This window comes from Loxodonta africana, chromosome 2 (assembly GCF_030014295.1).
Source record: "Loxodonta africana isolate mLoxAfr1 chromosome 2, mLoxAfr1.hap2, whole genome shotgun sequence".
Classification (NCBI taxonomy): domain Eukaryota; kingdom Metazoa; phylum Chordata; class Mammalia; order Proboscidea; family Elephantidae; genus Loxodonta; species Loxodonta africana.
Window position 1 is genome coordinate 135,585,390 of NC_087343.1, and position 144,179 is coordinate 135,729,568.

Consider the following 144,179-nt stretch of genomic DNA (forward strand, 5'->3'; position numbering starts at 1 on the left):
TGTGAGCAATGAGTCCAGGACAGAGCAGTGTGCCTTTTTCTCGGATTTAAAGCAGAACTACTCATTGCTAATACATAACAATGCAATTTATTTTCATTGACTTTATATACCGAGACCTTGCAAAACTAACTTACTAGTTCTAGTACCTTGTTTTGTAGATTCCCTAGCAGTTTCTATGTAAATAATTGTGCCGTCTGGAGTAAAGACAATCTTACTACTTTCTTTTCCAACCTGCAAGACTTTATTGTTTTCCCATGTATTATTACACTGACTAGAACTTCCACTACAATTTGAATTAAAGTGGTTAGAGTAGACATCTATGATTTCAGCTGTAGGTCTTTCTTAGATGCCCTTTATATGTTAATTTTGTTTCCTTTTTTCTTGGTTAGCTAAAAGTTTTTAATCATAAATGGGTATTAAACCCCCCTCATAACTGGTAGGATATACGGTTGCCCACCAATATTTTCTGCCTGTCATATTTCTTGGGAAGATGTTTTCCCATTTTTAGTGTGTGCCGCTATAAGGTGGGAAAAAACTAATGAGGTGGGGGCCTGTTTAAATGCCTGAAACTGAAGAAACGGGAGTTGGAGCCTCATTACTGTGTTGATGGGGTTGTTGCATTCCTGGAGGTGTGATTTTGCAGAACTTTTGTCTCTTTTGCCTTTTTGAGGGGGGAAATAAGCCTTGTAAATGTATCTCCTGGTTCCTGTGTGCTCACGAGAATGCACTTCTCATGAAAATAAGCTGTTCTTAGGCACCTTTCATTCTTAGCTGCCATTCATTGCATTCAGGAGTTGTGGCATCCCTGCTTAGCTGTAAGTTGTTGTCTCGGAGTCTTCCAGGACTGCTCTTTGTGCTTCTAAGCTATAAGTAATACTTTTGCAATAAGGAAGAATGCATTGTAGAGGTAATTTTCCTGAGACACAAATTCATTTGGTTTTATTTATTTAGGCAGGACGTCTGAATTAGGCAATTTACTCCTCTTGTGTATTCTCATGTTTGTTTGAAGGTATGCTATAGGAATTATCCTCATTTTGCAAAACCAACAGTTATTTTTTTTCTGGAATATCCCTCTGTTTTAGAAATAGTGAAGAGATTTAGAAACCCCAATAAAATTCTAGATTGCTTCTTTTCTCTACCCAAATTGAGACAGCCTTGAAGGAGGGGGGGTGATGAGGATGACTTCTAGGAGCTTACCAGTCTTGTAGACTCTGCAGCACATGCCGAAGGTAGGCACAACAACCCTGACTTGGTAGTGGAGAATGAGGAAGCAGTTGATGTGGCAGAGGGAAGGGATAAAGAGGATGATGACCATGATGAAGGGAAATGGTGTGAGGATGTCTCCTAGGTTGAATATTTAGCTGGCTTACTTCCTCAACATGTCCAAATTTACCCCTGACCCATAGGAACAGAGAAGTAGACTATTTTTTTCTGTATTTACAAAACAGAATTTGGAAACCATAAAGGACAAAATGAATCCTTATACAACCCAGGAGTGCTCCGCATAATCTAGAGGGCAGGATATTAGAAGGATATCCAGAGGTGCTCTCTCAAACGGTGGCACTGATTGCTGTATTGTCTCACTGACTTTACCATTGTAAACCGTTTTACATTGTGGAACTGTTACCACGGGGCCAGACGTGACCCACTATCCTGCAGGCTCACTCTCAGTAGGCAGTTTTCAGTATGCTGGAGAAAGAAGAGGAGAGGAAGACCCTCATTTCTGATGATGTTCAAGCCAGGAACGAGGCGGGTATCAGAGGAGGTATGGCTCCAAAATGATGGGAAGCATTTTCCTGTCAATAGAGCTAGAAGGCAACACAGAGAATGCAGCACTAAGAAGAAGAAGAAGGAGACTAGAACAAAATTTACATGCAGGCAGTGCCAGGTGCTTTTATGTATTACCTCATGTTTTGAAGAGTTCATGAAAAAAAATTTTTAAAGCAAAGAAGAAGCAGGCTAGAATAGAATTTATGCACAGGCGTTGCCAGGTACCTTTATGCATTACCCTATGTTTTAAAATTTTTTATGAAATAAAATAAAAAAAATAAGATAAGCTATTTTATCCTAGCCTCATATCACCAATAGTTCTTACCTCCAGTGTCTGCTGGGGCATATATGTCCCACATAATGTGAATCAAAATCCATATCTCATAACAAAAATTTGGAAAGGATCCTTGAATAAGCATGCTTTTCATTAGTGAAAGCACACAATAGCAATAAAAAATTAAAAGAAAAAATAATTCAGTCTTGAAAATGTTTAAGTTCTGTCAAATGCTTCCGTCTATTAATGTATTATTATAATATACTAATATTATCATAAGATTTTTCTATTGTTTTGTGTAGTGCCTTTGACTGACTGATTTATACAAGTAAATCAGCATTACGTTCCTGAAGTTAACTCGCCTTGGTCATGATGCATTATCCTTTTTAAATATTGCTAGATTTAATTAGCAAAAATTTTGTTAAAGATTTTTGGTTTCTATGTTCACAAGGAATATTTCTTTGTAGTTTTCTTTTAATACATCTGCTGGTTTTAATATCAGGGTAATAAAATGAGCTAGGAAATATTCCTACTCCAATTTTCTGGAAAATTGGTATACGATTGATATTATTTCTCCCTTTGAATGTTTGATAGAGTTCACCAGTAAAGTATCTGGATCTGAGATTTTCTTGGAGGGAATTTTTTTTTCAGAATTTTTTTTGCTTTGTTTTTCTTGAGAATATATACAGCAAAACATACACCAGTTCAACTGTTTGTACACGTACAAGTCAGTGACATTGATTCCATTCTTTGAGCTGCGCAATCATTCTCACCCTCTTTTTCTGAGTTGTCCCTCCCCTATTACCGTAGACTCACTGCCCTCAAGACTCTTATCTAATCTTTTCAGTTGCTGTTGTCAATTTGATCCCATACTGATAGTTCTTAAAAGAGCATAATGCTCAAGGCAGGCACTTTTTACTAGTTAAGCTAAACTATTGTTTGGTTTTAAGAAGACTTCAGGGGATATTTTTAGTTTCAGTTTTAAAGATTATCTCAGGGCAATAGTTTCAGACGTTCATCCAGCCCCCTTGACTTCAGAAAGTCTGCAGTCCATGAGAATTTGAATATCTGTTCTTCATTTTCTCCCTTTTGATCCAGATTTTTGTATAGAATCTTTGGTCAAAATGTTCAGTGATGGTAGCCAGGCACCATCCAGTTCTGGTCTCATAGTAAAGGAGGCAGTTGTTTATGGAGGCAATTAGCCACACATTCCATATTTGAGGGGAGATTTTTAAATTATAAATTTAATTTCTGTATTAGATATAGGTCTTTTTTATGTATACAGGACTATTCTGATTTTCTATTTCTTCTGTGTCAATTTATATTTTTGGGGGAATTTGTTCATTTAAGTTGTCAAATTTATTGTCATAGAATTGTTTATAGTATTATATTATTATCTTTTTTAATGCCTGTAAGGTTTAAAGTGGTAATGCTCTTTCATTTCTGATATTGATGATTTATGTCATTGCTTTTTTTTCTTTATCAGTCTGGGATTTGCCAAGTTAATAGAACTTTTGAAAGAAACAGCTTTTATTTTCATTGATTATTCCTCTTTTTTGTGTTTTATTTTTCTTTGATTTTTGTTGTTTTTATTATTTCCTTAATTTTATTTCTTGTTGCTGTTAGGTATCGTCGAGTGGGTTCTGACTTAAAGCAACCCTATGCACAACAGAATGAAGCACTATCGGGTCCTGAGCCATCCTTACAATCGTTGTTATGCTTGAGCTCATTGTTGCAGCCACTGTGTCAATCCATCTCGTTGAGGGTGTTCCTCTTTTTTGCTGAACCTGTACTTTGCCGAGCATGATGTCTTTCTCCAGGGACTGATCCCTCCTGACAACACGTCAAAGTATGTAAGATGCAGTCTCGCCACTCTTGCTTCTAAGCAGCATTCTGGTTGTACTTCTTCTAAGACAGATTTGTTTGTTTTCGCAGTCCATGGTATATTCAGTATTCTTCGCCAACACCACAATTCAAGCCTTCAATTCTTCTTCTGTCTTCCTTATTCAGTGCTTAGCTTTCACATGCATATGATGCGATTGAAAATACCATGGCTTGGGTCAAGTGTACCTTAGTCTTCAAGGTGACATTTTTGTTCTTCAACACTTTAAAGAGGTCCTTTGCAGCAGATTTGCCCAATGCAATGCATCTTTTGATTTCTTGACTGCTGCTTCCATGGCTTTGATTGTGGATCCAAGTAAAATGAAATCCTTGACAACTTCAGTCTTTTCTCCATTTATCATGATGTTGCTCATTGGTCCAGTTGTCAGGATTTTTGTTTTCTTTATGTTGATGTGCAATTCATACTGAAGGCTGTGGTCTTTGATCTTCATCAGTAAGTGCTTCAAGTCCTCTTCACTTTCAGCAAGCAAGGTTGTGTCATCTGCATAATGCAGGTTGTTAATGAGTCTTCCTCCAATCCTGATGCCCCATTCTTCTTCATATAATTTTACTTCTTTTGGGTTTAATTTGCTCTTCTTTTTATGTTTCTTAATGTGGGAATTTATATCATTGACTTAAAAGTTTTCTTATTTTCTAGTACAAGCATCAAAAGCTAAAAATTTCTCATGTAGCACTGCTTTACCTGCATCTTGATATATTGTGCTTTCACTATCATTTCAAAACATTTTCTAATTTCCTTTGTAATGTCTTCTTTGACCTAAAGATATACATACAAAAGTACAAGCATATAATAAAATGAAATCATATTTTATATGCATTTGTAACCTGGTTTTTTTTGCTTAAGAATATCATGAACATCTTTCCATTAAATTATTTTTTATAGCATCAATTTTAATGAGTTCATAATTTCGTACATCTACACTATTAAGCCAAGTTCCTATTACTGGACAAATGGTTTCTTTTCAATTTTTCACGGTTAAAAACAAATTTTCATGATGAATATCTTTGCATATGAAACTTTCTGCAACTAAAATTTTTCAAGTATAATTTTCTATAAGTAGAATTTTTAGGTCAAGGGCATCCTCCTTCATAGTAGTTTCCCATTTCCATATTGACTTCTTCTTAAGCCTGAACCTGCAGTTTTCACATGGCTGATTGAATTCATTTCCTCGACAAAATTGTCACTTGTTTGATTTCCTCTAAAACTTACTTTTTGGTCAATGCTTTTTGCAGAAGAATCTTTCCACTGAATATTCATATTGAATCAAGCAAAACTACCAAATTTTGGTATATTAGATGTGTTGCTTCTTGAAAATTAATTGCTTTTTTTCAGGGGATAGCGTATATAACATATGGATTGTCAGAGTCTTAAAAACTGAGAATCCTGCAACACTGACCAGCATTCCTACATGCTAAGAATTAGTGAGAATGGAGTAGTTACTACCTCTTTAGATAGGTCATGCCCTTTCTATTTTGCCATAGTTCTCACCAAGCCACTGACACTTGATTAGGATACAGCCTGACTCTTGCAGGCATTTGGTTTGGTAGGCTAGACCCTATTAGAAGTCTAAAGGTGTCATGTATAGGCAATCTCTGATTTACCATTCTAAATCATGTGACAATAGTTTGGAATGGTCTCATATGTGGGGATAAAAATTTCTCAGTGTCCATGACAGGCATTCTGTTATGGCTCCTTCCTCTTCCTTCTTGATAAATTCTAGGCTTCCATCTGGTATTCTGTCAGAGTGACACCTCCAAAAGGAAACTTCAGTCTTTTAAGATACAGAACAGGAATCTCCTTCTCTGTGCTTTAATAAACATGAGGTTTTCTAGGCAAACATTATCTCTAGAACTATGCAAGCATCATATATCTGTATACTGTCTCTCAGATATTTCAAGCCTCAGTTTTAAGGGCACATTGAGTAGTTTTTACATCATGACACAGGTAAACATGTAAGCTGGGATCAAATTATGAATGTGGGATGTCCCTCTCTTCCTCTATAGTACCCAGGCAAAGAGAATCCTTTAACTGCCTAGAACAATTTCCTGACTCTTTTTCTTCCCATAAAAATGAGCTCTTTTCTGCTAGAAGAGATAAGGTCGATCTACATAATAAAATGATACAGAAAAGAGAGAGTGAGGAAAGGCAGAGAAAAAAAGAATGACATGTTGAGATAAGTTACAGGAACTGTGAATTAAAATGCTCTGGGTTGGCTGGAAGTGTAAGGGGGAAGTGTAGCAGAGAAAAGGAAGCTTTAATAAATACTGTTATGGTCTTTGTATTATTTTTATGGTCTTTAAGAAACATAAGTGAAGGATTTGAACTATTTTGAAATTACTTTTACCTGCAGGAAACTGTTGCTTTGACTGAAATCTTGTTCTAAGCCTGAACCATGTCTGCCCCAACATTATAAATGTTACACAGGCTTACAAATAGGTTTTCCTTGTTCATGTCTTTCTTATGTTGTGCTATTATGCTTATATTCATTTGTTGTTCATGAGATAGAAGTACTGAACACCTGTTTAAACAGATTTAAAATTGTTCCTTCTGGCCTAAGGTTTTGGTGTGTACCCTCTTGAAAAAAAATTCAAGACCTGGACAATTGAGACATATATTTGTGTTCTTCTTTTCTGTTTACATTTCTCATTCTATGCCTCTTCTGAGGTGGGGAGGCCACGTTAAAGGTCATACTGCTTCTAACTCTAGGATTTAATTTCTTAAACACACCCCAGGTCAACTAGAGTGCTAGAGTTTATTACTTTTCAAAAACCAAACCCCTGCCAAGTGAAAGGAGAGAAGAGGATGTTTAGATGAAAGTGCTTGATGTTCAAATTCTGCAGTTTGTTGACATTTTATTCCTCAATGCAATTGCTCCTACCCCTTCAGGGCATTTTGCTTAATGGTTTCCCAAGAACACTATGATGAGGCTTTAAACCAAGCCCCAGGTTTTAGCAACAACACTCTTATTCCAGTTTATATGAGCCACATGCTCAAAACCTTGCATAAATCTGAAGTTTTTCCCATAAACATTTTTCTGTTCAACCCAGAAAATATGGCAAGCTGTGTGTTAACAAGCCATACTAGATAGCCAGCCACACACTAATATGGAATTAACCAAGTAATTCCAATGTTATAGATCTTTGTGGGGAAGGAGGGGAGAAGTATAATGAAACTAGATTTTAGAAGTATAATGAAACTATACTAAATTCACTCAATAATACCTGATACTAGTCACTTCATAGTTCTGGTTGTTGGGTATGAATTTGTCTTTAAGAACTGACTGTCTTGGTATGATGCCTTTAAACATCGAATTGTTACAAATATACCAACAAAATGATGTATAACCCCAAGAAGTTTGCCCTTAATGATTATTTATTTCATGGGTTAAAGGGAATATGAGCAATTTATTAGATTTAAAGTGGTTTTCACTTTATTGAACCACATACAAACCAATAAAACATGGCTTTACAAGAGGATACATTTTAGTACATTTATGGTTAAAAAATGAAGTGCCAATTCTTACACTGGAAGAGCTCTAAAATCTCTCCCTTACTATTCTCTGCTCCCAGAACTCTTTTCCCCTCTTTATATATTTGCACTGAATTGTGTAGTTGTCATGGTCAAGTGAGTCAGCCCAAATAGGAGCATTTCTGGGAAAGTAAGCCCACACAATTAGGCCTGGAGGACAAAATGCCTAGCCTTAACGGTTGCACCGATCCAAGAAAAGTTACTGAGAGGGATGGTGGAATCTCCTTCTCTGGAGGTTTAAGAAACAAAGCACAGGCTTTCATTTGCCTGGAACTGCATGCACGTGTGACTTCCAGAAAGGATCGGGAAGCAGGGTCTCAGGCCTCTGCCCACCATACCATGATTTTCTTTCCCATGTGTTTATTACTAAAAAGCAGAAGAAAGGGCTCTCTTGACCTTACAATAAAATAAGAAGATATAATCGCAAACAGAGCTGGTAGAGTCACTTCATTACTCATGATTTCTAGCCGTGTGATCTTCCAAGAACAGATATCAGCCAGATCTGCAACGTTTAGGAGACTATGGGGGTCTGAACTTGTGTTTAGGAAAATGTTAACACTTATTTGAAACTTCATCTGACAGACATGCTGCAATACTCATTGCATGACAGGAAATTTTCAGCCCTGGTTTTTAATTTTCTTTTCTTTTGTGGGCTTGGGGATGAACCTCAGTGTTGTTTTAACTTAGTTCCCTCCAGGCAAGGAGATTTACTTAATTGGGTAGCCAATCAAGAAACCCAGTCAGTGAACATTTGGTATACTGCAGGCCGTGTGCTCCTCATGGTTGTGGTGTGTCTGGAAAACAAAAGGGGCAGAGAGGAAGCTCAGTCTTTTAAACGTGTCTAGATGGAATCTTTTTTTTTTTTTAGATGGAGTCTGAAGGATATTCAGATAAAGTAACTTTTTAACTGTCCATTGAGCCAGGATAAATTCCAGCAAAATGCTCCTAAAATCAGAGGTGTCATTTTTCTTGGCTGCCAGAATAAAGTCTGGGAAGAAACAATAACTAGGAATTCACTTGGAATGCTGCTATTGTATATACAAGCAGGGAGAGGGACTTCCCATTCTCTTCTTATCACTCTAAAGCTTAAAGATTAATTGCTTCCTGCTGAGATTTATTACAATTCAGCAATTATTATGACTGTGACATCATAGAGCTTTCTCCCACAGTTATGTGTGCAGATACAGATAAACATGGAGGTTTTCAGCCATGATGCCAGTGATCCAGCCAGGCAAGCCTCAGACAGAAGAATGGTTTCCTTCTTCTTGAGTCTTTATAGCTTTTGGAAATTGTGTGTGAAAATAAATCCCACATGTAGGCCAAAAAAAAAAAAAAAAGGCAGCCTTCATCAATAATATAATGCCTGAAAACTTCGTATTCTAACTTATTATTTATTCCCTGTACTTGCTATTTCTGCCTGTTTATTAAAATCTTGAACATATTTTAAAAAGTATATCTCTTTCAACATACATGAATGCAAGGGAAATAAATGCTACCAACAATGATAGATAACGAGTAATTTGCGCTACATTAACATAAAAAATGGAGAATGATGATGTGAGAGGCCTAAGGTGAGAGAAGGGAAGAAGAGTGAGTTATCCATCTGTGAATAGTAAAAATTTTTCAAGTAAGGGACACCAAACACAGAAAAAAGGGAGAGGCTTAAGGTAAAAGGAAAGGTTCTTTTCTACCTCTTAGAGATTTTTTTTCTTTGAACTTGGGTTACACATCTTACCTGTGTCATAAAATGCAGTTTCTTCAATGACATACCACCCCAACCCTCACCCTAGCCCCTCTCTTCCTCCCACCGAGCAAAGACCTGGTCCTTGGAATTTATGAAGACTAAGCACTAAGTTAATCTTTGTAGTGATGCAAGAGGGCTTGTGCCCTTACCCACCTTCACCCACAGGGCTCCAAGCACTGCACCACCCACCCAATCATCAGATCTACCTAGTAAGGGAAGGAGAGAAAACAGAGAGAAAAGGATCACAAAAACTGAAGACTTAACCCAATCAGAAGTTCAACTTTGAAAGAGGGTGGGAGAGTAAAAGAAGGAGGGTGTGAAGAAGAGGATCAGGGAGTGTATCATTTCAGGTTATTTGAGAGGCAGCTGCCAAAATGGGATTAGACATCGTCCAGTTATCTAGTGCTGCTATAACAGAAATATTGTAAGTGAATGGCTTTAACAGTCTAGTAGGCTAGAAGTCTGAATTCAGGTGCCAGCTCCAGGTGAAGTCTTTCTCTCTGTCAGCTCTGGGGGAAGGTACTTGTCATCAATCTTCCTCTGGTCTAGGAGCCTCTCAGCAAAGAGACCCAGGGTCCAAGGACATGGTGTGCTCCCAGTGCTTCTTTCTTGGTGGTATGAGGCCCCCATGGCTCTCTGCTTGCTTCTCTCTTTTATATCTGAAAAGAGATTGACTTAAGATACAACCTAATCTTGTAGATTGAGGCCTGCCTCATTGACACAACTGCCACTAATCCTGCCTCATTAACATCATAATAGTGGTAGGAATTTCAACACATAGGAAAATCACATCAGATGACAAAATTATGGACAATCACACATACTGGGAAGTGTGGCCTAGCCAAGTGGACATACATTTTTGGGGACACAATTCAGTCCATAACAGACATACAAGAGATTTATCACTGAACATGATAAAAGGGGAGAGAACAGAAGTAGGCAGGAAAATCCTTCAGACTGTGGTGCAGAGCTGAAATCTGTGAAAGAAGAGAGGGAAGGAAGGATTGCATTAGAAGCAGTGTAGTTTGAAGAAAGCTTTGGCCAGGTCAAGGGAAGTTCCCAGGCCAGAGTTGTTCCTTAGAGGAAGATGTGTCCCAGCCCTAGTAACTCTTCTGTGCTCAGTCACTGTTGAAGAGAAGTCTGGGGCAAGTATGGCCTTGGGGTGAGGGGCACGATGGAGCCAAAGGTGCTCCCCATAGCAGGTTCTCTTGAAGAGTGGGGTACCTCCATGGCGATCATCAGGAGGAATACATTGTGCTGACCATAGGAGTGGTCACGATGAAGATTCTAAGGTCTAGGACTAAGACCCTGGACCTGGGTTAGAGCAAGACCATAAGCTGAATAAAATAGTTACTTCTGAATCTCTGCCCAATTGTTGGATTGGAAGTAAAGGGCTGATTGAAAATTTCCAATATTTTGTTTGACAAACTACCAGTAAGACCGTTTGACTCTGGATATGTAATACTGTGATTATATCAGTGATCCTCATTTTGACACTTAATCATATTACATGGGGACATGAGTACCCAATCACTGTGTCTGACTACATTTGCCTGTCTTTAGCAAATGAGAAGCTTATATGCTCCTATGGCACAGCATCTGCCTGGCCTTAGCCAATCCAAAAGTGATTTCTCCGTCCTCTTAATATTATCGCCTGATTCCCCACCAGCAAACTGTTCCTTGTCCTGCACTTTATGTGTGTGTGTGATTTCCTCTGTTCTGGATAGTCAATAAGCAACTTGAGGGCAACAATTGTCTTACATTTTGAATCAGTATTGACTTACACACAGTTGGTATGGGTCTTCAACATCAGTTAATTAAAATCAGTGAGCAGGATTGAGCACGTAAGGGGGCAAGGCAGAAAAAGCAGTGATGGAAACATCTATGTTTATTTCAGCCTACTTATTTTCAGAAGAGCTAGGAGTGGCTTATAAGAGGATACGGATATGTTAGAACCATTTAAAAAGGATAAAGAAGGACAAAGGGAGAGGGTGGAGTAGGAGAGAGATAGGCGTACTAGAAAAACTAGGCAAAGAATCGCTACTAAGATTGAATGCAAACTTTACTTCTGACCTTTTCCTGGCAGGCAAGACACAAGTTATATAAGGTTCTTATTAGCTAATAAAAAAAAAATATGCTAGTTATTCTATAGAGGCAGATTTTTTCCTAGCACTAATTCTAAGAGAAATTTATTTTATGGCCCCTTTTAGAGTCATGGCTTTCTAAACACGATGATTTCAATAACAATTTTAGAAAACGTATATTGAATCTGTTTTCTATATGGCTGTTTCTTATACTGATTTTTTATAAAGCCAGAGTTCAGAGAAGACATTTCTATAGAGTCTTAGAGTATAGCTCAAATATCAGCAGTAAAATGAGGTTGATGTATTACATCTGGGCCCTTAGGCTATGGAAGTGCCCTGGAAATAGTATGTTTCAATAATGATCATAGGCTACCATATTATCAACTTTACCTCATCAGCAAACCAATTAAATTGTACTTAAATAGGCTATAATTTTGGCTGGATTTCTTTGAAATTTGATTAAATCATTCTGTCCAGGCACATATATTTTGGTTTGACACTGGGCCTTCGTGAAAAAAAAAAAAAAAAACAAGAAATAACAGTTTCCGTTCAGTCACTTCTGACTCACAGAAAGCCCATGTGAGTCACAGTTTCAATAGCTGATCTTTTGAAAGTAGATTGCCAGGCCTTTCTTCCATGGTGCCTCTGGGTAGACTTGAACTTCCACTCCAACCTTTTGGTTAGCAGCTGAGTGCTTAACCATTTGTGCCATCCAGGGACTCCTCATGATAATAGAAGTCTAAATTCCATATACAAATAACCTAAAATCCCCAACTGATACTAAAAGAAACCACCATGGAGGATGTGAAAAGGTGTTGTAAAACAAAAGCCATCAAATTCACAAATAAGTGAACCACCAATCATAATTAAACAAGTTTCTTTTGTAGTCTCAGACTTTCTCAAGATATTAAAATGCTAATATACTGCTACAGGTTGGGTTCCCTGGCAAGTATACTTGACTTGGAAATTAGTGTGCAGAAAGTCCATTAGAATGGTCTTGGGATCAATGCCTATGCGAGGGGAGAGAAGGAAGCAGGATTAGGCAGAAGAAGAAATCGGGCAAAACCTTTGGTGAGCTCTGAAGCTGAGATGGCTGTTGGGAGATATCACAAGTTGGGTGAGGGAACTGGGTCTTAAAGCCTGCCCTGGGAAAGGTGTGTCTTTTGGCAAACAGCAAATCCCTGAGGGCCTCCTGCCAACAGCACTGCCAGCAGTGAGTGAAATAAGTCCTTTGTTTATGAAGCTGGTACATCGCAGTGTATTACAGGATTTCATACATAGGCAGTCCCTGGGTTACCAACTTCTGACTTATGTACAATCTGTAGTTACAAACTAACCCCCGTAAAGCTATTACATTAAAAATTCAAGGTACATACAGTGGTTTGTAATAACAAACAGTTGTTACTTTGCATTGTGCATCACATTATTACTATTATCATATTATTACATTAAAGATGTTTTAGTGTATCTGGAAGTGTTTTTTTTTTAATGTTTTTTATGCATAGAAAGGTACGCTATACACTATATACAAAGACAAACATTTGACTGATGTTAGATACAAACCAAACTGTACCTAATTGTTCCGACTTACATACAAATTTGACTTAAAGAGAGATTTAGAACAGAACTCGTTCATAATCAGGGGACCAACTGTACACTGTTTACCAAACTAAGGAAGTGTGCTCTAATCCTGGAGCACAGCCAGATGTCTCCTAGATGTAGGGGTGAATAGAAAAAAAAAAAAAATTGTGAAATTCTGCTTTATTTCAATGACCTGGATGTATACTCTTTATTCTACCAGCTGAGTGTATCAATTAGGTTTTGTATTGGAAATCCAGGCGCTCCCTGGAAACTCTATGGGGCAGGTCTACTCAGTTCCATACAGTCGCTTTGAGTCAGAATCAACTCGATGGTAACGGGTTTGGTTTGGCTTTTTATCAGAAGTCAGATATCAGTGACTTAGTCAAATAAGGTTTATCTTACTCATTTAACAAAAATTATGGGCGGCACGCTAAGGCTTGTGCAGTTGCTCTAGGGACCAGGTTCCTTCCCCTTTCCTTCTCTTCCTTTTTGGCCTGTGACTTGTGTGCTTATGGCTACAAGAGGTGGTTTTCTACCCACAGAGAAGAAGAAGGGTGAAGTACAAGAGGCAAAAGATGAGTGACGAGTGTCCCTGCAACACCTTCTAAAGTCACACTCCACGATTTCCACTTAATTCCAATTGGTCAGAACTGAGGCACATGGCCATTCCTGGTTTTTGGGGTGCCTGTGAAGATTAATTTTACCTGGGAACATTTAACTGGCTTCTCTTAATTAGGAAGAACAAAGAAAGCATATTAAGAAGGCGATTACAGATGAGAGTCCCTGGGTCATACAAATGGATAATGTGCTTGGCTGCTAACAAAAAAGGTTGAAGGCTCCAGTCTACCCAGAGGCACCCTTGGAAGAAAGGCTTGGCAGTCTAATTTTGAAAAATAAGCCGTTGAAAACCCTCTGGAGCACAATTCTACTGTGACACACATGGGGTCACCATGAGCTGAAATTGACTTGATAGCAACTGGTTTTACAAAAAGTACTAACATTTAAATTCTTCCTTCCTTGTTGCTAATTGCCTGAGCAAGAACAAATTCCAGAAATTAAACATAAATATAATTATATAAATAGGAGTATCACATCACAACAGATCACTGCACTTTTCACATTTTATCCTGCTTAATCAGATTTTCCATATTTCACCAAACCACTTATTATTTATGATCACAGACTTGCAGTTGCATTTCCACCATTCTGAAGAGCCTTGCACATGGTATGTATCCAATGTATGTGAGTGTGTGTGTGTTTAGTCAGCAAAGGAAGGTATTTGGCACAGTATAGTGCTGTAATGTGTGATGATATGGACCTTGCTGGCATGTCATGAGGAGCCCATGCAGCTGTGGTTGGCAAGTGGTATTGGGAGTCTTTGATGTGCTTTTGTCTTGGTCATGCCACTGCCAGGTGGATAGCTTTCTGATGACTTGACCTCTATGAACATAGATTTTAGGCTATATAGAGAAATATTTCACAATTGAAAACCTAGTCCTATTATGATTAAACATAAAAGTGTAATGACGCCATCCCATATTCAGAAATGGCTGTTCTCGCTTCTACTTATTGCCTCCAGAAAAGTAGCCTCACTTTCTATAATTATGTGATTTTTTATTTCCTACATATGGGATTATATTATAGTATTGGTTTTTTCAAACTATACTCAAATTACACACTCTACCAAAACTTCTGATAGTTTCCTCTTCACACTCTACTCCAGGTTTAGAGATACGCCATTCTTCCTCTCTCCTCTAGGATGGGGTCTTTTTTAGTCAAACTATTCTTTGCACTAGTTGTAAAATTGGTTGTACACTGAAATCCTGCAAGAGTTTTTAAAAATACTGATTCCTGGTTTCTACCTCCAGAGATTTATTTGTTGCAGGGTGAAACTTGGGCATCAGATTTTTAAAAGTTCCCCAGGTGATTGTAATATACAGCAAAATTTGAGACTCCGTGCTATCACAACACTATTTATACAAGTCTTTCTAAATGCACACTTTGGTAAACTTACCATTCCTCCCAGGCCTCCACTGTGGTTGATACCAACTTCCAGGTTTTTATTCATTCACGTAGGGGGCTGAGTGCGGTGCCTCATACTTGGCACTTGTGAATACATTAACATGTAGAAAGATGCTTGTTCTAATTAAATGCTCTGGTATGAAGCAGGAAACCCTGGTGGTGTAGTGGTTAAGTGCTACAGCTGCTAACCAAAAGGTTGGCAGTTCAAATCCACCAGGTGCTCCTTGGAAGCTCTATGGGGCAGTCCTACTCTGTTCTGTAGGGTCGCTATGAGTTGGAATCAGTGGCAATGGATTTGGTTTGGTTTGTTCCGTAAGAAGCGGGACTTCGAAGCAGTGCGTTCTGGTTCAAATCTCTGCTGAGAATTTGCATTTTCAGCCGGTCGGGAGACAGCCCCAGCAAGGAAAGACCCTCACTGTGCATCCTGGCAGATAATCTGAAGAACTGAAACGTAGCGGGAGACAGCCCCAGCAAGGAAAGACCCTCACTGTGCGTCCTGGCAGATAATCTGAAGAACTGAAACGTAGCCCTTTCCAGATTCATACGTTCAGGGAAACTTACTTACACGGGCAAGCAGCTGCTCTCTCCAGTGGCAGCTGACTGGAGTATTTTCTGCAACCACCTAGCAAGGGACCAAAGCTTATATACCATTCCATTTGGGACCAAGGGTCATTGTTTTTCTCCCATGTCCTTGGGTAGTCAGTGTTCCCAGTGACTTCACATCCAGGCCCAGATGTTTTTCTTCTTGTTGCTAAGGCATTCCTCAGCCTTGGCTGCTGGCCCATTCATGCCACTCCTGGCCTTGTACCTTAGCCCGAGTCCATCCCGAATTCATCCCCAGCATGCTTCAGAGAAGAGCAAAGCTGACTCCATTAGGGACGGGATGCATATAGCTGAATAGCATTACCCTACACACCCCAGATACACTGAATCAGTATCTACAGTTTAACAAGGTCCCCAGGTGATTCTTATGTATAATAAATTTTGAGAACCACTGCTCTACTAGTGGTTCTCAGAATTGGCCCCTAACCAGCAGCCATTAGCATTGCCTGAGATTTTGTTGGAAATGCAAATTCTCAGCAGGGGTTCCAACCTGAACAAATCAGGTTTGAAGCCTGGCAAGAACTGAGACACGATTTAGTTGTAAGCCTGGTCCCAGCACATTTCTACTTATTCTGCAGTCCTTTTGCCTCACTTCTTCCAAGGAAGATCTTGTATAAAGGGCTTAGAGAGCTTGGAAACTGAGGGCAGAGAAGAGAGAAAACAAAGGTATGGAAGATGAGGGAAAAGATGAAGAGAGAAAGGAAAAGAGGAAACAGGAGATGGAAAAAAAGAGAAAAGGGGAGGAGGAAGAAGAGGTGGAAAAGGAAGACTAGAGAAGGAATGAAAAAAAAGAAGAGATGGGGACAAGAGTATTGAAAAAACTTAATACTTATTTACTAAACCTATTTTACTTGAATCTACAATCAATGCCCATGAAAACAGCAGTCAAGAATTCAAATGACTCATTGCATTGTCCAAATTTGCTGCAAAAGATCTCTTTAAGTATTAAAAAGCAAAATTACCACTTTGAGGACTAAGGTGCACTTGACCCAAGTCACAGTATTTTCAATTGCTTCGTATGCATGCAAAAGCTGGGCAATGAATAAGGAAGACCCAAGAAGAATTGACACCTTTGAATTATGGGTGTTGGCAACGAATACTGAGTATAACATGAACTGCCAGAAGGAAGAACAAATCTGTCCTGGAAGAAGTACAGTCAGAATGCTCCTTGGAAGCGAGGACGGTGAGACTTGTCTCAAGTACTTTGTACATGTTATCTCTGGAAAACAACATCATGCTTGGTAAATTAGAGGGTCATGGAAAAAGAAGACCCTCAATGAAATGCATTGGCACATTGGTGCAATGATAGGCTCAGGCATCACAATGATTGTGAGGATGGTGTAGGACCTGGCAGTGTTTCATTCTGTTGTACATAGGGTCACTCTGAGTTGGAACCAACTCAATCCTCCTAACAACAACAACAACATTGCTCTAGAGTTGATTTTGACTCGTAGTGACCCTATAGGTCAGGACTGAATTGCCCCATTGCATTTCCAAGGCTGTAATCTTTATGGGTTTTGGGTTTCATCTTTATGGAAGCAGACTGCCACATCTTTCTCTTGTGGAGCAGCTGGTGGGCTCAAATCGCCTATCTTTTGGTTAGCAGCCTAGTACTTAACCGCTGCACCACCAGGGCTCCTTTCATATTTACTAACCACCATTTATTTCCCAAACCTGAGGGGTGGCAGAAAGATGCTGTTGCCATCAACAAACTTACGGTCTCATTAGGGGACAGGAAACAAGCACTTGAAAACTTATGTAAAACTATACAATAATTAAAGAACAAAGAGAAATAATATCAGAGATTCCACAGGACATAAAGGCAGTGTTATTAACAAATGAGAGTTATGGGCAGCACACAGCATGGAATTAGTTTTTATGGGGGGAAATGTACGACCGTGTTGCAATGAATTCCTTATTCTTGCTTAGTTTTAAGGTGGGTTGCTGAACGCATAGCACTGAACCCATTTTGTATCATAGAATCTTCCAGGGAATTATTTAAATTTTGTGATTACTTCTAACCTGTACTATCCAGCATATTGTATTTGAATATTCACTTTGAGAAAAAAAAATTCTCAAATCTTTCTCGAAGCTACTTATCCCCATCCCCATCCCCATTCCCACCCTCGAGATGCTCATCTAGAACTTTCTTATTAGTGTTGAAGTCTTGATACTAACGTTTTATAAGAATAAATAGTGGGAATTCAACCCCTTCAGAGTGGGGAGGGTTGGGTCTCTTTGTTATCTTTTCTAAGAAACATTCTTAATTTGCTGTGGTGACCTCTGGCTATGTAAGTCCCTTTAGTAACATAAAAGATGCCAGCCTTTATAAGATGCTGACAGATGTTGTGTAGTTTTTACAATGACGTTGAGTTTCCTGCTCTGCTGCTTGTAATTAGGCACGCAGATAGAGCTCCCCTCATTCTACTGGCCCAGTGGGAGGGAGCTGGGGAGGGGACCCAAAGCTCTGCTTACAAGGAAACACACTCTTTTCTTTAACATGTAAATATGTCTTCATTTCTGTATAGAAATAAAAGCCTTTTTTTTCTTTTTCATTTAAGAACTTCTGTACAAAACCAAGACTGTGGTCAGGGAAACATCCTTTTTACTAATTTCAAGTAAATATAATTTTTCCATTTTATAAGGATTTGGACGGGAAAGGTTATGTACGGGTATGGTTTAAAAAAAACCCAGCTTTTTCAGTGTCCCAGTGCGATCATTAAACGTAGAATGCACTGTCTTGCAGTCTGGCTGATTTAAATCTGCTCAACTTTCCCATTTTATCGTTTTTTTTTTATCTTTGCTCTCTGTACCTGGTACACATATATCTGTATCTAAAATGCTAGTGTCAATAAACAATGGAATTGTCAGAGTTTTCTTGGTTGAGGTAGCATTTCTTTCTTTCAAACTCTTGAAATTTTCTCCACTACATTTAATTGGGAACTCTGTGTCTGGCTCATAAAATCTCTGCAGAAACCCCGGACCTTTCGATTTCAAATTTAAAAACACAGTCTAAGGACAAAATTGGGACCTTTGGGTGGCAGAAAGTACTTTCTGGGTCCCCTTTCTTTGCAGGCCCCACTCTGAGGTTAAGTCCCAAAGTCTGGCTCACTTGTGATTTCAGTGTCACCTTGGCACCAAGCAGAGAACAGGAACCTACATTTGACAAGTGCTTGCCCTATATTCTGTATTTGACTTCAAGCAATAGGACAGAGCAGTAAAATGTGAGGAGGCAACCAAAAAGCAAGCAGCCAAAATCAGAGCTAGGGCATCTCATCTGAAGAAAAGACAATGTGAGGAATGCAGAGCCACACACAGCACCCAGCTCTAACAAGATCACCTCACAGGACCCAAACAAGAACAGAGCATATTGGATGAAATTCATAGACTTTTGCTTTAGAAGTTGTTTGGAAGGAACCACCTAGATGTATATGCAGGCCAAACCAGTAAACCCGTTGCCACGGAGTCAATTCCAACTTATGGTGACCTCATGTATGTCAGAGCAGGGCTGTGCTCCATAGGGTTTTCAAAATCTGATTTTTAGGAAATCAATCACCAGGACTTTCTTCCAAGGTACCTGAGTGGACCTGAACCTTCAACCTTTTGGTTAGCTGCAGAGTGCATCACCCAGTGACACTTTATGTAGGCTATTCTCCCCATTTTCCAGATTTCTCAAGAAGGTAATGTCTCCTGCCCAAGATCAAAGAGTTGTCCAGAAGTAGAGCCAACACCAAACTCAAGTTTCCTGTGTGCTAGTCCAGTGCTCAGTACAGTAAGGAGATAGCATGGGGTGGTAGGGACAGTGACTCAACTTTACTAAAATCTAGTTCTGCTATTTATTTGTAGTATTGCCTTGAACATAGGACTTAACCTTTATAAAGTTTAATTTTCTAATCTATAAAAAATGGGAGTAGTAATATCTCCACATAATAGTGCCTGGTATATAAGAGGCACTCAAATAATAGGACCTTACTCTATACCTCACTGTATCTCATCATGCCTGAGTTTGTCAGATGATTCACCTATGCAAGATGACCTTCTAATTCAATGCTTTGGTCTATTTGTCCACCAGGGGTACAGGTAGCCCACATCTGAGCACAGTAACACCGCTGGTGACTGCTAATAGCATGCTGTTTTCCCTCCTACTGGTAAGAATACATTCTACTTTCAAAGTAAAACTTGACAGGCCTCTTACAGGTCATGCCAACACCTTGAAAATAAAACTCCTAAAGTTTCAACAGAAATATATTTTTACACGATTGGATGAAACCTAGTGGAACTCATTGCTTACATGGATTGAAAGACCTGCATCGACAGGGTTGTTATGAACTCGGGCTCCACACTGTCTCCTAAAGGGATTAGACAGGCCTCATAACGTGTTAAAGAGGCAGGAGAATGTGACCCAAGAATGGGCTAAATCCTTAGTTGTCATTAGTATTTTCCCATGTCAATGCTGCGACTTGAGAAGGCAGAAGGAATTGACTTTATATGCTTGTCTGATCCTTTAGTACTTAATGAAAACTATAATGTTTTCTTTGACCCCAATGGGGAAACAGCTAAACTGGGCAGTTTGTTCCCAAAATCAAATATCAGCAATCAAAATACTCTCAAAGTCCCTTAGAAATCAGAATATCACAAATTTATTAGAAGGTAGGTGCCCCAAGATTATAGGTAGCTGTTAACACATTTTATTTCCTTTGTACAAAAAGTAGAAATGACAGAAAAAACGCTCCTGACAGAAAACAATACCACTGAACTGGTCTCACTGAGGAGCTGAGCCAAAATTGCCCATATTATTTGGGGAAAGGGAAGTTCAACCACCAGTGACTACTCATGCAACTGATGAAATACAAAATGGTGTCTGTGGCTTATGCATGTCCTGTGAGTTAGCTGAACCAATGCAATCTTAAAAAACACATTTGCCCAATCATGCCTTAAACAGTATCTCTTTAAAAACAGGTTATATATACAGATATCATCCAAAAATGTTTTTTTTATATAGTCTACTATTATAAATTTAAGGCATCCTGATATTCTGTTCTTCTGCTGGTGGGGGTTTGTTCTCATGGTTTTATTTCCAAAAGGTGTAGTCTAAGAAATCTCCACTGGTGCCCAAAGGGCAGCAGTGAGAGATAATAAAAAAGTGATTTACAAGAAGAGTTCTTCTGCTTCTGGCTTAGCAATATGCTTTATGCTGTAGGATTTCTTCGTTTTTCTATTGATGTCATTATGCCTAGGAAGAGAAACCACAAGGCCAAAATTAGATAAAACTATGGTCAACTTACAAGACAATACCACTAAACAGCTCATCAAAAATGGAAATTATCCTCACACAAACCACACAGAAGTACACTTTATTCCACCAGGCAAATTATTTTCTTTTCATATAAACCACTTTTTAAACAATAAAAGCAATTGTCATATAATAATACATACTTACCGAGTACTTTTTAGACTCTGGAATCTTACTGATTGGAAACCAGGCATTCTACCATTAAGACACAAGATAGAAAATACAGTACTGCTACTCAAGTGGAAATAAGAAATATTTAAATTGTGTCTACGTGGATTCACTGATGAAACTTTTTCTTCTCCAACAAGCCTGAGTCTTAAAAGTTTAAAGAATGCTTTTTCTTTGGTTATGTGATTAGTGAGTAGTAAACCAAAAACCAAACCAAACCCAGTGCCGTCGAGTTGGTTCCAACTCATAGTGACCTGATAGGACAGAGTAGAACTGCCCCATAGAGTTTCCAAGGAGTGCCTGGCGGATTTGAACTGCTGACCCTTTGGTTAGCAGCCGCAGCACTTAACCACTATGCCACCAGGATGTTGGAAAACAATGAGTAGATAAATCAATAAGAGAAGAAACTAGGGGAAAAAAATGTTGTTTTTCCTCAATACTTGAAACCCAGTAAATCTGTGGAAAGGAGTACGAACTCAAATCTTAGAACAGCTTTGTTTTTTAAAGGAATATTCCTCTGGGCAGATACATTTATTTTCATGAGATACGAGTTCCATTTTGTGTACAAAAATTTCCTGAGGATCTATCTGTTGAAGGTGGGCAAACATACCTGTTACATTTCATTTCTTACTGCTGCTGTACCAGAGAAAAACAAAATCGTTTCTGGTTATGGTACTCACTAACATGAAGACACATCTGGGTGCAGGAGAACCCTAAGTATGGTTTTATGGCCTTAAAATCATGTTTTGTTTTGTTTTTTTTAAACAAAATCATGTAGTCTATTTCAGTGCTCCAGGAAATATTTGATCATCATCACTGCCTGAATGTTGTAATTCTTGTTTCTATTTATCCCTCTAAGTAGAACTTTACAGTATTTTGCACAGGCAAGAAAGGGAAAGGGAAGATGGTGAAAAGCTGAAAAACCTGCTTGGTCAAAAGACATTCTAGGGATTTCTAATTAAACATGGTGGATTGAATACACACATTTATCACCCCTTACTTTGAAAACAATGGAAGTAGAGAAGTAAAAAAAGCATAAACCTATATGAATAAAGGAAATGGGAGAGGGGTTGACAACAGATGAAATGCTAATAATATTTCAGAAACTGGAAGGTGGATGGACATGTGGAACTGATTTAGCAGAGCAGAAAAAACAGAAACCTAAGTCTACTGTCGGGAAATCCAACAAACTGATTTGCACCGCAAGACACGTGAATCAGAAATACCGTGTACTTCTGAGGGTAACAGTGGGTGTTGTGTGGGTTCTGAAAATAGGAAGACCATTTGTGAAATTTTTGTAAGTAGCAATTTGTTTTCCAGAATAACTCCCTGACCAGTGTAGCCAGGTGACTGTCTCTCTCCCAACTGGGAAGAAGACAGGAAGTTAACTTCCTGCAAGGCGAGAACCAGAGAGACTCTGGATTCAGCTGAATGAGGTAGCGGCTGTGGGATGAAGTGAAAATCTCCCTATGGAACCTAGTTCCCATGCCATCTCCAGTCTGTTTGAGTCCTGGATTGCTGGCAATCAGGCTTACAGGCCCAGCAGAATTTTGGAGCTTCCTTATCTTAAGGAATTGACTGGTCCAGGAGAAAAGACCTACAGATACACTTGGTGTGTCTCCCACCAAAAAAGTCTAGATCTCAGCAATCTGTGTTAAGTAAAGTCTACCGGTCAACAAGCCTCACACACACAGCCAGAGCTTCTATTCAGCTTTAATGTCTTGTTCTTTAAACATGAACAAAGGATTAGGGATTAGGGAACATTTAAGGAAAACTCTACAATGAAAGATAGAGAACAAAAGAAACAGAGAAAAGGAAGTCAACGTGAATAGAGACATGGAGGTGATAAGAACTTCAAAAAATTATATTAACGAAAAAAGAAAAAACTGAGAAAAATGTTTGTAATTCATAGTACAAAGGGTTAATCATAATATATAGAGCTACTAGAAATCAACAAAAGACTAGAATGTCAATAAAAATGAAGAAAGGATTAAATACATTACGTCTATACAATCATATGTTACTGTGAAAAAGGATGAAACAATTCTCTTTGTACTAAAAAATACTTTCAACACGTTAGGTGAAAAAAAGCAAGAAGTAAAACTGTGAGCAGAGTATGTCACTTCTTTTTTGTAAAAAAGAAGATAAAAATATACTTTTGTATTTTTGACTGTAAAAATTTTAAATAAGATTTGAATATATAACGCTATAAAAATGAACAAAGGGGAAAACAACAAGAGCAACAAAGTTCTACTGGAAACTGACATAGCAAAAATAAAAAAAAATTGGAAGGTAAAGTTCCGTAAATACCATAGAAGTAGAACTAGAAAAGGCAAAGTATGGATAAAGAAGGAAGAAAATTAAAAAAAAATCTAAGGCCAGTTCAGTAGGTCCAACATTAGAATAATAGGATTTCCAGAAATAGTGAACAGAGAAATTGGCAGGTAGAAAATTTTCAAAGACATTGTATAAAAACATTTCCAAGAATTAAAGCACATAGGTCTTCAGACTGAAAAAGCTTACAGAGTATCCACACCCTAGGAATGAAAAATAACCCATGTCATGGCAAAGAATCAAAAAATCAAAATACTGGGGGTAAAAAAATCATAGAAGCTTCAAGGAATCGGCAATCAGAGCGGCATGATGAGTCTCAACAGACACATGGAAAGCAAGAAAAAATTTAAACAATACACTCAAGATTTCAAAGCAAAATAATTTTCCAACCTATTTTTAGCATTCTATACCTAAAAAAAAAAAAAAAAATTTTTTTATACCTACTCCAAGTTGAAGATATTTTCAGACGTCACATGCATCAGCTGTGATTGATATGTATATAGTCGTAATAAATACCAAATAATGTTTTAACCTCAAAGAGTGATATAATGAAACTGAGAGGATGAGGATAAGAAGAAATATGGGTGTTTGTGTTGGAGGACAGGATGTTGGGGTGCTAAAGAAGAGCTTGACAAAACTGGGTCATTGTTAAGACCGTGGATTTTGGAGCCAGAGTGCCTGAATTCAAATCTTAGCTCTACAATTTATTATCATTATTACAGTGCAACCTTGGGCAAGGTACAGAACCTCTCTGTGCCTCAATTTCCAATTTGCAAAATTTGAATAATAGTAGTATTTACCACATATAGAATCATTGTGAAGATTAAAAGTTAGTATGTATAAAGCACCTGGAATGTTCTCTGGTATGTTACAGGTGCTTTGTGTTAAAAGAAAAAGCCAAACTAAACCCATTGCCGTCAAGTCAATTCTGACTCATAGAGACCCTACACGACAGAGTACAACTGCCCTACAGGGTTTCCAAGGAGCGCCTGGCAGATTCGAACTGCTGACCTTTTGGTTGCCAACTGTAGCACTTAACCGCTATGCCACCAGGGTTTCCTGCTTTGTGTTAATTATCATTATTTTCACCTTCCACAGTAGGATGCCAACAGATAACAGGGATAAAATCTAAAACTAAAAATCTGCATAAGCATGTTATTTAGAAATACAGAATACTAGAGAAACATCTGAAGGAAAAGCAAGTGGCTCTTTCAGGGCAGCAGGACTAGGGAGCAGGGTAGGCTGGGAGCAGGAGGCAGCCAGTTTTTGTTATAATACCAGTAGTACTGTTTGGAAATTTACCTATATCACTTTGACAAAAATAAAATATTTAAAAAGAATGGCTAGGTTGCAGTCCATCAATAATATCATTTAGAGTTTGATGGTGTAATCTAGTTTTAACATAGGTGTTAAACACAGGATGTGGCTTTAACATATGTGGTTAAAAACATTAAAAAGAACAATCTTTCTGCAGGACACACCCCAGCATGTTTAGGGACGTGTCTGTATCAGGTAAAATGTTAATTAGAGGCATTTATCCAAAAAAATCAAGATAATTCAAGTCTTTCTGAACCCCTCAATTACCTAGTCCTGAATTTCCAGTATTCAACAGAACAAAAGTGTTTGGGAATTTTGGCATGAATTATTCAGATAATTTGCTGCTCCTCAATTTCATTTTTGGATATAAAATCACATTCTGAGTGACCGAAATTGGAAAGAAGAAACAGCTTAAATTTAAATAACAGTTTCTCAAGCACTCTAACTTGCTGACTCATCTAGGCATAGATTCCATATTTCCATAGCCCATCAACATCAGACAGCAACTTACAGGATTAGTCTAAAGTGGTTTATAGGCATATTCAACATTTCCACTGGTAACCAAAGTAGGGAGACCTTGTTACTTTTCTGATCTCCTCCAGAGCTTTACTGAGAACACATCTCTAAATCCCATCTACGGAATAATGGAATTCTGGTTCAAAGTATGAAAACTTGTACTTGGGAGCAGACAAACTAAAACTCACTGTAGGTAGTCAGTCTTAGAATCAAAGGCCCAGATTTACACCAAGCATTCCCATTCGTTCTGTGCGATGAAGGGATCGGTTCCTTTGTGTTCTCATTTTTTTCCTCTCTATCTCTCCTCATCTCCAGACATTTATGAAATCCCTACCACATGACAGGAACCAAGCCAGATACTCTGGGTACAATGGGGTACAATGGTGCTACCTTATACCATTGAGGGTTACTGCTTCCATGAAGCTCAGATAACCTTTCATGGCATTTACAACGTTTTAATTGCATCCTTTTTTAATCCTCACTTGATTATGATGGCTCTGAGGGCAGGAACTGTACAGTAAAGAATTTGGCCTTTGCCCACCACTTCTGGGAGATAATCTATGTCATACCTGATAGGAGAGTCTTTGTTTAAGGGGTATTTGGCTATACTGGATCTTAGGGTGGGGCCTGCCTAGGATGTGGGTTGAAGAGACCAGAAAGATCAACCATGTTGATTTAGGGTGGGGATTTTGGGTCACATGTTATCATCCAACACAGAGACTGAGTTTGACCACATGGCCAATCAGTCACGCCTATGTAATAAAGCTTCAATAATGATTTTGGACATCAAAGCTCAGATGAGCTTCCCTGGTTGACAATACTGTGTATGTGTTGTCAAACAACCATACTATAATGGTAACACGTCCTGACTCCATGGGATAGGACAATAGAAAGTTTGAATGGGGAACCCTCCCAGACTCTGCTTTATGTATCTCCTCCTTTACCTGATCTTGATCTGAAGCCTTTCCCTGCAATAAGCTATGACCGTGAGTATAATAGCTTTCAGTGAGTTCTATGAGTCTTTCCAGTAAATTATCGAACTTGAGAGTGGTTCTGGAGACCCCACCCCCCACCCCCGAACTAACAGATGGTGTCAGAATTGAAGGCAGTGTTGCAGGGACTATGCCCTTTCAACTTTGCACTTTGGCTAATTCTGGGTGGAGACCATGCCTCATCTGACACCACAGAATGTGTAACTCAGAGCTAGAGATGCTGTTGAAATGGATGAAATGGTAATCTCGGAATGTGGCATTCAGGACGGTTTCAAGTCTGTACTGTTGGAAAAGCATATTGAGCTCAGCTCTCAGACACAGTCTTCAGTATGAGGCCAAAAAGAGAAGCAAAGAAAATGTCGGGGGAAGAGGCAGTGATGCTTCATGAAAGTTCCTGGAAACCTTCTGGGAAAAGCCTCTGTTTGGTATTTTTAAACCTCAACTGACATGGCACTTTAAAAATCTAGCCTTGAAAGAGTTTATAGACAAACCCTCCTCTTTCAATGTACAATGCCCCTGGTGGTGGCAGACACGTGGTACAAATATGACACTAAAACTATATACCCCTGTGAGGGTTACATAAAGGAGCCTTGGTGGCATAGTGGTTAAGAGCTCTGCTGCTAACCAAAAGCTCTGTGGTCTGAGCCCACCAGCCCCTCCACAGCAGAAAGATGTGGCAGTCTGCTTCTGTAAAGATTACACCCTTGGAAACCCTATAGGGCAGTTCTACTCTGTCCTACAGGGTCTCTATGAGTCAGAATCGACTCAAAGGTAATGAGTGCTCTTAGGGTTACATAATGGAAAACTGGACCGTTGGGGAGTGAGGAAAGTAGGAGAACTGAGTATTTGTTAAATTTTCTTATTGCCTTAAAACATGATTAGCAGGCTGAAAGAATACTTCTGGTGGGATGGTTGTGGTTTCCAAGGCAGGTCTTTCCTCTGTACCGTCCATCGAAAGGTCATGGGTATTCACGAGTTCCATTTTCATTTCCTGGCTTAGCAGATGAGTGCTTTACGACAGAGCATGGGGTCCTCATTACAACAGCTTTTTCTATGTCTTAACTCATTATACTCTGGTACTAAAATTTGTTTCACTGTCTTTCTGTGGCAGAATCTGCTTCCTCTTTTTCCCCTTGGGTATAAGAAGCTTTATGAAAAGAAACCTCAGTTGTGAATCTTTCTCTCATTACTCTTGGGAACTTTGCCAGATTTTATAGTTTGCTAAATTGTGTTTAGACAATCGAAGGGTCTGATTATTTTAAATATTCCCCATGACATAGGTATTTTTCTATACACACAATTTTACCTTATTAGCAGATAATTCTTCTATGCAAAAACCAATAATAAACCAAAAGTTTATTATTGCCTGCTGCAATGGCGAACTGTCACCTAATTTATGTAATCTGTGGAGTAATCTGTGGAGAAATGGTTCAAGGTTGGCGTATCCTCCCCTCCCCCAAGACATAGGCACAAAGCTGCAGTATGAAATACAGGTTTTCTTCTGCATGTAATCTGAACTCTAGGGAGGCAGAGGTAGGAGTGGGAGGGACAGGATCAAAGACGGCTTGGGGAAATACCAGGAGACAACAGGGGTGGGGGTGGAGGGGATCAGATCTGCTCTAGGCATTTCTGGAGCAGAGCCAATCACCCCAGCTACCTGGCTGACACCTTTCAACTCCTGCTGTTTAGCCCTGGACTCCAGATATTAGAAATGGAAATGCATAGAAAACATACTTCAAATCAGGGCTTAGAACTTAAAAGCATGGTTTTGGAGCAGAAACTGTAATGTCTATAATGATAAACACCAATTACTAAATACCTTTTTAGTATTAGCACTTTAACAAACTTTTTTGAACTGTTACATTGGTAAGATATACTCCAGAAATATGGAGTCAACATTATAGCCAGGTAGCTTGGTAACACACCGGTGGCTTGAGTAATTATACAGATATTGCTTCAAGATCCTTAAAAAGCATATGGATTAAAACTTAGGTAACATTTTAAAGGCCAAAAATTTAAGGCAAAGTTGAAATGTGATTATGTGCATACAGACAGTGCAATGACGGCGAGGACACATTCATTCAGCAGGATCAGGGGCTCCTTTTCGTGCCGATATTTTTCCGTCATTAATCTGAATATACTGTTCAGTGGCACTGAGGGTACGCTCTGCTTGGGAGCTCTTACCCAGGGCCTCACCTCTACCTTCCCAATGTTTTCCATATCCTTGCTCATTTTCCTGTTAAGGGTGATGTCCTGACAGTAAGGACGGAAAATCTGTGTTTGTGTTTCCTGGTGAGGGGAGGGGCCCTAAATTCTGACCTCTTGGGCACAGCAGATGACCACTGTCATACTCTCACATCACCTCAGGCCAAACAGACCACTCACTCCCTTTGAACTGGCTGTTGAACAACCTTGAAATTGATGCAAAATATTAGACTCAAGCTCTGGGCACTAGATACATAAGTCCCAGTGTGGTTAGTTCCTTGGCAGTAAAACCCACACTAATGGTATTTACTGCTTAATGAGAATGTCTTTTTAAGGAGTCTACTCTAACGCTGGTGCTGGGATTAGGGGTTTCTTGATGCTAGCCCCTCTGACAATGGTACCGTGTCGTCGGAGAGGGTGTGACTGGCCAGGGGTTAATGCCTCTGCTTGTTGGTAACTGGGATCGATGCTCACTTCATGTGTTACAGATCTCAGACTTAAACTGTGGGAAATGACTGTTTCATTGTCATTTAAAGACAAGGAATTGTAAACATTCCGTTGGAGTTGTAATAACTCAACAGCAACTCGTTCTTTGTAAGAAAAAATAAAGATAAATCTGCTAGCGATAAAGTCATCCTCTGCCATTGAAACACACTGGGAAGGCTGTTCAAAGTAATAGAGTTGAATCTAATTTTAAATGGCATTGAAAAGAAATTTAGTTTCTTTGCCATCAAGCTGTGACCAATTTAGAAAAATAAATAGCAAACAGAACCCCCTCACAGAGCTGACATTCTTTAAAATGTTATATTTATTGGCTCTACTTTTCCTTTACTAGGAAAAATAAATTTCTCAGGAACTAAAATGAGATTCCAGTGTACCCCTGGAACTGGTGTCCATTACCCTACTTTTTCCCAGAACTATTTTTTTTTTTATACTGATAGGGCCATTGAGTGGCTGTGACATCTGGAGCCAAGTCTAACTTAATAGATGGCCTACCGTGACTCTCCAAAGTTACATGGGAAATCTCTGCTACCTGAGAAAAGCCATTTGGCCTTCAAGCAAGTTCTTGGGCCAAGATCTGAAGGAATCGCTCATAGATATACCCCTGGGTTCCCTTCCTTTTTGCAGTGGGGAACCATGGACAAAATGAAGCAGGCACTAGAATAAATGAGGTGTTTTTCATGCCCACATTCCCACTCTAGTCTTAATTTCATCAAGGAATCTTTATTTCCACTAGAAAGATCCATCTTTGTTCTATTTAATGAGTGAACCAAGTCCAGTTCTCTCTCCCTCTGCATGATTATGAGCGAATCGGAGACACCTCTGCTACTTCTCAGGAGCACATGAAACTCAGTCGTGAAACTCCCTGACTCTTCTCCAGTATGAAAGAATCAAGGTTTCCACTTTTAATGGAAACATATGCCAAACTAAAATCCTAATAAGGTATAGGTTAACTTATGGGTCCACCACTCAGCTGTCAGTTTACTGTACTATGGTGGCTTGCATCTTGTTGTGATACTGGATGCTATGGCACTGGTATTTGAAATACCAGCAGGGGCACCCATGGTAGAGAGGTTTCAGTGGAGCTTCCAGACTAAGACAGACTAGGAAGAAAGGCCTGATGATCCCCTTCTGAAAATTAGCCAATAAGAGCCTTTTGGATCACAACTGGATACTGTCCAGCATAACGCTAGAAGATGAGCCCCCTAAATCGGAAGGCACTCAAAATACAGTGGCTGCAATAATGGACTCAAGCATACCAAAGTTTGTGAAGATGGCACAGGACTGGGCAAGGCTGCATTCTGTTGTACATGGGGTCACCATTAATCGTAGCTGACTTGAGAGCCAACTAACGATAACAACTTGTGTGGTCAGAAAGGGAAAGGGTCAGCATGCTTATTTAAATACAATGAATATTTTTATTTGGGAGGTTTTAAGTGTTTATTGCTGAAATTAAACTATTACTAGGTAAAGCCAGTGAATCTGTTTGGTTCAAATACTGAGCCTTCAGAAGGATTAAGCTCAGTAGGAAAATGTAACCTAGTGTCAAATATTTGAGTAGGCCCACAACCTCGTTTTTTCCTTGGATTTCTGTAATCCTATTATAGTAGATTGTTCAGCTTTGTCCCCTTGCTTGTAAAAAGACAGAATAAAATATTTCTGGCAGGAGAATATACTGAGATAGTACTTATCTTGTTCCCAGTTCCTACAGGAACCTGGAAGAAAGGAGTATTCTCCTTAACCACCCAAGGAGTTTGCCAAGTCTTTGTGCTTCTTTGCCTCAGGGTGTTGCTGGTGACTTCTGTTTTAGGACAAAAGCAGAATTTTCCAGGCACCAGAAAACATGCCCAATCTACGATGGGGAAAGAGAAGGGTATGGGGTGGGAAACCTAGGTTAGGAATAACAGAAATGGGCCTATCCCAAAGTCTGGGAAGAGAATGTGTTGTTTTAGTCTACTCCCTTTGTACCTGAGGCCAAAATTTCCTGCCCAAGTGTGGCCAAAAGCAGCCCAGATGCCTGCTTTCAGGCAACACAGATCCTGACCTAGTGGATCATAGGCGACCAGTAAAGAATGAAGCTCCAAGGTTCTTCCTTCGACGTACTGAATTAATGAGGCCCTGAGGGGCATCCCTAAAATGACTGAGATTTAATTTCCCTCCAGCCCGAGGAGAGACATGGAGTAGATTAAATCTGATTTAGTGGGGCAAAAGGGAGAGTGACATTTCTTGCACCCTAGTATTGTGAACTAGAATTCATACCCACAACACATACACTCACATACCACATACACATTCTTTTGAGGGTGTGGAAGAAAAGAGTGCTGAAATGGCATGTCATAATTTTTCTTATAAAAATGATTTGAAAGCTACCCAAACCCATGGCCATCAAGTTGATTCTGACTCATAGCGACCCTATAGGACAGGGGAGAACCGCCCCATAGGCTTTCCAAGGCTGTAAATCTTTACGGAAGCAGACAGCCACATCTTCATCCCATGGAGTGGCTGGGGGGTTTGAACTGCCGACCTTTCGGTTAGCAGCTGAGCGCTTTAACTACTGTGCCACCAGGGCTCCTATGAAAGCTACAGTCTCCTATAAAATAGGTTTGGGGGCTTAACTCTTCTGAAATAAGTCAGTCAAGAGACACTGACTCTCCCTCTGGTGCTTTCTTTTTACTGCTTCCTGTTTCTTGTATTGTCAAGGAATTGGGCATATTCCTGGAAAAGTAGAGCTATGCTGCTGGAGGACTTTGCTCAAGCAGATGCCCCAGCCATCAGGGACCTCCAAAGATGATCTTTTCTCTTTTATGTATATAGGTCCATGCATTTTGAATTATAAACATTTTGCCTTAGATAATCCCTTATTTCTTTAGTGAACACTCAGAAGACTGGCTAGTTAACTGGCACCACTGTTCATAATGCTAAGCTAGAGACATTTCCAAATGATCAGGCCTTGCTTCTCTCAAGGTCAATAGTTGATGATGGAAGGAGTTTTCAGCCTTTAATCAGCAATGAAATAAAACTCCAGCGCTGGTTCAAAGTTCTGATTCTGATTGGAGGCTGACTCATTCCACATATGACAGGAAATTTAATGTCTATACTTACTAGGTACTTGACTTCATTACAACAAAGATTGAAGGCCAAAGTCAACTAGGAAACACAGCACGTTTGTGAACTGAGTGGGTTCTTCCGCCTTCTGATGCTGGAATGAAGCCCCTCCAATGGGGCACTTGCTACCTTCCTATGGCCCGGTTAACAGTCTACGCCTGCTGCTATTCGGAGGAAGAGTTGTAATTTCCTTCTTCCTTCATGTCAATCCCTGCTCAAAGGTGCTCCAGGTCCATGACTTAAAAACGCGCGCAATTCCAAGCAAAGGCCATGGCAATGCTGGGTAACACATCCCCTGGCACCACATACCGTGCATAGTTAAGCAGATGCTCTTCAATCAGCATGTTAGAGGAAAGACTGATGCAGCTGCCGTAAGTCTCCTACAGAGGTGCAATTAAAAATCATCTGAAAACATGCAACAGGCTCAGTACATGCACAAGGCTCAATAAACATGAAGCACGCGGGAGACAGATTAAAGGACAACACTTCGTACAGACTCTAAGGGGTATGGGGAATTGTTGAGATGATTCTTTTACTACTCAGAGAACTCATTACGTTACTTAGAAAACTTTTATTCAAGAAATTTAAGTTTTGACATCCTTAACCTAATAGATCTGCTTCTTCTGGGCACAAATGTGACTTTTACAGTTAAAACAAATGCATGGTAAAGTTCTTTATAACAAGGATAATCCATTGTGGAAACTGACGTGCACTGAAAAAAACTGCTGTTCAATTAATTAGAGAGATATTACCTAAAACTTGAGTTTGGTACCTCAGAAAGCCCTTAAACCTCACTATAATGGGATTTTAACCTTATAGCAAATAATAAACTATGCAGGCTATGACTCTCCACTAGGCGGTTTATATGGTAGATATTCTGGGTCATTTCATCCCACAAAGACAGTTTCGCATTTTAGCTGCTATACTGTTTTTTGATGGCATGGTGCTCACAGAGCACACAAAGAATGTTGCCTAAAAAGATGTTCGTAGCACTTATTCACTGGATGTAAGCCACAGATTATAGGGCATGGTTTTCCAATAAGTGCAATTATAAAATATAGCTCATGGCAGACTCTCCCATCCCTCTGTATTGGCAAACACTTCAGACTTCTATAGTTTTCTGATCAACACTTGGAGGCCTGTATTTTAAAATGCCAGTGTAGAGGGCCCTGTGGTGTATTCATTCAAAGGTCATTCCAAAGTTGAGTGATTAAGACTTAAGAAAGAGCATTTCTATTTATATGCTTTTTAACTGGGCTTAAGAATAAACTATTCAGTCACACGAAGAGAACAAACTCTTCCTGACGCAGAATCAGTGCCAAAGAAGGGCCTGTCTCACACTGACTGGTAGTTTAATCTTGTAGAAATGCCTCCCAGTCTAGAACCTCTAACACTCAAGGATCAAGCCAGACAGGTAAATCAAGGGGCTGGAATATCATCTGTGATTTATTTACCTTTCTCTCTTATTTTCCAAAGGAAGAACAAAGGGTATATATTCTAACTTGATATGTCTTATTAGAAACATGGGAATTTGGCTTTTTGTGCATCCCTATGGAGTTTTCTGGGGATTCCCTTAAGATGGCACCGGTCAACAATGTCTAGTGCTAGAAATTACAGCATAATCAATTCAAGGGGGAAAAAAAGGAGAGTCTCCAAGCAGTACTCACTGTCTTATTCTTTCCTTTGCTAGCCAAGCTCATGGGATTTCCCTTGGTGTCTGTTGTCTTCTTTCCAAGTGAGGTCAAGGGAGGGGTAGAGATCTTTAGCTGGTTGGCTGCCTGATAGTTATTGTTATTGTTCTGGTTGCCACTGAGTGTCTCCATGATGGATCGGAAGGTTCCAAAAGGCCTTTTCAGCTGATCCCCTGATTCGCTACTCGTAGAGGTCCGCTGGGGGGTCCTGCCCCTATCTCTGTCCTTTTCTCCATTAAGTTCGAGGTTAGTTTGCTCCATCTGCACCACAGGCTCTTCAAAGGTAACTCTGAGTTTCAAGTTCTGAGATGTTCGGCGCTTGGAAGATGGAGATTTGAGGGCACTCTTGGGACTTGTGGCAACTTTTTGGGCAGCAGTGCTGTCAGGGCTGGGCTGAGTGGAGTCTCCAGGGGGCTGGTTTGGGGGAGTATTCCCGGAGCCTGGATACTGGGATTCCAAGTCTGGTTCACTGCTCTCTGAGGTGGGAGAAGGGCTATGGCCATCCAGGGATTTGGAGGCTTTGATACTAAAAGGAAACCTGCGTCCTGATGCCAAGGTGTGCTTCTTTATCATCAAGTGTAAGCTTTCTGCACTGTCCATACTCTCCACACTTTCCACAATAGGCTGTGGCCGGGGCCTCTCAGCCTTTTTCACAGGCGTGGTCTTGGGCTCCTCGGAATGGTTAGAGTCTGTATCAGACTCACTCAGTGACCTCTGCATTAGCTGCCGCAGCCTAGCTAACTTCAGTTCCCTCTTCTCTGGAGGAATCTTTTTTGAATTTCTAGAGGATGCCTGAGCATCCTGGAATTCCAAGGACAACTTTTCTTGAGTGCAGACATTCTCTGAGATTTCTTTTCCCAATAACTGGCGTAGGATTTTATCAGAATCTTCATCTTTTGCTTTGGCCCTAGCTCGGCTGGATGCAGACAGGCTTCCAAGAACCCGAATGCCCTCTTGGACTCCTGGTTTGCTTTTGGCTATAGATTCATCCTCTGCATCTGGAGGCTTCCACTGGGATTTTCTGGAGGTTGGTGAGGACGGTGAACTGCAAAGAGGAAGAAGGACATATAAGATGATTCCTTACTTGGTTATCATGACTTGGCGACAAGTCACTGCATGGCTTTTACCACCACTAGTAACTTACCAATCACTAATAATGGAATAAGAATAAATCTACTACCGTTGAATCGATTCCAACTCTTAGCGACACTGTAGTACAGAGTAGAACTACCCTACAGGGTTTTCAAGGCCATAAATCTTTATAGGAGCAGACTGACACATCTTTCTCCCAGAGCAGCTGGTGGGTTCAAACCTTTAGGTTACCAGCCAAGATCTTAACCACTGTGCCACCAGGGCTCCTGGAATAAGAATAGTCACAATATCTTTTCAAAGTAATGTGCAAACACTCCATAGTGGCAACCATAAGCAACTGTAGCATGTCTCGTATCTTATGCCGCTAGAATGACTACTAAATTTGTCTATTGTTTTACTGTTTACACATCAATTTTGAATGGATTTTTCTCAATTTTAAATGGATCTTCATCAACTTTATGAATTTATATCCTTATTCCCATTTCATAGACGAAGAAATGAAAGCCTCAGCCTTTTCCACTGGTAATCTCATTTCTATTCCTCTTTACAAGAAACCCTGGTGGTATAGTGGTTAAGTGCTACAGCTGCTAACCAAAAAGGCTGGCAGTTCAAACCTACCAAGTGCACCTTGGAAACTCTATGGGGCAGTTCTACACTGTTCTACAGGGCCGCTATGAGTCAGAATGGACTCGACAGCAATGGGTTTGGTTTTGCTCTACTCCTCCTTATACGAATAAAATGTTTTCTGCTGCCATCCTCTTAAAAGACATTAAAAGAAACTTAGAAGATTCAGAGATTTGAGATACTCAAAAACTGTAGACACCAACATTCCTGTTATTACCTGGGGGAGGAAGGGAGTGATTTGCCCTCTGATCTCTGGGCTTCGAGAAGTTGTTGGAGTTGGTTCTGTAGTGTGACACGCTCCACTGTCTGTCTGGGGGGCAAAACACATAAACTTTTTAATACATGGCTACGACTGTAAATGAGTAGGTATAAATTTTTTTTCAAGATAATTTGCAATAATTATTCAAAAGCCTTACAAATGCATATAATCTTTATCCTTGAAGTTCACAAATTTTCCTAAGGAACCAATCAAAAGTTCCCAAAAGGACGTTTGTTGCTTACAGTAGTGACAAATTTTAAGTTACCTAAACACTCACCAATAAGGACTGAACAAATCAATTATGATTATTTATATAATGATTTGTTCAGTCCAAACATCATTATATAAATAACCATAATTGATATAATGACATCTATTAAAAATAATAATATATTTTTATATCTAAGGGCATGGAAAAGGTTTCCTTAACATATTTTTAAATAAAAAGGGAAGCTACAAAATACTATGTGTGTTGTTGTTGTTGTTGTTAGGTGCCATTGAGTCGGTTCCAACTCACAGTGATCCTATGCACAACAGAGCGAAACACTGCCTGGTCCTGAGCCAACCTTACAGTCGCTGTTATGCTTGAGCTCATTGTTGCAGCCACTGTGTCAATTCACCTCGTTGAGGGTCTTCCTCTTTCAGCTGACCCTGTACTTGCCAAGCATGATGTCCTTCTCCAGGGACTTATCCCTTCTGACAACATGTCAAAGTATGTAAGATGCAGTCTCGCCATCCTTGCTTCTAAGGAGCATTCTGGTTGTACTTCTTCTAAGACAGATTTGTTTGTTCTTTTGGCAGTCCATGGTATGTTCAATATTCTTTGCCAACACCACAATTCAAAGGCATCAATTCTTCTTTGGTCTTCCTTATTCATTTCCCAGCTTTCACATGCATATGATGTGATTGAAAATACCATGGCTTGGGTCAGGAACACCTTAGTCTTCAAGGTGACATCTTTGTTCTTCAACACTTTCAAGAGGTCCTTTGCAGCAGATTTACCCAATGCAATGCGTCTTTTGATTTCTTGACTGCTGCTTCCATGGCTTTGATTGTGGATCCAAGTAAAATGAAATCCTTGACAACCTCAATCTTTTCTCTGTTTATCATGATGTTGCTCATTGGTCCAGTTGTCAGGATTTTTGTTTTCTTTATGTCGAGGTGCAATCCATACTCAAGGCTGTGGTCTTTGAACTTCATTAGTAAGTGCTTCAAGTCCTCTTCACTTTCAGCAAGCAAGGTTGTGTCATCTGCATAACACAGGTTGTTAATGAGTGTTCCTCCAATCCTGATGCTCCATTCTTCTTCATATAGTCCAGCTTCTTGGATTATTTGTTCAGCATACAGATTGAATAGGTATGGTGAAAGAATACAACCCTGACATGCCCCTTTCCTGATATTAAACCAATCAGTATCCCCTTGTTCTGTCCAAATAACTGCCTCTTGATCTATGTAAAGGTTCCTCATGAGCACAATTAAGTGTTCTGGAATTCCCATTCTTTGCAATGTTATCCATAGTTTGTTACGATCCACATAGTCGAATGCCTTTACATAGTCAATAAAATACAGGTAAACATCCTTCTGGTATTCTCTGCTTTCAGCCAAGATCCATCTGACATCAGCAATGATATCCCTGGTTCCACGTCCTCTTCTGAAATCAGCCTGAATCTCTGGCAGTTTCCTGTCAATATACTGCTGTAGCCGTTTTTGAATGGTCTTCAGCAAAATTTTGCTTGCGTGTGATATTAACAATAAAAAGAAAAAAAAGATAGTGTTCTATAATTTCCACATTCAGTTGGATCATCTTTCTTGGGAATAGGCATAAATATGGGTCTCTTCCAGTCAGTTGGCCAGGAAGCTGTCTTCCATATTTCTTGGCATAGACGAGTGAGCACCTCCAGTGCTGCATCTGTTTGTTGAAACATCTCAACTGATGATCAATTCCTAGAGCCTTGTTTTTTGCCAGTGCCTTCAGAGCAGCTTGGACTTCTTCCTTTAGTACCATCGGTTCCTGATCATACGCCACCTCTTGAAATGGTTGAACATCAACTAATTCTTTTTGGTATAATGACTCTGTGTATTTCTTCCATCTTCTTTTGATGCTTCCTGCGTCATCTAATATTTTCCCCATAGAATCCTTCACTATTGCAGCTCAAGGCTTGAATTGTTTCTTCAGTTCTTTCAGCTTGAGAAATGCCAAGCGTGTTCTTCCTTTTTTGGTTTTCCATCTCCAGCTCTTTGCACATGTCATTATAATACCTTACGTTGTCATCATTTCTTGCTTTTTCTTTAGCTGCTTGACGTTCATGAGCAAGTTTCAGAGTCTCCCCTGACACCCATCTTGGTCTTTTCTTTCTTTCCTGTCTTTTCAATGACCTCTTGCATTCTTCATATAGGATGTCCTTGATGTCATTCCACAACTTCTCTGGTCTTTGGTCACTAGTGTTCAATGCATCAAATCTATTCTTCAGATGGTCTCTAAATTCAGGTGGGATATACTCAAGGTCATATTTTGGCTCTTGTGGGCTTGCTCTGATTTTCTTCAGTTTCAGCTTAACTTGCATATGAGCAATTGATGGTCTGTTCCACAGTCGGCCCCTGGCCTTGTTCTTTCTGATGATATCGAGCTTTCCCATCGTCTCTTTCCACAGATGTAGTCAGTTTGATTTCTGTGTGTTCCATCTGGCGAGGTCCATGTGTATCATAGCTGTTTATGTTGGTGAAAGAAGGTATTTGCAATAAAGAAGTCGTTGGTCTTGCAAAATTCTATCATTTGATTTCTGGCATTGTTTCTATCACCAAGGCCATATTTTCCAAGTACTGATCCTTCTTCTTTGTTGCGAACTTTCGCATTCCAATTGCCAGTAATTATCAATGCATGTTTGATCAATTTCAGACTTTACCAGCTGGTATAAATCTTCTATTTCTTCATCTTTGGCCCTAGTGTTTGGTGCATAAATTTGAATAATAGTCGATTAACTTGTCTTCCTTGTAAAAAAAAAAAAAATACTTGTAGGCGTATGGATATTATCCTATCACTGACAGCATTGTACTTCAGGATAGATCTTGAATGTTCTTTTTTTTATTTTTATTTTTAATAACTTTTATTAAGCTTCAAGTGAACGTTTACAAATCCAATCAGTCTGTCACATATAAGTTTACATACATCTCACTCCCTACGCCCACTTGCTCTCCCCCTCTTGAGTCAGCCCTTTCAGTCTCTCCTTTCTTGACAATTTTGCCGGCTTCCCTCTCTCTCTATCCTCCCATCCCCCCTCCAGACAAGAGTTGCCAACACAATCTCAAGTGTCCACCTGATATAATTAGCTCACTCTTCACCAGCGTCTCTCTCCCACCCGCTGACCAGTCCCTTTCATTTCTGATGAGTTGTCTTCGGGGATGGTTCCTGTCCTGTGTCAACTGAAGGTCTGGGGAGCATGGCCGCCAGGATTCCTCCAGTCTCAGTCAGACCATTAAGTTTGGTCTTTTTATGAGAATTTGGGGTCTGTATTCCACTGATCTCCTGCTCCCTCAGGGGTCGTCTGCTGTGCTCCCTGTCAGGGCAGTCATCGATTGTGGCTGGGCACCAACTAGTTCTTCTGGTCTCAGGATGATGTAGGTCTCTGGTTCATGTGGCCCTTTCTGTCTCTTGGGCTCTTAGTTGTCGTGTGGCCTTGGTGTTCTTCCTTTTCCTTTGCTCCAGGTGGGTTGAGACCAATTGATGCATCTTAGATGGCCGCTTGTTAGCATTTAAGACCCCAGACGCCACATTTCAAAGTGGGATGCAGAATGATTTCATAATAGAATTATTTTGCCAATTGACTTAGAAGTCCCCGCAAACCATGTTCCCCAGACCCCCGCCCCTGCTCCGCTGACCTTTGAAGCATTCATTTTATCCCGGAAACTTCTTTGCTTTTGGTCCAGTCCAATTGAGCTGACCTTCCATGTATTGAGTGTTGTCTTTCCCTTGACCTAAAGCAGTTCTTATCTACTGATTAATCAATAAAAAAAACCCCTCTCCCACCCTCCCTCCCTCCCCCGCCTCGTAACCTCAAAAGTATGTGTTCTTCTCAGGTTTACTATTTCTCAAGATCTTATAATAGTGGTCTTATACAATATTTGTCCTTTTGCCTCTGACTCATTTCACTCAGCATAATGCCTTCCAGGTTCCTCCATGTTATGAAATGTTTCAGGGATTTGTCACTGTTCTTTATCGATGCGTAGTATTCCATTGTGTGAATATACCACAATTTATTTACCCATTCATCCGTTGATGGACACCTTGGTTGCTTCCAACTTTTTGCTATTGTAAACAGAGCTGCAATAAACATGGGTGTGCATATATCTGTTTGTATGAAGGCTCTTGTATCTCTCGGGTATATTCCGAGGAGTGGGATTTCTGGGTTGTATGGTAGTTCTATTTCTAACTGTTTAAGATAACACCAGATAGATTTCCAAAGTGGTTGTACCATTTTACATTCCCACCAGCAGTGTATGAGAGTTCCAATCTTTCCGCAGCCTCTCCAACATTTATTATTTTGTGTTTTTTGGATTAATGCCAGCCTTGCTGGTGTGAGATGGAATCTCATCGTAGTTTTCATTTGTATTTCTCTAATGGCTAATGATCGAGAGCATTTTCTCATGTATCTGTTGGCTGCCTGAATATCTTCTTTAGTGAAATGTGTGTTCATATCCTTTGCCCACTTCTTGATTGGGTTGTTTGTCTTTTTGTGGTTGAGTTTTGACAGAATCATGTAGATTTTAGAGATCAGGCGCTGGTCGGAGATGTCATAGCTGAAAATTCTTTCCCAGTCTGTAGGTGGTCTTTTTACTCTTTTGGTGAAGTCTCTAGATGAGCATAGGTGTTTGATTTTTAGGAGCTCCCAGTTATCGGGTTTCTCTTCATCATTTTTGGTAATGTTTTGTATTCTGTTTATACCTTGTATTAGGGTTCCTAGGGTTGTCCCAATTGTTTCTTCCATGATCTTTATCGTTTTAGTGTTTATGTTTAGGTCTTTGATCCACTTGGAGTTAGTTTTTGTGCATGGTGTGAGGTATGGGTCCTGTTTCATTTTTTTGCAAATGGATATCCAGTTATGCCAGCACCATTTGCTATCTTTTCCCCAGTTAATTGACACTGGTCCTTTGTCAAATATCAGCTGCTCATACGTGGATGGATCTATGTCTGGGTTCTCAATTCTGTTCCATTGGTCTATGTGTCTGTTGTTGTACCAATACCAGGCTGTTTTGACTACTGTGGCTGTATAATAGGTTCTGAAGTCAGGTAAGGTGAGGCCTCCCACTTTCTTCTTCTTTTTCAGTAGTGCTTTGCTTATCCGGGGCTTCTTTCCCTTCCATATGAAATTGGTGATTTGTTTCTCTATCCCCTTAAAATATGACATTGGAATTTGGATCGGAAGTGCGTTAAATGTATAGATGGCTTTTGGTAGAATAGACATTTTTACTAAGTTAAGTCTTCCTATCCATGAGCAAGGTATGTTTTTCCACTTAAGTATGTCCTTTTGAATTTCTTGTAGTAGAGCTTTGTAGTTTTCTTTGTATAGGTCTTCTACATCCTTGGTAAGATTTATTCCTAAGTATCTTATCTTCTTGGGGGCTACTGTGAATGGTATTGATTTGGTTATTTCGTCTTCGGTGTTCTTTTTGTTGATGTAGAGGAATCCAAGTGATTTTTGTATGTTTATTTTATAACCTGAGACTCTGCCAAACTCTTCTATTAGTTTCAGTAGTTTTCTGGAGGATTCCTTAGGGTTTTCTGTGTATATAATCATGTCATCTGCAAATAGTGATAACTTTACTTCTTCCTTGCCAATCCGGATACCTTTTATTTCTTTGTCTAGCCTAATTGCCCTGGCTAAGACTTCCAACACGATGTTGAATAAGAGCGGTGATAAAGGGCATCCTTGTCTGGTTCCCGTTCTCAAGGGAAATGCTTTCAGGTTCTCTCCATTTAGAGTGATACTGGCTGTTGGCTTTGCATAGATGCCCTTTATTATGTTGAGGAATTTTCCTTCAATTCCTATTTTGGTAAGAGTTTTTATCATGAATGGGTGTTGGACTTTGTCAAATGCCTTTTCTGCATCAATTGATAAGATCATGTGGTTTTTGTCTTTTGTTTTATTTATGTGATGGATTACATTAATGGTTTTTCTGATATTAAAGCAGCCTTGCATACCTGGTATAAATCCCACTTGATCAGGGTGAATTATTTTTTTGATGTGTTGTTGGAGTCTATTGGCTAGAATTTTGTTGAGGATTTTTGCATCTATGTTCATGAGGGATATAGGTCTATAATTTTCTTTTTTTGTAATGTCTTTAGCTGGTTTTGGTATCAGGGAGATGGTAGCTTCATAGAATGAGTTGGGTAGTATTCCGTCATTTTCTATGCTTTGGAATACCTTTATAGTAGTGGTGTTAACTCTTCTCTGAAAGTTTGGTAGAACTCTGCAGTGAAGCCGTCCGGGCCAGGGTTTTTTTTTGTTGGGAGTTTTTTGATTACCGTTTCAATCTCTTTTTTTGTTATGGGTCTATTTAGTTGTTCTACTTCTGAATGTGTTAGTTTAGGTAGGTAGTGTTTTTCCAGGAATTCATCCATTTCTTCCAGGTTTTCAAATTTGTTAGAGTACAATTTTTCATAATAATCTGAAATGATTCTTTTAATTTCATTTGGTTCTGTTGTGATGTGGTCCTTCTCATTTCTTATTCGGGTTATTTGTTTCCTTTCCTGTATTTCTTTAGTCAGTCTAGCCAATGGTTTATCAATTTTGTTAATTTTTTCAAAGAACCAGCTTTTGGCTTTGTTAATTCTTTCAATTGTTTTTCTGTTCTCTAATTCATTTAGTTCAGCTCTAATTTTTATTATTTGTTTTCTTCGGGTGCCTGATGGATTCTTTTGTTGCTCAGTTTCTATTTGTTCAAGTTGTCGGGACAGTTCTCTGATTTTGGCTCTTTCTTCTTTTTGTATGTGTGCATTTATTGATATAAATTGGCCTCTGAGCACTGCTTTTGCTGTGTCCCAGAGGTTTTGATAGGAAGTATTTTCATTCTCGTTGCTTTCTATGAATTTCCTTATTCCCTCCTTGATGTCTTCTATAACCCAGTCTTTTTTCAGGAGGGTATTGTTCATTTTCCAAGTATTTGATTTCTTTTCCCTAGTTTTTCTGTTATTGATCTCTAGTTTTATTGCCTTGTGGTCTGAGAAGATGCTTTGTAATATTTCGATGTTTTGGACTCTGCAAAGGTTTGTTTTACGACCTAATATGTGGTCTATTCTAGAGAATGTTCCATGTGCGCTAGAAAAAAAAGTATATTTTGCAGCAGTTGGGTGGAGAGTTCTGTATAAGTCAATGAGGTCAAGTTGGTTGATTGTTGTAATTAGATCTTCCGTGTCTCTGTTGAGCTTCTTACTGGATGTCCTGTCCTTCTCCGAAAGTGGTGTGTTGAAGTCTCCTACTATAATTGTGGAGGTATCTATCTCGCTTTTCAATTCTGTTAAAATTTGATTTATGTATCTTGCAGCCCTGTCATTGGGTGCATAAATATTTAATATGGTTATGTCTTCCTGATCAATTGTCCCTTTTATCATTATATAGTGTCCTTCTTTATCCTTTGTGGTGGATTTAAGTCTAAAGTCTATTTTGTCAGAAATTAATATTGCTACTCCTCTTCTCTTTTGCTTATTGTTTGCTTGATATACTTTTTTCCATCCTTTGAGTTTTAGTTTGTTTGTGTCTCTAAGTCTAAGGTGTGTCTCTTGTAGGCAGCATATAGATGGATCGTGTTTCTTTATCCAGTCTGTGACTCTGTCTCTTTATTGGTGCATTTAGTCCATTTACATTCAGGGTAATTATAGATAAATAAGTTTTTAGTGCTGTCATTTTGATGCCTTTTTATGTGTGTTGTTGACAATTTCATTTTTCCACATACTTTTTTGTGCTGAGACGTTTTTCTTAGTAAATTGTGAGATCCTCATTTTCATAGTGCTTGACTTTATGTTAGTTGAGTCGTTACGTTTTTCTTGGTTTTTATCTTGAGTTATAGAGTTGTTATACCTTTTTGTGGTTACCTTATTATTTACCCCTATTTTTCTAAGTAAAAACCTAACTTGTATTGTTCTATATCGCCTTGTATCACTCTCCATATGGCAGTTCAATGCCTCCTGTATTTAGTCCCTCTTTTTGATTATTGTGATCTTTTACCTATTGACTTCCATGATTCCCTGTTATGTGTATTTTTTTTTTAATTAATCTTAATTTGTTTGTTTTTGTGATTTCCCTATTTGAGTTGATATCAGGACGTTCTGTTTTGTGACCTTGTGTTGTGCTGATATCTGATATTATTGGTTCTCTGACCAAACAATATCCTTTAGTATTTCTTGTAGCTTTGGTTTGGTTTTTGCAAATTCTCTAAACTTGTGTTTGTCTGTAAATATCTTAATTTCGCCTTCATATTTCAGAGAGAGTTTTGCTGGATATATGATCCTTGGCTGGCAGTTTTTCTCCTTCAGTGTTCTGTATATGTCGTCGCATTCCCTTCTTGCCTGCATGGTTTCTGCTGAGTAGTCAGAACATATTCTTATTGATTCTCCCTTGAAGGAAACCTTTCTTTTCTCCCTGGCTGCTTTTAAAATTTTCTGTTTATCTTTGGTTATGGTGAGTTTGATGATAATATGTCTTGGTGTTTTTCTTTTTGGATCAATCTTAAATGGGGTTCGATGAGCATCTTGGATAGATATCCTTTCGTCTTTCATGATGTCAGGGAAGTTTTCTGTCAGGAGTTCTTCAACTATTTTCTCTGTGTTTTCTGTCCCCCCTCCCTGTTCTGGGACTCCAATCACCCGCAGGTTATCCTTCTTGATAGAGTCCCACATAATTCTTAGGGTTTCTTCATTTTTTTTAATTCTTTTATCTGATTTTTTTTCAGCTATGTTGGTGTTGATTCCCTGGTCCTCCAGATGTCCCAGTCTGCCGAGTCTGCTCCTCTGACTTCCTAGTGCGTTGTCTAATTCTGTTATTTTATTGTTAATTTTTTGGATTTCTACATGTTGTCTCTCTATGGATTCTTGCAACTTATTAATTTTTCCAGTATGTTCTTGAATAATCTTTTTGAGTTCTTCAACAGTTTTATCAGTGTGTTCCTTGGCTTTTTCTGCAGTTATCCTAATTTCATTTGTGATATCATTAAGCATTCTGTAAATTAGTTTTTTATATTCTGTATCTGATAATTCCAAGATTGTATCTTCATTTGGGAAAGATTTTGATTCTTTTGTTTGGGGGGTTGGAGAAGCTGTCACGGTCTGCTTCTTTAAGTGGTTTGATATGGATTGTTGTCTCCGCGCCATCACTGGGAAACTAGTTTTTCCAGAAAATCCGCTAAAAAAAATGCAGTCAGATCCCTATCAGAGTTCTCCCTCTGGCTCAGGCTATTCGGATGTTAATGAAGCCGCCTGGGGAGGGTGGGGGAGGGAACAGAGAGATAGGAGAGTAGCACCTCAGAATATAGCCAGAGTTGCTTGTCTTGCTTGGAATGACTATTATATCTGAGATTCCCGCGGGGCGCGTCGCCTATGTGTGCTGGCTGTGTGGAGATTGCCCCCGGGGGGTCTGGCCCGCTGGAGTCACAGTCAGATCCTCCGCTTCCAGCCCCACGCCCAGCGTCAAGGCTCCCCTACTGGGACGGTGCACTCTCGACTCCAAAATCAGTCGCTGCCTCCCGGGGACTTCTCGTCCCTCCAGCCGCGTGGCCGTGCCGCATCCGAGAGCCAGTTGGGCCTCCTCCCGGGGTTAGTTCACATGGGTGGAGCAGCTCCCCGTGCTTGTGCCGTGACCGAGTGTCCCGGCTGGGATGCTGTTCTCCCCGCTCCAATTCCAGTCGCTGCCTCCCGGGGACTTCTCCTACCGGCTGCGTCCCACACCGCCCGCGTGACCCGGCTGGTCCCCTTCCCGGGGTTAGTTCAGGGGGGTGGAGCAACTCTCTGTGTTTATGCCGTACCTGCGTCCAGTCCAAATCCCTGCGGGACGGTTCCCCGGCTCGGACGCTGCTCTTTCTGTTCCAAGACCAGTCACTGCCTCCCGGGGACTTCTCCTACCGGCTGCGTCCCACGCCGCCCGTGGAACCGGCTGGTCCCCCTCCCGGGGTTAGTTCAGGGGGGTGGAGCAGCTCTCTGTGCTTGTGCCGTACCTGACTGGTACGCTGGCTCCAGGCTCTGGAAACAATCGCTGCTTCCCCGTATTAGTTCGTTCTCTGTCTCTAAATCTGTGTTTGTTGTTCAGGGTTCGTAGATTGTTATGTATGTGATCGATTCACTTGTTTTTCCGTGTCTTTGTTGTAAGAGGGATCCGAGGTAGCGTCTGCCTAGTCCGCCATCTTGGCTCCGCCCCTCTTGAATGTTCTTTTTGACGATGAATGCAACACCATTCCTCTTCAAGTTGTCATTCCCAGCACAGTAGGCTATATGATTTTCCGATTCAAAACGGCCAATACCAGTCCATTTCAGCTCACTGATGCCTATGATATCGATGTTTATGTGTTCCTCTTCATTTTTGACCATTTCCAATTTTCCTAGATTCATACTTTGTATGTTCCAGGTTCCGATTATTAATGGATGTTTGTAGCTGTTTCTTCTCATTTAAGTCATGCCACATCAGTGAATGAAGGTCCTGAAAGCTTTACTCCATCCACGTCATTAAGGTCGACTCTACTTTGAGGAGGCAGCTCTTCCCCAGTCATCTTTTGAGTGTCTTCCAACCTGGGGGGCTCATCTTCCAGCACTATATCAGACAATGTTCCTCTGCTATTCATAAGATTTTCACTGGCTAATACTTTTCAGAAGTAGACTGCCAGGTCCTTCACCCTAGCCTGTCTTATACCCGGAAGCTCAGCTGAAACCTGTCCTCCATGGTTGACCCTGCTGGTATCTGAATATCGATGGCATAGCTTCCAGCAATCACAGCAACACACGAGCCCCCACAGTATGACAAACTGACAGACACGTGTGATATAATCTTATTTTTAAGAAAACTAGCTATATATCTCTACATGTATACATATCAACAGGAAAAAATCTCTAAGAATACACTTCAAAATTTTACTCTTTTTAAATTATTAATTTAGTGATCAGAACATAATTGTTATGGATTTAATTGTGTCCTCCCAAAATGGATGTTGTAAATCCTACCTTACCTGTGGTTATAATCTCATTTGGAAAAAAGGTTTTCTTTCTTATGTTAATGGGGTAGTATTTGCATGTCTTAAATCAATTTCTTTTGAGATATAAAAGAAAAGATTAAGCAAGGAAGCAAGTAGAGATGGGGGAAGACTGATATACAGCCACATGAAGACCACAAAGGAGCCAAGGACCAGAAACTGAAAACAGACAAGGACCTTCCTCCAGAGCCAAGAGAGAAAGTCTTCCCCTAGAGCACCCTGAATTTGGATGTCTAGCCTCCTAAACTGTGAGAAAATACATTTCTGTTAGTTAAAGCCACCTACTTGTGATATTTCTGTTATAGCAGCACTAGATAACTAAGATGAAAACAAAACAATTTCCACTTTGGGTAAAAACAATTTAACTTCGTATTTTTTCATATAAAGGGAAAACAATGCATGGCAACACTCAATTTCCTCTGAAAATATAGCATATCAGGAAGTGTTTTAAAGTTAAGAGAAATAGGCTAAAAATCACAGGCTAAAGAAACTAAAACCTATTTAGAAAACACACATTAATTATTACAGAACTTGAAATAAGTACAGTAAACTGGTACTGACTTTACAGGAATAAACAGTATTTACTGAACTCCATAGTATTAGTGTGGTAGGCAGAATAATGGCCTCCCAAAGATACCCACATCATAATTTCTGAAACCTGTGGGTATGCTACCTTACACAGCAAAAGGCAATTAAAGTTGTAGATGGAATTAAGGTTATTCACGAGCTGATTTTAAAACAGGGAGGGTATCCTAGATTATCAGGTGGGTCCAATCTAATCACATGAGTCCTTAAAAACAGAGTAGGAAACAGAATAGGTCAGAGATTGAAAGTATGAGAAGGACTCAACACATGGCTGCTGGTTTTGAAGATGGAGGGATAGGCCGTGAGCCAAGGAATACAACAGCCTCTAGAAGTTGGGAATGATTCTCAGCCATCAAGAAAACAGAGACCTTGTCCCGTAACCACAACGGACTGCTTCTGCCAACAACGCCAGTAAGCAGAAACAGCCTCTCATTCTAGAGCCTCCAGAAAGTCTGTAACAGACTTCTGATGTACAGAACTGTAAGATAATAAGTTGTGTATTTCTGAGCCACTGAGTCTGCTTGCTGTAATTTGCTATAGGAGCAACAGAAACATAATACAATTAGCATCAAACATGGCAGCAGCTCTCATGGGACCGAATGAATGAGTTACAAGTGTTCTTAAGACGATTGCCAAACCTTAGATACTGGTTTAAGACACTGGCGGTGTCCTCTCTGCCAAGTGTTGTTACACATACTCAACCGCTGGCTGCCTAAATCAAATTCTGTGAGAGCAGGTTCTGATGATACCCCTCCATAAATCCCAAGCGGTATCTTTTTTTTTTTTTTCTTCTTCTAAAAGTGGTCAGTCTTAGTCCTACCATTTCATCCTTAAGTCCAGAGAATCCTGTGTTCTCATTTCACTAATTCTGGCAAACTCACTGCTGCAAACTTCATTGGCTAAAGCAAGAGTTAGTAACATTTTTCTGAAGGGCCAGAGAGTAAATACATTAGGCTTTTGAACCCTATGATCTCTGTCACAACTACTCAATTCTGCCTTTTGGCACGAAATCAGCCCTAGACAATACATAAATGAACATGTGGCTCTGTTCTAGTAAAACTTTATTCACAAACATAGGCAGTAGGCTGGATTTGGTGCATGGTTTGTAATTTGCCGATTCAGATCTAAAGAAAGTAAAAAACTAAAATGCATTACAACGTTCTGCTCTTCCTACTTTGCTAGTTGGTATTGCATATCAAGTTTTTAGAAAAACAGTCAGCGAGGGGCTAAAACAGATGAAGAAAAATTATGAGCTGCCTTTAAAAGGTTTACTAGGTGTCTTAAAGTAAATTACACCATACTCGAGAATTAACTATTTGAGGGCAACCGAGTTGACTAATGATGAAATCCCTAGTTTATAGACAAGGTCAATATGAATGGAAAAGAGTGACTCTACTGATTAAATGCTAAAGAACTTATAGACTATAATCATACAAAGAAAATATATGAGTACATTCCTAGGCTCATCAGAGTCGAAATTTGCGTTGCCATGTTTACTAACTGTAAGGAGTTTGTAAGGGTATTCTAGTAGGAAAAGGCACTCAAGACTGTCTCCTACCCAGAATTTTGGACTGAAAAGGCAAGGTTTTCCATCTTTTCTCCCGCATCTATCTAAGTTATTTGTACCCTGGGGCCTCAGGGCACGGTGGACTGTGGCTATACTAAGTCAATTCTATATTCATTTCTTGTTTTGTCAGTTTCATTGAGACACACAGAAAGTAAAAGACCAGGGTCTACAACATAACCCCTCATATTTTATCTTGTCATTGGCCTAAGTACTTCCATAAAAGTGTCTACAGCATTCAGCTCTGGAAAGAACTGAAGGGCTGTTGGCTATTAGTGTATATGTGTATTTTATCCTGGGATCATCAACAGAGAGAGCTGCCAAGACTCTGACCTTGAAGAATTTGCCAATAAAACAGCTATTATAACTCATGAAAGCTGCTCAGACTGCATGGTACAGAGACTGTAGAAAATGTTTTTTCAGTGTTTTCTCTGAATACGAGCCTTTAGAAAAAGCATTCTATTGAATCATTTTGAAGTTCGCCTTTTTGAATAGGTCCATACACTACTTGAGGGAGTGGAAATTGGGACATTATTTTTGGAAGGCTACGAGGCAATCTGCACAGCCACCACCTGTCTGTCCGTGGAGACTTGTGTGTTGCTATGATGCTGAGCAGGTTTCAGTGGCACTTACAGACTAAAACAGATTAGGAACAATGGCCTAACAGTCAACTTCCAAAAATCAGCCAATGAAAATCCCATGGATCACAATGGTCCAAGCTGCAACTAATCATGAGGATGGTGCAGGACCAGGCAGCATTTTGTCCCACTGTGCATGAGGTTGACATGAATCATGGTGACTCAACAGCAGCTAATAACAATAAGTAGGCAATACCTAACCACATTTTAAATGTGTATGCCCTTTGTTCTATGAATTTCCTTTTTAGAAATTTATCTTTAGGAACACCTACACATGTATATGGTTAAGAGCTTAGCTGTTAACCAAAAGATTGGCAGTTTGAATCCACTGGCCGTTCCTTGAAAACCCTACAGGGCAGTTCTACTCTGTCCTATAGGTTCACTATAAGTCAGAATTGACTTGACAGCAACAGGTGTACATGTATATAAAGACATGTGTACAAGGATGTTCACTGTGGCAAGTTAACTTATTGAATTATAAATTTGTGTACATTTCCCCCTCAACTACATTCAGGCTTTTATGCTCACCTTCCCCATGGGGTTTTGAATAATTGGGCAGAGGATGCTCAGAGGTAACCCCTTCATTTATAGTATTTTATTGTGTTTAAGGTGAAAGTTTACACAGCAAATTAGGTGCCCATTTAACAATTTCTACACAAATTATTCAGTGACATTGGTTACATTTTTTTATCATTCTCATTCATTCCATTCTGGTTGTATCATTTCCAGTACTCTAGCTTCTCTGCCCCCTTACCTCCTCATATTTGCTTTAGAGTAATTTTTGACTATTTGGTCTCATTCAATTTTTTAAAGGATCTCATTACTCACAGATGATATTATTTTAGGAGCCAATTTGTTATTTAGCTAAAAGGTGACCTCAAGGTATAATTTTGGTTTAAGGTATAAAGAGTATCTCAGAGCAATAACCACTTTATCTTTAAATTTTAATGAAAAAAAGAAAGTCTGGACTCATTAAAGAGATTAGTCTAGATATGGGGGTGGGGGACATAGGCTCATGTCTCTAAGGGAAGAGAGTGAACAGTACAGAGAGGAGGGAGGCTTCCCCAAGCTTAGCAAGGAGACAGAGGGTCCAAGGTCTTGTCATATTGTTGAATCAATTACAGTTAAGACCTCACATCTACCACCAGGTCTTTTTTCAAAAGAGCTGTATTCAGGGAAAAAAATATAACTTAAAAGTAGGGGTACATCATTTTTAAGGATTAGCCTCCTAATCTGTCCATACTACTTGGAATACTGATTCTGATTTTCTGTGATCCCTTCCCACCACGGCATGTTCTAAGGACAGAGCTTTGGAACAAGCCAGTACAGATCTTCCCTCAGGTGGGCATCAGTTCCTTAGTCATTCAACCTACTACAGACTTACCCGACTATCATTTGGCTCACCTTTCTTAAAGCATATCAAAACAATCTCCCAGACATTCTTCCCTGACATCTAGATAAACAGTGTGTACCAGTTTAATAATCTTATCAAGAAAGGAAGTGACTTTAGCTAGTCACACAGTGTTTTAAGCAGCTTTATGCTGACTGAGTACTCAATTCTGAGGATTCATGAATCACAACTGCTTACTTTTTTAAAATAACTTTAGTTGGTGAAGGTTATGAAGTTATCTATGATTTCCCATTTTCCTCCTTGGGAAAACTGAGAAACTAGCCCAGACCTAGCCTCCTTTATGCTCTTTTTGATTTCCTGGAATATTAAGGACAGAAGCTCTGGAATGGTACCTGTGTGTGCTTTCCGCACCCTACTACATAACCTGTGGCCCTGAGATATGAACACAAGAGAAAGGCCTAAGTTCCCTGCTGTGGGTGCTTGTTTTGCACATTTTAATTTAAATATCATTTTATCTTTGCTGAGATAGCATCTTCATCCTTAACAGTGGCTGTGAGGACTTGGGACAAAGGAAGAAAAGTGAGGAGAATGTTAAGAATTCGCTGTACAATTAGAATGAATAAAGCTCATAGAAGCACTTGGCTGAAACCTACTGTTCTTGTTAGCTGCCATCAAGTCAGCCCCTGCCTCATGGCAACTCCATGCATAACAGAACAAAATGCTGCCTGGTTCTGTGCCATCCCCATGACAGGTTGCGCATCTTCATTGATTTATTTTCAGAAGTAGATCACCAGGCTTTTTGTCTGAAACCATCTTAGTGTGGAAGCTCCTCAAACCTGTTCAGCATCAGAGCAACACACAAGCCTCCACTGGCAGATGGGTGGTGACTACACATGAGATACACTGGGTGGGAATCAAACCCAAGTCTCCTGCATGGAAAGCAAGAATTCTACCACTGAACCACCACTGTCCTAAGCTGACACCTAAGCACAACAAATTACAGGTCAGACTTGTTATGCACTGAATAGGACACTTACTCCTTCAGCTGCTTGGTTAACTTAACCACCTGAGAGGCCAGCGACATGCAGGTCTCCACTACTACCAGGTACCGGGAGCACAGGGTGTGACCGTGCCGCTCAGCGCTCTGGGAGGGCTTTTCCCCTGCGTGGTTCTGCATGGTGACATTTGCTCCATATTCAACCAAGGTCTGTCAGAAAATGAAGAAGACACGTAATTATATCAGGACCTCCCTCTAAACATTTTTTGTAAAACCACTCTCACAGAACGTTGAATGGGACTTTTTCTCTTATTCCAAAACCAGTTACCAGAGCCCGCAGCAGTGGGCAAAAATGGACCATCATTACAAAACAGAGCCTCTAATGAACTTTCAGCAGTTGATACCTCCCTTCAGAAGATGTAGCTGCTCCTACTAATCCCCACCCAAGCTGACAGAGGGAGAGGACTGGAAAGGTGAAGAGGTTGCAACTGTTCTTAGAGTCCTTGCCTTTATGCAGTGTGTAGTATTTGTGGTGAGATGTTTTGTCCCTTTCAATGGGTGGGCTCTAAGAGAACGACTCATGAAACCAGGGGACACCTGTAAGAAGGGGAGACTGGCATTTTCTTTACCCATTCCTACTTGCTTGGGTAGCACACCTGCTGATCTGTTGCTGAGTCTATCTGATTAGGAGTAAAAAGAACTAAAGAGAGATGACATAGTGGATGGTGGGGAAGCTACGAAGCAACCCACACGAGCCATAGCAAAGATATGTCTTGAGAACTGAGCAGCCTTTGTAGAATGCAGCTTGGCGTGAGCTCTCTTGTCGCCGTTGTTAGGTGCCACTGAGTCGGTTCCGACTCATAGCGACCCTATGTACCACAGAATGAAACACTGCCTGGTCCTGCACCATCCTTACAATCTTATTATGCTTGAGCTCACTGTTGCAGCCACTGTGTCAATCCATCTCATTCAGCTCTTATCCTGCCCCTGTACTTTATCAAGTGTGATGTCCTTCTCCAGAGACTGATCCCTCCCGACAACATGTCCAAAGTATGTAAGATGCAGTCTCGCCATCCTTGCTTCTAAGGAGCATTCTGGTTGTACTTCTTCTAAGACAGACTTGTTCATTCTTTTGGCAGTCCATGGTATATTCAATATTCTTCGCCAACACCACAATTCAAAGGCGTCAATTCCTTTTCTATCTTCCTTACTCATTGCCCAACTTTGACATGCATATGATGCAATTGAAAATACCATGGATTGGGTCAGGTACATCTTAGTCTTCAAGCTGACATCTTTGCTTCTCAACACTTTCAAGAGGTCCTTTGCAGCAGATTTACCCAATGCAATGCGTCTTTTGATTTCTTGACTGCTGCTTCCATGGCTGTTGATTGTGGATCCAAGTAAAATGAAATCCTTGACAACTTCAACCTTTTCTCTGTTTATCATAATGTGGCTTACTGTTCCAGTTGCGAGGACCAATAGTTTGTCATTTACCCCACTAAAAATCAAGAGCACCTTCTAGCAGCAAGACGCAGTAGGGTACACTCCAGGTGGAGGGAGCTGTATAGGAGAGAAGGAGGCGAAGTTGGGGCTGGATCTCCCATGCCAGGTAACAATGGGGAGCCTCCAGGGGCCCTCTGAAGACCTCTCCTACAGTGCCCACCAGAGAGTCAGCATCTGAAGGCCTACCACAGAGGGTACTGGTGGCAAACCACAGTGAGCCAAAGAAGCAGTGACATCTTTCAAGGAGAGTGCCATGAACTTTCCCAGTTAACAGAGACATTTGACTTTTTCCCTGCATACCTCCTTTTTGTCCCCAGTGCTGGGGTTCAGAAGAGAGGGGAGGAGGCTAAAGTGGTGTGTCAAAGCCGTTCATGGCTCCCCACTCCCAGTCCCTGAAACCCTGAGTATAATCTAGGTTGGGGAGGGAAGGCTTTGAATCAGAAATGAGATTGAGATTTTAAACTAGTCCGGAGTAAGTTTTAATAGTCAAAGGTAAGCAGAAAGTTACGGAGTCTGGCCAAGGTCTCATTAATACAGGAGAAAGAGATTTGATGGAACATGGTTGAAATAAATAACTGAAAGAAAAATCAAAGCTGTTTTGTATTTATACTTTGATAACATTAGATTTCACAAAAAATATTCCACCAATATTCATCAACCATCACAATCTGAGATGTTCTGTGACAATATCATGAAGAGATTGTAGACCCTTGGATCTATTTTTTTTTCCTAGGCTACTTAGACTCAGAGGTCATTAGGAGCTTCATTTTCCTTTTGGTTTATGATCACTCACCATGAAAAGGTCAATTTACCATAGAGCCATTGCCATCTACCTCACAAGAGTTTTACAGACAGCATGTCGACATAGAGCTCTCAGGGCACTCAGAGAGACTCAATATAAACACACACTGTTATTGGTCCCCTTTGTCTCTGACCTCTGCATTTTTCTTTCCAGTGTTTTCCTTACTCAGTCCCTCCTCACCCGTAGAAGGTCCCCCCTTGTTCACTCACTTTTCTCTTTGTCTCTTTTTTTATCTTTTTTTAAAATCTCACACCCAGTGGATACATCCTCCTCCAAGGTTATCCAAGTTTCCACGTGTATAGTACGTAGTGCCAAAACTATCACTGGCGTTAAGTGGTGTGATGAATGCTCCGAAAGGACAGACTGCCTCTCTTCAGAGGTGATTAATATTTCACATATTAAAAAGAAAAAAGAACTAAAATCCCAAAACAGAATTAGTGATATCAAATGATTTTCTCTGCCTTTCAGTCATTTATTAGCTGATAAAAGGTTCATTTCAAGACTACTAAATATCAGAGCTTTTTTACATGGGAAAATGTAGTTTTTGGTTTTTATTCAATTATCTTTCTGCCACAAAAAAATAATTCTAGTCCTTTAATCTTTCTGCAGATCCTGGTAATAATTTAAAATTTTCTACTTTCTGTACTCTCCAATTTATTATCACTCCTGTTAAAACTCGGTGCCTCAAATTAGAAGATGGATGCTTTGCCAACAACAATGCGAAAACTTGCAGATACTAAAATCTTTCTGTCAAGTTCATTTTCCAAACAAAAGTTCCATGTGAGTAGATACTCCAGAGAGCTTTCTGCTGTTACTTCTGTTTTTGTTTTTATTCATCTCTTACCTTTTATGTTTACAGTTTTTCCATGACTTCTGTCATTTCCTGAGTCCTCTCTATCTTCCTGAGCGACTGGTTCTCACTGGCTGGTTTTTCTGTTTTAGATACAGTGTACCTTGTACCCAGCAGGGCCTCAGTAAATACTTGTTGAATAAATGAGCATATTACGTGAGTTTGCAATGAAGAAAACAACACATACAAAAGGCAAAAATGTGTTTTCCTAGAGGCTGTTATACAGCAGTACGAGTTTGGTGAGGTAACAGGAATTTCTCTAATCACAGCTTTCAGCTACATGTTGTCAACCCCCCTTTCCCATACGTTAGGTAGTTGTGGGAACACATTCATAGATTTTTGGTTGTTTCCAATTATAAGAATGGTCTCATTATGATCATTACAATTCAGGTTCATAACTAAAAATTCAGGCTGAAGCTAAACTCAACTTTGTTTCCAATGCAAAGCCTTTCCTCTCCTCTCTGCTCCTCTTCGTTCTCCTTCAGCTACCCTCTGTCTTTGCTTTGTCACTGAGGGCCTTCAGAGTCTTCCAGGTGAAAAGTCTATCTGGTTTTTACATTCATTCACACATACCCCCAACTTGTGCATGGGCTTTCCCAGCACGCACTGTTCAGATGGTGGAACCAGGTTTGGCTCAGAGCTTCCTGTAGCTGAGGGACCGGATGCCCGCTATTCCACTGGCAGGAACCCCATCATACGCTCGAAGCATCTCTCTTCAAGTGCCCCCTCATGTGGCTTGGGGCAGGGGAAAAGCTCCCTCCCCTCTCCCATGGCTTTGCTCCCCAACCTTTTTATATCATTGTGCACGTAGATAATGAAAATATTTGTAAGTCCTGTTGGGCTGCTTGAGGCAATTAGACAGAGTGGTTGCCAGCAAAGGCCCTGCCTAGCCACTCACAGGCTAAGGACATCAATATTTAAGGCCCCCTGTAACCCCTTCTGGGCCTTTTGGGCATGCATTTCAAGAAGCTCATTCCTATTGCAGAGAAAAGGGAAAAATCCATAGAACCATTCCCCTAAACTACTACTCTCTACTCTGAAGAATTCTTCTAATCCATTCCTGTAAAATCAGTCCTGTTCTTCATCTACCTGGGAAAGGAAGGTATGGTGATGATGGCAAGAAGGGTTCTGCCACCTGACAGATGACGATGTTAGTCTGGTAGTGAGTTGCCTGCTGTCTTGAGAACATGGGGCGTGGGGCGGGGGGGCGGTGGATATTTAGTGCCTGCTGTCCTCAACACTGGGGCTTTAATGCTGAGAGAACTGGAAAAGTGTATTTCCTGTGACACACAAAAAGAAACTTAGGGCAGTTTATGCCCACATTTGTGTGGATTTCTGAAAAACTACAACTATATCAATATAATTCCTTATTGTTTACTACTATAATACAAAATCTTGATTAAATCCAGACATTCATCCAGTATACAAAATTTTAGTCTTTCTCTCTCTTATTTAAAAAATTACTTGATAAACTCATTTCACTGTGCAAAGCAGTCTGCCTTGTGTACCTGTATGCACCCGAGGTAGCCATGCTGTGAGGCTATGTGAACGGCGCTGTTGCCATCCTGGTCCACTTCATCCAAAGAGATGCCCTGTTCTTGCATAAACTGAAGAAGCCACAGAAGAATCTTTTCCTATAAACACAAAGGCAGTTGGACTTAATGGGATATCACAAAGGAAGTCAAATATAAAGACAGGCAAAAAAAAAAAAAAACACTTCATGTTTGAAACTTAGATACGACCCAGCTTACCATAAAAATAAAAAACACACTGCCATCAAGCTGAGTCTGACTCACAGCGACCCTACAGGACAGAGTAGAACTGTCCCATTGGGTTTCCAAGGCTGTAATCTTTACGGAAGCAGATTGCCTCATCTTTCTCCCTCAGAGCAGCTGATAGGGTCAAACTGCTGACCTTTCAGTTAACAGCTGAGTGCTTAACCACTGTACCACCAGGGCTGCTTCCAGTTTACCATAGCAAGAGAAAATTCTCATTTAGTTTAAACTGAAAATTCATGAATCTCTGACTGAAAAGAATGATAGAGGACTGCAGAAAGAATTTTAAGAGCAGGAAGTTACTTTGGAAATCCTCTTGTTCCACCTGCTGTTCTATAGAAATCTGAGTACCACCTCAAAGTCACACAGCTTGAGAGATCCGAAGTTGGAACTAGAATTCAGAGCAAGGTAATGTTTTCGGTACTGTGTATACTGTCTCCAGGTTTCAAGAATATTATAAAAACCCTGGACTATGAAGATAACTAGCTTCTACTTTTAAATTTATAATCCTTCGACCATGACTTCTTAATCCCATACCTGCTGCAATCAAGGGGCTTACAAAAAGAGGCAGCACCTTAAAATGCCAAGTATAACCTCATTGAAATAAAACTGGGATACCCTTGATTTTTCTGACCAAATGGTGGTGGCTTAATGGTAAAGCTTTCTCTTCTTCCATGCTAAAGTGAGGGAACCCAAAGCTTGGAACACAAACCTTTCAAAAGCAAAGACAGACAGCAGTCAGCATATTTTGTCATAATCTGTTTGCATTTTACCCACTGAGTCTTTTGTGGTATTTTCATGTTGTGCTTGGCTTTGGGAGAAGGCAGGGGGATGGGATTTCAGCGTTTTAAAATAGAAGAATTAAATATAAAGTTAAAAAGCATGCGAGTGGTAAAAACAACAGCATGAAGTTCAGTGGGTGGAATGTGACATTTAAAAAGATAATTATGTGTTTGAAATAGCCGTGAACCTCTTTGTAGCCTTTAAAAAGATTCCCCCCTCTCCCAGTTATTTGCTCAGATTGGTCATGAACTTTTTTACTTTTCTGGATTAAATTTGCCTTCACCTTCTGAACATGCCAACTAATCTGCTAAAAGAATGTTGGATAAAAACAACCAACTCCTTTAATGTTTCTCCCCTTACGCTGGGGAGAGGGGTACTGTTTATGAAGGTCTCTGAGACATCAGGAACAGACTGAACATTCCCACTATACTTTTCCCAAATGAACAAGCAGGGAGTAAGACCCTTCAAGATCAAACAGAGAAAAATGTAACTAATGCCTACAACCTACCAAGAATGCACCCAGAGATTTCAGGATGAGGGTTAGCTGCAAAAGCAGACAGACCTTAGAGAGAGCGAAACCCTCAAGAGTCCTTAGAGAATGAGGAAGAGGAGAATGTGGAGGCCAGGGCTGGGAGTTAGAATTGGGATACGCTTAATCCCCTTCTTCAGAAGCAAACCTGGAGAAAGTTGGAGATGATATTTGGATCAAAGTGAGTGATATGTATCACACATGCATGAGGTAGAACCACTTTCTCTATTTTTCCTACTTAAGTAGGGGCACAAAACTGAACTACTTTTATTTGGAGACAGATGAGTGAACTATGAATGTTAACTCCTTCAAAGATTGGGTGAGTGGAATTATCTCAAGAATAAAGGACACAATCAACTGGATTGAAGACAGTGGCTAAGACAGGGGGACTTTAAGAAAGCAAGTTGCTGTGCCTCTACGGGTGAAAAGGATGGCCACACCTCATGCAGAACAAACCCTCTTCCATGCGTCATTCTCATACTTGTGGTGACTTGGTTGGTCCCATGATATTGAATCATGGAATCTTAATATTGCAGAGTATGAGAGATGTTAGGGCGTTATCAAAACTCCACATCCTGATTTTACAAATCAGAAAACTGAGGGAGTGTCCCTGATACCCTAGCAGTTTCTTTCTTTAGCAAGTGAAACTCAGAGGAGTTTAACAGGTGCTTAGAAATGTTTCCTAAATACCTCCTTTTCAGGTTTTCCAGATCCACTTAAGTATTAGAGTGGATACGTTTATTCGACATGCACAGAAAATGCCCTTTCCTAAAATTCAGAGTGTTTTGATCTTTCAATAATGGGGTTGCATAAAATGGAATACTACTTTTTGTAAGACTGAGCATTTTTCCCCATGTAGAAATATGGGGGAGAATCTAGGGATCTGCACTTTGCATGGGTTTGATAATCTAAGAGAACAAGACACCATGAGTCCGTGTGAGGCAAGAGTTGTCTTGGCTCTTGATGGCTCTCCAAGTCAGTTTCATATCATATTATTACAATAACCTCCTTCTTCTCTTATAACAGCATGAATAACTCTTTCTTCCTTACAGTTAAAGATCTTCCCTAATCCAAAATGCATGGAGATAGACAGAAACAAAAGTCTCCCCTAAGTTATGGTGCAGAAAAGTACTACTGAAAGTCACTGGCTGACTATACACCTGGTCTTCTAACAACCAACACTTAGGACTTCTGAGGTGGATGTGGAGATGGCAAGAATCCCCGGTTTTCTAAGAACGTATTCAGTGTCCACTCAGAGAAACTGCACTTTCTTCTCTGATTCTGGAGAACATGCCAGCAGAGATCCACATCCTACAATTTAAACAGTGACTTATATGACAGATGCCTGATAAGGAGGACAGGACAATATGACTATCTTCTCCAACTAAGAAAGCCCCATGTTAATGTACACGTGTATTAGGTATATACGTAATGGTGCCTACTTCCCCTGTTAGCTCTACAGCTGTGCATGTGTGTGTGTGTGTGTGTGTATGTGTCTGTACAGAGAGATGTTAAAGGAAGAATATAACTTCAGATCTTGATTTTCCCATAAGTACTGCTTTCAGAGATCATTCAACGCAGCAACAATGGTAGAGAGGCCCTTCTGTATCATTTGTTCCACAGAATGCCTCTCTAACTTACAGTTCATCTTTCCACCCACACATCCATCTATCTACTCAACTTTCATCTATTGACTGAAAACTTTCTTCATGTACTAGTTTTCTCTTACGGGGATTTTCTGTTCTTCTGGTAACCTGTTTTAATGTTGTATTTTGTGTATTCTTGAAGGCAACACAAGTTGTTTAAAATTATGTAAATATACATAATTTATGAGATTTGCTGAACAAAGTCTAATAAAAAATGTAACTGAAAAAGATGCCACAAGTTTTTTGCTGTTATCAGTAAAATCTTGATAGTTTGTAGTGTTCTTATAAGTTTTGAAGGAGTCAGCTTTGTCTGCAATCATGACCAAATCTAATTTGCCATCGATTATTAGATTCATATCAGTTTTTGAGATGTTAAAATGTAAAAAAAAAAAAGGCCAAAAATAATTTCAAAATGTAGAACTCAGAGACTGTAAAATGTGGGGAAAAAAATGTGCATCTAAAAATTTATTAAACAGAGTAAGGCCTAAATAACTCTTTTGTAAGCTTTCTCATACTTTCACTTATAGTGAAATAAATAAAGGAAATAATATTATAACAATCTAAATAATAACAGCCAACATTTGTCTAAAACAAGTTGCCACCAAATTGATTCCTATTCATGGTGACCCCACCCGTGTCAGTTCTCAATGGCTGATATTTTAGAAGTAGATCACCAGACCTTTCTTCTGAGGTGTCCTTGGGTGGGCTTGAACTGCCAACCTTCTGTTAGTAGTCAAGTGGTTAACCATTTGCACCACCCAGGGTGTCCAACATTTGTCTAGTGCCTACTATATGCTGGGCAATGGGCAGTGTTTCATGTGGCTTTTCTCATTTAGTTCTCAGAACAACCCTATGAGGAAGGTTTTATTACTCTCATTTTACATATGAGAAAACTGAGGCCGAGGGAGAGCTTTTCTTTTTTAAAAAATAAACATATCCAGGCTGCATGGCTATTAATGGTAGGGATAGGATTTAAACCCAGACACCTTGGCTTAGGAGCCAGTGCTCTTCCTGACTCTGTTTCCTTCCTCCTGAGTATGAATATCTACAACTGTTCTTCCCCACTATGCCTAACTCCTTAAAGGGCATGCTCCCTTTGCATCCCTTGGGTCATGGAAATCAAGGCTAACTGCCCATCGACCTGTGGGTTTATGGAGCTCTGTGTGGAGTATGCTTTTTCAAATATCAGTCCTTGGAGGGCAGAGGATGCTTGTGCTAATGAAAGATTTTTCTATTTTGCTTTCATCTGCAGTCGCAGCACTTTCAGCATTGTTTATGTATTTCTGCCCCATGACAGTGAAACAATAAAGTCAAGGGAATATTTTGCTTTTTTAAAGTAAACTGTGGAAAAGCAACATTAACACTCAGCCTGTGGAAGCATCCCCCTCACCAGCATGCCTACCACTGCTCATGACCATTAGTACGAACTGCTGAGTCTTGTCTTTTCTGAAATCTGTATCAAGGCAAACTCTTAAAATGGAGAACTAATGCAGTGCAGATAAAGGTGCTCTTGGTAAATGCTCAATGCTGTGGTGCAGACTGTTTTTGTAGAAGAATCTCCTCACCAAAAGTCACCATGAATGACCCAGAAACAAAACAAATAATCATAGGTTCCACATTGAAAGTAGCACAAAGCTCACCAGATAAGTGACTGATATAAAACAGGCTGAGGTCCCCAAGCAGATGAGGACATGAAGCCTTGCTGGGAGGGCTGGATGGGAGGCCACAAGACAATCTGAAACCTTGTGTCGTGAAGAAAAGAGCTCTTCACCACAGGCAGTAGCTTTGAATTGAGACAATTTTGTCTCAATTGTTTTGCCAGTAACATCTTTCCCAAGGGACAGCAAAGCAAGCTTATCCGAGGACACCCCTTGCTTGTTCCCAGAGTCTTCCCTGAGGTTTTCACCTTCACGCTCCCTGTGGCTACTTCTGCTAGGTACAATCAGGCAATGAAATAATTGCACCCTCTGAGACTTCATGTGTCAGGAAGAGGAAAATCAATTTCTATCACCCAAAGATCTATCACTCCAGGAGGCCACTAAAAACTGTCGGCAATCCTGTAGTACTGGAGTATTTAAAGGTAAATTTTACAAGAAAAAAGACACAAATTGGGAGTCAAATTCAGCCCATTCTTTAAGAATCTATTTGAGGAGCAGAGGGCAACTAAAATAAACCAAGAGAGGAATTTTCCCCTGTACTATCCTTTACAGAGGTATTTACTGAAGAAACAAAACCAGAACACACTGAAGTAAGTGCCTGCTTGACGTAGAAAAACTTGCATGTGCTGAATCCATTAGAAAACTGTTCAATAACAGTCTTTCTTGTGAAAATATTAGCCTTGTAATAGTTCCAAGTTCAGCATCTCCACAGGTTATCTGTTACATAAGTGGCTGCGGCGGATGTCGGCTGGCTGGACAGAATTCGCAGTTCTAATGGGCTTCTGCATTTTCCGCTTGGGTAGGAATGGTTTCTGCTGCTGAACTGCCCTGTTCATAACTGTGCTTTAGGTCATTATAAATGCTTATCAGCTTGAAATAACAAGCTGAAGATTGATACTAGCATGAAGCAAATGTTTGACGTGGCTCTTCAAATAGGTTACTAATTTCCATAATTTTCCTTTAATCCAGCCAAGTAAGCCACACATCACCCAACCAGTTCCTGAAAGAGCATTTTCTTTTGTTCTGTCCCAATAGCTTCAAAATTATGAGAAACCTGCTGTGGGAGTTGAATAAAGGAACTGGCATATGTAAGCAACGTTTCCTAAGACAAAGCATTCCGAACCACCGATTATTTAGCGTCTCAGAGCAGCAGTATAATTCTTTCCTCCTCGTCTTTGGTATGCCCTACCAGAAGAGCAGGGAGCCTTGCCACTGATATCTGAAATTCTGAGTTAGGCTTTCTGTAAGCAAACGAAATCACTGACATGAAACAATTATTCAGGTAATTTGAGAAAACATCAAATTCTGTTTTATACTGAAAGTGATTTATGAAGATTAAAAAACAAAACAAAAACAAACCTATTGCCGTCAGTCGATTCTGAATCATAGTGACCCTATAGGACAGAGTAGAACTGCTCCATAGGGTTTCCAAGGAGCTGGTGGTAGATTTGAACTGCCAACCTTTTGGTTAGCAGCTGAGCTCTTAACCACTACACCTCCAGGGCTCTTATGAAGAGTCCAAAAAAAAACCCAAACCCGTGGCCATCAAGTTGATTCTGACTCATAGCCACCCTATAGGACAAAAGAGAACTGCTCCAACGGGTTTCCTAGGAGCAGCTGGTGGATTCAAACTGCTGACATTTTGGTTAGCAGCCTAAGCTCTTAACCATTACAGTACCAGGAGATTAGCGGTGATCAAATCCTCTAATCATCTGAAAATTCTATTCCCCCTTTTGGAAACCCTGGTGGCATAGCAGTGAAGTGCTATGGCTGCTAACCTAAGGGTCGGCAGTTTGAATCCGCCAGGCGCATCTTGGAAACTGTATTGGGCAGTTCTACTCTGTCCTATAGGGTCGCTATGAGTTGGAATCAACTCGACGGCACTAGGTTTCTGGGATTCTCCCTTTTGCCAGTATAGTAAAACCTGAAAGAGCTGGAACATGTGTAAGGCAGAAACCTGTCAGAGAAGGAAAACTCAAATATTTTCCGCTAACGGAGTGACAGAAAAGTGGTATGCTGTACCCTGTCAAAGGTGGAAAACTCGTGAGACCCAGAAAAACAAGGCAATCCTGTTGAGTTCTGGTTCTCACAGGTTTCACTATATAAGCAAAAACAGGCATCTTCAGCAAATGCCTATTAACTATTATCAGTTGTTCGTAGAATATCATGGCTGGAGGGTAGCAGGTACAATGTATGAAAGAAAACAGTAATTCATACTATTTTGAAGATAGTAGCTTCTACAACTTTTTTAAAAATGTATTTTTTTTCAAATTTTAAATGTTCTTCCTGCTTTTTTCTTCATTTTATAAATTTAGTAGAGTTGCTCACTTCTTCCATGAGCTGCATATTCTAAATATCCCAATGTATTGTTATATAAAATTATAAAATAGTTCCCTTCAGCTATATTAAAGCCACTGTAAAAAGTCTACATGAATTATCTATACAGGTAGGGAGAAAATAGAATCTGGCCCTGAAGTCAGAGGAACTGAGATGATATTTAGTCTTTTCTTTCACTAGACATTTCACAAGACAATCAATACCCATGTAAGCAGCAGTCAGGAAATCAAACAACATATTGCATTGGGCAAATCTGCTGCAAAAGACCTCTTTAAAGTGTTAAAAAGCAAAGATGTCACCTTGAGGACTAAGGTGAGCCTGACCTCAAGCCATGGTATTTTCAATCGCCTCACAGGCATGCAAAAGTTAGACAAGGAAAAAGGAAGACCGAAGAAAAATTGATGTCTTTGAATGATGGTGTTGGCAAAGAATATTGAATATACCATGGACTGCTAGGAGAACGAACAAGTCTGTCTTGGAAGAAATACAGCCAGAGTGTTCCTTGGAACCAAGGATGGCAAGATGTCATCTCACGTACTTTGGACATGTTATCAGGAGGGACCAGTCCTTGGAGAAGGACATCATGCTTGGTAAAGTAGAGGGTCAGTGAAAAAGAGGAAGACCCTTGACAAGATGAATTGACAGTGGCTGCAACAATGGGTGCAAACATAACAATCATGAGAATGGCACAGGACCAGGCAGCGTTTTGTCTTGCTATACACAGGGTTGCTATGAGTTGGAACTGACTCAACGGCACCTAACAACAACAACATTTGACCATGCACACAAGACACTTAGCTTTCTTTGTTCAATGTCCTCATCTATATAATGGGGATAAAAACAACAATCTCATAGGGTTGTTTTGAGGAATAAATCCAATAATGTACACAAATGGAAATATGCTTATGTAAATAATATTTATTTACATATCTGGAAGTTATCGTGGCACAAATAAACTACTGGCTAACATGACTACCACCAAAGAAAGACTGTGGTGTTATTCTTAAGTCTATTTTTTAAACTTGAGATTGTTATGCTTGAAAAATCATAGTCTCTTTGACAGTATCACAATTTATTGCCACCAGAAAAGTTTATAAAGCCAAAGAAAAAAAAAGATATGGTTATATGCATGAGAAACAACTTTCTTTGCCACAAATACAAATAAATCTATTTTAATACAGTGCTGAGTTTTTATTTTATTTTAATACTGAGATTAGTATTTTGTGGTTCGAGTTTTTTTTCAAAGAGAATTGACACTCGTTCTCCTTAAAGACAGGAAGTGAGATTTTTTCCTTACATTGAATCATGATCCATATACATCAGGGATTCCCTAATGTAGACGAGCCATCTACTTAGTGTGTCTGCTCATCTTTAATCAAGCAAGGCTTACTTGTACTGCCTAACTAAAAAATTTTCTTCTTAATTTTTGGTTCAAGAAAACATATCATTTTCCTTTTTTGCAAGAATAAAATGTATTTATTGTAGAAAATTTGGAAAACACAGGAAAATACACAAGAAAAAATAAAACCTCCTGTACTTCCACCAAGTTATAACTACTGTAAACATGTTATATAATTTTTTTTCTAGTCTTATTTCTCTTCATTTCTCTCTCTCCAAACTTGAAAATTGGTACCAAATTATAGGCACAGTTTTGTATCATGCATTTTCATTTAATATTATATAATAAACATTTCCCCATAAAATCCTATGATACAGATGGAACTTCATTTATTTATCCAATATGCTATCTTGGGATATTTAGGTTGTTACAAATTTTTCTTCATTAAGAAATGCTACAATAAATATCACTGCATATAAATCCCTGGGTGCATTTGGATGGGTCTTAGGCTTGGATTTTGATGGAATAATAATAAGTAAGAGGTAGGTTATATGGTACACAAAGGCGAGATATTTAAAAACGCCTCCATACCTGGCCATAGCAACCTGCGTAATGAATAAGGCTTGGAAAATCCTTTGAACAACTCAGTTCTGCAATGGCTTCTGTTTCACTCACCATCCAGCGAACACACTCCAACTGACCATTCTAGATTAAAAAGAAAGAAACAAATTCAAGATTACTCAGGTATGAAAATACTCATAGATGGCAATTTTACCAAGGAAAGAAATAATTTGAATGTTGGCTTTTATATTTGGCTTAGTTTATTTAAAATATAATTACATAACCTATTGGAGCCCTGAGGGTAAAGTGGTTAAGAGCTTGGCAGGTAACCAAAAGGTCTGCGGTTTGAATCCACCAGCTGCTCCTTGGAAACCCTGTGGGGCAGTTCTACTCTGTCTATAGGGTTGCTATGAGTCAGAATAGACTTGACCGCAATGGATTTTTTTTTTTTTTTTTTTTGGTATATCACCCATCAGTGGCACAGAACAGTTGAGTGTTCGACTACTAGCCGAAAGGCTGGCAGTTTGAATACACCCAGAGGTGCCTCAGAACACAGGCCTGATGACCTGCTTCTGAAGGTCACAGCCTTGAAAATCCTATGGAGCAGTTCTATCCTGCACACATGAGGTTGCCATGAATTGGAACTGATTCGAAGGCAGCTAACAACAACATTATCTTCTTTGCAGTTTTGGCTTGGTATCAACTGCAGAATTTCACTTAAATACATTTTCATCAGTTATTTTAAAATCACTTTATTGAGGTATACTCTGCATATGATAAAATGTACCTTTTTAATGTACAGTTTGATGAATTTTGACAAATACATATACTTTTGTAACTACGACTCCATGCAAGATGTAGAACATTTCCACTACCCTAAAGTTCTTTGGGTTAAAGTTCTCTTTTACTCCTTTGTTCTCATCCCCTTCACCTTTGCCCCAGGCAACCACTGACAGGATGTCTATCACAGCAGATTAGGCACTTTACTATCTAGATTCTTTCAGCACAATGCCTTTGAGATTCATCCAAGCTACTGCTTATATCAGTAGTTTGTTCCTTTTCTTTACTGCTGAGAAGTATTCCATTATATGAATATATCATAATTTATTTATCCATTTGGGGGATATTATGAATAAAGTTGCTATGAATATTTGTGTATGAGTCCCTTTGTGAATATATGTTTCTACTTCCCTTGGGTAAATATCTAGGAGTAGAAGTTCTGGGTCATGTGGTAGGTACATATTTAACTTTATAAAAAACTGTCAGACTGGTTTGCAAAGTGGCTGGTCCCTTTACAGACCCACCAGCCATGTGTGAATGTACCAGTTGCTCCATATCCAAGCCAACATGTAGTACTGTCACTTAATTAATTATTCTTCCCTTAAAGTTTATACAATAAAGCAACCATTTTCCAACTGCCAAATAAAATATTATCATATTAGTTAATGGAAAGTCAATAAATTCATTTTTGAAATGAAAAATTTCATTAAGTGACCATGTGATTATCTTAATCAGTAAAATATTTCAAAAAGAATGGAAGACATTATTATGAAAGAAAGTACCATTTATCAATGATAAAATCTGGTATGGAAGATAAAACATCCATAATTTTTACATTTTTTGAGAAACCAAAAAATGATTCCCGGTTAGGATAAGAGGGACAGTAAAGCAAAAGTTGGCAAAAAAAAAAAAAAAAAAGGTAAAGAAAACTAGTAGAATTTTCTTATAGCCTTTTGTGAAAACATACAATAGCCTTTTGTGAAAAAAAAAAAAATTTTTTTTTTTTTTTTGGTGTGAGGGTTTTATAAAACCAGGTATTATTCTCTTAATTTTTTTTAAATTTAAGCTTCTCTCCTATCTTTAAACATTTGTTGAGATTTTATTCTTTCAGGTACTGTCCTATGTGAGAATTACAAAAAGTGATCAAGATATGTAAACAACAGTCACAACATAGGCAATATGTATGGTAGTAGGTTTTCCCTGCAGTTTATAGAGTACCACTACATATATAGCCTATTGATTAAAACCCAAATTCTGGAATGGATTTGAATCCCTAATCCACCACTTAGTTACAAGACCTTGGGCAAGTTACTTCATCTCTCTGATACTGAATTATCTGTGACATAACAGGGATAATATTAACTACCTCATAAAATTACTGTGAAGATTAAATGAGATAAAGCATGTAAGTTTACTAAGCACATATCTGTTACCTAATATTATTAGAATGCTCTTTTAGATCCTCACAATAACCCTATAATACACTTGAAACATTCTACTGCCTTCCTGGTTTGTTCAGTGTGGGATCTTAGCCCGGGAGAAAAGAGCTACTGTGGGCGTGGAGCCAGCGAAGGCTTCAATGAACGTAGCATTTGAGCTAGCATAATAGGATTATTTTATCTTATTTTTTCAATTTCAGAATGCTAACATTTAACTTCTCAAGGGAGAAAGCCTATTCTAAAAGTAAGACAAAGGAGGTAATGCTCTCATTTTTCCTATTTGAACATGGAATTTCAACTCCCAACTATTCACACACATATTTTATTTTCTCCTAACAGAGGCCCTGGTGGTGTAGTGGTTAAGAGTTTGGTGGCTAACCAAAAGGTCGGCAGTTTGAATCCACCCAGCACTCCTTGAAAACCCTATGGGGCAGTTCTACTGTCCTGTAGGGCTGCTATGTGTTGGAATCAACTCAACGGCAACTGGTTTGGGTTTTTTTTTTTTTTTTGTTTTGGGATATCTAGCATGATTGGATGTATGCTGAATAGCTTCTAGGTGCTCCATTCAGATCCATCTCTTCCCTTCTCTGCCCTCTTTTTTACCTTGATCTTTATGGACTGGTTCCCTTGTCCTGTGGTTTCTGGTTGGGTTTGGCCAATGGGGTAGAGTAGTAGGAAATCAGAGAAGAAAAGAGAGTTTGACGTCCCCTCTGCTTCTGACTCCCTCTCTATGAACTTGCCATTGGCTGCTGGCTGAGTCCCTTGACTAATCACAGATCAAAAACGCCAGCCAGTCCCTTATACTCAGGCCTCTCCATCTCAGGTTCTTGTAAACACTCCTTTTCCAGCCCCTTCAAGCTTTTTTTTTTCAAGCTTAGGGGTGGTAACAGTACCCTGGCTGTTACTGATTCCAGGACACTGCACTATCCTTTTATGGGTTCCCTACACCCCCGTCCACCCTTTCGTGTATAATCCCTTCATTACAGACTTCTTAAATTACTTAATTTGAGCATGCTAAATGTTATCTGGGATTAAAAAGGCACTGATAAAATGTTTCATTCCCTCTGAATGAAGAACCAGGAACTATAGTTAATAAGCATCTGCTAGGCAAGAGTAGGTAAGAGAGTTTACATACACTGGTTTTACACAGAAAGAGGAGACAACATTTCTGATTTTAGTAATTTGAGTCTTCTTTCTTGGTAAGTCCAGCCAAAGGTTTGCCAATTTTGTTGATCTTTGCAAAGAACCAACTTTTGGTTTTGTTGATTTTTCTGTTTTTCTATTCTTCATTTATTTCTGCTCTAATCTTTATTATTTCCTTCCTTCTGCTTGCTTTGGATTCAGTTTGCTCTTCTTTTCCTAGTTTCCTAGTGTAGACGATTAAGTTATTGATTTAAGATCTTTCTTCCTTTTTAACATATGTATTTACAGCTATAAATTTTCCTCTAAGCACTGCTTTAACTGTCAAGTTGTATTTTCATTGTCATTCATCTCATTTTTTTTTTTTTTCTAATTTCCCTTGTGATTTCTTCTTTGACCCATTGATTATTTATTTAGGACTGTGTTGTTTACTTTCCACATGTGAATTTCCCAAGTCTTCTTCTCTTATTGATTTCTAATTGTATTCTACTGTGGTTAGAGAACATACTTTACATGATTTCAGTCCTTTCAGATTTACTGAGACTTATTTTATGGCCTCAAATATGGTTTATTCTGAAGAATGTTACATGTGCACTTGAGAAAAATAGGTATTCTGCTGTTATTGGGTGGAGTGCTTTTCAGATGTCTGGTATGTCTAGTTGGTTTACAGAGTTGTTCATGGAGGCAACATTTAAAATAAATAAAATGCCATGATAAAAGGCAGAAGGAAATATTATATAACTATCATGACTTTGAAGGCAATATTACTTGTCATAAATACCAAGACAACAAAAAATGCTATTTAATTCTAGTGGGAGATTTTTGCCTGATTAAGTCTCTGAGCCTGGGGCTGGGCATATATTGTTAAAAAGGAGTATCAGTAAGGTTACGTGTTTGAAGTTATGTTATAAGCAGACCTACACTTTTAACTTGTGCTTAATCAGAAGGACTGAATGAAAAATGAAAAGGTAATAAAGGTTATTTCATTCCAAGTCTGTTTAGCTACTAAAATAATTTCTTGTGCTGGCAGCCCCCTTTTAGAAAAGACTTATCTCACCTCCTGTTAGAAATCTTGCTTTCCAATTACTTTGCTTCACTATTTCCAAAGGCCACACAATAATACCCTGAACTCCCACAGTGTCCGGGATTGGGTCTTCCAGAAAGCAGTCAATAAATTCTGCATCTTACTGGCAAGTATTAATTACGTTGCCTTCAAGGAGTTTAAGAATGAGGAGAGATGTTCTCAAGCCTGGGTAGAATTTCAAAGCTCCTTTTCTCAGGTAACCTTTTTATTTGCTATCTTATCCATGACTCTACTTCCTGTCAGGAGGTCATATTATCTGAGTACTGCCCATCTGTACCAAGTTTGTTTGTCTTTAATGACAGCAAGGCTCTCAGAGCTGTACTTAATGAAATGAAACTCCATGAGTTGGTTACTGGTGTTCAAAACAAGGTCCTAAAACAAAAGAACAATGAGTCCCTAGGACTTTCAGAGCTTCATCACTGTTCATCCAAATACACTAAAGAGACTTGGGCAGGAAAAGTTTCAGGACAGATTTCTAAAGGAGGTGGTGCTTATTTTAAAATGTTTATATTTACTGCTTTTGCAAATAACCCAAAAACCCTTGCAAATAAGGATATAGAAAAACCCTCCCATCCCTCAAATCATTGTTCAGAACCATGAAAAGCCTGAAACCCCAAATCTGCAAAAGCTTTGGAGTCTTATGATTTTGATATGTCTTCATCATTAAAAAGAACAATTAAAACAACAACAAAAAAAATAGGCTATTTAAGTTTACAGTCTGATTGTATGTATGTTGGTAATACTATGTTGACTAGAGAAGTTTAAGAATGAATTAATGCTTAATATGGATGCCAGACAGGACAGAGTAGAACAGCCTCATAGGGTTTCCAAGGCTGTAATCTTTATGGAAACAGCCTGCCACATCTTACTTCTGCAGAGTGGCTAGTGGGTTTGAGTTATCAACCTTTCAGTTAGTAGCTGAGTGCTTAACCACTGTACAACCAGGGCTTCTTATGAATACCACAGAAGGAGTTTACACAGAGGGATAGCTTAATGACCATTAAAAGTTTCTTATGTACCATCCTACTCAGATTTTCAATCTTTTAAAACAAGTTCTGTTGTTTGTTGTTATGTGATGTCAAGTCAATTCCAACTCCCAGAGACCCTATTATGGTAATTCAGAACAGTCCCCACAGGGTTTCCCATGATGTAATCTTTACAGGAGCAGAGCACCAGGTCTTTTCTCCCATGGAGCGGCTGCTGGGTTTGAACCACTGACCTTTAAGTTAGCACCAGGTGCTTAACCACTGTGCCATGAGGACTCCTTAAACAAGCACTAAAAACAAAAAAAAACCAAACCCTTTGCTGTCAGGTAGATTCCGACTCACAGCGGTCCTATAGGGGATATAAAATAAGAACAAAACAAAACCTTTCATCAAATTATTTAATTAGGAGATGCTGGGTAATCTACCATTAGTCAGGAAAATTAAATGAGAACTATATTTTATAAACCCTAAAATGGCAAGAAAAATGTCAATATTTGCTGACATTGCAAGAATATTTTATTCATCAGGAACACATTGCCTGTGATGACCAGACCCAATCCCTGTCTTCTCATAGGACTCTGTTGAAGACCCAGATCTTGTATTTGTATTACTGATTAGTTTACTTGCTTTATCCACCAGACTTTTAGTTTCTTAAGAAGAGGGACTATGTCTTATTCAAGTTTGCATTGCCAGGGCCTCACACAGTGCCTGCCGGACTCAGTATAGGTTGCTGAACTAACTACAGGTAGTCTCCAATTTACGATGGGGTTCCATCCCAACGACTCCGTCATAAGTCAGTTCTGACATTAAGTTGAATACCTCATTTTTTTTTAGTTTTCATTATTATTGCCTTTTATCTTTATAAATCATAACGTTGAACATCTGCAAGTGAGTATCTGAGAATGATAATATCAGCAAATTATGTGCTATAACATTGTACGTAGCACATATTACTAACAAGAAGATGTACCAAAAAAAAAAAAAAAACCCTCCTAAGAACGGTTCCCTGTAACTCGACTGTGTCATAAGTCGGGGCTACCTGTGTATGAATCTTAATTTGTCATAGCATCATTCACAACTAAAGAAAAATGTTATCTACTGGGGTCATAGATTTCTTATTAAAAAAAGAATTATTTTCTACACCATCTTTGAAATCATATCTTACCTTTGAGCTAAATTAAATAAAATAGAAAATATTTTTCAATATATAAAACTTTACTGAATGCTAAACAGATTAAAGATACAAAAATTCGAGTTTGTAAAACATACGTATGAGGGTTGTTTTTCAAATGTAACTTTGTTCTATTTTCACAAATAGATTCTTTTAACTAGCTAGTCCACCTAGGAAATTGCACTATAATTCTATTTACAAAAATTAAATTATTAACTTTTGGAAGGCACAATTATTATACAAAGTATATATGCAGAAGTGCAAGATATATTATATTTCACTGACCTTCACTCTGACTTCTTAATGACTGAATTCTACACTTATTTGCCAAAGATTTTAGAAGTAATTTGAGTTTAATAGCTAACCTTTCAGTGATGTGTTATAGTTAACAGAGGCACTCACCGTAGTGCTATAAAAGCCCGTGTTTTCCTGTACAAGTGTTTCTAGATTTTAACTTTATTCCAATTGTCATTAATATGCATGGTTTTGACAGCATACTGTGCTCTGTAAGAGCTAAACTCAAACTCAGCCATGATATTCTAAACAATTCCTGATACTGCAGACACTTAAGCTTCATATATGATCCATTAAAAGTCTACTTGATTATCTAAAATACTCTCGATTGCTATCATCCCTTAAAATAGACCTTTTCCTCATTTGTCTTGCTCATTATACCCACATTAGGCAAAAGAATGAAGCAATCTCTGATAGATCCAGGTGTGGTTAGGAATCTAAAGTATAGTCACTATGAATAACAAAAGTTCTTAAAACCACAATAGATCATTTTCTTTTCTCTTTACTGATTTTAAGTTTACCCTCATTAGATAATACATTGGAATACAGCCTCAAAATCTCAAAGCAGTTAATGACCAAAATGATTTACCTCTTAAATGTTATATATTCACTTGCTGTTTGCTTGGTAAACCACTCTCTTCTCTCCATTCTAACACTTTAGTTCACTAGGAGTCTTAAAAAATAGAAAAACAACTTTCAGCTGTGGAGGGCCCAGCCCCCACCCAGTCACCTTGATGGCCAGGCCAGCTGGAGTCAACTTCTCAGTATTTCGCTCATTGAGGCAATCTTCTCCCATCAAAGAAGTGAGGTGCTGCAGACATTCTGCATGTCCCTGGGATGCGGCAATGTGCAACAGATTGTTTCCACTTTCATCGTGAATTTTGTCCAGATTGTCTGCAGCTAAATGCGGCTGTACAAATAGTAAGAGTAGAAAACTTCAGTCAATAAATCAGAATGACAGGCTGTGGGGCTTTTGCTCTGGGCACTTGGAAGAGGAGAGGAGATTCCAGAAACTTAGTGTAGCCATGGGGATCTAATATGGCAGTGTTTCTTGCTGTTAATTCTAATGATCTGCTATTACATTCTTTGTATAGAACACTTTAGAATATGAACTCTCAAGAGACATATATCTTCATGTGAGACATGAAGACTGGGCTAGGGTCAATAAGCCTGTTCGAGCAAAGACATTTATGGTAACTGACAAGTTCCCTGTGTGTGTCCTCCTCTTGATCACTAATTCCTTGAGGGCTCAAGGTATGTTTTATTCTCTGCTGTAGATTTCTCAAATGAATAAACTATCTTAACTGTTTGCTTTTCCTTAGAGAGTTGACTTTGACCGCAAACTGCATGATGGCTGCAGATACCAGTGTTTTCCGAGGTCCTCTAGACACTTTCATCCCCAAACTCACTCCTGGAGGCATCTGGAGACTACCTAGCCTTTGATTTCCTGGTTTGCCATCAGCTGCTAGCCTACAGGTTGGTGGTTTTGAACCCGCCCAGTGGCGTTGCAGAAAGAAAATCTGGCAATCACCGTCTGTGAAGATTATAGCCAAGAAAACCCCATGGAGCACTTCTACTCTGTAACATATGGGGTTGCCATGAGTTGGAATTGACTCCACAGCAATGGGTGGTGAGGTTTAGTCACCTGAGGGTGGACTGGTCGATAGGTACTGCAGAGTGAACTGAGAGGTGTTATCATTTGGGAAACATGAAAACATAGGAAAGACAAAATAAAAGAACAAACCAAAGAGAAATAGAGAGGAAGAGCAAGAAGAATGGAAAAGACATTTTCAGGAGAAAAAAAAATATTATTTTATTAGTAAAATTGTTCAATCATATTGTCCTATTAGAGCAATAAGAGCTTGATAGTGAACCAAACACGCTGCATTTATCTAGACATGGCTTTACACTAACCTAGAATCACATTGCCAAGATGTGGTAATTTTCTTGAATGGGATTTCAGTTAACATCATAGTACCAGCCCAGGTTTGCTACTGTTTGATCCAAGTTTGGAAGCCAGAAAAGAACAATGTAGGCAGATGTAGTGCTATTTCTGTTTAAAAAAAAAAAAAAAAAAATTTTTTTTTTTTTGTTTAGCTCTCTCTAAATCCAAGCGGGACAGACCTTTCCTACATCATCATGTTACTCTGTGTCTAGGGTCTTTGGAAAAGATTCTTCATGCTCCCTAGACATACAAAGCTGGAACTCCATGTGGGTCAGAGGGCAATCAAGCTCTACAGTTAGCTTCTATCTGCAAATGCTTTTCAAAATCCTGGTCCAAGTCTTCTGAATAACGATCAGGATAAAACAGAAGACCCTCTGTTCACATATCTGGCAGGTTTACCATCAGCAAGGAACTGACAAATAACTGAGTGAGAGAGTTGGAAACAATTTGAAAAGCAAAGACATTAAAATTCAAGCTGAAGAAAGTGCTGGACTTCCTTTGTTTTGTTTTTATTTTAGATTAAGTGTCCTTATTCCAGTCGAATTCATGCAAAGTTAAAATAAAATAACATTCCCTCTAAAGCCATTTGTCTTTCCCTGTGTTAATCTCCTAACTTTTTAATTTTAAAACTCAAAACTTCCCATCTCCCAGCTGAAACCATACGTAAAGATTAAACAAGAACCAGAACTTCGTTCTGTTATTGATGAATGGAGTTGATTAAAATGGAACCTCTAGATTATTCACATGCATAAGGAACTATATTATACTTACCAGGAGAGATATTTGTCCTTCTTTAACGATGTTCAAGATGCTTTTTACTTTTTTCAGATACTCACTTCTTTCTTCTGGGCCTTGGGAGCAAGTCCAGTTCAAGCCACTGATCTGTTCTTCTGGTTTGGGTTCTGCAGCTGAGGCCTGCAGATGGAAAGCCCTGTGCTGGCAGTCTGGCATTGCCTTCTCAACTTTTCGGCTATGAGGGTCACTAAAGGTCTTGTGTAGGAAGTCCTTACTCTGGTTTTCAGGTTCATATGTGGAGCCACATTTAACTAGAGGCGGTGAGCTCTCCAGCTCTTCAGTGGAAAGCTTGTGCTTGTCCCGGACAACAGATGATGCTTTTCTCAAGTGAGGGCTTTTCACAGGAGAAAGAACACAAAATGGTGTCAGGTTGCACGGTGAGTTCTCAGCACTTCCTGTAGAACAGGCTTTTCCAGAAAGGCCATTGATAGTTGTACATAAACCCAAAATCCTTTTTTCTGAAGTAACCTTGGTAAAAGAGGCAAGCTGTTGACTGGATTTAATGTAAGGCACATCCAGAATCTCATCCATGTCGAGGTCGTAATGTTCCAGTTCGCCCAACAACGCTCCAGGCTCGGTGCCTTTACCTGGCAGGCTGCCCTCTCCATCTCCAGCACTGTGCTCCTCAGGCTGGGGGCCTGGCTCAGGTTCATCCCCTTTCTGGTACTCCACCTTCTGGCTCTTTTGGTCATCATTTTCATTGTTCTCCAGAGTCTCTGGCTGATGTTTCAGTGGGGAAACCCGCTTCACAGGGCGGAACTTGCTGTATACATCGGCAATTCCTGTGGGCTTTTGTGTATTTGTAATAAGAGTTGAGACACCACAATTCCAGCTAGAGCTAGAAACTAAAAAAAAATAAAAGAGAAGAATATTAAAGTGAAATGCTGAATACATCGTGGCCATGCACACAGACACGGTCAACTCAAGTTATGCTCAACCTAAGCTCCTGGTGTAAGGGAATGACTTAGAGAGGACTTACACCCACAAATAAACAATTCATACTCACCACTGGAAAACAATGAATGATAAAAGAAAATAATGACATATTAGCTCAAAATTAATTCAAGTACCAAAAAAGCAGACAGTTCAAGAAAAACAAACCAAAATATTTAAGTTTATTCCCTGGACAGATTCACCTCCTTGGCAGTATTTCAATACTTAGCATATTAAATATATGTCCATTCCAACAGAATTAGAAGGTGGGATACTCTGTGTTAAATAAACTTCCAGACTAAGCTAGGAAGCTAAGGGTGCATACACTGACACCCCGCCTCCTCCACACATATGCACACATACACATGCACCTCTAACGCTTAAGAAGTCTCACATAAAGAAGGGGTGCATTATTTAATATTGGGCAAATTCAAACTGTGACCTATGGGTGATTCATCAGATGTCCTGTTAGGTGGATTACGGAAAGAACAGAAACAATGACGTGGTCAGGAGATGACTGGGCCGTGGGAGACAAACCATGCTTGAGATAACCCCACCTGGAATGGACATCCCAGTCAACCACCATACAGAGGTATCATGATGCTTTCTGGCACATGAAACAGCAACATAATATGCTAACACTTCACAACAGAACATGCTCTTTAAGATTTAACACTGTCCTCCATTGTTGGGAAGTTGGAAATAAATAGGAGGAGAAGGAAGTTGTAAAGGGAAGATGGGGCAAGCAGACTGGGTTATTCTCATTTCTGTGTAAATTTTAGATAAAGATCATGTATTGGTTTGAATTTGATTAAGTGTCTGGTTGAGATGGAGGGGAAAGTGAAACAGCTAGACCCATCTGGAGGTGGAAGATAAGAACCACGACGGGTCCCAGTTACCTCATATGAGAGGTCACCTGTGCTTTCTCTCAGGGGCAAGTGAGTGGAGCAACAGTCTCCTCGGCCATGATGATACTGCTGCCTTTCTGGGGGACTCCTCTGACTAGCCGCCAGAGGAGCCAGCACACTTAGGAACCTGCAGGCACTGATTTATAGGGTCTTACTCCATTTCCACTTAGCTTACACTGCCCCCTATGAAAAGGGTTAGATTTCGGGACATACCTTCCAACTAGGGAACTCCTATCTAGTCTCCTTTTCTGGGACAACAGCAGGAGGGAAGTATTTAATCTGAAATCATGTACACCTACTCCTCACTTATTGACAATAGATAAAACCTACTATCTGACTATTTTGTGCCTTAACAACAAACACCTGGCAGTAATGAACATCAAGGTGCGAGGCAACAGTAACACTGGCTGTGATGATTAAGGTTATATGCGAACTTGAAAAGGCAATGATTCTCAGTGCTTTAGCAGTTATGTGATGATGTAACTTGATAGCTATGTAATGACGTAGTCATCCTCCCTTTTGTGATCTGATGTGGTTATCCTTCATTTTGTGTAACGCGGATTTTCACATAATGACTTGGTCTTTGGAACCTAACCATGTGGTATATATGTACGTGCTTTTTTTGCTGTTGGACAAAGAATTAAAGAACTAATGTGTACTCAGGTCTGTAACTTCTGCAACAGTCCCTAGCTACCACTGATTCTTGGGGTGAAAATGGCATGTCAATTATTAAATGTTCTCTAAATTTAGATCACTGGTCATTCTTCCTCCTGCTGGGATTCAGGGAAATTCTGGAACCAAGCTAAGGAGATGAGAATGGGTGTTCTGAGTATGGACACTATATAACAGTCAGTGGGTTCTTTCTCCTAAATAGACTGCAATTTTGCCTAGGGTTTCAGAGGATCTGCACCAAATTGTCCACCTCTGAGGTCCTTCTGGTTTTGGCATTTTGAATCTAAGAAGTGAATACTATGAGGTGTGGAGGGAGGACTGGACTCTATCTACTAAGGAACAGGTATAACAGAGAATGTTTCAGAAAGGAAGGTATCTAGATGCTCTTAAAAAAAATCTTAGGCTGCTGTTTTTTTCCCTTTTGTTGGCTCTGGCTCTTAGTTGTCCAAGGTGTTTGGCACAGAGCAGAATTAACAAATGTTAGTATTTGAATTAGTCATTTAGTAAAACACATTCAGTCTGTTTTTAAATGTCCAAAAGTGTGTCCTTCTGAGGGATTTATAGCCTAATTTCACAGAGAACAAAAGTCCTATTAATAAGCTCAGAAGAGTGATAATCACCAATAAAACCTGAATTTCCTAAAGTTATTTATGAAATGTGAATTTGCAAAGAGTAATTCTAGTTAGTCCATTATAAATTGAAAAGTTTTTCCATTTTTATGTGTTTTTCTCCCTAAAAATGTGAAACTATGAGAAATTAATATCTTCCAGAAATTTCTGCCAAGGCTTTCTCTCTTCCTTTCAAGAAAACAGTTACTTACATAGAATAGCTGAGAGACAGTGGTCATAGAGTTTGTAATATGTAAATGTGCCTTTAATTTTATTCATCAATTTTCTGAAAAACTTCAAATATAGTATGAAAAAAATTTTATACATTCATAGACATTTCTGAGATACATGCTTATTAGTAGGCATGGTTAGCTAATATTTTGTCAATTACCTTGATTTCTTTGGAAATTCTTGAAAATGGGCATCTCAGGATGCAATTAAAAAAAAAAATTAAAGCCACATAACTTAGTGGGTCAATACAACGAACACATTGTACCAATATATTTATGTTTTGTATAAGGTCATGGGTTCAAAGGACTACTCTTTTATGTTGGCTTTATTTACATGTGAAATTTTTTCCAAGTGATACAGGGAAATGGATACCATATGTTTCCCAGCTGTTTTGTTCTGACAGGAGCCATTAAGAACACTCTATGGAAATGAATTCTGTCTCAGTCTTATGAAAACACTTCTTTCCACAGAATGGTTCTAGAAACTGAAGAAGGGGCATCAACATTTTGGCTTGTTGTCCACCCCTCACTGAAACCTATGATTCTGTTTTAGGCTAAAAATGAAATCTGTGTTTTCTAGTTTGGGTCTTGACTGCAGAGAAAAAAATCCTAGTCATGAAAAATGGATTATTTAATGTGTTTTCTTAAGAATGATCCAATTTATCGTTATATCATATATTTAGCTGAGAAAAAGGTCAATTTTATGCTATATACAAAAGATAAAACTCAATTAGCTTATTTATCTTAAGCTGAGCAAATGGTAATTTTAAGCACAACCCAAGGAAAAAAGCTATTAACGATTGGCAAGAATTTCACTTCCAATCCGATGAGTCTAACAAAAATTTCACTTATACATTTGTTCTACTCCAACACCATAGTAAACTTCTTATAGCACACGGAAACAAAGTTCAGACTGACTATGGTTACTAGAAAGATTTTTGAGGCTAATTTTGTTTTCTGGAAATCATGAATAAGTGCTTCACATGTTAAAAAAAACTTTAAATCCCTGAAAATTTTATTTCTATTATCTTATTAAATTTTTACAAGTTCCGTGAGAACAGAGTCTATGTCTAATTTCTCTATCCCTCAAAGCACCAGCAAGTTGCTTTACATATATAGGTTCTTCATGACTGTTTTGTTAAAAGGGTTCATTTTTAATATTTTACAAAAGTTAATTTACCTAATACGTCTCCAACCTGTCCATGTCAAAAATTTTCTATGGCTCTGCAGACAAATGGAAATGTATTTGATATCGATTTAGAGGATACAATCATCTCTCCTAAGCTTTCTGGCATCTAGAATGCTTCTGAGCTCCGGCAATGCATTCCCAATTGCTGTTGACCACCCCCACCCAGCCATTTATTCAACAAGCATTTCATACGGGCCTAGGATGTGCTAGGATTTATGACAGGCAGCAATGTTGCAATTCAGGGGCATTAACCTTCTCCACCCTTGCCTGTTCTCCCCCTTTTTCCTCCTTACCTCAACACAAACAAACTGCCCCTTCCCCAAACATATTCCTCCTCCTGTGATCTTGGCCTAGATAGCTGCACCACCATTTATGCGGTCTCCCAAGCAACTCATCTCCCAGACACCACAGGCCATTCTCTTTCCTTGACCCGTCCTACATCCCTCAGGTACCAAGTCTTGCTGTCGCTTCATCCTAAATCCCTCTCAGATCTGGACCCTTATCTTCATCCTCACTACACTCTTCAGGTAAGTCTTATTTTGTCACTTCTTAGCTCAAAAACATCAAGTGACCCTGTACTGCCTAAAGCACTAATTCCCCACACATGGGATGCATATTTCTGCAGTGTCTGAGACGCCACCCTGGCACCACATTGCAGAATGAGAAAGTTACTACACTTTCAATTCTCTTTCTTCCTCCTAGTTATTTTAAGGAAAGCCCCAGTTTGGTGCTAGAATGAATTTAACTCCTCTCTAAAACTTACTGGTCTCCCTTCATAACAATGTGACTGTAGGCCTTGGCTCCAAGACTTTCATACACAAAGAATTAAGACCAACGGTTTTATTTTCATTGCATTCATTTTAACATTTACCTTAAATTTATACAAGTGACATTGGTTTTCTATTTACCTCAGTGGCATAAAGTTTATTTTCAAAGCAAGTATGTTTAAAAGTGAATGGTTTTAGAAAAATATATTATATAAATGATAGTACAGGTGGTAGACAGATAAAGCAAAAACGATAGACTTTAGATATAGCACAAGCTGTAGAAATGATATTTAAATTACTAAGGATTGGGAAACTTCAGTCCAGGATAACAGCTGAATTCTTAAGCATGGTGTGTGGCAGTTCTTTTACAAATTTTCTAATTTACCTTCTCATCTCACCACCCCTTATTTCTAAATCACTAATTATCCCCCTACCTCCATTGCTAAATTCAGCCTTTCAAGACATGTGGTGTTCTTCCTTCACCATTTTTGCTTTTGGGCCTTGTCCTGTTTCATGGATAACTTTGTAGATAAGAATCAGCATACATACAATCTCCGAAATGTAGAAACTGATCCAGTCCTCACCTTCCCACTTCTCGATCATTTCTGATACCACTGCCCACATAGCATACTCTCCCTCAGACCCCACCCACTCTCTCAGACCCTACCCACCGAGAGCTTGGGCAGTTTTCAAAGGTTAAAAGGATACCATCCCTTAGACTGCCAAATAGGCAGACACCAGCTGCAAGTTTGAGTCCACGCACACCCTCACTTTTAACTGCTGTCTTCACGTTCTCCTTTGGGTTTGATAATTCACTGGAATGACTCACAGAACTCACAGAGTATTATATTTACAATTATAGATTTATTATATCAAAAGGATACAAATTAGGATTGTCATAAGGAGGAAACACAAATGTCTGGGAGGTTCTCAATGTGAAGCTTCTGTGTTTCAAAGAGGGCAGACATGTCAATCTTCCTCTGCTGACCAGGAAGTTCTCTGACCCTTCGTGTTCTGGGCTTTTATTGGTCAGTACTGCATGACAGACTAAATCATACCTCTTAAGGCTAGTTCGTATCTGCCTCCCAGGTGAGTCTTTTCTGGTCTGGCCAGCCCTCACTCACCAGCACAAATCCTCAGGTGTGGGCTGGAAGTCCCAGATCAAGGCACCCCAATTACTCCAATGATTATTTCTCCAGAGCCAAAGACAAAGGACACTTTACCCCACACCTACAATGCTCTTGGCTCCTTTCTTTGTCTGAGGCTCAGACTCATCTGTCAAGATTTAACTCAGGTGTCATCTCATTGGTGTAGTTCTGACTTTCTCAGGGAATAGCTGCTACTGCTTTCTCAGTGCCCTGATAATACTTACACAGACCTAGAGCTGGGCATTTCTGAAGCTCTGTTGCAACTACTCACTCTCACATCTGTTTCACCTGCTCTCCTGAAAGCTCCCCAAGGGCAAAGATTGCTCTTGAACCTTCTTGTGTTTATAGCCAGTGCTCTATCACAGCACCTGGAACATATTGGGGCTCAGGGGCTAAATCTTTGAATGAAGGAAGGAATATGACAGACCAAAGATGCAAAGTACAGTAAGTAGTTAAATATGAGTTGTGTCACATGGGTCGCTCCTGCTGCTTTTGGAGCACACTAACTGTGCTGGATAATCCAATGATACAGTTAGTAAGCTACTGATAAAGCTAAGGCATCTCTTTAGAAGAGGTGCTGCTTATTGAAATATTTTCATACGTTTCCTACAATAAGCCCTAAGCCTCGGTTTCCTCATCTGTAAAATGAAGGGTTCTGACTATATGATTACTAAGACCTGATCCGCCCCTAAATTTCTATGACTTTATGGAATGTCTACAAATAACAGGGCTCTTTACTCTGAGTGACTCACTGTGAAACACTATAATTCCTCTGGATTCATGTCTTTCACCAAATCCTTGCAAATTTATAATTATGAGGCTAAGCTGATTGCTGACACGGAACAACTCCTTGGCTCTTGGGACTGATAAATTAGTATTTTCTTGGGAAGATAATTTATACTTTGCTATTGCAATGGTGGATCTAATTTTCAAGACTGAACGTCAATGTTGGCTCCCAATATGCCTGTTTGTTTTACTTCCAAATATGGATTTATGTGTCCATATTAGAAAATTAGCATTAGACACGGAGCAGAAAAAGAAAAGGGATATGCCTTTAGGGTTAAATTGAGTTCCCCTCCTGGTTTTTTGTTAAAAGTTAAATAAATTATATTTTCCATGGGAAACAAAGTGGTCAACTTCAGCTGTAATTGACTTAAAGTGTACCTAACAACATATCCCACAACTATAGCTACTGGAAGGTGGCATTTCCAAAGACATACTTTCTAAGTTCTCCTACATTCCATCTCTTTCCATTTTTATACCTAAGGGAGAGAAGAGTCATCAATGAAAGATTCAGAGTGCCATGAGTTTCAGGTTCCACAGTCCAATGTAAACTGAAGTCTATAGTGTATCCACTTACTGCCAACACCTCAGACTCTGCAAGGAGTGATGACAGGTGGCTTATACCATCTCATGGCAACAGGAAGAACAGTATGGAGTCTGAGTAAAGATTACTTGTTGGATGCTCTTCTGTAGTACCCTTGGAGACTAGACTGTATCCTGATCACAGAAAGAGTTGCATTAACGATGGGTTTGGAGAACTGTGTCAGAAGAATTAATGTTAAGAAGAGTGAATGTGTGCAAGAAATGCATGTTTCTGGAACATTCTCACAAGGTAACTTGTTCATTTCTTTCACTGATGCCACAGACCGCTTATTGGGGGTATTGTGAAGCTGAAGGGGAGGAACAGAGGTCTTTATTATTACAAAACTGTCAACCAATCATCTAGCCACATTAGGATGCTAAATACTGTGGGGAAAGATTCACCGATTTGGGTTCTAAGCTTTCTGACTTTAAGTGGCTACTGATACCAAGCAGCTGTTGTCAAAAGTGTCAGACTCGTGTTCCATCATCCCTAGCACTGCCCAGAATTTTCTAGACCTGCTCACATAACTCTGTACCCTTTCTACACCTATTCCTTTGTTCTGTGAAAACTCATCTAAATGCTCAAGCCCTACTGCCCTGGATAGAAAAGAGACTTCTTCACCAAAGAAGTATATTCTATTATAAAATCAGACTCAATATTTTGACAAGTTAAAACCTTTTGGTTAAAACCAAAAGCAGTTTATATAGAATAGAAATTGGTGGGTCTGAAGAAGTACATGGTTTCAGAGTTATTCTGTCATCTAAAAAATATGCTGACCTTCACTTTGATGTTAACAATACCTCGTGAGTGAATTAAGCCTTGTATTCACTCCAAGCCCATTTACCAGGTTTTTCTTCTTCGTCCCTCTCTCTGTGTGAGCTGTAGAGATAGATACACATCAAGGGACAGTGAAAAGGCTCATTAACCAGAGAAGCACTGGGAAGAGGGGAGCTTCTAGTTTCTGATAGTGCAGGGACACTTAACAGTTATAACTGAAGGTGGCGCTGTTTTACAGTTTTAATCTACTATCAAGGACAAAGAAGGCCAAGTTATAGCTGCTTGATAAGACAGCAAGGGGTAGATGGAGCAGGCAGGTAGATGTGGGTGTGCAGGAGAGAGGATCCCTGCTCTCCCCTCTGTACCTGCACCTGATATCTCCCAAAATGCCTGTTTATTTTACTTCTAAATATGGAGTTACGTGGCCATGTTAGAAAATTAGCTGTAGACATCAAGAGGACAAAGAAAAGGGGGAATGTCTTTAGAGTAAAAGAGTGTTCCCCTACTGTTTCTTGCTAAAAGTTAAATGAATTCTGTTTTCCATGAGAAACAGAGTGGTGGGTCTTTGAATCCTAGTCTTATTTTGAGAGGGATGCACTTAAGGTCTGGAGGGGAGGAGAAATGGGGGGAAGAACTAGAGTTGGCCTTCAGCCTACTCTTCCTCTTGGCAGGCCCTCAGGTCCACCCACGAGAGCGCCTGCCTCAGCCAGAGGTCTCAGTTCCAAGGCTGGAGAGAGAACAGGGCAGGTGCAGCTGTGACAAAGCAAAGTGGAGAAAGAGCAGACAGCGGCTCTTCCCAGGATGAATGACCAGCAGAGCTACTGAGCCTCCCTGCTCAGGGGCAGTTTGGTATAAACTTCACAAAGGCACTATTATAGACAATTAAAATATATTTTTTAATATGTACTAAAGAAAAAAATGCTTTAAGGTGGTATTTCTTAGTTGGAAATTTTCTAAAATTCCCTCTGCTTAACAGTTTTTAAAATTGCCTACATAAGATGTTTGTGTAAGGCTTTCTATGTTTCAGAGTAAAAGGCAAGTATGGGATTTATATTAGAGGTTTTCATGATGACTCCAGAGGACGGATGGGCAGTTTTTAGTTATTCTCACTTGAAAATAAATGAGAACTCAGGAAATTTTAACAACATGCAGAAAATTACATAGCAGGCTGACTGCTCAACCAGGAATGAGGTTCCCTGACTCCAACTTTCTTTCCATAACACCACAAGACCACCTTATCAAAATTAAAATTATTTCCTAAACATGTAATTCACATTATCTCTATTTGGGTCACATGCAAGCAATGCGATCCCAGACACCAGTGGCAAAGCATGGTCATATTAATTTCAGATTCATTTTAACCTAAATCCCAAGCTATGCACTTCACCTAGATTTTGGTAACCACTTACTATGAAAATTGTATGGGAGCAAAGTTAGAAAATTGGTTTTTAATAATAACTCCTTAGAAACAGTTCAGCAGAAAAATTTTCCTACTGTTTATCTTCAGTGGCATTAGCCTATATTAACTTGAGAGCCACGTATCACTGAGAATCTGTTCTTCCAGCTGCCAGTCTCTTCAAATGATGAAAGGTGGCAATCTCTTTTTAATATAAGCAAGAGATTCAAGAATACAAGAAAGCATGCTCATACGTGTTAAAGTAATTGGAAGAAAGATAAAATACTCCTGTGGTGTTCATTTATTCAATAAGCATTTACTGAATGTCTTCTGTGTGCTAGGGACAGGGTGGTGAATGAAACAGACATAATCCCTGCCCTCATAGGGGAATCAGACAATAAAACAAGTACACAGATGAATAAGAAATTACAAAATGCAAAGTGCTTTGAAGGAAAAAAACAGAGTTTTGGAATAGAGAACAGCTGAAGGGACCCATAAGTAGAACACTTTGAGAAGGCCTCATCAAGGAGGTGATATTTAAGCCAAGGTCTGAGGGATGAGAAGAAGCCTATTATGTGAGGGTCTGGGGTGAAATGCAGGAGAAAACTAATTCTGTGAAGATCTGGGTAGAAGGAAACATATCACAAATGCCTAAGGCAGAAGAGAATTTGGCTTGTTCTGCAGCTCCTTTGGCTGGAACAGAGTGAGACAGGATGAAAGTTATAGCAGACGAAGTTGGGGAGGTGTCAGGGGCCAGCACATTTGGGGATCTTATTGGCTACCGCAAAGAGTTTTGTTTTTAGTTTAACTGAAATGGGGGTATCATTGGACAGTTTTCACAGAGGACTGAAATGATGGGCTTTACATTTCAAAATATATCCTTTTGCCTACTCTGTGGGAAATAGATTATTCCTGGGGTGGGCAAGAATTGGTCATGTGAGAAGACTAGTTAGGAGGATATTGATCCAGATTAAACATACAGGTGGACAGGTGCAGGTGCTGGCCACTGAGATGGAGGGAAGTGGACAGATGGAGATATATTTTGAGCACAGAATACTCAGGACCTGGTGATGGTGCAAATTGTTAAGCGCTCAGCTACTAACTGAATCCACCCACAGGCACCTTGAAAGAATGGCCTGGTGATCTACCTCCAAAAGATCACAGCCATTGAAACCCCGATGGAGCACAGTTCTACTCTGAAACATGTGGGGTTGCCATGAGTTGGAACTAACTCAGTGATGACTGGTTTGGGTTTTTTTCTTTGGTGATGAATTAGTGTGGGGTTTGAGGGAGAGGGAGAACTCTGGCTTCAGTAACTGAATGGATGCTGGTGCTATTTACTGAGGTGGGAGTCTAGGAGGATCATGTTGGGGAGGGGGATTCAAGAATTTTCAGAATTCCAAGAGGCATCTAATGAAGATATTGAGGGGTCATTAAATGGGGGGAGGGGAGCTGGAGCACTGAGGAGAGTATCAGCAGCATGCAGATGGTACTTGAAGCCGTGAGAATGGATGAGATATCGATTTAGATTGAGAGGAGAGAGGGTCCTATAACCAGGCCCACTTGAATATTTAAAGATCAAGCAGAGAAAGAGGAGGAATTAGCAAAGGAGACTAAGGTGAAGTCTGAGCATTAAGAGAAAAACAAGGAGCGAGATGGTATCACAAAGCCAAGAGGGGACTGCTTCCAGAAACAAGTGGTCAATGGTCTCAAATAACGCTTGGAAGTCAAGAAAGATGAGAATATCAAAATGACAGTGGATTTCACACAATGGAAGTTGTAACCCCACCTCTAGAGGTAGAAGCCATACTGGAGATCCTTAGGGGTAAATAAGAGGTGGAGGATTAGAGATAGTGATTCCATAATTCTTTAGAGAAGCTTGGAAACCCTGGTGGCGTAGTGGTTAAGTGCTACGGCTGCTAACCAAAAGGTCAGCAGTTAGAATCCGCCAGGGGCTCCTTGGGAACTCTATGCGGCAGTTCTACTCTACCCTATAGGGTCACTATGAGTTGGAATAGGGTTTGGTTTTTGGTTTTGGTTTTAAGGTGGGGGGGTGGGCAGAGAAACTGCTAGTGGGGGTTTTGTTTTTTGAGATATAATTCGAGAGTGTTTGTTATTATGAGGGTAATGCCTCCTTAGAGAGGAAGAGACTGATGTGATGATGCAGATGAGAGAGGAGATAACTGAAGGATCGGGGTGTCAAACCCAAATGAAAAAAAGCAAAATACCAGCTGCCTTATATCTCAGTTATGACACAAAACCAATCGCAGCAAGGTTTCCTTTCTCCTCATCACACATTCATTCATCCACCCATACCTCAGATATATATTTAGCAACTCTTCTGTGCCTAAATTATCCTTTTCTCTATGCTTCGAGTTTCTCATCCTTCCTTACTGCAGTTTTCCTCGAATGCAGTAAGGAAGGTTTCTACCAAGAGAAGGTTTTTCTACAGCTTTTGAAGTGGGAGAGAGAAGACTAAGTTCCTTCCTCTGAGTTTTCTCTCTCTCTAAAGCTGTCTTGTCCATGACTTCCTTTTTCTTTTCTTTTAAAAATAATTTTATTCAGGTAAAAATACATATAACAAAATTTTTGCCATTTTAACCCTTTAAGTGTACAATTCAGTGATATTAATTACATTTACCATGCTGTGCAACCATCACCATTAACCATTTCCAAAAGTTTTTCATCACCTCAAGAAAAAACTTAGTACTCCTTAAACAATAACTCCCCATTTCCTCCTCCTCCCAGGCTCTGGTAACCACTAATAAACTTGGGTCTCTGTGTTTGCCTATACTAGAAACTTCATGTAAGTTGTTGTAGTTAGGTGCTAGTGAGTCGGTTCTAACTCACAGTGATCCTATAGGACAGCGTAGGATTGCCCCACAGAGTTTCCAAGGAGAAGCTGGTGGATTTGAACTGCTCACCTTTTGGTTAGCAGCCGAGCTCTTAACCACTATGCCACCAGGGTGTAAAGTAAGTGGGATCATACAATATTTGTCCCTTGGTTTTTGACTTTTTCCACTCAGACTAATGTTTTCAAGGTTCATCCATGTTGGAGCGCATTTCAAAACTTCATTCCTGTTTATGGATGAATAATATTCCATTGTATGTAGGTACCACATTTTGTTTATCCATTCCTCTGTTAATGGACATCCTGACTTTGTTTTTACCACATTGCAAGTAACCTGTTATAAAATCAAGAAGTGTGGCACTTACATTTATGGTTAAGCAAAGAGTAGAAACGTTGAAGAGAAGAAGTAAAAATGCAATGTATTTAAACTCTACTATTTCCAGACTCTTTCATTATTCTGATACCACCAAAATTTTATTTTCAACTTTTCTAATGCCCACTGTCCCCATCTTTTCCCAGACTGACTTACACGCTTTCCCTCAGAAACATTAAGCAAGGTGTTAATAGATTAAGGATAGAGACGATCTCTCCCTTTGGGCAAAAGGGGCAGCTCCATTTTCATGTGTAAACTCTCTGGTTCATTCAAAATGATAGCAACACACATTCTGAAAAAAGCAGGAGATAAAATTGTCCTCACACTATGATCACAACTATACCCAAAAATATGCCTCAGGGAAAAAAAAATACTAGAAAGAAATATAGTAATTTTGTTCTGGTGGCAGGACTAATTAAAGTTTTTACTTTCCATTTTTTATAGTGGATTATATCAACTATATAATTAAAATTAAAATTTTGTTAAAGAAAAAAAATTATTGGTTCCTTTATTTGGCTAACCTCTTATGCAGATGTTTTATTATTTCTAAATTTTTGCCTGAGTTAAATAAATGGAGATTCTTGCCATTAATGTCAGATTTTTTGTTGCACCAGGTTCAAATGTCCATTTTCTTGATTGAACTCACAGAAAATGTGTTTCCCTATTCTTTGGAATCCAGTTCATATTACATCATGAGAACTGGATTAATCAGGCTTTTCAGTTTCAACTGCCATACCAACTTTCTCTTTTGTGCTTTTAGCATTAAGCCTTAATAAAAATTGAAAACAGGACGTTTATATATTTAGAATCATCAGCTAATGTCACAGCAACATCTACAGGATAAATCTCATGTCGACTTACTATTTTTGGTGCTGGCTAAAATCCTTGAAAATCTAGGAAACCATATATTTTATTTTCATAGGTTCAGGGTCTGTCACATAATTTCCATGCAGAGAGACTGAAAATATAACAATTTTGCAATACTTTTAAATACTCATCCAAAATGACCTTTACTAGATATCAAGTTTAAAAAGTATGGTTTTCCTTCACCCACTGCCATACCAGTATTTTATATTATTTAGCTATTCAAATTCTTTCAGACTCTATTCCAAACACATCACAGGGTCATATACTACCATTACGTAATTGAATTTTCTGACCTCAGAATATCTAAATTTTTAGATGCAAAGCTGGATTAATATTTATCTGCCTTCTTTCATAAGAAAATTATACCATGAGCTTAGCAGATACAAATTTTGAAAGAATCACAAGACATTTAAAGCACTGTGAATTGAAAAAAAATGTGAATTTGAATGTTTAATTAAAAAAAAAAAACTCAAAGTCAATGAAATCGAACGTGCTTTGATTTGAATACCATATGACTACGTAACTTATTTTAGTCCACATTGGGAGAAAACTGTTGAGCATAGTTAACACTCACTGCCTTGTGCTGTCCTCTTTTCCTATATGAGTAGCAGGGATTAAGCAGGGAATATGTGCAAATATGTCACAAAGAACTTTTTTAGGCACAAATTTTTCACACATAACTTCATTTGCTTCTAACCTACACCCTCATACTACTAGCCACATGTGGCTCCTTGGATTAAATTACTCTTCGGTTAGCCCAACTTCATAGGCACTCTGAGGGGCTGGTTTCAAATCCACTTGTTAACTCCTGGGCTTAGACCTGGTTGGTTTTTTTTTTTTTTTTTTTTGAACCCCTGCTAAGAATTTGCCATTCTAACAAGTTCTCAGGAAGTTATACATAAGAATCACCTGGGGATCTTCTTAAAATGTAGATTCCGATTCTCTACCTCTAGGGTGGAAATGCAAATTTTCAACAGGGAACTTGTTAGAAATGCAAATTCTCAGCACAGACTGGAATCGGAATGATTTGATGGAAGCCCTGGCTCCAGGACCATGGGCTAACCATTTACCCTTTGTGAGCCTCTTTTGTCATCAATAAAATGGGCATAATGGTCCTCTCTCAGAGAGTTATTCCGAGGAAATACCATTTAAAGAGAACTTGGCATAGTGCCTGGTACAGTGGACACTTAGGAAATAACTCTGAAACCTCAATAGCACTAGCCCAACTCCAAGCGCAGGCAGAGTTTATGCTCAGGCTTCCGGCTCCTAGCTCTTCACCTCCGTCCCACCTTTTGTGGTGTCTACAGTGCCTTCACATTTCCTTCCTTTCAAAACCCCCTTTCTCACAAAAATTTGAAATCTAATCATAGTACAATGTAAATGATGGAGAACAGTTCAAAATGTTATACCTGTCAGTGGAAAAGACACATCTCAATAGGGATCAAAGTCTTCAGCTAAAGGAAGAGCCTCCCTTGGGTGACCTGGGCATCAACGAGTTACATTGGGCCTCACTGAGCTTATGAAAGGTGTTAAGGACACTCCCTCAGGTCTCTCACAACACTGTGTCATCTGCAGTTCTTACAGCCCACGAATGGCACTGGCCTACGGTTCAGGGATGCAGGGAGGTGAGTCCTGGGCTCTACGTTTCACAGAGGGGCTTGCAACGGTCCCAGTTAGGGTTCATTTCATGTGCCTGCTCCTCTCAGAACACCTGGGAACAGGCACAAAGGGCAGGCACGAGTCTTGTCTTTGTAGCCCACATCAGAAGGCAGCAGAGGTGTGCGGTAAATCCCGGGGCTGCTCTAGGGGGCTGACAGGTTCTGACTGGACCACATGTGGTGTGACCTTAAAAGATGGGTGCTGGTAAACTGCAGTGTGTCTGGAGAGAGCAAGTAGATTGAAAAGGATACGGGAAGACAAGACCAAGGGTGGCTGCTACCTCCAAACAGGTGAACTCTTGCCCAGCAGCAATTGTATTTCTTCACTATGGTTGCAAAGGAAGAACCAAGATCAGTGAGGTGAAATTTGAGGACACTGGTTTTGGCTGAACAAAATAACTAAACTTTATGGATGGGGTTGCCTCACGAAACAGTACGTTCTCTGTCACTGAGATGAGCAAGTACAGGCTGAATGACCCCACGGGTGGGACGACAAGGATCACCTTCACCGATCTGGTGGACTCTGAACTATGTGATTCTTTTAAACCCTTTTTAAATTTTTTTATTTGTAGATAGCTTTTAAACTTTTCATTTGGAAATACATTTATAGAATAGTTGTGAAAATAAAAACAGTACAAAGAACACCCATAAACCCTTTATCCACATTCATCTATTGTCAACATTTTACCATTTTGCTTTCTTATTTGTCCTTTCACCTGCCCACCTCCCTGACCTCATCTCCACCACTTCTCACTGCTCGCCATGCTGCAGCTACGTTGATCTTTTTCTTTCTCTTATATATATAGAATATATTATATATATTCCTGGCTCAGGGATTTTGCATTTACTAGTTCCTCTGCCTTCAACACTCTTCTCCTGGCTTTCACATGGCTGGGTCCTGCTCATATCCCCTGAGCCTCCATATCCTCTACCAACTCCCACAGGTTACTTTATCACATTATCTCATTTCACCTCTTATCACTATTTGAAGTGATCTCATTTACTTATTTGTTTGCTAGCTTTTTGTCTGTCATTCTCACTAGAATCTAAGCTCCACAAGAACAGGGGCCTTGACTGTCTTATTCTGTATAATGTCCTCAGTGCGTGGAACAGAGAACACTCAACAAATATTTGTTGAATGAACAGAATAAAAGAACCAATGAGTCTGAGAACATTCTGTCAAAGATTTTTAATAAAAGCAAGTATATTAACATTTGACAACCTTCACAAAATCGTGCTTAACATAGTCTAGAAAAGTGAAGAGAAATGTCTTCATTTGGTGGGGACATATTCTAAGTGATGAGAGGTTTGGAGAAGAGTTTCCTCAGAGGTTGTCCCATCCGAAAGAAGATGGAGAGTCTTCTCAGGAGCCAATGTGCCTCTGAGCCATTTGTTTGAAAAGATTACCATAAAGATGGAAATCTGCAAACACTCCTGAAGCAAGGCCCTCCTAGGTGTTCGGTACAAGAAAGACAGGTCTTATTTCTACACGTGGATACCCATGAGAATGCCTCAACTCTTTCAGGAACTGGCTCTGAAAGCTTCACCATGTTGAGATGTCTTTCAAATGAGACCACAGATAATTCTATGGCAACACTGTGGAAAGATGGATTTTTTTCACATGTTCCTTTTAGGATGATTCTTGCTCTATCAAAAAAGTGGTTTACCAGCTTCCAACTGTCCATCAAATTGGAGGTCTATATGGTATTCTTTTAAGGGGCCTGAGTCTTTTCCTCATACATCCATTTTCTGTCAGGTCTAACTGTTGCTGATTACTTTGACCACTGGGTCTTTGCTCTGGGTGAAGCTTAAAAGCTTGTGAACTTGAAATGTGCCTCCTCCTCAAACACAGAAGAAATGTCTAACACCATACTATGAAAGTGGCTAAAAGTCATAAGATCTGGAGAAAATTAAATGAACTAGGAAGCAGAAAAAATTATTTTTAAAAGCTTCTGTTTATTCACTTAATGTGGTCAGTAGGAGTAGCTATTAAACAGAGAAAAGAAATTTACTATGTAAACAGTGAAGGGAAATGCTGATTTAAAAAATTTTTAAAGGGTAACACCCTAACATTGAATTATGACCACTAAGTCTTGCTACCTGAGAGGCAGTACTTGTAGCGGATAAGAGAATGAACTCCAGAGGCTGACTTCCTGTGTTTTGAATTCCAGCTCTTAACTGCTGTGCAACCCTGGGCAAGATACTCAACTGCTCTCTGCTCTATGCCTCAGTTCCCCCCATCTATAATATGAAGATTATAACAGTCCTTAGCTCATAGCGATTTTAGGATTAACTGGGATAATGTATATGAAGTGTTTACAACAGTACCTAACACATTAAGCTCTACTGAGGTGTTTGCTATTACTATTTCTTCTCTCTCTCTCCACCTCTAATTAAAGAAAAAAGGAAACTTGTATTTGTAAAGTGCCTTCCAATACCTCAGCTAATTTTGACCCTAACAAGAGCCTCGCGGCATTAGCAGAAGAGATCTCTTCTTTATTTTACAGATAATTAGTCACAGGCTCAAGGTCAATAGACGGCTGAACCCTAACTCGAACCCAGGTCTTCAGGCTCTGAACCTGGTGATGTCTGCACTGCTCTTGCTGCCTGTGTCGCTGGTGGCAGTCCTAAGTTCAACTTTGAAATAGGTGATACCTTTTAAAGAGACCCATCTTTATAAGCTTCATAGTCAAAAGCCTCCGTTAGACTCTACAGAAACTGGAGTGTTTTGGGAATAAAAAATGAGGAAAAAAAAAAAAAACCTGAAGGTAAGTGAAAACTTTTATTTGAATTTAAAACCATCTTCTGTGATGTTTTTTTTTTTTTCCTGTGATGTTTCTGACCCAAACATTGAAGCATTACTTTCACTCACAAAAAAACACAGAGCTAAACAAACCTAGGAGACTAATTATTTTCCCTGTCTCATCCAAGTAAAATGTCTAAAGAAAACAAATGGTCCAGGGGAAAAGGAAATCAACTTTGTAAAAGTCCTTTCAGTTAGAAAGACCTAGCATTCTAGCAGCCGTATAGGTAAGGCACATCTACTTATTTGCAACTGAGGATCATCTTCAGTCTCTGCCACCCCTGGTTTTCAGGATTATTGTTATTAGCGGAGGTCCAGCTTTGGCAAGGTTAATGGTGATGCTTTAAGGTAATTACTAGGAAAAAATAATAAACATCATTTCGTAGTCTGGTATCTTTCCCATCAATATTCTCTTTTATTTTTATTTTTGCCCAACACAGAAAGAAAAGCAGACAGGCTTAATTTGATTTACAGAGGGAAAAACAACCCTGAATGTACTTTTTTTGTCAGAGGAGTGGGTGGGGTACAAGGAGAAAAGGTCAACCAGCTGGTTTTCATCTTTATGCCATAATTCTCTGTTTAGTTTACACTATTAAACTCCAAAGCTTCGCTTTAATCTTAACTGTTACAGTATGCTTTATTGCAGATTCTATCATGTCGCATCCCTGATAGGGTTTCAGACTTTGGCAAAGCACCATCCCCCAAGCTGGTCCTTGCCATATGGGTAGTAAACGCATCCAACATTTTTTTCACTGGCGCCTGCATCATTATGTTTTGTCACCAATGGTTTCTCGGGTTTTCAGTAAATTGCTGCGTATACTGTGGTTTGGAGCTGCTGAGATGATCTCCTACATTTATTTGTATACAGCTGAGCACTCATTAGGGCCTCCCTGTCCTGTTATCCTTGGGCAGATGACCTAACATCTGTTTGTTGGGGGCAGGGGTGAGTAAAGAAACCATAAAGGAAAAAGAAAACAGAAAGCAGGAGCAACCAATGTGAGGAGAAACAGCTTCCAGGACTTCTCACACTCTAGCCCAGGACAAGAAGGCAAGGAGAGGAGCGAAACCTACCTGATCTGTCCTCATTTTGCGAATCACATCTTCGGCACAGTTCTGGGATGGTCTTGAGGGATGTGACTGAATACTGAATGGAAAGCCAGAGGAGAAAGGGTATAAAATAATATGTTAAAATGGATTTAACTATATTCACTCACATTGCCCAGAAAGTAAAGCCACAAGAAGTGATACTTAAAAACAACACGTATATCCAGAAGCCTTTGAACCCTACCCTAAGTGGGTTACATAGTGATCTGGCCTCAGCATAACCTCTTACCCACAAGTATCTAAGCAAATGGAGATTAAAAGAGGGCTGGGCAGCCTTTCTTCAACAAACAAGGTGGGGTGTGGCTAGCAGACACTCTGTCTCCTATCACTGCCACTACCTGTGTTTCCAAAAGATGGCCATAGTATTTGCATTCAGAATTCTAAGAGTCAGTCTAAGTGTGAAAAGCCAAGTGGACAAATACCCAGCTTCCTGCAATGTCCAAAGCAGTTGGGAGACCTACCTGTGCCTATGCTGATTAGACTATTTGAAAGTCGCCAGTATTGCCACCTGCCAAAGACTTTACTGTGTGGCATCTGTAATCTCCAAGGGAAAAACCAGGGTAATGTCATAAATGGCAAGAGACACATGGTTCTGTGTTTGAAAGCTCATCTGTTTCATATACAGATTAATTTGAATTGAAAGAAATCACCTTCCAGGTGCAGTCCCAGCACAAACTCAGGGGCCGGCTATCAGGATAACAAATTATGACATAACGGGGCATAAAATCAGAACAGCTAAAACAAATGTAAAATCAATAGCTATGATTCATGGGGACTACGGGGGATGCCAATCAATCTACCTCAGGGACGGGTTTTTTTTAAAACAAAATAAATAGGATGGGCTCTTTCTTTAATCAAAGGCCAAGGCAGGGACTGTCTACAATCACCATGCACTTTAATTCATAAAATACAGCTTCCTAAAAATACTTTGCTCCGTACTTCTAAGACCAACGCTCCTACATGTGAATGAGTGCAAATCTGAATTATTTCACTGTTACATAATTTTTTGGGAGTGGAGAAAAAACAATCTAAAAGAAAAATGATCATGGGAAACTCATTAGGATTATTCCAGCATTACAAGTGAGGAATGTGTAATTGGGATACATTTTTCAATGAGAAGGGTACTTCAGTTAGTTTGATGTTGACAGATGAAGCAAAGCATCCACACTGAGACCCACTAGCACTTTCCACACTCTATCAGACAATAAGACAGAGGGAGGTGCGGCTGTAGCTAATGTCAGTTTGCCAACTGCATGTCACAAACAAATTAAATCTCAAGTACTTCCAAGTGAAAAATGAAATCGCAAATGACTAATTAGAGAAATTACTCTTACCTGTCTGATGCAATAGCATCCTGTTTTTGTTGGTCATTCCTCAGAGACTACAGGTGTGTTAGCAAATCCATTCACACACACAAAGGGAGGGATCACTGCCTCTTAAACCCAAAATAAACTTTAAGGTTTATTCCCTTATACATTATGGTCTTTGGGGGTTGGAGGTAATAGGTACAGAAGGCATTTTTCTTGTTACTAATAAGGTACCTTATGTTTCTGGCCAAGTACAAGCTCTCTAAGGAATCTGGTAGCTTCATGAGACCAGCTGGTAGAGGTTAAATAATTACACAGTCTGTAATTCAATTAAAATTGGGCCTTTTGTTTTTGGCGGCCTTGCGCCCCATGAAGCACCCTTTGGCAAAGTCTTCTCTCTCTCTCTCTCTCTTTTAAATTGGCTTTTCTTCCAAGGCAAAATTTTGGAGAAAAAGGAAATTTATTTTAAATAGCAAAAACCAAACCCATTGCTGTTGAGTAGACTCTGACTTACAGTGACCCAACAGGACAGAGTAGAACTGCCCCATACAGTACCCAAGGAGCACCTGGTGGAATCCAACTGCCGACCTTCTGGTTAGCAGCCATAGCTCTTAACCACTATGCCATGAGGGCTTCCTCGTGCTTAAATATAGTTAATGATAAACTCAATTTAAGACTTTCCCACTAGACTTAATGATTATCTATTTGATTAAACTGGGTGAGCTGTTATCTGCATCTCCAGGCACATGCACTGGAACTGCACACGCCTGGAACCTCCCACCTCAAAGTCACGCATGTCAGAATATCTACTGTGTTATTAGCCATGGCTTCAACTCTTTCTATGAGACATCAGAGGTCCACAGTGTGAAATGTGTTTTAATTTGATGGATTTTAAATTAGAACAACACAAGCTGCTGCTGGCATGGGGACTGGGCCCAGGGAGAGATTGCCTAGCTGAGCCCCGCCCCATGCCCCTAATCTACATCACATGTGGCTTTGAGGCTCTCTACCCAGGTCACATAGGAAGCCACTTCTGTGAAGACGTACGTCCTAGCTCTTTAGAAATAACGACCTTGCAGACAAAGTCATGGTGCTACTCCTGGCAATGGAAGTAAAAAGTATAGAAATCTAGGAGAAGGATGATGTGTAGCCAGAAAATTGAAGTTTTGGATACTTTTAAGGGTGGATGGAATGTCGAACTTGGCAGTGACTCCAATCTACACTGTGAACAAATCCACCCTGCTTTATAAAGACACAAGAAAAATGCAATTTGTGGATTTGTACAAACACTGATCTTTGGATAGAATATAAAGCTTAAGGGAATGCTGTAAAGATAGTTAAGCTGTGATGTCAGGAGATGCACAAGAAACAATTCACACAACCAACGCACAAAAACACTTTCATAGTGGCCAAGTTGGGAATGAGCAAGTGACTCAGGAAGTCTCCTTTGCAAAAGTGCATTGTGCTACCATTTGGGATCTGAAACAGGAGGTTTCCCAGGCCTTCATCGCAGTTCATGGACAGATGGCCTTTTATAAGGAGCTGCCAGATCGCCAATTCACCTCTTCCTCAGGACAATGCCTGCTCCCAGGGCCCAACCACAACCAAGGCCTAATGTATTCTCCCTCCTCCCAAGCCTTTGTATTCCTATTAACTTTGGGTGATCAGAGAGGAGAGGGGGCTTGCAGTTGGTTGAGAAGTACTAGACCTTCAATCTTTATAACCCTACTTAATTCCTTTTCTAAAAATTGTCCACTGCACTGTGGAAATAGCCTTTTTAATCCAAAACTTCTTTTCTACTCCTCCCCCACTGTTCTCTAAAAAGAGGCCCTGCCCTAGGTTGTTTCAGCTTCATCAATGTCCCTGTGAATCCAGTTTAGTTCCCCTTCTGTTCTTTTGTCCTGAGTTAATGTGCTTGGCTGCTACCTGAAAGGTTGGTGGTTCAAGTCCACCCAGAGGTGCCTCAGAAGAAAGGCCTGGTGATCTACTTCTGAAAAAGCAGCCACTGAAAACCCTGTGGGGCACAGTTCGACTTGGACACCCATGGAGCCACTATGAATCGGAAATACCTCATTAGCAACTGATTTTTAACTGGTTCTGTTCTTTTACTCTGGGGTTCCCTTGCCTGGACTGCCCTCCTGTAGCCATGCAACGCCACCGTTCCTCAAGGCCGGCTTTCTCCATGAAACCATGTATGATTTCTTCAGCCCTTACTGAATGCTCTCTTTTCTGTCCTTTGTGGAATCCTGTTCTGTCTTGTGCTCTCTGGTCTCCCGTGTGTTAGTCTTGGCTCGAGCAAGCTCTTGAGGGCAAAGACGGTATCTTTCACTTATACATTTGCCAGGTACATAGTCAGTGGCTGATTAACTGGTCAGTATCCCAAGCTGTAACACACATCTGACTAATCCCTTGTCACAGTATTATAGATTTTCAAAGAAGCCCTTTCATGTTTAGGTGCAAAGTGGGAATTTCCTCCAAGCCTCCACACTGCCACTGGAATTAATTAGCTTTCTAAAATGAAAACCTGACTGAGGTGCTTCCCTGTTTCAGATCCTTCTGTGGCTCTGCACAGCCTAGGGGAGACAGGCCTTAGCACGGCACTTGAAGTCTCCATGAGCTCAGCCTCATCTCTCACCGTGGCCCACTTCTCTTTTCATGTGGCTACAACATCAAATTTCTTGCGGTTTCCTACCTAAGTTTTACCTTTATATATGCTATTCCACCTACCTGGTATGCCATTCCACCCACTACATTAGGCAAGCTCCTTTTAATCCTTCAAACTTTGCTGGGTATCACTTCTATGGCCCTCTAAATAGAAGCAATGGTAGCTTTCAAAGTGTGGTTTCCAGGCCACTAATATCAACACCACCTAGAACTTGTTAGGGACTCTGAGTGTGGGCCCAGCAAGCTTTGTTTTCACAAGCCATTCAGGTGATTCTGATGCATCCGTCAACTTGATGTTTCATCTCTATGTTTATATAACTGCTTTCTCTGCTTCCTGAGGGAATGGACAATATTTTATTTACCTAGGATACTACGCACTTATTGAACTGAATTACATGAATTCCCCTAAGTGGCCCATAATTTCAGTGGCAATAATAATAACAGCTAATATTTGTATTAATCTTCTCAGGGAGCCCTGGCAGCACAGTGGTTAAGAACTCAAGTGCTAACCAAAAAGGTGGCAGTTCAAATTCACTAGCTGCTCCTTGGAAACCCTATAGGGCAGTTCTACTCTGTCCTGTAGGGTCACTATGAGTTGAAATTGACTCGACAGCAACGGGTTTCGTTTTTTTGTTTTTTAATCTTCTTAGTGAAAAGAAAACCCATGAGTACAACTCTAGCAATGCAATCATGGTAAACTTAAAAACCCTTTAACTATATTAACAGCGCTAGTGCCAACTGATGTCTTAGTCTTTAGTACAAAGAATGACGGATTTGGAACCAGAAGATCTCGATTCAAGTCCCATCTCTGACATTTACTAACTGTGGTTTTGGACAAAGAAAGGGTTTACTATTTCTGGGCTTTAATTTCCTTATCCGTAAAACATAGATAATTGTATAAGATAATGTATGTGAAGTCATTCCACAAACTGTCAAGTGGTGTTAAATGTAATGGTCTCTTCTTTCTAACCTGTATAACATGTATCTCCCACAGCGCCTCCTCACCTTCACTCCTGTCATGATTTTAAGCACAGGAGAATATGTTGTGAGACCTAACGAGGCAGGAAGAGAGGGGCTGAGCTGGGACTGGAAAGGAAAGATAGCTCAGCCTATCCCAGCAGGTTATTTTGGCTGATCTTTGTTTTTTTCTCACCCAAGAGAGAGTCCATGGCCAAGGGATGACACTGAAGCTCAGCTTCACAAACTGCATAGTGTTGATATGACAACAGAAGACAACATTATACATCGCAATCTAAGCTAGTCAGTTTTGTCACCCTGCCATGTGAAATAGTTTGATCATGCACAGGATTCATAAGAACAGTGTGTGATTTCTATGAGAGCTATGGGAATTTCTGACCACCCTAAGTATTATTCAGGACTGAAAAGCTTTGGCCCTTATTCCTGAGAAATGGAGCCAATTGAGTGAACAAGCAGACATTACTCAAATGGTAATGAGCCAGAGAAAACGAAGGAGGTAAAATCTCAAGCCCCTTTTCAAGCTAGAGACTTTTAAACAACTAAGGTCCCATGAGGTTTCCAAAAGAAACAATTAACCCAGTCATCCAAACAATGATCCCAAAATTCAGGACTTCTTACAAAGCTTTTCAAAATTGAGGCAGGCACCTCAACACACAACAAAACGACGATAACAATGTGTACAAGCAAAGCTAAGAGTGAAAGCAAAGGCACATAACTGAAGCGAGATTTTCAGAAACAAAACTTTTTTTTCCTAAAATTCTGACCTCCTTTCCAAAGACATGTACCTCCATTCAGGAAGAAATGTCCTGACTTCATGCCCTCTATAACAAATCCTGTCTACTACCACTTCTTCATTGTTGGCCCTCTGCTTGTGCTCTGCATTCCTTCTCACCCATCTCCTCAGGACTCTTGCTCTGCTATCATTCCCTCTTCTCTCCTTCTCTTTGCCACCCACTCAACATTGGCTCTTGTCCTTTAAGTCTATAAAAATCACAACCCTCCTCTCCAAGACCCTCTGCTTCCCTGATGGATAATAGGCTTTCCTGCTCTTGTGTTTACAGCCATACTTGTTAGAAGCCTAGTCTCTCTTGTCTTTTTTTTCCCTCACCTTTCCATTTACTCCTCGAGCCACCATGATATGGCTTTTGTGCCATCACACTATGGACAGTTATTATGGCCACTAGTGGGTTTTTAACTGGAAAATCCCATGGGCACTTTTCAACCCTTTTCTTTACAATGACCTAACCACAAAAGTTGCCACTATTGACTGCTCCCTTTAAAATTCCCTTCTTTAGCTCCCTTGGTTTTCCTTCTTATTTCTCTAATAACTTCTTTCCAGTCTCGTTCATAGAAGCCTCTTCCCTCCCACCACCACATGGGATATACTTCTGCTCAGTTCTTTCCTCGAAACATCCTTCTCTTCCCACATTCCATGTTTTCATCGATGACCTTGTCTGCTCCCACAGTTTCAACCACCACCTCTATGTAGTGCAGTTACTGATAATCTACACTTTCATATATCCATCACTGGTTACTTTAGTGCATTTCTTTCTACCATTTAGGCTCCACTGAAGTATTACAATCCAATTTTCAAATGCATTTGAATTTTGTTCTTGTTCATTGTTTTTAATCATATAGTCTAAGAACTTTTTTTTTTAATTAAAAATAATTTTTTTTTATGCTAAGACACTGCTTGTGGTTGGTATTGGGGAAAATTCATTAATTCTTCTTGACTCTTTTAAGAGAGCACCAGGTCCTCAACATAATAAAGGGCATCTATACAAAACCAACAGCCAACATCATTCTTAATGGATAGAGGCTGAAAACATTCCCTTTGAGAACAAGAACAAGACAAGGATGCCCTCTATCACCACTCCTATTTAACACTGTGCTGGAAGTCCTAGCTAGACCAATAATGCAAGAAAAAGAAATAAAGGGCATCCAAATTGGTAATGAAGAAGTTAAACTGTCCCTATTTGCAGATGAAATGATACCACACGTAGAAAACCCAAAAGACTCCACGAGAAAACTACTGGAACTAATAGAAAGATTCAGCAGAGGGGCAGGATACAAGATAAACATACGAAATCAGTTGGATCCCTATACACCAATAAAGAGAATGAGGAAAAGGAAATCAGGAAAACAATAGCATTTATAATAGCCCCTAAAAGAAAAAAAATACTTAGGAATAATTCTAACCAGGAATGTAAAAGACTTATAAAAAGAAAACTACAAAATGCTACTGCAAGAAACCAAAGAGATCTACATAAATGGAAAAAACATACCATGCTCATGGATAGGTAGACTCAACATTGTGAAAATGACAATTCTACCCAAGGCAATTTACAAATACAATGCAATCCCAGTCTAAATACCAACAACATTCTTTAAAGAGATGGAAAAACTAATCATTAACTTTATATGGAAAGGGAAGAGGCCTCAGATAAGTAAAGCACTACTGATGAAGAAGAATAAAGTAGGAGGACTTGTACTATCTGACCTCAGAACCTACTATATACAGCTATGGTAGTCAAAACAGCCTGGTACTGGTACAACAGATACACTGACCAATGGAAGAGAATTGAAAACCCAGATGTAAATCCATCTACCTATGTTCATCTGATCTTTGACAAGGGCCTGAAGTCCATCAAATGGGGAAAAGACAGTCTTTTTAACAAATGGTGCTGGCAAAACTGAATGTCCATATGCAAAAAAAATGAAGGAGGACTCATATCTCACACCATACACAAAAACTAATTCAAAATGGATCAAAGACCTAAATGTAAAACCAAAAACTATAATGATCATAGAAGGAAAAACAGGCTCAACACTAGAGGCCCTAATAAAGGGCATTAACAGGATACAAACCATAACTAACAACACACAAACTCCAAAAGATATGCTAGATAGCTGGGACTTTCTAAAAATTAAACACTTATGCTCATCAAAAGACTTCACCGAAAGAGTAAAAACAGAACCTACAGACTAAGAAAAAATTTTTGGCTATGACAAATCTGACAAAGGTCTAATCTCTAAAATCTACAGGAAAATCCAGCACCTCTCCAACAAAAGGACAAACCAATTAAAAAATGGGCAAATGAAATGAACAGACACTTTACCAAAGAAGAGATCCAAGCAGCTGACACATAAGGAAATGCCTGGGATCACTAGCCATTAGAGAAATGCAAATCAAAACCACATCGAGATACCATCTCACCCTGGCACTCTGGCAGGAATAAAAAAACAGGAAATAATAAATGTTGGAGAGACTGCGGAGAGATCGGAACTCTTATGCACTGCTGGTGGAAATGCAAAATGGTACGGTGCTTCCTTAGAAAGTCAGAAAGAGAAATACCATATGATCCAGCAATCCCACTCCTAGGAATAGATCCTAGAAAAATAAGACCCATCACACGAATAGACATATGCACACCCATGTTCACTACAGCATTGTTCACAATAGCAAAAAGAGGGAAACAACCTAGATGCCCATCAACAGATAAATGGATAAACAAGCTATGATACATGCACACAATGGAGTACTATGCAACAAAAATGAACAATGATGAATCTGGGAAGCATCTCACAATGTGGATGAATCTGGAAGGCATTATGCTGAGTGAAATGAGTCAATCACAAAAGGACAAATATTGTATGAGACCACTACTATAAAAACCCATGAAAAGGTTTACACACAAAAGGAAATAATCTTTGATGATTATTAGGGAGGGGAGTGGTAGGGATGGAAAAACACTAAATAGATAATAGATGAGTGTTAGCTTAGTTGAAGGGTAAGACAGTACACAATACTGGGCAAGCCAGCCCAACTTGTACAAGGCAAGGTCATGGAAGCTCCAAAGACACATCCAAACTCCCTGAGGGACCAAATTCCTGGGCTGAGGGCTGTGGGGACCATGGTCTCAGGGAACATCTAGTTCAACTGGCTTAACATAGTTTATAAAGAAAACATTCTACTTTGGTGAGTAGCATCTGGGGTCTTAAAAGCCTGTAAGTGGCCATCTAAGATACTCTGCTGCTCTCATCCCTTTACAAGGAAGGGAGAATGAAGAAAGCTAAATACATAAGAGAAAGATTAGCCCAAAAGACTAATGGACCACAGCTACCATGGCCTCCACCAGACCGAGTTCAGTACAACTAGATGGTGCCCAGTTACCACCACCTTCTGCTCTGACAGGGATCACAATAGAGGGTCCCAGACAGAGCTGGAGAAAAATGTAGAACAGATTTCTAACTTACAAAAAAGACCAGACTTACTGGCCGACAGAGACTGGAGAAACCCCGAGAGTATGGCCCCCGACACCTTTTTAGCTCAGTAATGAAGTCACTCCTGAGGTTCACCCTTCATCCAAAGATTAGACAGGCCCATAAAACAAAACGAGACTAAAGGGGCACACCAGCCCAGGGACAAGGACTGGAAGGTGGGAGAGGGCAGAAAAGCTGGTAATAGGGAATCCAGGGTCAAGAAGGGAGAGTCTTGACATGTAATGGCGTAGTTAACCAATGTCATAAAACAATATGTGTACTGTTTAATGAGAAGCTAGTTTGTTCTGTAAACCTTCATCTAAAGTACAATTTAAAAAAAGAGAGAGCACCAGGAACTACTCTACCTGGAGTCAGGGGAAAGATAATGGTCCATACTGGTGAAACTGGTGAACTGCTAACATTCTGAACACACAGTACTGAATGATCACCTACTCTGAGAAGTGGGCCTGAATGGGGAACAGACCTGGGTGGCTGGGACAACCAGAGGTGACCAAGGGTCTCAACAGAAGCAATTTTCAAACTGCCCATGCGGTATCCAGGCTTTACTATTTTCTAACTGATGAGTATCTTAGTTACTTAACCTCTGTGTTTCTTCATCTGTAAAACAACGTAATATTATTACCTACAGGAGTGTGGCTGTGAAGATTATGACCTGAAAATGGAAAACACTGATAATAGTACTTGGTGCATAGTGATTGATAGATGTTAGCTATTATTATTTACATTTAAAATTACCAAAATGAGCATTTAAAAATAAAGCCATAGGAATTGTTACTATTGAGGCCACAATGACAACTTACAAAAAAATTACAAGGAAAATTTATCTTACAGTAGGGCAGGTGGCCTACTGTAAACCTTGTACAAATCCAGTGATGGTCTAATTTTAATTGTGAGATAATAATCAATCACCAGCATAAATATAAAGACTGTCAAGAATGGAGTTTGGTATTGAAATTAAATCTAACCTATTATGAAGTTAACTTGATATTTCATACATGCTTAATTGTTGTAATATCCTACTGTAAACTTTTATGAAAGCACAGATCAACTCTATGTTTTTCACCCCAAGCCTGGCACTGTGCCTGGTACACTGTAAATGTTCAATAAATGCTTGTTGAATAGGTTGGCATAAAAGCTAGTTATACATAAAAGGTAAACAGTTTGTGTAAGTAACCTGCATAATCAAACTAATAAATCCTGCAGCCATCAGCTAAAACAAGAACTTTTAGGGTTATCTGCAGAATAAGAGAAGAGCAAATAAAAAACTTGGCAGTTGTTTGTTCTTAGGAATCACTCTATGCATAACACAGAGAAATCCAAAGAGTAAAGCTGCTCTCTGCCTTCTCAGGAAGAGGTGTTCATCACAAGATTTGGAGTCCAGGGACTGAGTTCTAGTCCTAGATTCTAACACTAGCTATGGCCATCGATTCATCTTTTCCAGATTAGATGTTTCCCAATTCTTCTTTTGGTAGGTGTTAAGATACAAGATAAAATATATGACATATGATGTTAGAATAGGTTTTTGATAATGTGGGGCTGGCGGAAGGACGGATGAGAGGTAATTTAGATTCAAATACAGGACACTGCAAAGAAAACAGATGGGGGATTTTGAACAGCTGATGAAACCAGATCATAGAAAAATACTAGGGAAAGCTTTAATATTGATAAAGAGCACGGAGACCGCTAGGAAGGGTAGGGCTGATGGATGGGAACAGTGAACAAGGTCACGTGCCTGCCTTGGTTACCTCTGAGGTAAGGCAGAGGAAAGTGTAACAGGATCCATCTTACTTTGGTGGCTCCCTTTCTAGACAGAAGGGCAAACTAGGTTCTTTAGACCTTGAATGTCTCTATATGCTTTTCATACCTAGAACCAGGGCAAAAGTTTTTTTCTTACACACCTCAACTCACTGCCGAAGTTCACTTGACACGCTCTACATCCCCCTTCTCAAGGTCTCCCACTACTGGGTATCCTGGCTGTGAAAGAGATCTTTGTCAAAATGCAACAAAACCTGGGGGGGTGTCACTGGACTGAGTCAAGTAAAAAAGGTAGTGAACACAGAAGGAGGGCAGGTATTTTAGTGAAAATAGTCTGTGGGATGCAAGATTGGAAAACTTGTTGAAAGTGAGATTTATTTGCCTTAAGAGTTTATTTTTCTACCAGACAGTGGTTCAGGCACCTTCGGAAAATGAATCGACCCAATGCTGTGTTACTACTCTAGGTTGTGAGAGCTCGGTCAAAGGGGATGTTAAGGTGGAAGGACACTTATTTATCTTGGTCTTACTGGATTTGTACAAATAATAGGTTATCAGCTTAGAAAAAAATGTCATTTTTCACCAAAGTTGCTGTCAGAGGATATAGAAAGACAACAATAATTCTCATCCAGAAGAACAGGGTACTTTATTTCTATTTGTATGTGTGCATGTGCATGTGTGTACACTTATATGTATGTGCATGTGTGTACACTTATGTGTATGTGCATGTGTGTACACTTATGTGTATGTGCACATAGGTACTTGTGTATATGTGTATTTATATTTATGTGTTTACATAGCTAAATACCAACTTCCGTTGAGTAGGCTCCATCCCATGGCGACCCATGAATGTCAGAGTAGAACTGTGCTTCACAGGGTTTTTAGTGGCAGGTTTTTTGGAAGTAGGTCACCAGGCCTTTCTTCTGAGGTGCCTCTGGGTAAACTCAAACATCCAACCTTTCAGTTAGCAGCCAAGCGTATCAACTTTTTGTAGCACCCAGGGATTCTGTATATATAAATTCTCACTTTTTCTCCATAAAATTTTAGGCAAAATATAGAGATGTTTATTATCATTTTACAGATGGAAAAGGTGAGATAGAGTAAAATTAAGAGATTCACTGAAGTTCTTTTTAGCTTCCTTTATTTCATTTCTTTATAATGTATACCAACACTCTTACTTCCCAAAAGGGATCTGCGGTCACTTCAGAGCCAATTGAGGATAGTGAGGGGTGGGGTGACTGGTCCAGAGATTTTACTACTAAACCAAGTTGGCTAGAATGGGAAGAATAATGTGGTCAAAAGTTCTAAATTCAAACCCTGGCCCTGACACCTGCCTGTCTGTAGCCTTGCAGGGGTCGTGCAACCTCTCTAAGCCTCAATTTCCTCATCTGCCAAACAGGGAATGATAGCAGAGCCTGCCTCGCAGAGCTGATGTGAGGCTTAATATAAATGACTAAAAGAGCTCAGCACCGTGATTGGCACAGTCAACATTTGATGGATGGTGGTTCTGAATGACACTCTTCCATAGCTGTAGGGTTTAGCCTCTGTTTTGTTCAGGTCATCAGCCCTGTTTACAACAGTCTTTTCAAGACAGCAAATTATCCTCTCTTAATAAAAGAAACACACAATAGCTTCTAAGAATCCTAAGGTAAAGTAGTATTCCAGAGGGTTTTTGTTTTTTTAAGACGGATATTTCTGGCTCCCAAAGGAATAAAGAAAAGAAAATGTAAACCCATTAGCAATGACAGAAAGGCCCTACTTTGAACCCCTATGTTTGTGTGTCATCATCTCTCACAGATCTTCAGTTATTGCACAATGTTCTGCCCTTTTCAATGGCAGGGTTACAAGAATGTATAGTTTAAACTCTGCATTTTGCAAAAGATGCACATTATTTTAGAGTCTGGGAAACTTCAGAATAATTAGATTGTCTTCCGTGTTTTGTCTCATTAGGTAAAGGCATGACTGTTCTAGTTGTTTTTTTGTACCAATACACAGCTTGTGTTTTAATTAAAACAAGAACTAGGCTCGTGACCAGAGGGGACAATCATGAAACAGAAAACCTAGACTGTGTAATAGGTACGTGGTTGGAAAGTAAGAAGTTTTTTAAACTCGGGCATCTTCTTTGTAAACATCTTTTTCAAAAGTAATGTGCATTTTCCTCCTCTTCCCTGCCACTTAACCAGGAGAGAGGCTTAAGGGCTGTCAGAGATGGAGCTTTATGGAATCCTAAAAATAAAGGCATGTTTATGGGAGGCTACATTTTACGCCAGTGAATTATCAAGTTGAAAATATCTTCATTTTTCAGTTTTAGCATCTGAATAGTCTCCATTTAGCCCTAAGAGCAGCTGCAACATGTATTGTTTCTAGATTACCTTAACAGACTAAGAACAATAATTTCAGTTTTTCTCTTAGTCATCTAGTGCTGCTATAACAGAAATACCGCAAGTGGATGGCTTTAACAAAGAGAAATTTATTTTTTCACAGTCTAATAAGCTAGAAGTACAAATGCAGGGTGTCAGCTCCAGAGGAAGGCTTTCTCTCTCTGTTGGCTCTTTCTCATCAATCTTCCCCTGGATTAGCAGCTTCTCTGCTCAGGAACCTTGGGTCCAAAGGATGCACTCTGCTCCTGGTGCTGCTTTCTTGGTGGCATGAGGTCTCCCCTGCCTGCTTGCTTTCATATTATCTCTTGTAAGATAAAAGGTGGTACAGGCCACACTCCAGGGAAACTCCCTTTACATTGGATCAGGAATGTGACCTTAGTAAGGGTGTTACAATCCCACCCTAATCCTTTTTAACATAAAATTACAATCACAAAATAGAGAACGACCACACAATACTGGGAATTATGACCTAACCAAGTTTACACATATTTTGGGGGGACACAATTCAATCCATGACAATATTTTAAGAGGTAATTTCAGCTTCTTTCCCCATGAAATCATTATGCAAGAACAATACAATTCTGCAATGATTAAGGTTTTGAACCTGGATCAGAACTGAATTTTGATAAAATAATCTACCATGTTGTTATGGATGGAACTGTGTCTCCCCAAAATATGTTTTCGGATGTTAACCCCTATACCCGTGGAGAGGTCTCTGGGTGGTGCAAATGGTTTTTCGACTACTAACCTAAAGGTTGGCAGTTTGAAGCCATCTGGAAGCCCCACAGAAGAAAGGTCTGGAGATTTGCTTCCTTAAAAATTACAGCCAAGAAAGCCTATTGAGCAGTTCTACTCTGTAACACATGGGTTGCCATGAGTCAAAACTGACTAGACGGCAACAGGTTTTTACACCTGTGGATCTAATCTAATCTAATTTAATGTAACCAGCTTCCATAATGAAATCTAACATAATGTAATCAATTAATCAGTTGAGGTTATGCTAGGGTAGGGTGGATCCTAACTTAATCACTTACAAGTTGAAGATCACCAAGGAGCCAAGGAATGCTCAGGGCTACAGATAAGGAAGAAATCAACAAGGCTGAGACAGTGATTTAGACTTTTAGCCTCCTAAAGGGTGAGAAAATAAATTTATGTCCTTTAAATCACCCACTTGTGGTATTTCAGTTACAACAGCACTAGGAAACTAAGACACATGTTATAGAGGTTGCTGAAGTAAAGCTTCTTCAGTTTCAAGTGAATTAAAATAGATCAGGGTTTTTCATCCCTGGCACTCCTGACATTTTAGGCCAGACAATTCTTTGTTGTAGGGGATTATCCTGTGTATTATAGGACGTTTAGCAGCATCCCTGGCCCGTTTACACTAGATGCCAGTGGCACCTAACCAGTAATGACAACCAGAAACGTCTCCAGGTATCACCAAATACCTCTGGTGGGGAGGGGAGAAATTATCCCTGATGAAAACCCTTAAAAGAGACTATATGCATCTTGGAAAGACAGTCAAGTGTGGTGGCTAAAAGTGGGTATTTTGGAGTTGGATTGCTACTAACTAGCTGGGTGACTCTAGACAAGTTACTAATATCACTGCTTTAGTTTCCTCATCTGTAAAATGAAACTAATAATACCTCTTTTGTAGGGTTATTGTTAAGGATTAAATGAGATAATGCATATAAATAACAGTTAGCACATTAACTATCCCAAAGTAAGTACTCAATAAATGTTAGCTATTATTATATTTCAATAATTCTAAGTAATTTCATTGTTTTCCTTCTGATTTAAGTTTAAAGGCACATTAAAGGTCCAAACAATAAATACTTATTTAAGGAGGGGGGGCTTGGGGGCAGTTATACATGCAATTACAGATGGATATCTTTATTTATGTTCCAGAGTGGTCAAGTGATAGAGCCTTCAACTATTACATAATCCTGCATCTTAATTGAAGCTGTTAAACAGCTTCAATTATTGCTTAACATATTTTATTATCTTTCATGTGAAGATTCCTAATTCATCAAAATGGGCTGCTGCCAGATGACTCTTCTGTAAATACAACTGCTCTGTTGTATTTAAAAAAAAAAAAAAAAAAAAAAACTTGACTTTATGCCTGGTGTTTTCCCTAGAGTTCTTTTTTCACTATTGGTCATATAAATATTAGTGTATTATTCATTTAAATAATAACAAAAGCTACCATTTTAAAGAGTAACTTACTGTGTGCCAAGCTAAGTGCATCACGTATATTATTGTTTCACTTAATCCTCAAAACAACCTGAAATGCTAGGTGGGTAACTCAGGGAGGTGAAGTTAAAGTGCCCAAAATCATGCAGCTAACAAATGTCAGAACAAGGTAGGAGCCCAGGTCTGGATTCCTACAAAGTCTATGCTTTTAAAATGCAACTTTACTATCAAAGCTCAGAGATACATCAACCAAACCCAACCCACTGCCACTGAGTCGATTCTGACTCATAGCGATCCTACAGGACAGAGCAGAACTGCCCTGTAGGGTTTCCAAGGAGTGGTTGGCGGATTTGAACTATCGACATTTTGGTTAGTAGCTGAGCTCTTAATCACTGGACCACCTGGCCTCCCCAAACTCCTAATCAGAACACTTTCCCTTTCTACAAAACCTTCCATCCTATCTCCACTCCCCCCCGTCCCCCCAACCAAAGCTATCATTCACTTTCCCTGCTTTTCCCCACTCTGCTCAATATACTTTGAGGGAAGTGGTCATAAAAGAAGAACAAGTTCTGAACACTTTTAAGTCAAGACTAGTGATAAAAAAGGAACAGACAGACAGACAGACAGACATGGTGGGAGAGAGATCGCTTCACACTGGTTTTACTGAGGCCTAATAAAAATTCTAACCAAAGGTTCGGCAGTTTAAATCCACCAGGCGCTCCTTGGAAACTCTATGGGAACTCGACGGCACTGGGTAATAAATATTATCTGGAAGTTGAACTAGGGAAAAGCTGAATTCACAATTCCCTAGTACAAAGAAAAACTCATCCAAGGTTTTATAAAACAGGTGATTCACCACACTCATCCTAGTAATCCAATTCTTATGCATGACATGCATTATTTTACTTCAAGGTAAGAAGTAAAATGGAGGAATAAAACTACTGCCAGGGGCATGCTAAAGCAAAGGCATCTGTTTGACATCATTGCCGCGGTGACCCCATGAGCCAGGCCCTTCAACGGAAGATAAGGCAGAAATTGTGATGCTGGAACTCTTGGGAAGAAAAGTAACATGGCTAGCAAGGTTCTCACCACATACTCTGTGAGTTAGCCTGGGCTTAAGAGGCCGGCATGCCTGCTGGTGTGGCACGACTTGTGTATGGCCCAGGATAAGCCCCATGTAGCTCTAAGCCAGGTTCATGTGGACAATCCATTCTGAGTAGCCACAAGTTAACCTGGAAGCAGGAGGATGTTTGTGGATGTTACGGGAAATAAGAGACTCATAAGGCCACAGCATTACAGAATTAAGCAGGACCTCAGAGGTCAGCTGATCCTGTTGTTATCAATGCAGGACTCTCCTTCAAATGGCCAATAAGCATCGAAACTGTGCTTTGATCCCTACAGGGTTTGGAATGATTCCATTATTGTTTATCAATTAATAAACGTCAGCTTGACCATCCTTCAGTCTACATCCTTGTGAACTCTAGAGTATGCAGGCCGTAGCAGAGTCAGCCATATAAAGGCAATCAACATTCATAGGGTGCCTACTATATGCAGGCACTCTGAAAATTTACTTCAGTGAACAATTTTGATAAGATTCAAAGATATTAAGAAAGGGAGGCTCAGCCAGGTTAAAAGTTTTGCCTACCTGAGTTCACACACAATTAAGCAGGGTTCATTTTTTTGGTCCAGCAGACTCTAAGACCACACAGGATTTCTGCTGTTAATTTTTTAATGTAATTGGAACCGTTTTGGATATACAGACTATAACTGAGGAAGTAGCTAATGTAGCTGAAGGCAGAATACCTGAAAGAATTGCTTGCAAGTAGTAATACTTACAGATACATCATCACTGAAGTCAATTTCATCCAAATCAAGGTATTCAGGGGCTTCCATTATTCTTCTTTGCACATTTTGAGTAAGGGCAAATGCTTATAAATTCCTAGAAAAGAAAAACATTAGATGTTTTATAATAAAAAAAATTATGTATTTATTTAAACAAAATGAGAAAGGTAATTGGGTGTTAGTATTGCCCTTGAGTACATTTCCTCTCTTCAAATGTCCCCACATTGGCTTTCCAGAAACAGTTGGCATGGCTTCCCAGCGAGCACCATGGTCGTGCTTTCCTTGATTTGTGTTTGTGCCTCCTTGCCAGAGGCAGTGACTCACATCAGAATCTTCCCCTATAGTCAACATTAGGATTTACCCTAGCCCACCCAGCACTTCCATACCCTGGGTCAAAGTGGAGGCTTTGGGGATGAAAAGCCAGGCTGCAAAATTTTGGAAAACCATACTGAAGGAACCACCCTGAACACATCCTTAGATACAATGCATGGAGTGATGGATACTGGATCTCCACAATAATAATACAAGACAAAACAGATACCAACTAACTAAGAGTAATGGATATTCCTGAATTTATAGTACAACCTCCAGGTCACCTCTCAAAAAAAAAAAAAAAGATCTAAGCCCAGATTTAAACCACAGAGTTACTACATTGCCCTCTGTTCTAACAGCTTTGCTTCAGAGTCCCCAGCTGTGCCAGAGTGACCTGAGCAGCCCCGAGATTATCCTCAGTCAGCACATGCCTCGGGGCTGCTTGAGGCAATCCTTTAAATCTGTCAGGGTAAGATGCATCACTTCCCAGTTCATTTTCCCATCACTTATCATCATCACTATCGGCAGTGGCAGTGGCACCTATAGGCGTCAAGAACAGAAATATAGATCTCCTGGCCGTGCCTTGGTGTGCAGTTATCTTCTGCAGAGTCAACTCTCAGATATTGAAATATGGTTCCATTTCCCAAAACTTGTCTTTCTTATTATAAAAATTGTCTTATGTACTCTGATTTGATCATCTGAAATAATTCCTCTCCCCGTCTCTTTCAGTTCTCTTATCCATGTGCACCTTGCTGAACGGTAAGGAGTACATTACTGGCAAGCGGACATAAATTTAGGTTGGTGAAAATGGACTTAGCAATGTAAGATTGAGAGTGAAAAATACATAAATTTAAAAGGAAAACCTTGCTTTAAAAGCATTGCTTTTTCATTTTGAATTGTTCCTTGTTTTTTTTGAAGCCACCCAAATGGTATAATGACAATAAATGAAAAAACCATTTGCAATCCCACATCGCAAACTCATCAGCTCGTTAAATTTTCTGCATTTCCTCTCATTCTCTTTCCATCTGCATACACCATTTTTATATATTTTTAGTGGATACAGAGAAGATCCAAGAAAAGTTTAGGATACCACTACCACGCTCAAATGAGACTGTCCATTTAGAATAAGTATGAAAAGTTCTGAAATCATAGTAAAGCTTATAATAAAAAGAAAACCAATTTGTATTTGTAAAAAATATATAAAGCCAGAAGTTTTACTATTTATTTATTATTGTTGCTAGGTGCTATCAAGTCAGCTTCAATTCATGGCAACTCCATGTGCGACAGAATAGAAATGTTGCCCAGTCCGGTATCATCTTCAAGATCACTGGTACACTCAAGTCCACTGTTGTAGACTCTGTATTTTGAGCACCTTCCAACCTAGAGGGGTCATCTTCCAGCACAATGTTGGACAATATTAAGTTGTGACCCATAGGGTTTTCACTGGCTAATTTTGGGAAGCAGATCTTAGGGTCCTTCTTCCTAGTCTGTCTTAGTCTGGAAGTTCTGCTGAAACCTATCCTCCTTAAGTGACCCTGCTGGTATGTGAAACACCAGTGGCACAGCTTCCAGCATCACAGCAACACACAAGCCACCACAGTACAACAAACTGACAGACGGGTGATGCTTTATTATTTATAGAAATCTAAAAATAGATTCTTAAGCAAAGCTCTTATGTATAAAAATACATCACTTCTAATCCTCACAGAGCTTTTCAGGGGAAAACACATACACTCATACTTGCAAATTACTCAAAATAACTTTCTCTTCCACTCTGATGTTGTCTGAGACAATCCAGACTCTTTGGATTCCAGCCTGTCAGCTAACAGACTTTCTTCCAATCCAATTTCTCGTCACTAAATCTGTATTCCACAATGAATTGTTGATTACAGACTCCACCCTCATGGCCTTGATGAACAGAGTGATGAAGCTGGGTGTCAGGAGGTGGTACAGACAAACATAATGTCATCAGACACACAGAAATAAAGGGAGATGAAATAGAAAAACATGCATCAAAGCTGGGGACCCAGTGGATCTTTAAATATATAGAAATACAAGGTTAAATACAAAATGTGGATGAACATGCCTTAACCAATTGAATTAAAGAATATTCACTGAGTCCCTGTTTGAGGTGTTCTGACAATCTGGGAGCAGTGTCTACTTGAGTTTAGCCATTCTAATGGAACATATCTGCTGGATAATATAAAATGTGACATTAAAGCAGAACATCTTTATATTTGGCTTTGGTAGTGAGATTGTTTATTCTATATTTTAGAAGAGTTACAACAGTTTCAGCTCATTACATGAAGAACTGGGCTACTGTTCACATTTGTATCTCAATGGGTTGGAAAGCCCAGCCCCAGACTTGGATTTAGGGGTTCAAGGCAACCCACATTCTCCTTTACTTCCTAACAGGAAGTCATATCCTTTTCGAGTTTTCAAGATGCCTTACTCTGTCTATGATCCAATTCCTTTTGTCTGGTTTTAGTGCTTCTCTCTTTCCAAGTGTTATTTTGAGGGCATTAGATTCAACTCAATGTGTAGAAATCCCTGGGGCTCACCAATCCTGGCCACATTCCTTCTCAACATTAGCTGTTTCTTTACATTCTAATGTGAGTCCCCAATGTCCTAGTTGTCGTTACAATGCCTCCCCCCTTCTCTTCTGCCCTTCCACTGGGCATCTGGGCACCCTTAGGCACTCCCTTTTGAGGAACCACGGATGAGATAGGAAGGGATGAGGTCAGGTTACAACAGCTGCTGTAAATAATAAAATATGATAAGGAAACTAAGCTGGACTGTGGTTGCCCTTGTCCTGCTCTTCTGACACCTTCTGTCCCATGCACCAGTCCACAATGGAATTGACGGGCCCCTTTTGAGACCAGCAACACATGTGCTCTAACCGAATGCACAGCCATACTGGGCCCAGACCGGAGGCCCTAGAGCCGAATCTGGCCCACAGATGTGATTTGTTTGGCCCTAGTGGTGTTTAAAACAAACTAACTGAATCAGATGCCAACTTGTAGACCTTGGGTGATGTCACATAAAATTCTGGGTTTCTGGCTTTGCTTTGAAAATATGTGAGACCTTGGCAACACAGGCCCACATCCCCCATGGCAACAACTGTCTACAGCCGCACAGCAGCTGCTCCTACCTGCATATGAAACATGTTCTCGCCTCCCAGCCTGCTTTACTCATTGCCATATCTTGTCTGGCCTTGGGAGCATTTGAATGTTTGCGCCTTTAAAAGAATCTAGTATAATACAGTAAGTACCAACCCCCTTTTTTCCTGGTGCCTCCTGCCAAATAATGTTTACTTCACTGAGCAGAATTCATACTCACAGAGTGTTTTAAATTCTGATACCACAACAGCAACAAAAGAAAATTCCTTACAGATAAACTGTCCGCATGTTACAAATCTGTGCTTTCACAGTGCCTTCATTTTATCTCTTAGTACTAGAAAAACAGAACCTTCACAAACACCATAAAATGTTACAAGATGGGGATTAGGTTTCTCTCACTTTAGAACTGCAGGAAGGAAAGGTTCTTGCTTTGCTGTGATTGGTACTGTCGATTTACATGGTGCCATTTCACTGTTGTGACTAGACAGGAAAGGGAGGAAGCTTGCCAAGTGCAAGCCCAGAAAATGACCCGAAGCCATCCGCTATCCAGCCCAGGTCTGCAGCTTGGGGCAAGAGGGCCAGGTCAAGAAAAATGGATTCAGGTCCAAGTGAAAAATGTTTTTCAGGCTCTCCAAAATGGCAGTCCAGCTTAAAATCCTTTACATGAGATTTTTATTGCTACGCATCAGAGCTGGTGGTAGGCAGCCATTTCTAGATATGTACTGCACTCCCCTCTCCATCAGCCCTGACCAGACAAGCTGCAGTCACTTGTCCCAGTGACTACAGAGTGTTACCAGGCCTCTCTGAAGTCTTCTGAGCAGGGCTCTGAACTGGTCCGAATGCTTGCTGAGAATTTGCATTTCTACCCCAGATATACTGAATTAGAATCTATATTTTAACAAGATCCCCAGGTGATTCTGTGTATAATAAATTTTGAGAGCCATTGCTCTCCTAGTGCCTCTCAGAATTGATCCCTAAACCAGAATCATTAGCATCGCCTGGGAACTTGTCAGATACACAGCATCTCAGCAGGGGTTTGAACCAGACCAAACCTGCTTCTGAGGCCTTCTTTTGTATCCACCCCCTTCCCTGTCCTATCACACACTTCTCACAAGTCTGTTCACCTTAAGTATTGTTAACTGACTGAAATAATCCCATTTCAAGCTCAACTGGGCTTTTAATTTCTCTCCATTGACACCGGCTTAGGCAGGTATGTGTAAAGATTTTTTGAGGTGGGGGGCAAGCGAAGGTAGAGGCTGGGCAGGAGGTGAGAGAGTAAAGGAGTTAGGAAACATTTTCCAATGATTCTGTTCCCCCAATTTGACAGAAAAATTTATAGGGAGGGAAAGAAGAAAAAAATGTTAAGAACTCGGGACAAAACTAGGTTGCTGGAAACTGTGTGCAGTGCGAAGCTGTGGTGACACACCGGCCCCTTCTTTTGATGGGTGCAAGGTGCTAGGAGAAATCTTAAACTCCTGAGGAGATAAATAACGAGCACCAACTATACGCAATCCTTGTAAGATGTTCCCAATTCTCAGATTTTTGACAAATTTTCAAGAACAGAAGTGCCTCCAGGGCCTCTTAAAGTGTGTGTGAGGGTCTCGCACCCCTCGGGGTCTATCAACACTATGTCACCTTCTCATGAATAACATCAGGGACTGCACAGCTGCTTCCTTCTAGGGAAAATTCAATGTGAGAAACTGCTTGAAGTAACTAGGAGTTGAATCTGATGATAAAATGTAGGCAAGCAGCTTTTAAACTAGCCCTCCCCTTCCCCCCACTGCAAAAACAAAACAAAAAACTGATTTTTCAGGTGATATTTTTTAGTTATGACTTAAAAGCTGACTCTGAAAATTATTTTAAATGAAGACTTCCAAAAATGTTTTAGGTAATGGCAGCATCCCTGGAAAAAGCTTAGAGTGGCCAACATGGTTTCTTTGAGAAGCTACACTCATTTTAATGTATACATTCTGAGGTCTTGGCTCATAAAAGGCTCACTGATTTGCGACTATAGTCACATATCACACAAATTGCTCTACCAAAATTCTTTTCAAAACGCATTGCCTCACTCCATTTTACAAGGAGTCAGCATGGACTCATTTTGAAGGCTCAAGTTACATGGATTTCTCCTTTTCTGCCAAAGTCACTATTGCTACATTTACCAGTATACTATGAGGTCTGGTGACTAAAAATAAGTTTGGGCTTGTCAAAATAAATGAGCAAAGTAGATCTGGTGATTAGATAACTTTAATCAATTTGCATTATAACATTTCTTTACTCTTTAATCCACCAACGCCTGGAACAACACAGCAGCTACACACACACACACACACACACACACACACACACCCCTACCAAACGTGTAGTGGGATAAATTTTCAATTTTAAAACCTGGACATTGATACTGGACTTACTTTCTTCACTATAATGAGAGCTCCAAATAAATAAATAAACAACAACAAAAAAAATCACAAACTTAAGTACTTGGTGGAAAAAAACATGGAATATATGAAATGCTGTCCCCATTTGGCTCAGTAGCTGGCCTGGCAAGGAAGCAACTCATTCCAAATGTTGGATTCAGTTTCTTTCACTCTTTGATTCAACGGTGGCCAGAAGCATGGCAGTCACTAAATGCTTAGTCCTGAAGCAGAAAAATGATAGTGGCAAGAAATTCCTACTGGAAAAGGCAACTGAAGGAGAGCCAAGAAGCACAGATGAGGAGGGAAGGGGAAAGCACAAGCCCTGTAGGTATCATCCACTTCTTCATTTACTGACTATCCCCCAGGGTACTGCCAGATAAGACCAATACCACTATGGCCAGTATGGAGTGACCAGTGCAAGGGGAGACAGACAAAAAAACAGGCCATTACAATACAATGTGGTTCTTGCTGAGACAAATAAATGTATGGGAGCCTGAGACACCTAACCTAAATCTTGAAGATGAGAGAATTCTGACTGGAAAAAAATGAGGTCTAAACTGAAAGCTGAAGGATGAGGAGAATTACCCAGGGAATAAAAGATGAGAGAGTTGTGCAGGTGGGGAAGATTGTTCCAGGAAGTGGTTCCAGCATGGGCAAAGGCCTGGAGGTGAGAACACTGAAGCAGAATTTCCAGAAAGACAGATAAAATTGCTTCAGCACCTACTGCCATATTTTGCTTCTATCAAGGGACTCCCTGGATGAGGCCAGTGTGCGATGAGAAGCAGGGGGTAGTCACAGGAGTATTTCCAAAGCCAGAGTATAAACAGAGCACATCTTCCTGGAATATCACATTTTCTGGTATGTTTGGAGAAAACGCCAAGTGAATGCTTAATGTCAAATATGAAGTTTCAATGTAGTATACTGAGCCTGCTCCAGCTCCTGGGGAGTGGGTACTGCATTTCTTCCCCCTACCCTGAGGGGAACTTACAGGGAAAAACTTGTGAAGCAAAACTTTGTGCCAGAGTATGGGCCCAGGTACTCTACATATACTCTCTCTTACTTTGTCTCACAAAGATCTTTATACTCCCCTTTGTGAAGATATGGAATCCAAGACTCAGAAAGGTTCTGTAATTGCCTCACAGACACACAGCCAGAGCTTCTGACTTCTAAGTCATATTTCTCTCCTTTATTTCAGCTTGCCAAGACTGCAATAGTAAAGTAACACTGCATCTGTATCAAACATTTTATTTTTTCAAATCACCTTTAATATTCTGATCCATTTATTACATTTATTCATTACAGCTCTGTGAGGGAGGCAGAGGGTGTGTGTGGTGATTTGCAATAACACTCTTCCTATTTTATAGATGGCAAAACTCAGAAACATTTTTACCACGGTTATGTACTACTAAGGAGTGGGCATGTTTCCCGCAAATGAGCCCAGGGCTCTTCGGATCTGCCACTGGACTGATCTGAAGCATGGGCATATCTTGGAACCATCTAGGTCAGAATTTCATAGATACCCTCAGCCCCAAATCATATTGTTTGGGGTGTTCACAAACCATAACCCAAATGAATTTTCCTTTCTTCTTTCAAGCAGAGTCTAAACAAAAATGTCAGCCATGATCATCATCATTAAGGAAAAAGGCAGAGACCTTTTGGTACCTAACACACCTTACCAGTAGATACATGTGAACTGTCTATATAACATTATATTCTATATCCAGTTGGTTGAACATTTGCACTTCATCTTCAGAGAAAATGGGTTATGACCAGCTTTCCTTATGTCTTATGAAAAAGGAATGCAAGATAACACTGCACTAATAAACCTCATTCTAGAGATCAAGACTGCTGTGACAAATTCCTATAAAGACTGGTCTTTTTATAGTTTAAATGTGTAGTTTAAAATACTTGCAGATGATTTGTGGGCCATTCCATTATTTTGAAAAACATTCATATACTGAGAATAAAGCAATTTATACCTGAACTTTAGAGTTGAGAAAGATCTTGGTTTTAGGCCTAGGTACACATATACACATTTCATATACTTTTTAATGTGTGTGTATGTGTGTGTGTGAGAGAGAGACAGAGAGGGAGATTTAAAATGAGTTTAACATTTAAAATTTTTTTTGTAAGTATAGGGAGGAAAGAATGCTTGTTCACAGTAGCTGTGAAAGATAGGATAAGAGAATGTACAGTAAAAAAAATATACACAAACACATACAAAACAAAAGAAAAAATATATTTTGTTCTATCCTGGGTGTCACATCTTTGGAAGGCTGCAGGCAAACTGGAATATACCAAAAAAGAGTAAGGAGGCCAAGACAGTGGCTGGAAAGCGCTAAGTGATGAGTCACGGCTATAGGACTATCTAACTTGGAGAAGAGAACAGCTGTCTCTAAAAATGTGAAGAGACATCAGGTTAAAGAAGGATTTGACTTCAATAAACTAGGAAGAAGTTTCAGGAGCACAAATTTCATCAAACATCCTAATAATGACATTCTGAATAAGCTCCAATGGAACTGGCTGCTTTATGATATCACAACCCTAATAAGAATTTGTTCAAATAGAGGTTTGGGGGATCTTCTGCCAGGAAGAGGAGAATCCTGCATCGGGAAGAAGGAAGAGATGACCTCCTAATTCAAAGATTATGTGCAATTGAGAACCCATTGCCATTGAGTCAATTCCAACTCATAGTGACCCTACAGGACAGGGTAAAACTGCCCCACAGGGTTTCCAAGGAGTGGCTGGTGGATTCAGACCGCACCACCAGGACTCCATGCAATCAAGGAGGCACTGGGAAATGTCCTTGGCCACAATCCAGGATCTTGGGACAATTCCTGGCCAAGTTTTACTCCTCTTCAAATTGCTACCATGACAATCTCTGTGGAACTTCCCTTATCCTCTTTCATCTGCCAACCTTTCACCTAAAGTTGAATGATATCATGGGGGCTAAGGGAGAGGAAAAGGAGAAAGTAAGAGAGTTAAAGTAAGAACAGTATATATAAAAAGAGAGCGAACTGGAATGTAGCTCATTCGGTAAGAATGTAATTTACTCTCTCTCATAGACTAAAACTTACCAATTCCAGAAGGACAAACACTATAGCCTAATAAGGCCCCAATAAAAAAAAAGAACATATCTGGGAAGGAAAAGGAAATATTTCTAACACTGGAAAGTTGAGAATGGGCCTAAGCCAACTATGTTTTGTACCGGCTTCTGGAAAGGAACTATGGAATAATTTGGGAACCGGATCCCTTGCTCAGCTATGTGCAGGAATCTATCCAAATCCGAGTTTGAAAATGTCTGGCACACCTGAAATGGTCATGCTTTATTCTTGATTTTTGCAAAGATCTGGTAATATCTACAGTGGATTTGTTTGGACATTATTACTGAAAACGTATGGAACACAGATGACACAATCTTGATTCCCAGTTTAGAAACAAGTAGACAGGATAGCAATATGCGTGGATAGCATTAAAGACTACATCAGGAGTCAGTTATCCTGGCTTCTCTCTCATACCTCTGGTTGTTCATCAGGGTTAAACTTTGGAGCAACTCTAGATTAGTGGTTCTCAAATTTTAGTATGCATGACAATCAGCCAGAAGGTTTGTCACAACACAGACTGCTGGGTCCAACCTCCAGAGTTTCTAATTCAATCCTCTGGGTTGGGATTGGGAATCTGCATTTCTAACAAATTCCCAGGTGATGCTGATCCTGCTGGTCGCAGAGCCACACTTTGAGAACCACTATCGAAGAAGATCAATGGCTATTCTCAGCCCCATCTACATCTGCATTTAATTAAAAGATGGTGACCTCTTTGCCACATCCCCTATTTCCCCAGATGTTAACTTCATTATACAGGATCCATGTCTAGGGCCCTTGTGATTAAACTGCCTCAGTAGACTCAACTAAGCATTTCCCATGAAGACCACCCAGAAACCTCAGTTCTTAAGTCTGTGCTTTTTTGGTAAATTCCCTGTGCTATACAAGGGACAGACAATGGCCCACAAAATCCTACAGAATTTAGGCCTTGGTTTACTTTTAAATTTCCTTTCTCCATAGTATTTCATGGCAATGAAGATATTCTAAGTGTCTCCTGTTAATGAGATCCAGGCTTATAATTTTAGAAGCAGTCGTTTCAGAGCAGGAATCTCAATTTAGGAGAATAATGACTATCCATTCACTACACCTGCAGTATAATAAACCCTGGAAGGAAAATTTTAAAAATGCAAGAAGCTAGTAAGAATTAGCTTAAAATGCCTTATATATACAACGTACACACATAAAAAAAAAATTAAAATAATTACTCATGGTATCCAAAGGAGTCCAAATGACTATGCTGGCTAATGGTGAGAAATAAAAATCTGGCCATGTATTTTTAATTAGAATTATAATGTGTTTATTTTTATAAAATCTAAATCTACACATGAAATTATTGTGAAGGTTTTTATCAAGTCTTGCAATGTGTAAATGTATCAATTTAATAACCAAAAGAAGAAATAAATTCCCTAGAAAACGTGTCCTTTTTCAGAAGAGTATACAAACATACACACATGTGTATGTGATTAGGCAAGGTTAGTAGGCTAAATGTCACAGTAAACAAATATTTTTACATTTATATACATATACAAAGTATGACTTAGAAAATATTAATTCTTTAATCCAACGATTTTATCTCATCCTGATTTACAAAAGACACTTAGGGTAAGGACAATGAGCAAGACTTAATTCCAGCTTAGATGAGCTACTATTATTCTAAGTGCAAAAACTGAACACTGCATTCCAACAAATGGGTTCCCAATATGCACTGACGCATTTCAAGAAAAAATAAAGGATGAAAACATAAGATTTACTATTAAGTACCTTTTTGGAATTCAGCCAGAAGTGTTATCCTCAGTATTAATAATGTGTTTTTGTTAGCACACCCTGCACAGAGTAAATAGTACATGTTTGTTATGCTGATTTCATCTCCAGACTGATCATTGTTGAGTCACTGTAGCATTTCTATGTCAAAAATCTTGTTATTGTCCTAAATACTAAATGTCATGATTACTATTTTTCTTCAACTTATAATAATTTAGGATTTATACACTTTCTTCTTGCAGTTTGCCTCAGAAGTCTATTTTTGGAGAGGAGTCAATTTTCTAGTCCCACTTTCCAAGTGTTTCGAACTGTCTGTTGATGAGGGCTGTGAAAACTTCAGCTGTACCTGGCAATGGGCGGCAGGGGCAGGGGGGTGTTTTCCAATGATTAAAATCAAGTTATTTTGCCATTAAGCATATGGAGAAAGAGTAACATTTGCAGACTGTACTGTGGATTTTTTCTCTTTGGCACCACAGAAGGACACCAACTTCATTTTGTAATTAACCAGCATAAGCAAGAAAGGACTGAGAGCAGAGAAGCCTGATGAGAGGGCTGTGAGAACAGCTGGAATAAAGACATACACTGCCAAGTCTTTCAAGAAATAGACTAAGATAAAGTGAGAAATCCAAAGTGGAGTTATCAGCAACATTAATAAAATACTGAACTTGGCCCCTCTGAGGATTTCAATTTCTGAATCATCATCTCCAATCCAGATGTCACCATATGTCATCTTCTTTTTTTTCAAAAGGAGAAAAGACATCCAGAAACAGACAAAGACTAAGATGGCTAAAGGAATAATATCAATAAGAGCTAAAAATATTCTCCCATAATAAAACTCTACCTGCTTATTTCCAAAGTCAATTAGGCAATCCATGTAAATTCTTTTAGTAGACAAGGGGTCTGTATCATTTCCTGCATTCAGGTGTTCTGATTTTCTAGCATAAATTAAAACTGGGATGTACACGGCCAAACCAGCCACCCAAAGAGCAGAAACCAATTTCAAGGAATGCTCCTGACGGTCCAGGTTTACAGTCTCCCTCAAGGGGTGGACAATTTGGTAGAGCTTACGGTGGTAGAGCAACGCGAAGTGTAACATGAACCAGATGGCCAGGGATGTCGTCAACGCTGCTGTGAAGTGCAGACCTTTGCAGCCAGCTGAGTCCAACATGAAGCCAGAAGAATAAACAATTTTCATGACATTCACCACCAGGTTTTTAATAAGGTGGACACATATAAGACTGAATATTAGAAGAAAGGATGTCTGTAAACGCCCAGTGATACATTTCCTTGTAGAATAAAATAAACATGTATTTCCACCGAAGCTCACAAAGATGAGAATAGTACAAGCGACGATCTCAAGCACATCTGCAGATAGCTTCATGATATAAGGCAAATTGGTTCTCTCAAATGTCTTCTTCTCTTTAGTTTAAGTTGTTAGGCATTCACAAAACTTTTAAGAGGTCTTTAGTGAGAAGACTTGGATTTTTTCTTAATCCACGATGTTGACAAAAATCATCAACTGGTATCACCCTAACAGTTGAAAGATGGTCTGTAATAGAATTCTGCTTGCTCTAGTGACGAGCTGCTGAAAACAGAACTGCTTCTCAAGAGGTTTCCATTTTATCATCTCCAGGGGACTTAACTACAATGAGAAAGCACTACGTATCATCACTTAATTAAAGGTTCTCAGAAATTTATTTATAGTTTTGTAATGCAATCTCCTACATAGTTTTCAACAATCATGAGAGGACAAATAACATTAAATTTCTGACAGCAAGGGAAAGATGGCTAGTGGTCAAAACTACCCCTCTCTATTCACAGAAAAATATTCAAGAAGCAGGCATGTCTAAATAACTATGAAGATTTCCAAATAACAAAATGACAAATTAAGGATGAGGATAATAGCACGACTGAGACAGTCATGCAAGTATAGCGGGTAATTTCAGTTTATCGTTTTTGAAAAGCAGGAATACTATTACTTGACTGATTGTGTCATGGAGTTGCCAGGAGTACAAAGATAGAAAATACTTGGGAAGGGAAGAGGAGATGGAATGAAGGACAAAGGGAAGAAAGGGGAAAGGAAAGGAGGAAGGTTGGAAGGAAGGTAGATACTTGATAAACACGGGCACAATGTTCATGATCCTTAAACTGTTGATTAAAGGAACATTCTGACCATTGAGAAATGATGAGGGAGACTTTTCCCAAAAGGGGTTAGGAAAAGATTCCTGACCTGAGTATGATTAAAGAGTGCAGAAAAAGGACAGAAAAATTACACTGAAATAAACTGCTCAAATAATTTTGCACTAACTCATTTTCTGGATGAATCTTTTTAGCCAAGTATATCATAATGATCCATTCTGGGAACAATCTACTTTCCCTCTGTTGCATTTGCCTGTAGGTTTTGCTGTCAACCATTCTATCCTATATTGTTACAACACATCCTTCAGCCTGATCCAGTCCTGTGCTGAAGCAGGCTTGTACCAACTTGAACAGCTGTGCGCATCTCTTCACAACTCTGGGTTCAGTGACTTCACATTGGGAGCTTGTTAGGAGTATTTACATCATGGAAACTGGCAAATGGAATTGGCCACATTAGGAGTATTTATACCATGGAAACTGACAAATGCTACAAATCTGGGCTTTTTTCTTTTTTTGGAGGGGGTGGGGGTGGGGGTGGGGGTGGGAGAAGCTGTTTTACAAGCAAAATATTGCCCTTACCAAAATATACTGATTACGGTGATGAGAAATTAGCTGATATTGTATCCATAGAGGGGTAAGGTCAAGTCTTTGGGGTCCCCCTACCCTTTCAGTGAGGGAACATACTTTTCACCTATATGAAACAAAAATCTAGGACTGCACATGATGAGTTTATAACAGTGTTAAAAAAAAAAAAAACCAAACCCACTGCCGTCAAGTCGATTCCGGCAAGTGTTAGCAGGTAGGAAAGCTGGGCCTCAGAGTCCCACTGCAGGGAGATTGAGATTGAGGGCTTCCTATTCATCTCCTTTTCCCTATGTGGCTACTAAGATAGCTAGCCACCCATCAGATAGCCAGCTGCTGTCTAGCTATCAGAGTCCCTCCACCCACATTTTCCTTACCAAAGCAAATATCTATTACTGCAATGTCAATTAAAAAAAAAACAAAGGTCAGCAATGTCAATTACGATCTGCCAAGTAGGCAATGCCTGAGTTTTTAATGATAATAATAATGGTGATGAAAATAAATAGTAACACCACATAATAATGCTCATATTGGTTACTATTTATTGAACAGCAGTGAGTCAGACAGTGTGTGGTTGTTTTGCTTTACATATGTTATTTCTTTAATCCTCACAACAATTTTAGGTGTTATCATCCTCATTCCTCATTCATGAGGAAATGGAAGACCAGAAAGTAATTTCCTCACAGTTACGTAGTATGGAGAAAGGATTTAAAACTAAGTATGCCTGACTGCAAAACCACTGATTCTTAATCACTGCCTCTCCAAATGTGCCCCCATCTTCTAGATTTTCTGTTGTCTACTCAAGGTGTGCAGACTGTGATACACTTCTTCTGAGAAGAGCTTCCTCCGGCTTGTAATACACAAGTCATGCAGGTTTTTGAATGGCAAAGATCTTCAATGATAATTGTAAGTATTAAGAGTGTTTACAGCCACTCTCTGCTTTCCATTCACTTCTTTACCTCATCATAAAGATCTCCAAGCATTCTGCAAATCAGTTCAAGGTGCCTTACCTTAAAACTGAAAAAGGCAGTTTGTACCAGTAGTGTGCCCCCATCACTGGCAGGATTTAAGCAGAGACACAAAAACTGACTGCCTGGAGTAAATTTGTAGAGCAGTGAAGAACAAGCCTAAACTGGGCACAACATAAGTTGTTGTTGTTATGTTCCATCAAGTCAGTTATGACTCACAGCGTCCCTAAGTAGAAGAGAATGAAACACTACCTGGTTGTGCGTCATCCTCATGATCGTTGTTATGCTTGAGCTCATTGCAGCAGCCACTGTGTCCATCCATCTCGTTGAAGCTCTTCCTCTTTTTTGCTGACCCTTTACTTTACCAAGCATGATGTCCTTCTCTAGGATTGATCCCTCCTGATATACAACCAGAATGCTCCTTAGCAGCGAAGCAGGGATGGAGAGACTATGTCTGACATACCCACTACCCCACCAAGGTTTCCCACAGTAAACAAGGGAAGTATTATTCATCAGTCAAGCAAATATTCATACAAATTAAGTTTAAAAAATTTTAAACTTTAAAATATTTTAACGGAGACCTGGTGGTTAAGAGCTAAGCTGCTAACCAAAAGGTCAGCAGTTCGAGTCCACCAGCTGCTCCTTGGAAACTCTACGGGGCAGTTCTACTCTGTCCTATAGGGTCACTATGAGCCGGAATCAACTCAACAGCAACGGGGCTTTTTTTTTTGTTTACTGTGAGGCAGTAGGGCTAAACGAGTACCTTCATTTAAGGCTGCACTCGATTAGTTGCTTACTGAGAACCTATTGTGTGCCCAGCATGACCATGAGCTGAGGATCACACACAGAAGTGTAAGCCACTGCCCCTGCCTTCCAAGGCATACCATCTAGTCTTAAGAACAAGCAACTGTATATCAAATAAAAATATTTATATTTTAATAAATAATTATCAATAACAACCAAATAATAATGAATAAACTGTGTGGTTCTGAGTCCAAGACCAAAACATTTAGAAAAGGGAGGAATCAGAGTGGGCAATGCTATTTTTAATCCATGGCCAGAGAAAATGAAATTGAAGCTCAGAGAAGTTAAGCCACCTGCCCTAACGAGCAAGAAGAGGTGACACTCAACCCCAAGACCTCTTGCTTTCAATGGCTCCTTTGGAAAAGGAAAGGGAAGGGGAAGTAAAGCTTCCTGAAATGAAGCTGAGGTGCTAAGAAATCTGGGTATCAACCCCGCAGACTGCCTGAGAGCTACAGGGATAAGCTCCTTACTGCAGAAAGCCCATGCCTCAAGGCACGAGTGTGGCCTAGAGCCTAGAGGGCCCAGGAAGCCATACCACATCCTCTGTCAAGGAAGGTAACTGTGCTGTAGACGCTTCAAGGGAGAACAGAATCTTGCTTTGAAAACCAGTCACTGGCTATGCCAATCCAGCTTCACTGAGGTCATTTGAGAACTGAGGAGTTCAAGGGTTCTCTAGGCTTCCATTTATTCTGGCATAAGATTTAACAGAAAAAGAACTGAGGGAGAATTTATAGGGCCCGGGCTGATTCCCAAATCTAAAACTCCTAAAGTTATTTAGAATTTACTTTAACTTGCAATCACACGTAAAGAGGTTCAGATGTAAATGTTTTTCTCCTGGCTGCAGGCAATCCAGGTTTCCTCAAATGCACATGTGTGGCTCTGCTATTAAAGATTTGCATTTGAAATCTCAAAGTACCTTGGGTTCCTCTTGATTAGAGTCTGTTATTACCTTACGCAATGTAGGGTCAGAGGAGGAGAAATAAAACACACTGCCTTCATTTGGGCATTAGGATCTCACAGTAGCACTAAGATAAACAAACTTCACAGGCGGAGAGGAAGGGCACTGACTCCTTTAAATTGAGTAAAAATAAAAAATTTTATATATAATATAAATAAATGTCTTCTAAAAATAGATGCCTGAAACAGGAGTCTAAGTCTGAATCTATACTAGGGCACTAATTTATTTTAATGAAGACCAGTAGGGAGTATTTAGGGGAGGGCATGCCTTCTTCAGCGCAGAACCCATCTGACAGAAAGATGCCGCTTGAATCTGATTTGTTCACTGGCCAGGAGCAAACTGCTATCTGCATTTTTATGTAGAACAAAATGGTAGGAATTACCAGACCTTTCTTTTGTAATCAATGGCTGCCTAAAGTTATGTTCAATTCTAAGGCAGTGATTTTGAGACCAGCCAGGGTAGGACTGAAACCCTCTAACCCAAATTAGAAACGAATGGAGAGAAACTTCAGGCTGGCTAGGGCCAGAGCAATTAAATGGTAATTGCCTTTTAGATATACTAATGTTGCTAATTACATTACTGTGCTAACTGCTGGAAGATGTGGATAAGAGCCTCAGGCCACTAGGGTGGGAGAAGGGAGCTAAGATTTATTAAGCTTGGCACTGAGCTGGCTCCTTTACATATGTTATCTCCTGAAATCCTCACAGTAACCCAACGAGGAATTATTAGCTTCAATGCAGCTGAGTAACTTGCCCAGTTGTCTCCATTTGGTAAGTGATCGAGTCAGGAGTCCCACTAGGGTCTGTGTGGCTTCAAAGAACAGTGGGCTTGATTAGGAATGGGAAGAAATTTGTGACTTCTGGATCTATACTAGGGGAGCTCTTGTGGCACAGTGGTTAAAATGCTCGACTGCTAACCGAAAGGTCACCGGTTTGAACCCACCAGCTGCTCCATGGGACAAAGATGTGGTAATCTGTTTCTATAAAGATTACAGCCTTGGAACCCTATGTGGCAGTTCTACTCTGTCCTAGAGGTCGCTATGAGTCAGATGGAGGTTTTGAACTATATACTAGATTCAAAAACTGGGAGAAAGCTGGCAGCAGAAAAAGGTGAATTTGAGAATGAGGAAAAAGGCTGCAAGGATGAGACAGAATTAACTCTGTAGCAACTCTTTGTTTTTATGAGGAACCTGGAGGCACCTTTCTTTGCTGTTTGAAAGGGAAAAGCCCAGGATAGGGAAGCTTTGTGGGCAGAATCTGGGACAGCCACAATGTCAGAATATAGGAGGCTGAGCAGGGAGCAGCTTCCACCATAAGATGAGGAAGGGATCCACAGTCCACAAGGAAACTACTTACCACCATGAACACTAGAGGCACCAGGAGAGAGGATCCAGCTCCTCTGGAGCTAAAAGGCTTGGTGGACCAGGAAGCAAAGAGGAGGGAACTGCCTACATACCTGACCCCCTCTGCCAATCTATGAGAATGACAAGCCTGTTAAAAATAGGAGCCTGAGGCCAGAAGACCTGGGTTTAAATTATGTACGGATTGTGCAAGATTTAGAGGTCCCTGAATGGTGCAAATGGTTAATACTGGACTGCCAATCAAAAAGTCAGAGATTGGTGTCCACCCCAGAGACACCTCAGAAGAAAGACCTGGTGATCTACTTTTGAAAAATCTGCCATTGAAAACCCTTTGCAGCACAGTTCTACTTGGACATACACGGGGTTGCCATGAGTTAGATTCAACTCAACAGCAACCGGGGTGTGCAGGATTTGACAAACTTGTCTGTTCTATACCTCAGGCTCCTAAAAAAGGATTCTCCCAGACACAATGGAATATATATAGAAACATATGTGTATGTGTATTTGTGTATATATGTCTGTAATTATACTTATGTATGTACATGTATATATACACATATTTGTATGTTTGTGTATTTATATACTCGTATGCATGTATAAGGAGTCCTGGTGGCACAACAGTTAAAGCGCGCAGCTGCTAACCAAAACGTTGGTGGTTCAAACCCCCCAGTGGCTCCCTGGGAGAAAAGACCTGGCAATCTGCTCCTGTAAAGATTACAGCCTAGGAAACTCTATGGGGCAGTTCTACTCTGTCCTATAGGGTTGCTATGAGTCAGAATTGACTTGACAGCACACAACGATATACACATAACAAATGTATATATTTACATATACATAGCTATAGCTTAATCGTGGGACTCAAATGAAATGCTGAACCCAGTATGAAGCTTGTAAAGTGCTATACAACTGCTAGTTTTTGTTAGTGTTTATTATCTAAATGCATTGCACACAGTAATAAACCAAAAACCAAACCCACTGCCGTCGAGTTGATTCCGACTCATAGCGACTCTATAGGACAGAGTAGAACTGCCCCATAGAGTTTCCAAGGAGCACCTGGCGGATTCAAACTGCCAACCTTTTGGTTAGCAGCTGCCAGCACTTAACCACTACGCCACCAGGGTTTCAGCACACAGTAATAGAGGTGCTTTATTCTTGTAAGTGGAAGATGCTATGTGGGCTGTCTGCCAAAGAGCAGGATTCCAAATATACTGTCTTTCGAGCACAGGCTCAGTTCCTTAGCAAGCAGTTGTGAAAAATTCTCCCAAGCTTCTCCAGGTCTGACTCCAGCCCTCAACCTGTTGTTCACTTCTCTATCCTCAACCTTTCCCCATCTCTGGCTTTTCCTACCTGGCCAGAAACAAGTCTTATCAATACTATAAATAAAACTCACTCCCATTTTGGATTCCAGCCCATCTTTTTGCCCTTCTCATCCAAAATTCTGAAAAGATCTATATTCATATTGCCACTTTCTTGCCTTCCTTTTACTTCTAAACCCCACAATTTAGTTTCTTTTCTCTTTCCTCTGAAAATGATCTACAACAACGCCACTTCCTACCACAAATCCAACCACACTCATACCCATATGACACTCTTTCTTTTTTCTAGGAAGGCTTCAGAAGTTTTGCTCCCTATAGTTCAAAAGTCTTGGTCCACTTCTCACTCAATCACTGACCCATCTATGTACAGGTATTCAGCTGCTCCCGGATATCAACACCTTAACCTTACTTAACCTTATGTGGCAACACCACCATAGACCACTCAGCTGAAGTCAGAGGTTTGGTTATTATTCCAGACTCCTCCTTCTCCCTCGCCTGCGTATCAATCATCCTGCCAATTAAATTTTTATCCATTCTATCCTTCTGTCATGATTTGTGTCCCCCAAAAATATGTGTATCAATTTAGCTAGGCTATAATTCCCAGTATTGTGTGATTGTCCACCATTATGTCATCTGATATGATTTTCCTATGCGTTGTAAATCCTACTTCTTTGATGTTAATGAGGTGGGATAGGTGGCAGTTATGTTAATGAGGCAGGACTCAATCTACAAGATTGGATTGTGTCTTGACCCAATCTCTTTTGAGATATAAAACAGAGAAGCAAGCCGAGAGACAGGGGAACCTTATACCACCAAGAAAGTCATGCTGGGAGCAGAGTGCGTCCTTTGGACCCGGGGTTCCTGCATGGAGAAGCTTGTAGTCAGGGGAAGATTGATGACAAGGACCTTCCTCCAGAGCTGACTGAGAGAGAAAGCCTTCTCTTGGAGCTGACACCATGAATTTGGACTTTTAGCCTACTAGACTGCTGGTTAAAGCCATCCACTTGTGGTATTTCTGTTATAGCAGCACTAGTTGACTAACACACCTTCCTACCATTTCTTACTGCAGATTCTCATTGCTTCTTTCTTGAATTAACTTGAAAACAAGGCTAGAAGCAAGGAAATTAGTTGGCAGGCCTTCTGCTTCTTTAAACTGATCTTCTGAGTCTACACAACTGTCAAAGTGACCTAAAATACAAACATGACCTTGCCACTTCCTTACTGAAAACCTTTCAGTGGCTCCCCACTGCCCACACATATATGGACAACTTCTTCACAAGTTACACAAAGCATCCCAGGTTGGGTGCATGCCTACCCTTCCAGCTCCTGCCAATTTCTGACTCACACTTGAAACTTCCATAACAAGGACTGAGGTTTAGTGCATAGCCCATCCTGTCCACTGTCCTGGTGTTCTGGATTATGGCAACACTTCTGCATACTATATCCCCCAAGCCACCATACCCCACCTTTGGCTTTTGATTAGCAAATGAGTGGGTGCTAATCACTTACCTATTTACTCTCAGATCAATTCTTAAGGAAACTATATTTCCTAAGTTCCTTTACCAACTGACTGGCTTTCAGGTAGGGCTGGCCAACAGCAGGCTCAGGCAGAAGACTGGAGAGCAGGGAGAAGAACTTGGTACCGTTCTCTCTCTCACTCCTTACTTCTTACCCTGCGACAAGACTTGTCCCCTTTATGTCATCAGCTCCTACAAGGCAGCAGCAGTATCATTCTCGCTTGTGCTAGAAGGTACTACGAAGTCATAACAGACCTCTCATTTTTGGCCTTATGGGTAGTAATGGCTTTTGCTAATTTCAGGTTGCGTTATCTCACCTCGGGAACCCTGGTGGGGTGGTGGTTAAGAGCTATGACTGTTAACCAAAAGGTTAGCAGTTCAAATCTACCAGGTGCTCCCTGGAAACCCTATGGGGCAGTTCTACTCTGTCCTATAGGGTCGCTATGAATCAGAATTGACTTAATGGTAATGGATTTGGTGTTTTTTTTTTTTTTTTTAATCTTACCTAGTTTGGTGGCTCAGCTCTTCTATCAGCAGAGTATCTAATGCCCTATATTAATTTCCCTCTGTTTGAAACACTTACAGTGGTTTCTGTTTTTCTGACTGGACTTTGACTGATTTAATAAGTTTATCTTTTAAATTTATTCTTTAAAGGTTCAGATTGGGAGTTTACCTCCTAAAGGACATTTTCAAGTCTACATTTCTAGATTACGTATAGGCCTCTTCCCCTGTGCCCCTATAAAATCCTGAGCAAATTACTTTTTATGCACTTACCATGGCTCATACATCTATCTCCCTCATGACAAGATCCTTTGTCATGTATGCTATAATCCACAGTACCCAGCACAGAATCTGGCCTATAAAGACACTCAAGAATTTGTTTAATCAATGAAAAAGTGTTAATGGAGCAGTGAAACCAAGCAGGGATCTTTCTACCAGAAGCTAACATGGGCTTAGTCATGGAAACAGTACTATAGAAAGTCCTACGACAAAACAAATCATGCCTTAATATTTAAAACAAATATAGGACATACTGTACTTTGCAGAAGGGCATATGTCATAAAACCAGGGTTATAACTCCAAAAATTTAGGGTCCTGGTTCAAAGATCCAGAGAGGGAACTGGGGAATGTGAGAAGATTAACATTTTGAAACAGTGAACAACTCAAATAAGACCTAGGACCAGGAGAGGGTAACTAAGCAGGCAGGAAGTCAAACAGAAGAAGAACCACCAATATAAATGACAGGATCTTTTGAGGTTCTTTTTATGTTCAAACCCTAATCTTTTTTGTGCCTCTTTTTACTATTGTTTTCTTCCATGTTTCCTTTTGCTGGAGAAAGCCACTGGATACTACTATTTATAAAATTACAGATTATCTAGCATAATCTCATCAGTTTACAAAAGAGAAGAGTTCTAGAGGAGCCCAGTGACTTGCCTGAAGCCACACAGCTTTCTAATGTCAGAGTTTGGTGGTGAACACAGGTCTTCTGAGTTGTTCTGCCAACTACCCCTTTCAAACTTATTGAAAAATAAACAAAAATTGTAATAAAAAGAATTAAAATGAAATTAAAAAAAAAAACCTCATTTATTTGTAAATAAATTGGCTGCACCTAGTCCAAATGACTTCATTACAAAACATTCATAAACACTGAGCCTCTTATTTTCATTACAACTAGGCAAAGAACATGAGTAAAATTATTTAGAATATGTATCTATTATGGATTGAACTGTGTGTGTCCCCCCAAAATATCTACTACGGCCTTGGACTCTGTGGATGTGACTCTATTTAGAAATGGGGTTTTCCTTTGTTATGCTGATGAGGTCATATCAGAGTAGGGTAGGTCCTAAACCTAATCACTTCTCTATTATAAAAACAGCAGAACAGATACAGGGACACACAGAGATGAAAGAGGAAGACAACAGAGACAGATCCATCTAAAGCCCAGGAACACCAAGAATTGCTGGTGGCTAAACTTTCCAAGGAACTTTGGAGTTTTGGTGGCACCGTGGTTAAGAGCTCAGGCTGCTAATCAAAAGGTGGACAGCTCAAATCTATTAGCTATTCCTTGGAAAGTCTATGGGGCAGTTCTACTCTGTCCTATCGGGTCACTATGAGTTGGAATTGACTCGATGGCAATACCTTTCTTTCTTTTTTCACTAGAAACTGAAATGCATAAAGAATGACCTCCTCCTGAAGCCATACTTCCAGCCTCCTGAACTGTGAGAAAATAAATTTATGTTCTTTCAAACCACCCACTTGTGATATGTTTTTGTTACAGCAGCACTAGGTAACTAAGAGAGCATCTGAAGTCTCATATCTACATCAAATATCCGATCGATAAAAAGTTAAGAATTGGTGCTTATTTTTTAATATGTATTATACACAGTGGGAAACCCTGGTGGCGTAGTGGTTAAGTGCTACGGCTGCTAACCAAAGGGTTGGCAGTTCAAATCCGCCAGGTGCTCCTTGGAAACTCTACGGGGCAGTTCTACTCTGTCCTATAGGGTTGCCATGAGTCGGAATCGACTTGACGGCACTGGGTTTGGTTTTTATTTTGGGTTTATTATACGCAGTGTGTTTCAGAAAGACTTTTCTGTTTCAAACTATTATAAGTCAATCAATAGTTTTTTTTTTTTTTTAAACTTCTCACCAGTTTCTAGTACTGTTCTAGGTGTTGTGGAAAATAGGGATTTTGTTTTCTTTCTCTTTCTATTCTCAGCACCTAAGTCAAATTAGAAGCTCAAATTAAAAACCTGTGTTTACTTCTAATTCTAAACCCACTCTCCCTTCTCCTGGGCCTAATTCGCCTGAGTGAGCTATGGCAAAGGAAGTCAATTTCAACTAAGGTCAAGGTCAATCCCAGCCACCTCACATGGGCCCAAGAAGGAGCTCTGCCCCTTCCCAGACCAAGTCTCTTCCAGACAGCAATGCAAATCGGCAGAACAAAAGACAACACGGATATGGGACTACTTGAATTATTGGCATTGAGTGCAACCAAGTGAGTGAGAAAACAACAGGATCCATGGTACCTGGAAGCTAAATTTAACGTTGTAAAATATACATTCTTTCTCTCTTGACCAGATCTTTTGTCTGGGCTCAAACCTTTATTGAATGTTTCAAACTCCATTCCCCAAAGGAAAGATAGCTAAACCACATGTCGCTGCACCATTTAGTTCGTGTGCATTGTTTGTTCTCGTTATGTCATTATCAAGGGGGCATGGCCAAGGCAACTGTTTGTGGTTCATGCTCAACTCAGCCTCAGCTGGACATTCTGCCTCATTTTGTCAAACTCCAACTGAGCTCTTGGCTCACTCAATTCTTGTTATCTGGAAAAAAAAAAAAAAAAGTAGACACTCTCAAGTTCCCTCCTCCCTATTTAATCTAATTCTGTACTTGGTAACCAGTACATATTCCTATGAGTTCTCTGGCTCCAAACATTCCACTTTTACCAATCAGCCTTAAAATTTCCCTATTCTAATCTAATGTAATTCACTTCCAGTCCATACTGTAATACTAGTTTCTCTGAATATCTCTGAGCTTAAAAGAGGAAAAATCTGGCTCTCCACCACTCTTCTTTCCATCTACTTCATTCCTGTAGGGCAGAAAACACTTTGATTCCTAAATCTCCAATATACCCTCTGTGTGGTGAGCATATTGGCTGTCTTAGTTACCTAGAGCTACTATAACAGAAATTCCGCAAGTAGATGGCTTTAACAAACAGAAATTTATTTATTTTTTTTGTAGTTTAGGAGGCTAGAAGTCCAAACTCAGGGTACCAGCTCTAGGGGAATGCTTTCTCTGTTGGCTCTGGGGGAAGGTCCTTGTCTCTTCAGCTTGTTTCCTGGTTCCCTGGAGATCTCCATGTGTCTTAGCAACTATCTTACTCCATCTCTCTTCTGCTCACTTGTTTAATCTCTTTTATATCTCAGAAGAGATTGACTCAAGACACACCCTACACAAATCCTGTCTCCTTAACATAACAAAGACAACCCATTCCCAAATGGGATTATAACCACAGGTATAGAGGTTAGGATTTACAACACATATTTTGGGGGGACACAATTCAATCCATAACACTGGTAATCTTTCTAGGTCTTTACAGCTCAGAAGGCAACAATACTCATATTTATCTCACACTCTTGCCAGGTGTCTACTCCATCACCCAGTGTTCACAAGTATTAAAGTGAAGGAGATCCAGTTTTCTCATCTGTAATAGGCACATTTTACCTTCGATGGTATTGTCAAAATTCAATGTGGTAAAACAGGAAAAGTCTTCAGGATACTGACTGGAACAAAGTCAGTGCTCAAGTAGATGTTGGTTGTTATTGTTTTTACTATTATTTTCCTTTGAGACTGACAATAATATCCTCAGTGATTAGACGAGCAAAAGTATCCAGTGCCCCAAGGTCAGTGATGCTGAGAAATCAGGACTTTGCAGCTGGCACTTAGAACACTCACACATAGTCATCCTTCATTCTTAGTGGTCCCCAAACTTCATCCATCCCCCAGGAACAGAAAATTCAAAGGGCCATTCTGTCATAAACATTATTGGCCAGTTTTATATATGGTTAGAAGTTGACTGTGGTGATACAGGACTAGGGAAGCACGAAGGATTGTTCCTCCTTTCTCTATGTCTGGTCTGTCACTGGGAACTGATGATGGAAGCAGAGGATCAAATAACATTGATGGAAAAGCTGTCCTGAAAAACCTAGGGGATGGCATGAGAAAGATCACACTGGGGACCTTTAGGTCAGCGATATGGCTTCTCACCAGAGAGAAGCCTAGGCTTCTCTCTACAAAGGAGGTCTAGGTATCCAACTTCCCACAAATTCAAGGTAGCACAGAGACAAAAGCCATGGTATGATGAAAACATTCAATAATGCATTAGCTGTTTTTAAAAAGTACCCCCACTCAAAAGTCCCTCCCTGCTTACAAGCAGCATCTCTCTGCATGTCTCAACATCTTCGGAGGCCAATGCCTCATTGATGGTGGGAGGCTGCAAATGCTGGTGCGATGCAACACAAATACAATGCAAGTGGATTTGAAGTGAAATTGCAAACCTTGAAAAAGATGTGGATTCATGAAATCAGAGAAAGTGATGATGAAGAATTGCTAGAAACATACATTAGGCCGCTAGGAAAGTTGGAGCTGTTAATAATTTCTGAAACGAATATCCACAAGGATGGTGGCAATACAGACGTTTCACAAGAGAATGATTTGACTAGCAGAACATAAAGAAGGGCTTCAGGTAGCTTGATGAAGGCCAAGAATGTTTTTTACAAAAATGACCTTCTATCATTATGTCCTATAAAGTCAAACAAAATGAAAGATGTTATGTAACGTGATTGTATAATTTTGTAAAATAAAATTGCCTATTCATTCCAAGGAGTCCCTGCATGGTGCTTAAGTGTGCAACTACTAGCCAAAAGATTGGCAGTCTGAACCCACCCAGAGCTGCCTTCGAAGACAGGCCTGGCAATCTGCTTCCAAAAGGTCACAGCCTTGAATACCCTACAGAGCAATTTTACTCTGCACACGTGGAGTTGTCATGAGTTGGAATTGACTCGACACAACTAACAACATTCATTCTAAAGTTCTAAGGTAAATTTTATTCAATATAGACATAAGTAGGCTTACTTTCATAGTTTCAATTTAATTTCTCAAGACAAATTCCAACTAGATGATATTTCCTATTTACTATCCAAACATGGTTCCAGATTTTAGTGGCTTCAGCCTGATAAGTGGTCTTTTTTCTTCTCCCAATTTTTCTCAGATAATGAGGACCTCTGGTACATATAATCATACTTTCTTCCACAGAGTATACTTGGAGACATTTCATGGAGACACTACAAAATAAAATTTAAGTACTGAATGAATGTAATCCAACGAGGCAGGGTTCTCTTCTCCTCCAAGTAGAGTTCCAGCTAGTGAATTTCATGAAGCTAAAGAGACAATAACTGCTTTTACAGCAACTACCATGTGGCAGGTGTTTTATAATGTCTAACTTCTAAAACTTACAGCAACCCTGGAAAGTTGGTATAAGTATCCCCATTTTAGAGGTAGGAAAATGAGCCTCAGAGGTTAAATTACATTTATTAGTTCACAGAGCAAGTAACTGGTGGAGAAAGGATTACAATCCACACTGATTAAGAGCCTAAGGTTATGCCTGTATGAGGAGACAGTATGATGTGGTGCTGGGTATTGAAGTTGATAGAGACCAGTAGGTTTTTTTTTTTTTCTTTAAAATGGAGACCATTAGTTTTTAGTTCAGTTGCTAACATAACCCTATCCATCATCAGCCTTAGCAAGAAAAAAAAAAAAAAAAGAGAGAGAATTATAGTTTCTGTTGCAGGCTGCGCAACCTGTGAGGAAGAGAGGTGATCTACGGCTCTAGTGTGGTTCCAGGCATCCCAATCGACTAGTGCCAGTACAGACATCTGAAACACTTCCAAGCACTCTTACTTATCTGCTTGTTGTGGAATATTCTTTCAAGCAGAAAGGCTGGCCATGCTACTAAACACTTAGCTCTCAATGAGCCAAAAGCAATTCTGACATCAAAATGTTAACAAAATCCAAAAAGAACTGTGGGAAAGTGGTTACAGGTGCTCCCTAGAACAATGTTTTCCCACTTCTGCATTAATGGGGCCCGCTACATTGTAGATAATCAACAATGACTGCATGAAGAGGTCCTTAAAATTGGGCAGGTTCTCCAAGCAGTAGTCTGTTCCATACATAGGAATCCTTGTAGCATGAGATCCTCCTTTAGAGACGCTGAAAGTATTATCAGAGATGGCTAGCAACTCATGGTAGAGGCCAAGATCTTTAAGCCTACAGGCTCATGCGCTGCTTATCACTCAGCTTTCAAAGTCATATTAAGCTTTACCTTTTCCAATAAAAGTAAGATTAATCTGACTTAACTAATAGCTATTATATTTCTCTCATAATAAAAAAAAAAATTTTTTTTTTTCATAAGATCTTATTAAATACAAGACTGCACAATAATTCATTAAGCTTTATGGAAAAAGGTACAGTGGACCTAGAAAGTATATTTGTTTTATTCATGGTCTAAAAATAATCTCATATTGTTATCCAGGGCAAAAGTAAATTGTACATAAAAGTTGCTCAAAAATTTAAAGGCTTTTATTTATTTATTTATTATTTGAATAGTTCAAGTATTATATAATTCCTAGAATCTAGACTTCAGAAGCTGGAAGTGCTCACTTGTCTATGAAAAGAAATTTGGAAGACAACTACCTGATCAACTGAAAGGAAGAGATCCACATTTGTACCCATCCCAAAGAAAGGTGATCAAATGGAATGTGGAAATTATTGAGCGATATCATTAATATCATACACAAGTAAAATTCTGGTGAAGATAATTAAAAAACAGTTGCAGCAGTACATCTACAAGGAGCTGCCAGAAGTTCAGGATGGATTCTGAATAGGACATGAAAGGAGGGATATTATCACTGATGTCAGACACATCTTGGTTGAAGGCAGAGAATACCAGAAGAATGTTTGCCTGTGTTTTATTGACCATGCAAAGGCATTCGACTGTGTGGATCATAACAAATTACGGATAACATTGGGAAGAATGGGAATTCCACAACACTTAATTGTGTTCATACAGAACCAGTCATTGGTTTTTTGGGGTAAGAGGATACTGTGTGGTTTGAGATCAGGAAAAGTGTGCGTCAGGGTTGTATTCTGTCACCATGCTTATTCAATCTGTATGCTGAACAAACAGTCCAAAAAGCTGGACTATATAAAGAAGAATGCTGCACCAGGATTGGAGGAAGACTTATTAACAACCTGCAATATGCAGATGACACAACCTTGCTTGCTGAAAGAGAACAGGGCGTGAAGCATTTACTGATGAAGATAAAGGCTGCAGCCTTCAGGACGGGTTACACCTCAGCATAAAGAAAACAAAAATCCTCTCAACTGGACCAATAAGCAACACCACAATAAACAGAAAATATTGAAGTTGTCAAGGATTTCATTTTCCTTGGATCTACAATCAACACCGTGGAAGTAGCAGTCAAGAAATCAAATGAAGTATTGCATTCAGCAAATCTGCTGCAAAAGACTTCTTTAAACTATTAAAAAACAAAGATGTCACTTTGGGGACTAAGGTACACCTAACCCAAGTCATGGTACTTTCAATCACCCCATACGGATGTGAAAGCTGGACAATGAATAAGGAAGTCCAAAGGAAAACCGATGCCTTTGAATTATGCCATTGGCAAAGAATACTGAATATATCATGGACTGCCAAAAGAATGAACAGTCTTGGAAGAAGTACAGCCAGAATGATCCTCAGAAGCAAGGATGGTGACTTCATCTCACATGCTTTGGATGTGTTATCAGGAGGGACTAGTCCCTGAAGTATAACATCATGCTCGTTAAAGTAGAGGGTCAGTGAAAAAGACAAAGACCCTCAATGCAATATACTGACACTGTGGCTGCAACAATGGGTTGAAACATGAATCGCAACAATTGTGAGGATGGCACAGGACAGGGCAGTGTTTCTTCTGTTGTACATAGGGTTGCCATGAGTTGTAAGTGACTCGATGGCACCTAACAACTCAGTAAATTATTCTGGGCTTAAATAACTTAATTTTCTGTCTTAAAACAAAACTGACAAATTATTGTTTTTGAAACCATTCTAATTTGAAAAATAATTTCCAAATATACTTAAAGAAATGATTTCTTATCTAGACAATTTTATATGGAGAATTTTTAAAATTTTATATAAATTATATTTACTGGTTTCAGAATGGTTTGATAAATATTAAAACAGTATAAGAAAATATCAAAAAGCTCACCCAAACTTTTTTAATAAATGTGCTTTGTTTTAGGGAAGACACAAATTCTAAGCCCTGGATTACCCTATTTATTACATATATTCAGAAGTTTCTCTGAGTTCAAAAGTTCATAGCAACAATTTATAAGGGTATTAGCTCTGAAGCAAGCCAGAGGGAAAGCGCTGCTTTTAATCCACGCTCAACTACACTCATTACGCTGCCACAGATCTCGGCACATCGGGATTATATAGGGTGCTGCAAGTTCATGCATTCTCAAGACACTTTTAAAGGCTACAATCTTTCACAAAGTAAATTCAGAAAAATAGTATAAATAACCTGCAGGCACAGGCGCTCCATATTTCTAAACTTTTGGAAACTACAGCCTTAGTGAGAGTTACAAAAAACGTCTGCACACATCCCAGAGGCAGAGAGAGAACAATGGTTTATCATACTAAACAAAGGCCAGGAAAATGCAACTTTCTCCTGGAAGTCAGATAAGGTCTTTATTTGAAGGATGGAGTCCCCAAAGTCAGGCTTGAAGGAGATGAGGTGAAAGATGGTGAATAGAGAGGAATTCAAAGAAATTCCATTATGATGATTAAATATTTCCCCAAGGCTCCCTTTATGTATTAAAAAAATGGTATTTTGATTTTTTTAAATCTTAAAATGTAAGCATATTTAGGGGTGTGGAAAGACTGAAGTAAATATTCAAGTGATGAGGGCATCTCTTCCTAAATTATAAAGGCTCTTTTTTGTTCATTTTTACAGTATTCATTCATTTTACTTGTATTTACTTAGCACCATGTGTCAGACACAATCACTGGGCATTCGGCAGTGAAGAGACAAGACAGGATCTCTGCCCTCAGGGAGGTGATATTCCTAACACACAGCTGTCCAACAGGATTCCCTGTGATAATGGAAATGTTCTATATCTGTGTTGTCCAATAGAGTCACGTATGGCTACTGAGTACTTGAAATTTACTTAGTGCAAGCAAGAAACTGAATTTTAAATTTTATTTCATTTTATTAAATTTAAATGGCTACACGTGGCTAGTGGCTACCATATCGGACGGCCCAGTTCTAATGGATTCATCATATAATAAAAAAGTAAATAAATAAGGATATAAAATCTTTTCAGGTCTGGATAACTGCAATAAAGAAAAATAAAGCAGGCTGAGGGTGACTGGGAGAAGGCTAGTTTCTTCAAACATGGTGGCTCAAGAAAGGCCTCTTTATAAAGGTGACACTGGAACAGAGACCTGAATGATAAAAGGGATCAAGCCACACAAAAATGTGGGGCAAGAGGATTCCTGGTAGAGGTAACTGCAAGTGTAAAAGCTCTGAGGTGGGAGTGAGCTGAGTGAAGAGACCCAGCAAGAAGGCTGGTGTGGGAGAAAATGGGAGCGAGTATTAGGAGACAAACTCAGGGAGGTTGGCAGGGGTATGAGCATGCAGATCCATGTGGCCCACTGAAAGGAGTTTGTAATTTACTCTGATATGGAGGGACTCTGGAAACCCTGGTGGCGTAGTGGTTAAGTGCTATGGCTGCTAACCAAAGGGTCGGCAGTTCGAATCTGCCAGGCGCTCCTTGGAAACTCTGTGGGGCGATTCTACTCTGTCCTATAGGGTCGCTATGAGTCGGAATCGACTTGACGGCACTGGGTTTGGTTTTTGGGTTTTTATGGAGGGACTCAGGGAATGGTTTCAAGTAGGAGAGCATCACGAGCTGATTCATGTCCAATGGTACACACAAGCAGCTAGGTGGAGACCAGACTGGAAGAATAGAAGAGAGGAAACATAGTGGCCAGTCAGGAGTGCTGCTTAGTCCAGGCTGATGCTCCAGCGACTTGTCTAGGGTAATACCAGTGGTCAGACTCAGACTATAAGTATGAGAAAGAGAAACTAGGCTTTGGAGAGGGATTACACATGGTGAATGTATATGTGTATGTGAGGAAGAAGAGGGAGGAGTTGAGGGTGATTCCAAGGTTAGCTGTAGAGCTTTTCTACCACCACCAAGCCCTGGGGAGGGACTGATCTTTGAACCCTTGAACAGCAGGGGAAAAAGATTCAATTTCCCAGAAGCACCTAAACTAGAAAAACCCTTGTAAATATGTTCAAAAGCCCAATACACGTATACGTGTGTGTGTGCGTATATATACACTTTTTTTTGTTTTTTTTTTAGTAAAATGTGCCCAATTATTTCAGTCTGATCAAAAAGACATTCCCTAACTTTAGACATATAAACTGTGTAATGATCTTTTAAAAAAGACTTCAACTCTGGCAAGAAAGTATTGTTGCCAAATTATACTTCATTACAGTATTAAATATACTCTATGTATATTGAAACATGAATAAATGCTACCCACCTTTAAAACCAGTTATTCTAAATGATAATCAAATTGTATCTAGTTGGAGAGTTGGGGTACAGACCACTTAATTCCCTCACTACAAGTGTTGCTTTTAAGTGTTTAACCCTGAAATTAACAACATATTTTCCCTGACACGTACATTGGTGCATTATGCACAGAGAAGCCCTACATGGGCTTTACGGATAGTGTTATCACCACAATTGTGTACTTA

The 144,179-nt window shown here is 39.7% G+C and overlaps 1 protein-coding gene across 2 annotated transcripts; it reads right to left on the reverse strand.

Moving 5' to 3' along the window:
* Positions 1-20,512: 20,512 nt before the first annotated feature.
* Positions 20,513-112,513, reverse strand: SNCAIP (synuclein alpha interacting protein). Of its 2 annotated transcripts, XM_010590421.3 has the most exons (9): positions 112,430-112,513; positions 95,005-95,077; positions 75,364-76,232; positions 73,378-73,557; positions 65,784-65,897; positions 56,634-56,759; positions 52,008-52,177; positions 35,565-35,657; positions 33,374-34,676 (listed from the first exon to the last, which is right to left on the reverse strand). In XM_010590421.3, the coding sequence occupies exons 1-9, from the start codon at positions 112,484-112,486 to the stop codon at positions 33,563-33,565; spliced, it is 2,796 nt and encodes a 931-aa protein (XP_010588723.2). In that variant the 5' UTR covers positions 112,487-112,513; the 3' UTR covers positions 33,374-33,562. The 2 variants fall into 2 exon arrangements, with proteins under 2 accessions (XP_010588729.2, XP_010588723.2); XM_010590427.3 differs by lacking the exons at positions 73,378-73,557; positions 75,364-76,232; positions 112,430-112,513 and adding exons at positions 20,513-20,742; positions 32,250-32,320 and having other exon boundaries at positions 33,608-34,676; positions 95,005-95,073.
* Positions 112,514-144,179: the final 31,666 nt, after the last annotated feature.

Excerpts from the sequence above, each read along its gene's own strand:
- SNCAIP (XM_010590421.3), bottom strand. The coding sequence starts at position 112,486 with ATGGAAGCCCCTGAATACCTTGATTTGGATGAAATTGACTTCAGTGAT. Across the intron at positions 52,178-56,633 it reads GCTACCTCGGGTGCATACAG|ACCTTGGTTGAATATGGAGC; the intron begins GTACACAAGGCA and ends ATTTTCTGACAG. Across the intron at positions 34,677-35,564 it reads TCACTCCCTTCCTCCCCCAG|TTCACCGTCCTCACCAACCT; the intron begins GTAATAACAGGA and ends TCCTCTTTGCAG.